We start from the raw sequence: 144,179 nt of genomic DNA, 5'->3' as shown, positions 1-144,179 counted from the left end.
GCAGGAGACTGGGTGGGAGACAATGTGAAGGAACTGGAGGCACTGTGGGGAACCCAATCTACTATCGTCTATACTTGTTCAGGCTTCACCATTCATAGAGCCGCATTAGGCCTGACCAAATACCACTGCAGGTTCTGTCACCTACTCACACCCGAGGAAGGGGTTTCACTTGCGAGTGTAGCTGGCACAGATCGAACACGTCATCTCCCTGCAACAGGAGCTCCACCAGCAGCACCACGACCTGGGCCACGTCCCTTATTTGACGCTCTACTCATATTTCTAAAATTTAGGATCTTGCCCTAAATGGGTGTTTAATTAACAGCAGAATAGAACAACAGTATGTATAGGGTGTATCTCACACGAATGATCCAGACTAGGCCGCAATTAAATATTTGTGCCCAAAATGGGTGTTTGTTCAATAACTGAATAGAACCACAGTATGCAAAGGGTGTATCTCACACGCCCTGATCCAGACTAGGCCTCAATTAAATTTGTTTGCCCAAAATGGCTGCATTTTAAATACCTGAATAGAACCACAGTATCTAAAGTGTGTATCTCACAATGACATATGCAGCAAAGGCTGTAAAATTAACTTTTTTGCTCAAAACTGGATTTTGTTTAACAAACTGAATATGACAGCAGTATATAACCCTTGAATTTTACTTGTGCTGATGCTGCAAGGGCTGTAAAAAAAAATTTGGGCCCAAAAAGGGTGTTTTATTGATATACGAATATAATAACAGTATCTAAAGGGTGTATCTCACATGTACAGATGTAGAATAGGCCACAATTAAAGATTGTGCCCAAAATGGGTGTTTTTCAAATTACTGAATATAATCACAGTATCTAAAGGGTGTATCTCACACTCCCTGACCCAGACTAGTCCGCAATTAAAGATTAGTGCCCAAAATGGGTGTTTAATAACTAAATAGAACCACGCTATGTAAAGGCTGTATCTCACTATGACATATGCAGCAAAGGCGCAAAGGGTGTTTGTTTAATAACTGAATATGACAGCAGTATATAACCCTTGAATTTCAAATGTGATGACGGTGCAAGGCCAGAAAAATTTGTATTTTGCCCCAAAAAAGGTGTTTAATTAATAGAATATAACCCCAGTATATAAAGGGTGTATCTCACACGCCCTGATCCACACTAGGCCACAAATAAAGATTTGCGCCCAAAATTGGTGTTTGTTTAATAACTGAATAGAACCACACTATGTAAAGGCTGTATCTCACAATGACATATGCAGCAAAGGCTGCAAAATAAACTTTTTTTCCCCAAATGGGTGTTTGTTTAATAACTGAATATGACAGCAGTATATAACCCTTGAATCTCACATGTGCTGATTCAGCAAGGGCTGTAAAATTGGGTATTTTGGCAAAAAAGTGTGTTTTTAAAATCCCAGAAATTTGTGATTGTATTTCTAGCTTAAATTGCACACTGACTAATCCAGATGTTGTATATTGCCAAAAAAGTGTGTTTTTTTAATAACAGAATATGAAAGCTGCATATATTAAACTTGAATTTCACACACGCAAATCTGTAAAATAGTGGATTTTGGCAAAAAAAAAGGATGTTTTTAAAACCCAGAGAATTATAGCTGTATTTCTATCTTAAATTGCACACTGACTAATCCAGATGTTGTACCGTATATAGCCAAAAAAGTGTGTGTTTTTTTAGTAACGGAATATGAAAGCTGTATATATTAAACTTGAATTTCACACATGCAGATCTGTAAAATAGTGGATTTGGGCCAAAAAAGGGTGTTTTTAAAAACCCAGAAAATTATGGCTGTATTTCTAGCTTAAATTGCACACTGACTAATCCTGCAAATGCACCAGATGTTGTATATTGGCAAAAAAGGGTGATTTTTTAAAACCAGATTATTAGTGCAGTTTTTCAAGCTTGGATTTGAATGTCACAAAAGCTCAGATGCAGTGCTGGTGCACTGAGCTTGCATAAAATGGCCGCCGCCCCTGTCCACCTAACTAACACGCGGATAAAAGGTTTTTTTTTTCGGTCACTGGGCTCAGGGCAGGGTAAAAAAATTGTCCCCTGCACCCATACAACTAAATGTATGTAGATCGCTGAGTTAGATTCACGTTGCGAACCAAAGATTCTCTCCTATTCTCTCCCTGAAATCACCAGCAGCATCCTCTCCCTACACTAGTAACAGCAGAGTGACGTGCAGCGCTACGTGACTCCAGCTTATATAGAGGCTGGGTCACATGCTGCACTGGCCAATCACAGCCATGCCATTAGTAGGCATGGCTGTGATGGCTTCTAAAGTCAGACAGTTAAACGCTTGTTGATTGGCTGCTCAGCAGCCTTTCAAAAATCGCCAAGAAAGCGCCGAACACCGAACCCCAAATTTTTACTGAAATGTTTTGGGTCGGGTCCAAAAATCCTAAAGTTCGGTATGAACCCAAACTTTACAGTTCGGTTTTGCTCAACCCTAGTTATGGGTCAAAGTTTTGCACAATGCAAAAAATGATGGCTTGTGCGAATATTGCCATATGTTCTGCAAATCGTGAACAAGCAAAGTTTGCCGCGAAAAGACCGCTGGGTGAACCACAAGGCCATCTCTATCCGTTATGTTTGCTTATAGACTTCTATGATGATGGATCAAAACGGAATGCCTCTAAAAGTTTCTGGTTTGATTTCCATCTTATGGATTCCGTTCTTTTCGCTATAACCATGCTATAACGGAAAGCCATAACGGAATATATTACGGTGATATGAACAAGCCCTAAATTGTAACACTTTGCACCAAATTTGTGCCAGAATATTCTCCCCTTTTTATTTTATTACTGTATAAAGCAAGCCAACAAAAGTTAAGCAAAAGTGGTAAAACTGCAGCAAATGTATAACACAGTGCAAACCATATTGAAAATAGAGATATATAACAAATGCTGGCATTTTACAGTGCCTTTAAATTGCTTATTTCAATATTTTAGTTTCTTTAACTTGATTTTACCATGTTATAATCACTATAATACCATAATTCTATTTTTAGTGTTTATTCATATTAAGGGATTAAATGCAATCACAAATAAACTTTAAAGTGTATTAAAGCTTAAAATATAAAAATGTTTTCATTTTCCAACAGTTTACTGTGTGCTAGAAAGCTTTACACATGCAATTTGTTTTTAATAACCATTGGTTTTCCCCATGGGAATACCATACGTTTCTGCTTGTGTGCTTTGTGCTCAGCCATGCGTATTATTATGTCCTTTTTGTAGCCAGGTTTATTAAGCCAGTTTGTTGCATATAATTACTGCATGAGAAATAAACCTAGCTGCCATATAATTAACACAAAATTACTTTCTAATTTAGCAGATAATGTTATTTTTACTAGCACATTAAATGCAATGTCATTCATCTGCTCTAACTGTACAAATATAAACTTTATAGTTGCTTTATAAAACATTGAAGATGACACTCTGAATGAAAAATATGTCAGTTAACTTGATTACAGGTAGTCTATAATATCTGAATACTTACTGAAAGTCCAATATTTTTTTTATTCAGTTCCATTTCATGGTTTCCAAGCCTCCAATTAGTTACATAATTGCTGTATGAATCACTATATGAATGGGCATGTGCAGTTGAAAAATCATATCTTACCAATTGGTACATTGTTGGCAAAAATAACAAATTAAAGCAAGTTTCAATTTTTACATTCCTAAGCAGGTTATTAGTTGATATTAATTAACCCCTTAGTGACTGACAACAAATATTTTTGTGGCATCCACTAAGTGGCGTTATTTGGATAGCAAATGCCTTTTTATGACACAAAATAAACCCCACATTAACTATCACGATCAGCGTGACTATCACATACGTGACACAGAGGGAGGGAAAGAGGAAGGCCCTGCCCAAGTGAGAGGGAAGGTGGTGACCCCTGACTCACCTTGCGGCTGGCACCTGGCTGCCCTGACGTCCCTAGACGGGTTCCTCACCCGTACGCCGATCACGTGCCTAAAACCCTGGCTTTCCCTAAGATGAGCCCTAGATAGTGAACAGGGCGGTGGGAACACTAGTCCGCACCACTAGCTCTAAAGGAAAACACCAAGGGGAGGACAGACAATACAGACTAAACATATACTCCCAGGTGGGCGACAACAGGAGACAACAAAAAGCCCAACAGGGATCCGGAGGGTAGCACTCTGGAACAACAACCAGGATTCACAGCTCCAGTGGGTCAGTATAGAAGTCCAGGCAGGAAGCTCTATAACTGGCAACTAGAGAAGTGTGAGAGGAGAATATAAGGAGGTTGGGAGTGGCAGACAAGAAACAGCTGAGGAGGAGAAGCTACGGATCCCTGAGTGAGACAAAAAGGATTGCAAGGCAAACACAGAAAACAATCACTAAGAAACAACGTGATCTTTAGACATAGAGCGCGCAGCCACCCGCTGCGACTTCCTGACCCCGGGTATAACGGAGTCAGACGTGGCTTTTGACACCCTCGTGACAGTACCCCCCCTTTCACGAGGGGCCTCCGGACACTCAGGACCAGGTCTCTCAGGATGAGAGGCATGGAAAGCCTGAATTAACCTGTTGGCGTTTACCTCTGATGCTGGAACCCACATTCTTTCCTCGGGACCGTAACCCCTCCAATGCACCAGATACTGAAGAGAGCGGCGGACCCGACGAGAATCAACAATTCTGGATATTTGAAACTCCAGATTACCATCCACAATAACAGGAGGAGGTGGCAGTGGTGATGGTTCTAGAGGTGGAACATACTTCTTGAGTAACGACTTATGGAAGACGTTATGGATCTTAAAAGTCTGAGGTAGCTCCAGGCGAAAAGCCACTGGGTTAATGACGGCTACTATTTTATAAGGACCAATGAACCTAGGGCCCAGTTTCCAAGAGGGAACCTTCAACTTAATATTCCTAGTAGACAACCACACATAGTCATTCACTCCTAGGTCCGGACCTGGCGACCATTTCTTATCGGCCATGCATTTATATTTACCACTCATATTTTTCAAGTTAGCTTGCACCTTCTGCCATACCGATGAAAGAGATGAAGAAAACCGTTCCTCTTCGGGAACCCCAGAAGACCCCCCTCTTTGAAAGTACAAAATTGGGGATGAAAACCGTATGCACCAAGAAATGGTGACTTGCCAGTGGATTCCTGACAGCGATTATTTATGGCAAACTCGGCTAACGGTAAATATGATGACCACACCTCTTGGTTTTCAGACACAAAACACCATAAATATGTTTCTAGGTTTTGGTTGGTACGCTCAGTCTGTCCATTCGACTGAGGATGGAAAGCTGAGGAAAAGGACAAGTGTACCCCCAAACGGGAACAAAAAGCTTTCCAAAACGTAGAAATAAACTGGGTTCCCCGATCCGAAACCACTTCGGAAGGGACCCCGTGAAGCTTCACGATTTCACTGATAAACACCTGAGCAAGAGTCTTAGCATTAGGAAGTGCGGGTAGCGCAATAAAGTGTACCATTTTGCTAAACCTGTCTACTACTACCAAGATAACTGTTTTACCCGCAGACAACGGTAAGTCAGTGATGAAATCCATTGACAGATGTGTCCATGGCCTATTGGGGATGAAAAGTGGCAATAAAGACCCTGCTGGACGTGTATGAGAGACTTTCGCGCGTGCACAAGTAGAACAAGTAGACACGAAATCCATTACATCCTGACGCAACCTTGGCCACCAAAAACGACGAGACAATAGCTCCAAGGTTGCTTTACTACCCGGATGCCCAGCAAGTGCCGAATTATGATGTTCCTTTAATAATTCAAGACGCAGGTTTAACGGTACAAACAATTTCTCTGAGGGGCAAGAGGCCGGGGCGTCCCCCTGGGCCTCTAACACCTTTCCCTCTAGAACAGAGTGTACAGCAGAGACAACCACTCCTCTTTGTAAAATAGGTACCGGATCACTAACATTACCCCCTCCAGGGAAACTACGAGATAATGCGTCTGCCTTGGTATTTTTTGCCCCAGGACGATAGGTGATTACAAAGTTAAATCTGGTAAAGAATAGCGACCACCTAGCTTGTCTAGGGGTGAAACGCTTAGCCGATTCTAGGTACAGAAGGTTTTTGTGATCCGTAATCACCGTGACGGGGTGGATTGCTCCCTCTAAGAAGTGACGCCACTCTTCAAACGCCAGTTTAATCGCCAACAGTTCCCTATTTCCAATATCATAGTTCTTTTCTGCTGTAGATAACTTTTTGGAAAAGAAAGCGCAAGGACGCCATTTGCCAAGAGAATATAAGGAGGTTGGGAGTGGCAGACAAGAAACAGCTGAGGAGGAGAAGCTACGGATCCCTGAGTGAGACAAAAAGGATTGCAAGGCAAACACAGAAAACAATCACTAAGAAACAACGTGATCTTTAGACATAGAGCGCGCAGCCACCCGCTGCGACTTCCTGACCCCGGGTATAACGGAGTCAGACGTGGCTCTTGACACCCTCGTGACATTAACCCACTGTTTATCCTCCTGATGTTGCAGTCAATAATGATAATAGCATCTTAGTGGTTGCAGAAGGAGAAACCTTCCTCTGTTACCCCATCAGTGCCCCTGTAATGCAATTGCAATGTGCAAGTGGGTTTCTGTGGCATTCAGGGGCTTATTGAATATCTTTTGAGCTCTGGAAGTTTCATTAAGGCCTCTTTCACACGGGCATCATATTTTTGGCCCGGATAAGATGCGGGTACGTTGCGGGAATACGCGCAATTTTTCCGCGCGAGTGCTAAACATTGTAATGCGTTTTGCACTGGTGTGAGAAAAATCGCGCATGTTTGGTACCCAAACCCGAACTTCTTCACAGAAGTTCGGGCTTGGGATTGATGTTCTGAAGATTGTATTATTTTCCCTTATAACCATGTTCTGAATACAGAATGCATAGTATAATAGTGCTGGAGGGGTTGAAAAAAATAAAAAATTAACTCACCTTCTCCTATTGATCGCGTAGTTCCCGGTCTCTTCTTTACTTAATGATGAGCTGTGGGCTAAATGACCTGTGGTGACGTCAGATTGCATGCTCCAATCACATGGTCCATCACCGTGGGTGATGGAGCATGTGATCTGACGTTATCACAGGTCCTTTAGCCCACAGCTCATCATTAAAGAAGCAAAGAAGAGACCGGGAACTACGCGATCAAGAGGAGAAGGTGAGTTATTTTTTATATTTTTTTAACCCCTCCAGCACTATTATACTATGCATTCTGTATTCAGAATGCTATTATTTTCCCTTATAACCATTTTATAAGGGAAAATAATACAGTGAATAGACTTGCTTGCGGATGCTATGCGATTTTCACGCACCCCATTCACTTCTATGGGGCCTGCGTCGCGTGAAAATCGCACAATATAGAGCATGCTGCGATTTTCAACGCACAAGTGATACGTGAAAATCAACGCTCATGTGCACAGCCCAATAGAAATTAATGGGTCAGGATTCAGTGCGGGTGCTATACGTTCACCGCACGCATCGCACCCGCACGGAAAACTCGTCGTGTGAAAGGGGCCTTAGGCCTCTTTCACACGAACGATACGGATTAGGTCAGGATCCGTTCAGGGTGCGTTCAGTGAAACTTGCACCATTTTACAAGCAAGTTCAGTCAGTTTTGTCTGCGATTGCGTTTGCAGTTTGCAGTTGCATTCAGTTGTTCAGTTTTTTCCACGCGGGTGCAATGCGTTTTGATGCGTTTTTCATGTGCGTGATAAAAAACTGAAGGTTTACAAACAACATCTCTTAGCAACCATCAGTGAAAAACACATCACACCCGCACTTGCTTGCAGATACAATGCGTTTTTCACGCAGCCTCATTCACTTCTATGGGGCCAGGGCTGCGTGGAAAACGCAGAATATAGAACATGCTGCAATATTCACGCAACGCAGAACTGATGCGTGAAAAACAACGCTCATGTACACAGATCCATTGAAATGAATGGGTCAGGATTCAGTGCGGGTGCTATGCGTTCACGTCACACATTGCACCCGCACGGAAAACTCACTTGTGTGAAAGGGGCCTTAGACGGGAGCGATCAAGTGAATGAGATGTGTATATTATTTTAACCCCTGAAAGGCTGTATGTGAGTTACAGATGCTGGGATCAGTATTGAACACAACATCTGAGGGGTTAGAGGACTGGGTGGCTGATTGTTCCCCGTCATTGCATCCATTCCATACAATGGAAAGTGATTGGTGAAGAAGTAATTCATAACAAATTGAATTTCTTGTCAAAATTCAGCAAAGCTGGTGAATCAAATTTTTCAAAACTTTGTTCAAATCATTAGTTATTTTACTAATTAAATTTTTGGTGAAATAATACCTACTTAGTTCTTTTTTGTATAGAAGAGCATATTTATTGGAAAAATTCAATTTTTTTATATGATAATCTAGACTTAAGGAACTGCACTATAGTTTCTCTTGCATTTAATACATGTGTTTTTATTCATGTTATCAGGGTTTAACAATATAAAATATTGACATTTCTGACACTTTTGAAACCTGATAAAGAACATTGTCTGAAACCCAAAGGGACACTTTTTTAAGACCTTAGTTTTAGATGCTGGTCTTAATAAATTCCCATAGCTGGCGGTGGATCCACAGGAGTTATGAAGAGCACAGGCCTCTACATAACTTTGGTGCATTCAGCGCCCATCTAAATGTAAGACAGCTTCCTAGGTATTTTACATTTAGCCCATTTTCTATACCTAAAACAGGCATATAAAATAGTGAATCAGACAGGACTGCTGGCCCATCCCCTTACCCACCCCCACTTATGTAGACCTGTCGTGAACAGGGAAAAGTTGCATATAGAGGCACAACTAAGCGCTGAGCCGCCATCTGTGTCTGAAATACGCCAAATTTAGGCATATTTCAGATTAATAAATGACCCCAAAATTATTTATTTTGTGAAACCCTAATTATAAAAGCATATATATTTATTAACCTCTTTAATAACCAGACCTGTAAATGTCTTAATAACCGGCAATTTAGATTTTTCACTATGCATTTCAGCAGCTATAACATTTTTTATTTTATTATTATTATTATTATTATTATTATTGCTGTGGTTACATATAAATTAGTCTACAATGTATCTTATTTATTTGCTGTGGAAATTAAATTTCAAATTTATTTAAGAATTTCAAGAAATTTGCTTATTTGTGATTATGGCCTCTTGCACACGAACATTGTGCATCTGTTCTGTGCATTGGGGACCGCAATTTGTGGGCCCCAATGCATGGGCAACGTCCGTGCGTCTTCCGGGATGGATCGAGACCCATTCAACTTGAATGTTCTATTTTTTTGCAGTGCGGAAACACGGACAGAAACACCACGGAAGCACCGTAGTGCTTCCGTGGGGTTCTGATCTGTGCTTCCATTCCGCATCTCTGTGATTGTGGACCTATTCAAGTGAATGGGTCTGCATTCGTGATGTGGAGTGCACATGGGCTGGTACTCGTGTATTGCGGACCTGCCATATGCGGGCTGCAATATGGCCACGGACACACAATGTTCTTGTGCAAGAGGCCATAACAGAACACAACGTTTTATAATTACCCTAGCTTAAAATCAGTGAGGCCATTGGACAGCTACTAAGTTATTTGTATTACTTCATTATCAAAATAATTTAACATCTCAATCTAATTTATATTTTACCCTAAACTTTTGTTAAGACTGTACTTTAATTTATTTATTTCAAGAGACTCACTATGTATTAATTGCTGAGGAAATAGCATTTCATTATTATAATTTTTTTTCTGGAGGTTAAAAGTTGAATAGGTTTTGTTACATAATAAAAATGATAATTAATATTTGAGCTCTACTTTGATTTCTGTAATTACATGACAGTTTCATTATTTCTATAAAGTGCAGTTAAAGCTTACAGCAAAGTACATGAATGTGATAAAGTATGAATCTGGGAAAAAATACTGTAGCACAGTTAATCATTTTTGTTCATTAACCACTTCACATCCACCCATAGGATATACACGTCCTATGGGTGGATGTTTAACTCTGAATGGACCTTCTGGAACGTCCATTCAGAGATCGCAGCTGCAAGCTAATCGTGCAGCTGCAGAGCGGATTGTCCGCTGTCAGTGACAGCAGGGCAACCCAGAGAGAAGGCAGGGACAGTTCCCAGGTGTCCCTGCCTTCTAGATCGCTGTATACACAGCGCTCCTTTCCCGGCCTGGTGGTCATGTGAACGCCAGGGCCAGAAGAGTGAAGGAGCTGCTGGGTCTTTCACAGACCTCGATCAACCCTGCACTGAGGCTGTACCACACAGTATAGTACTGTACAGCCTCTCTGGTAGGTGTATTTCTCCTGTAACTGGGTCTACTTTTACCCCCCCCCCCCCAGTTACAGGAGAAATCAATAGTTAAAAAATAAATAAAAATAAAGTAAAATGTCCCTCAGAGGTCTTTTAGGACCTTATGGGGGGACATAAAGTGTAAAATATAAAAAATAAAAAAAATAAAGTGTTTCATAAAAAAATATAAAAAAGCTTTACATGTAAAGAAAAATCCCCAATGAAGTAATAATAAAAAAAAATTGAAAAAATAGGAAAAAAATAAATAAAATAGACATATTTGGTATTGTCGCATCCATGACGGCCGGCTCTATAAATATATCACATAATCCACCCTGTCCGATAAACACCATCAAAAATAAAAACTTTGTGAAAAAAAGCAATTTTTGTCACCTTACATCACAAAAAGTACAATGCAAAGTGATCAAAAAGGCGTATGTCCCACAAAATTTTACCAATAAAGCAGTCATCCAGCAAAAAATGAGCCCCTACATAAGAAAATTGCTCAAAAAATAAAATAAAATAAAATAACTATAGCTCTCAGAACATGGAGACATTTGTTTCAAAAATGCTATTATTGTGTTAAAGTAAAAAAAAAAAAAAAGTTGACATATTAAGTATTGCCGCGTCCGTAACAACCATTTCTATAAAAATATTACATGAACCAATCACTAAGGTGAACTCCGTAAAGAAAAATAGAAACAGTCCCATAAAAAAGCAATTTTTTGTCACCTTACATTACAAAAAGTTTAAAAGCAAGCAATCAAAAAGTCATATGCACCCCAAAATAGTGCCAATCAACCATTCATCTCATCACAAAAAAAATGACATCCTACCTAAGACAATCACCTAAAAAATAAAAAACTATGGCTCGCAGAATATTGAGTCACTAAAATATCATTTTTTTTGTTATTGTGTAAAACTTAAATAAATAAGAAAGTATACTTATTAGGTATTGTTGCGTCCGTAATAACCTGCTCTATAAAAATATCACATGACCCAACCCCTCAGGTGAATTCCGTAAAAAAAAAAAATAGAAACAGTGCCACAAATAAACCATTTTTTGTCACCTTACATCACAGAAAGTGTAATAGCAAGCGATAAAAAGGTCATACGCATCCCAAAATAGTACCAAGCAAACTGTTTTCTAATCCCACAAAAATTATACCCTACCTAATACAATTGTACAGGAAATAAAAAAAAACTATGGCTCTCAGACTTTGGAGCCAATAAAATATATTTTTTTGTTTCAAAAATGATATTATTGTGTAAAACTTAAATACATAAAAAAGTATAGCTATTAGGTATTTCCGCGTCCATAAGAACCTGCTCTATAAAAATATTACATTACCTAACCCCTCAGGTGAACACCGTAAAAAAATAAAAATAAAAAGTGTGTCAAAAAAGCCATTTTTTGTCACCTTACATCACAAAAGGTGTAATACCAAGTGATCAAAAAGTCATATGCATCCTAAAATAGTACCAATCAAACCATCATCTCCTACCCTAAAACATGAGCCCCTACATAAGACAATTGCCAAAAATAAAAAATAAAAAAATATGGCTTTCAGAATGTGGAGACACTCATTTTATTTATAAAAAAAATCACTTTATTATGTAAAACTTTTGGTATTGTCACATCTATAAAAAATACCAAAAGACCCGTAGGGACACACATATAAATAATATGAAAACTTTATTAGGTAATGAATAATTACAACAACTCATGAATCAAAAAAATAAATCAAAAAGGATAGCAGCAATGCAGGTAGGTGCTGCGACAAGTAGCTCACCTGCTGACAAACAAGGAAATCCCCACAACTTATCTTGCTCAATACAAGAATTCTCAAAAGAGCAATAGCAAAAGTATACCAGTAATCTCCAGGAAGCTACCCCATATACCCAGATGCCCTATATATAACCATCCACATGGGGTCCCATAAGGAAAACCATCTGTGGATGCATAAATAACAGGCAGCTAAAAGGGAAAAGAAGGACAGTGAAATACCTAGGAAATTGTACAATACAGGGATCAAAGCTTTAGTCAGCTGTGAGCGCACCCCAATGCACGTTTCGCTCCACTTCTTCAAGGGGCGTGTCTGATTTTATCACCCTGCCACACTATATACTCAGGTACTGATTGAAATTGTGGGACACATGCAGGGGGACAAATAGATGCAACTGATCAAATCCGCTTATTTTGGGGCAAGATCTCGCAAGAACATGCAAAGTGACGTCACCTATCACACTTTAGATGGAGGAGGTATACTCACAGAAAAAATAGCGCAAGAATATGCACAAAATTATCACGCTGTGTATAATACGTCTTAAGCATGCGATTCTCTTGGGCGAATTCTCGCACAATTTGCTTTTATACTATCAGGTGACGTCACAATGTGTGCGATCATGTGACTGTGATCATGTGAGTTTTCCGTGCGTGATCTCGCGCGATTAGCTATTGTGTGATCAGTGATGTCACATTGTGGGATGTCTACTTGTGGCTATGTGACCGTGATGACACGATAATTTGTGCATATTCTTGCGCTATTTTTTTCTGTGAGTATACCTCCTCCATCTAAAGTGTGATAGGTGACGTCACTTTGCATGTTCTCGCGAGATCTCGCCTAAGATAAGCAGATTTGATCAGTTGCATCTATAGGCCCCCCTGCATGTGTCCCGCATTTTCAATCAGTACCTGGGTATATAATGTGGCAGGGTGATAAAATCAGACACAGCCCTTGAAGAAGAGGAGCGAAACGTGCATTGGGGTGCGCTCACAGGTGACTAGAGGTTTGATCCCCGTATTGTACCATTTCCTAGGTATTTCACTGTCCTTCTTTTCCCTTTTAGCTGCTTGTTATTTATGCATCCACAGATGGTTTTCCTTATGGGACCCCATGTAGCTTCCTGGAGATTACTGGTATACTTTTGCTATTTCTCTTTTGAGAATTCTTGTATTGAGCAAGATAAGTTGTGGGGATTTCATACCTTGTTTGTCAGCAGGTGAGCTACTTGTGGCAGCACCTACCTGGATTGCTGCTATACTTTTTTATTTATTTTTTGATTTATGAGTTGTTGTAATTATTCATTACCTAATAAAGTTTTCATATTATTTATATGTGTGTCCTTACGGGTCTTTTGGTGTTTCATGTGATGTCATGCAGTTTTTCAACAGGTTGTTGGTTTAATAGGTTGCACTGTCTATAAAAATAGCACATAATCTAACCTGTCAGATGAACATTGTAAATAACCAAAAATAAAAACGGTGACAAAACAGCTATTTTTTGTTACCTGTCAAAAAAATACAGTCCAGCAAAATCTGTGTCACGGGTAGAGTCACGAGAAACAAGATAGACCGGAGGTGCACCCCCTGAGCTGCCACCTGGTTCCCTGTCCCTGCCTACTTGCACCACCCGCCCTAGGTGACGGAGCGCAACTGGGCAACAGTTCCAGAGAGAAAGAGACAGCAGGGAAGCGGACAGCCACTGAGACATAATACTAAGCGGACAAGAGGTAGAACAAAAACGGAAGGCGAGGCGGGTCAACTAGCCGAGGTCAGTCCAGGAGGTCACGTCAGAACAAGGGAAGAGGCAAAGACAAATCTCTAAACAAGCCGAGGCCAAAATCCGAGAGGTAACGTCAAGGTACAGGGAGCAGGCAGAAGAGGTGTCAAGAGGCGGATTGAGGGTCAATTCCAGAGGTAGCTTAATAACAATAAAGTACACGGCCTATAGGACGAAAATCACAGGCACCCTATGGCCAGCAGGTTGCCTGTTTAAATAGTGGCGGGAAGGGGTCATGTGATGTGGTCAGCGTCACATCATCTCTCCTCCCTGAAAGTAACTGAGCACCGAGCTAGGCACTCGGCACTCAGCCCCAGCTGATCCTCATGGCAACGAGGAGCGTCGGCCGTTCCTGCATGAGGATTGCGGACGATCGCCCAGCCTCCTCCGTCACCATGGCGACCGGGATGCCACACACAGGAGAGCGCAGCCAGGAGACGTGAATTCCCTGGCTGCTGCGATATCAGAGGCTGATGGCAGCGCAGGGAACAGGAAGCCTGCCATCTGCCTCTAGTAACAGTACCCCCCTCCCTCCGTGAGGGGCCTCCAGACCTAAGAATTGTGGATGGGGTTTTTCAGGGTGTTCCCGGTAAAATGTATTAATTAACCTGGAAGCATGCATCCTAGATCTAGGTATCCAGGACCTCTCCTCAGGTCCAAAACCTTTCCAGTGGACCAGGTATTGAAAGAAATTTCTAATCTTTCTGACATCAATTATTTTAGAAATAATGAATTCCTCCTGACCCTCAACCTCCACAGGTGGAGGATTTTTATTTTTTTATTTTTTTTAACCGGAACCACTGGTGACACATATTTCTTAAGTAACTACTTATGGAACACATCATGTATACAGAGGGAGTCGGGTAGCTTAAGTCTGAAAGATACTGGGTTAATAATCTCAATAATATTGTATTGTCCAATGAAACGCAGCAAGAATTTCTTAGAACACTGTTTCAAAGCAAGATTTTTAGTCGACAACCACACCTTATCGCCGAGTACAAAATTTACCCCCTTGGAACGTCTCTTATTGGCATGTTTACACTGGGTTTCCTGGGCCTTTTCCAAGTTCGATTGAACCTGTGCCCAGACTGTGCACAGTCTAAAAGTAAAATATTCTGCCTGCGGGTTGAGTGAGGATACAGAGGGATTAGAACTAAAGCGAGGATGTAAACCAATGTTACAAAAAAAAAGAGACATCCCCGTGGAAGAATTAACCCGATTATTGATGGCGAATTCTGCCAACGGGAGGTATCTCACTCATAGGATCTGATTATGCGATACATAGCACCTTAGAAAAAGCTCCACTGCCTGATTTAACCGTTCCGTCTGCCCATTGGTCTGTGGATGGAAAGCAGACAAAAAGGATAAAAAGATGTTGCATCTGCTACAAAAAGCCCTCCAAAGGCTAGAAACAAACTGAACGCCTCTATCAGAGACAATATTCTCAGGGACACTATGCAGACGTACCACATGTTCAATGAACAAGGAGGCTAAGGTCTTTGCATCAGGGAGCATACTTAAAGGAACAAAGTCCACCATCTTGCTAAAACGGTCAACCACTACCCACACCACTGACTTCTCCTCAGAGAGGGGCAGATCAGAAATAAAATCCATGGAGATGTGAGACCATGGCTTACAGGGAATGGGTAGTGGTTGTAGTTCACCAGCGGGATGTGTTCTTGGGGTCTTAGACCGGGCACAAGCATCGCAAGCTAAAACATAAGACCGTACATCTTTAGACAAAGTGGGCCACCAGCAATTCCCTAGTGGCAGCAATACCTGGATGACCACAGAGCATGGAGTCATGACATTCACCCAATAATTGAACACAAAAGCATCCAGGAACAAACAACTTATGTGCCGGTGTTTGTGGAGGAGCAAGTTGCTGAGCCTGTTGAATTTCAGAGGAAAGATCCGCAGAAACTGCTGCCACAAAGATGCTTGTCGGCAAGATGGGCTCCGGGGGGGTATCAGGAGGTTGAACGGCATTAAAACTCTGGGACAAAACATCTGCCTTAACATTTTTACTTCCTGGTCTGAAAGTAATAGAAAAGTTAAAACGAGTAAAAAACAGGGCCCATCTGGCTTGTCTAGGATTAAGGCGTTTGGCCGCCTCAAGAAAAACTAAGTTCTTATGATCAGTGAGAACAGTAATGCGGTGTCTAGCCCCTAAAAATGCCTCCATTCGTCAAATGCCCATTTTATGGCCAGTATCAAAACTGGCCAGTATCGAGGTAGAACAAAAACGGAAGGCGAGGCGGGTCAACTTGCCGAAGTCAGTCCAGGAGGTCATGTCAGAACAAGGGAAGAGGCAAAGACAAATCTGTAAACAAACCGAGGTCAAAATCTGAGAGGTAGCGTCAAGGTACAGGGAGCAGGCAGAAGAGGTCTCAAGAGGCAGATCGAGGGTCAATTCCAGAGGTAGATTAATAACAATAAAGTACACAGCCTATAGGACGAAAATCACAGGCAACCTGTGGCCAGCAGGTTGCCTGTTTAAATAGTAGAGGGAAGGGGTCATGTGATGTGGCCAGCGTCACATGATCCCTTCTCCCTGACAGTAACTGAGCGTCAAATACCTAGCTCGGCACTCAGCCCCAGCTGGTCCCCATGACAACGAGGAGCATCGGCCGTTCCTGCATGAGGATTGCAGCCGAACGTCCCGCCTCCGCCATCACCATGGCGACCGGGAAGAAGCACACAGGATAGCACAGCCAGGAGAAGTGAATTCCCTGGCTGCCGCAATATCAGAGGCCGACGGCGGCGCAGGGAACAGGAAGCCCGCCGTCTGCCTCTCCTAACAATCTGCCTTCCAAAAAACATATGGCGTTCCTTTCCTATTGCGCCCTGCTGTGTGGCCATACAGCAGTTTATGACAATATATGGGGTGTTTATGTAAACTACAGAATCAGGGCAATACATATTCCATTTTGTTTGGCTCTTAACCCTTGCTTTGTTACTGAAAAAAAAAGGATTAAAATGGAAACTTTTCCAAAATATAGAAATTCAGAAATTTTATCTCAATTTTCTATTAATTCTTGTGGAACACCGAAAGGGTTAACAATGTTTGTAAAATAAGTGTTGAATACCTTGAGGGGTGTAGTTTGTAAAATGGGGTCATTTTTGGGCGGTTTCTATTATGTGAGCCTCAAAAAGTGACTTCAGACCTGAACTGGTCCTTAACCCCTTAAGGACACAGGGCGTACAGGTACGCCCTTGTGCCCTGGTACTTAAGGACACAGGGCGTACATGTACGCCCTGTGCATTTTCAATCACCTCCGCGCGGCCGGCGGCGATCGGAACCCCGTGCCTGCTCAAATCATTGAGCAGGCACTTGGGGCAAATGCGTCGGGGGGTCCGGTGACCCCCCCATGTATGCGATCGCAGAAAACCGCAGGTCAATTCAGACCTGCGGTTTTCTGCGTTTCCGGGTTATTCGGGTCTCTGAAGACCCGATAACCCGGAACAGGATGGTGATGGTGGTGTGATTTCACTCCACCAATCACCATCCAGCGATCCTGAGTGGTGATGGTGACATCACCACTCAGGATCGCTTTCTGATTGGTCAGGGGGCGGTCCGGCGGCAGATTCAAAAGAGGCAGGCGCCCCTCTCCTCCTCCTTTTGTGTTCCAGCGCCGGAGGAGAGAGGAGCTGCCTGCACGTGTCTGCCACCGCTGCCTGCACCCCGATCTGTGCCCCCCAGGACCCGATCTCTGCCCCCAGCACCCCATCAGGTACATAGGGACAGCTAGGGAAAGTTTGGGATAGGCAGGGAAAAAAAAGGGAAAGGTAGTTTTTTTGACTTTTTATTGCATCACCCCAGTTAGGGTGTCTGGGGTCCACAGCACAGCTGTGTGACCCTAGACCCCCCAGGGGTGCTGCCACTTGCCCCCCTCCCCCTGCCACTTGCCCCCCCCCCCCACCTTTTTCGGGGTGCTTTTTTTTTTTTTTTTGAGTTCGCTGACTGTGACCGGCACTTAGCGTCCGGCCACTGTTAGCGCATCGCACACCCCACCGCTGATCAACTTCGGACGGTTGATCAGCAGTTTTGAATTTTTTTTCCTCACTTTTTTGCCCTTTTTTTTAGTTAGTTTTATTTATTTTTTTCTGTTAGTTTTAGGGTGAGTTCGTGAACACCCGTGCCCCCTCACACACGCACACCAAATAAAGAGTTACACACACGCACATATACACGCAGACACACACTCCCCTATGGCCCGCCGGACGTTCTCGGCCGAGGAGGCATACGCCCAGCTTGCCTCCGAGTCCGAGAGTCCCAGTGAGGATGAGGATGACCCCACATTCCTGTTGTCATCCGCATCCTCCTCATCATCTAGCGATGATGATAAGCCCCCAAGGCGGCGGAGACGCCGCCAGGCGGAGCAAGGGGACCGCCATGTTAGGGACCCTGTGGCCCACACTAGTACGAGCAGCTCTGGGGCTCGTACTGGTTTCCCGGCCCACCAGTTAAATCCACCGGAGCACCCTGCCGGTGAACTTGTCTGGTGTAGCCCAGAGCGATACGAGCCCGTGATTCCTGATTTTGTAGGCCAATCAGGAATCCAGATTTCCACAGTGGGCTACACTGAATATGACTTTTTTTGTCATTTTTTCAGTGACCCACTGGTAAATCTGATGGTGGAGCAGACGAATCTGTACGCCCAACAGTTCGTCGCTCAACACCCGGGCTCCTTTTTGGCCAGGCCCGGTGGCTGGACGCCGGTCAGTGCAGCCGAAATGAGGACATTTTGGGGCCTCGTGCTGCATATGGGCCTGGTCAAGAAACCCAGTGCCAGGCTGTACTGGAGTGGGGACGTCCTATATCAGACCCCACTTTACAGTACGGTTATGACACGCTCCCGGTTTGAGGCCATCAGGAAATGTCTGCATTATTCCGATAATGCAGCATGTCCACCCCGAGGTGATCCTGCCCATGACCGTCTGTACAAGATACGGCCGGTCATCGATCACTTTGGGGCCAAATTCATGGAGGCCTATGTACCTGGAAGGGAGGTCGTGGTTGATGAGTCTCTCATTGCGTTCAAGGGGAGACTCATTTTCCGCCAGTATGTGCCTTCCAAGCGGGCGAGGTATGGCGTGAAGCTATACAAAATTTGTGAGAGTACCTCAGGGTACACTTACAAATTTCGTGTATACGAGGGGCGAGATTCCCGGATTCAACCCCCAGAATGTCCCCCCACTCTGGGTGTTACCGGGAAACTTGTGTGGGACCTTATGCACCCACTGCTGGATAAGGGTTACCACTTGTACGTGGATAACTTTTATACCAGTATCCCCTTGTTCCAGTCCCTTGCCGCCAGATCCACGTCCGCTTGTGGGACCGTGCGGAAAAATCAACGCGGCCTCCCTGCCCACCCCCTCCAGGTACCTATCCCCAGGGGTGAGACCCGTGCCCTTACCACTGGAAACCTGTTGCTGGTCAGGTATAAGGACAAGAGGGATGTCCTTATGCTGTCCACAATTCATGGTAACGGCATCACCCCTGTCCCTGTGCGAGGTACCGCGGCAACGGTCCTCAAGCCCGATTGTATCGTCGCCTACAATCGGTATATGGGAGGAGTTGATCTCTCGGATCAAGTCCTCAAGCCATATAACGCCATGCGCAAAACCCGGGCATGGTACAAAAAAGTTGCGGTCTACTTGGTACAGGTTGCCATGTACAACTCTTTTGTACTATCCCGAAGCGCTGGCAGCACAGGGACATTCCTCCAGTTCTATGAGGCAGTCCTCAAGGCCCTGATCTTTTCGGACCGGGAAAGAGCAGGCCGGAGTACCTCGGGAACTGTAGGCGCCCGGATCGTCCCTGGCCAACACTTTCCAGGTGTGGTCCCCCATACTGGAAAGAAGGGACGAACCCAAAAAAAGTGCAGAGTGTGTCGCAGGAGGGGGATACGGAAGGACACGACTACTCAGTGCTACACATGCCCCGATCATCCGGGCCTCTGCATTGACGGTTGCTTCAGGGAGTATCACACTTCCATGGAGTACTAAATTTATATCCCAATTTAGCACTGACATCAGATTAAAAAAAATGGTTCTCAGACTTGAGACACCCAAAAAAACTAAAATAATTTATTAAAAGTAGACATAGGTATTGCCGCGTCTGTAATAATCTCCTCTATAAAAATGCCCCATGACCTAACCCCCCAGATTAACACGGTCCAGAAAAAAAAAAAAGGTGCAAAAAAAGGTTTTTTTTTGTCACCTTACATAATAAAAAGTTTAATAGCAAGCGATCAAAAAGTCATATAGCCCCCAAATTAGTGCCAATAAAACCGTCATCTCATCCCGCAAAAAATGAGCCCCCACATAAGATAATCAGATAAAAAAAAAAATAGAAAATGACTCTTAGACTTTAGAGATACAAAAAATTTTTTAGGGTATCAAAAAGGATAATATAGTCTAAAACCTAAATAATTGTAAAAAAAAAGTTGACTTATTAGGTATCGCCACGTCCGTAAGAATCTCCTCTATAAAAATACCCCATGACCCAACCCCCCAGATTAACACAGTAAAAAAAAAAAAAAAAATAGGTGCAAAAAAATGTTTTTTTTGTCACCTTACATAACAAAAAGTTTAATAGCAAGCGATCAAAAAGTCATATAGCCCCCAAAATAGTGCCAATAAAACCGTCCGCTCATCCCGCAAAAAATGAGCCCCCACATAAGATAATTGGCTAAAAGAAAATAAAAAAAATGACACTTAGACTTTAGAGATACCCAAAAAAAAAAGTTGTATCAAAAAAGATAATATAGTCAAAAACCTAAATAATTGTAAAAAAAAGTAGACTTATTAGATATTGTCGCGTCCGTAAGAATCTCCTCTATAACAATATCCCATGACCTAACTACCCAGATTAACACGGTTAAAAAAAAAAAAAAAAAACGGTGCCAAAACCGCTATTTTTGGCACTTTTCCATTTCAGTCCGTTTTTTCCGGTAACAAAACAAGGGTTAACAACCAAACAAAAGTTAAAATTTATTACCCTGATACTGCAGTTTACAGAAACGCCACATTTGTGGTCGTAAACTGCTGTATCCGTAAAAGGGAGGCTGCAAAAGGAAAGGACCGACATGGTTTCCGGAAGGCCGATTTTGATGGCCTTTTTTATTGACACCATATCCCTTTTGAAGCCCCCCTGATGCCCCCCTAGAGTAAAAACTCCCTAAAATTGACCCCATCTAAGAAACTACACCCCTCAAGGTATTCAAAAATGATTATACAAACTTTATTAACCCTTTAGGTGTTCCTCAACAGTTAATGGCAAATGGAGATGAAATATCAGAATTTCAATTTTTGGTAACCTTACCTCACAAAAATGTAATATAGAGCAACCAAAAATTATATTTACCCTAAAAATACTCCCCCAAAAAATGCCACCTTATCCCGTAGTTTCCAAAATGGGGTCACTTTTAGGGAGTTTCGACTCCAGGGGTGCATCAGGGGGGTTGAAACAGGACACGGTGTAAATAAACCGGTCCATAAAAATCAGCCCTCCAAAAACCAAACGGCGCACCTTTCACTCTACGCCCCGCTGTGTGGCCGTACAGTAGTGTACGGCCACATATTGGGTATTTCTGTAAATGGCAGAGTCAGGGTAATAAAGATACAGTCTTGTTTGGCTGTTAACCCTTGCTTTGTTAGTAGAAAACATGGGTTAAAATGGAAAATAAGGCAAAAAAAATGAAATTTTCCAATTTCATCCCCATTTGCCAATAACTCTTGTGCAACACCTAAAGGGTTAACGACGAATGTAAAATCAGTTTTGAATACCTTGAGGGGTGTCGTTTCTTAGATGGGGTCACTTTTAGGGAGTTTCTACTCTAGGGGTGCATCAGGGGTCTTCAAATGGGACATGGTGTAAATAAACCAGTCCATAAAAATCAGCCCGCCAAAAACCAAACGGCGCACCTTTCCCTCTACGCCCCGCTGTGTGGCCGTACAGTAGTTTACGGCCACATATTGGGTGTTTCTGTAAACGGCAGAGTCAGGGCAATAAAGATACAGTCTTGTTTGGCTGTTAACCCTTGTTTTGTTAGTGGAAAAAATGGGTTAAAATGGAAAATTAGACAAAAAAATGAAATTTGCAAATTTCATCCCCATTTGCCAATAACTCTTGCGCAACACCTAAAGGGTTAACGACGAATGTAAAATCAGTTTTGAATACCTTGAGGGGTGTAGTTTCTTAGATGGGGTCACTTTTAGGGAGTTTCTACTCTAGGGGTGCATCAGGGGTCTTCAAATGGGACATGGTGTAAATAAAGCAGTCCATAAAAATCAGCCCGCCAAAAACCAAACGGCGCACCTTTCCCTCTACGCCCCGCTGTGTGGCCGTACAGTAGTTTACGGCCACATATTGGGTGTTTCTGTAAACGGCAGAGTCAGGGCAATAAAGATACAGTCTTGTTTGGCTGTTAACCCTTGATTTGTTAGTGGAAAAAATGGGTTAAAATGGAAAATTAGACAAAAAAATTTAATTTGCAAATTTCATCCCCATTTGCCAATAACTCTTGCGCAACACCTAAAGGGTTAACGACGAATGTAAAATCAGTTTTGAATACCTTGAGGGGTGTAGTTTCTTAGATGGGGTCACTTTTAGGGAGTTTCTACTCTAGGGGTGCATCAGGGGTCTTCAAATGGGACATGGTGTAAATAAACCAGTCCATAAAAATCAGCCCGCCAAAAACCAAACGGCGCACCTTTCCCTCTACGCCCCGCTGTGTGGCCGTACAGTAGTTTACGGCCACATATTGGGTGTTTCTGTAAACGGCAGAGTCAGGGCAATAAAGATACAGTCTTGTTTGGCTGTTAACCCTTGATTTGTTAGTGGAACAAATGGGTTAAAATGGAAAATTAGACAAAAAAATTAAATTTGCAAATTTCATCCCCATTTGCCAATAACTCTTGCGCAACACCTAAAGGGTTAACAACGAATGTAAAATCAGTTTTGAATACCTTGAGGGGTGTAGTTTCTTAGATGGGGTCATTTTTGGGTGGTTTCTATTATGTAAGCCTCGCAAAGTGACTTCAGACCTGAACTGGTCCCTAAAAATGTCGTTTTTGTAAATTGCTGAAAAATTTCAAGATTTGCTTCTAAACTTCTAAGCCTTATAACATCCCCAAAAAATAAAATATCATTCCCAAAACAATTCAAACATAAAGTAGACATATGGGGAATGTAAAGTCATCACAATTTTTGGGGGTATTACTATGTATTACAGAAGTAGAGAATCTGAAACTTTGAAATTTGCTAATTTTTCCAAAAATTTGTTAAATTAGGTATTTTTTGGTGCAAAAAAAAATATTTTTTTGACTTCATTTCACCAGTGTCATGAAGTACAATATGTGACGAAAAAACAATCTCAGAATGGCCTGTATAAGTCAAAGCGTTTTAAAGTTATGAGCACTTAAAGTGACACTGGTCAGATTTGCAAAAAATGGCCTGGTCCTAAGGTGTAAAAAGGCTGTGTCCCTAAGGGGTTAAAAAGTGGGTTTTAGAAATTTTCAGAAAAATTTCAAGATTTGCTTATAAACTTCCAAGCCTTCTAATGTCTCACCCCCAAAAAAAACAACATTCACAAAATGATCCAAACATGAAGTAGATATATGGGAAATGTAAAGTAATAACATTTTCTGGAGGTATTACTATCTATTATAAAAGTAGAGAAATAGAAATTTGGAAATTTGGAAATTTTTCATAATTTTTTGTAAATTTGGTATTTTTTTATAATTAAAGAGGTTCTGCACTTTCATTTAACTGATGATCTATCCTCTGGATAGATCATCAGCTTCTGATCGGCGGGGGTCCGACACCCGGGACCCCCGCCGATCAGCTGTTTGAGAAGGCAGCGGCACTCCAGCAGCGCCGCGGCCTTCTCACTGTTTACCGCCGGGCCGCCCGCCCACTGACGTCACGACTAGTATTAACTAGCGTGGGCAGGGGTAAGCTGTGTTCACTTGAATGGAGCTTAGCCCCGCCCACGCTAGTTGATACTAGTCGTGACGTCAGTGGGTGAGCGGCCCGGCGGTAAACAGTGAGAAGGCCGTGGCGCTGCTGGAGAGCCGCTGCCTTCTCAAACAGCTGATCAGCGGGGGCCCCGGGTGTCGGACCCCCACCGATCAGAAGCTGATGATCTATCCAGAGTATAGATCATCAGTTAAATGAAAGTGCAGAACCCCTTTAAGAATGCAATTTATTGACTCAATGTTACCACTGTCATGAAGTACAATATGTGACAAGAAAACAATCTCAGAATGGCCTGGATAAGTAAAAGTGTTTTAAAGTTATTGCCACATAAAGTGACATATGTCAGATTTGCAAAAAATGGCTCTGTCAGGAAGGGGGAAATGGCCCAGATCTGAAGTGGTTAAAGTGGTGCAAAGCATTTTTCACTCAAAAGTTTATTTTCATCAGTTGCTCCTCCGAATTTTTTATTATTTTCAAATCTACCTCATTTGCAGTTTTCTCTTATCCCCCTTGCTTGAATGCAAATTTTGGTTTTTCATGTGATTGCCGTCCCATCAAGCCTCAGGGCAGTGAGATGTGTTCTGACATCAGCATTAAAGGGGTTCTGCACTTTCATTTAACTGATGATCTATCCTCTGGATAGATCATCAGCTTCTGATCGGCAGGGGTCCGACACCCGGGACCCCTGCCGATCAGCTGTTTGAGAAGGCAGAGGCGCTCCAGCAGCGCCACGGCCTTCTCACTGTTTACCGCCGGGCCGCCCGCCCACTGACGTCACAACTAGTATCAAGTATCAGCGGGGCTAAGCTCTGTTCACTAGAATGGAGCTTAGCCCCGCCCACGCTAGTTGATACTAGTCTTGACGTCAGTGGGCGGGCGGCCGGGCGGTAAACAGTGAGAAGGCGGCGGCGCTGCTGGAGTGATGCTGCCTTCTCAAACAGCTGATCGGCGGGGGTCCCAGGTGTCGGACCCCCGCCAATCAGAAGCTGATGATCTATCCAGGGGATGACACTAACCAGTTGATTTTTTACCTCCACATATTCAAAATGCTCTTTGTAACTGGATTTATAACTAGTGTTCAAGTATCAGCGGGGCTAAGCTCTGTTCACTAGAATGGAGCTTAGCCCCGCCCACGCTAGTTGATACTAGTCTTGACGTCAGTGGGCGGGCGGCCGGGCGGTAAACAGTGAGAAGGCGGCGGCGCTGCTGGAGTGATGCTGCCTTCTCAAACAGCTGATCGGCGGGGGTCCCAGGTGTCGGACCCCCGCCAATCAGAAGCTGATGATCTATCCAGGGGATGACACTAACCAGTCGATTTTTTACCTCCACATATTCAAAATGCTCTTTGTAACTGGATTTATAACTAGTGTTCATTAAGCACCATAGTGGTCGGGCCGAACACATCGGGATGCTCGGGTGCTCGGGTGCTCTAACAATCACCCGAGTATAATGGAAGTCAATGGGAGAACCCAAGCATTAAACCAGGCACCCCCTGCTCTAAAGAGGGAAGGATGCTTGGTTCATAGGAAAAGGTCAGAAATTGATGGAAACACCACCGAAATGGTTCGGGAACAGCATGGAGAGGATGTCTGGATATATATTGGACTCCCAGGTCACTGCTGGGAACAATGTTGTCCGAGTAGTACGCCACTTTTACAGACTGACAATAATACGTACCAAACCGATTTTAGACGGAGTAAAAATTGTTAGGAAACATTCTTTCCTGCATATTTACTTGCAGGTGCTGCCAAAAAATACAAGCAAGAGGCACTCCGATACAACCTGTATATCACATAAAGGAGGGCCACATTCACACTGTGGTACAATTAAAGACTATGCACTAAGTGAAAGGGCTGCCACAAATTAAAAAGAACCGGCACTACAATACACCCTTTGTTACACATAAAGGACGGCATCATACATAGCCTTGAAAAATTATGATTGATGGCTTGCTGGTGACCCTCAAAAACATTTGGAGCAAGAGACTGCTGATCTGACCATCTAAAACATTATGGGCAATGGCCTGCTGCTGCCTTGGTGACTCTAGATGACCTGGGCCCGATCGCACGTCCCCGTGACAGTGACGATCCATTCGGTCTGCCCTATCAACTTTCAATGTTATTTTCAGCACCAACCACGGTGACCACGGGTAACGGGGAATCAGGGTCTGATTCCGGAGAGGGAACCTGAGAAAGAGCTACGGCTACTACTTCCAAGCAAGGCAGCATACACGCAAATTACCTATTAGATAATTAGGTGAGGACCTGCAGGTGAGCTGACCCTCTAAAAGATTGTAGGTGTGGGCCTGCTGGTGAGCTGACCCTATAAAACATTATATGTGAGGGCCTGCTGGTGAACTGACCCTGTAAAAGATTTTAAGTGCGGGCCTGATGGTGAGCTGACCCTGTAAAACATTATATGTGAGGGCCTGCTGGTGAGCTTACCCTGTAAAACATTGTAAGTGAGGGCCTGCTGGTGAGCTGACCCTCTAAAAAATTATATGCGAGGGCCTGCAGCTGAGCCATGTGTGCCAGAGTACCAACAGGAAAAATTTAGCTGTCATCATCAGGAGGATCACTCTCAATCTTCTCATCCTCTTCCTCCTCTTCTTTCCACCCACGCTGAACAGATGGAATTAAACGTCCTTGGGTACTAGCCTCTGTAGTGGAGGCAACCGTCTCCTGCTCCTCCTCCTCTTCATGGTCCAATTTCCGCTGAGAAGACGTACTGAGGGTGGGCTGGCTATCACCCTGTGTAATGTCTTCCCCCATTTCCACCTCTTCCACATGCAAAGATTTGTCCTTAATTGTGAGCAGCAAGCGTTTGAGTAGACACATAAGTGGGATGGTTACACTGATAATAGCGTTATTGCCGCTCACTATCTGTGTTGATTCCTAAAAGTTTCTTAAAACCTCACAGAGGTCAGACATCCATGCCCACTTCTCGCTTGTGAATAGAGAAAGTTGACTGTAAAGGTGACGACCGTGTTGCAGCTGAGATTCCACTACTGCCCTCTGCTGCTCACAAAGCCTGGCCAACATATCGAACGTGGAGTTCCAGCGTGTGCTCACGTCGCACAACAGCCGGTGAGCTGGCAAGTTAAAGCGCTGCTGCAGCGTTGACAGAGTGGCTGAAGCTGTTGATGACTTGCGGAAATGTGCACACACGTGCGCACCTTCACCAGTAGCTCATGAAAATTGGGGTAGGTTTTGAGAAACCGCTGAACCACTAAGTTTAAGACATGGGCTAGGCATAGGATGTGTGTGAGCTTGCCAAGCTCCAAAGCCGCCACCAAGTTATGGCCATACCTGGTTGTAGGTTGAGTGGCGAGAGCACAGCACAGTCTGGTCTCTTTTCCCCTGCCACAGTTCTGCAACGGTGTGCCGTTTGTCCCCTAAGCATATCAGCACAGCCTGTTGCCTCTTCCCCACTGCAGTGCTACACTGCTTCCAGCTACCGACTGATTACTGACGACTGACTGGTGCTGCACGCGGATAATTCGGAGGGGAAAGGGGGGGCGGAGGAGAAGTGGGGGTTTGAGCCACTAACGTAAATGCTGGCGGTAACCCGGATTGATGTACGGCCTGCAATCCTTGGCTTCGGTAGTACCTGTGCGATCCCAGTGTACAACTCGCTCCAGGCCTCCAAAACATTCACCCAGTGTGCCGTTACGGAAATGTAGCATCCTTGGCCATATGCACTTGTCCATGGTTAAGTGGACCTTCCCAGTAACTGCGTTGGTCAGGGCACGTGTGATGTTAAGTGACACATGTTGGTGTAAGGCGGGCATAACACACCTAGAAAATAGTAGTGGCTGGGGACTGCGTAATGAGGGACGGTCGCCGACATCAGGCTGCAGAAGGCCTCACTGTCCACAAGCTTTATTGTTAACATTTCCAGGGCCAGTAATTTGGAAAGCTGCACATTTAGTGCTATGGCCTATGGGTGGGTGGCTGGGCATTTGCGCTTGCGTAAGGACATTTGGACGCTGTGCTGGGACACAGAAGTGGATGTCGTCGCTGATGGTGCTTGCGAAGGTCCAGGTGCAGGGCGGGCGGCATCTGGGCCTGCGCCTTCGACAGGGGATTGGCCAGCTTGTAACACCGGGGAAGAGGAGGCAGTGGTGTGACCCACAGACACAGATTGTGGACGCAGGCGTTCGGCCCACCTATTATGATGCTTTGATGCCATGTGGTGGATCATGCTGGTGGTGGTGAGGTTGCTAGTGTTCATGCCCCTGCTCATTTTTATATGGCACAGTTTGCAAATTACAATTCTTTTGTAATCTGCACTTTCCTCAAAAAAGCGCCAGACTGCGGAACACCTACCCCCTGGCAAGGAAGATTTTTGCAAGGGTATGCCCTGGGGAACAGTTGTGGGCCTGTTTGGTGTGGCCCACCTTCTCACTTTTGTCACCCCTCTGCCTCTTCCAGCCTGTTGCAGTGCAACAGAACCCTCCCACTGTGTACTGCTGTCCTTGCTCGGCTTTCTACCTTCCCAGGTTGGGTCAGTGACTTCATCGTCAACCACCTCCTTTTCCACTACCTCACTCTGCTCATCCTCCTGACTTGTTGACCTAACTACTACATCAGTGATTGACAACTGTGTCTCATCCTCTTTATCAACCTCTTGAGACAGTAATTGCTGTTGAGTTATTGGCAATTGTGTCTCATCATCATCCACCTGATTAAACAGTAATTGCCGTTCCCCACCGTCATCTTCTTGTGATTGTGGGTGCTCAAGAGTTTGGGAATAAGGGCACGATATCTGTCCCTCTTCAAGCGTGATTGGCGAGAGGACAAAAACAAGGAATGGTGCTGAAAAGAGCTCCTCTGAATATCCAAGTGTGGGATCACTTGTTTGCCCAGACCCTCCATGGTGGGAGGAAGGAGGATCAGGGTGAGCATTGGGTTGAGAAGACTCTTGGCTACTGAGACTGGAGTTGGTGGAAGACAGGGTGGTGCTTAAGCGACTGGAAGCATTGTCTGCTGCAATCCAACCGACCACCTGGTCGCACTTGTCTGACTTCAAGAGTGGTGTCCTGTGCTGCCCTGCAAACTGGGACATGAAGCTAGGTATCGTGGATGATTGTTTTTCATGTTCTCTGGCAGCAGGCACAGTTTTAATATGCCCAGGGCCACGACCTATGCGTGCACCATCAGCATCACAGCCACTGCCCCATCCCTTACTGTTCGCTTTCTGTATATTAAATGTTCTATGTGATTTAAAGTCTGTCACATGTACCATTCAGTAGCGTAGGATTTGGAAGTGTATGCGCAAACAAATTTAAAAAGGCATTTTGGATGTGGAAACGTCACACAGGAGATATCCTGCAGATAATAGCAATGCTGTCACCAGCGGCAAATGAAAAATTAAAGGGAATGTCACAGGTGTTTGGTATGAGGAAACGTTATACAGAAGAGGTACCACCTGTAATGTCACTGTCCGCAGCGTCTACATAAAAAAGTGCACTATGTCACAGATACATTTTTTAAGCGCACACATTACGCTGCAGATGTGGCCCTGGTAATGTCCTTGTCAGAAGCAGATACAGTCTATTGACAAAGTACACTGTATGTCACAGATACATTTTTGAAGCGCACACGTTACACTGCAGATGTGGCCTTGGTAAGGTCACTATCAGAAGCGTACACCTTCTACAGAAAAAGTACACTGTCTGTCACAGATACATTTTTGAAGCGCACACGTTACACTGGAAATGTGGCGCAGCTAATGTCATTGTCCGCAGCGGACACGGTCTACGGAAAAAGTACACTGGATGTCAGATATTGTTTGGATGCTCACACTTTACACTGGAGATGTGGATCAGCTAATGTCACTGTCCACAGCAGACACCGTCTACGGAAAAAGTACACTGGATGTCAGATATTGTTTGGATGCTCACACTTTACACTGGAGATGTGGATCAGCTAATGTCACTGTCCACAGCAGACACCGTCTACGGAAAAAGTACACTGGATGTCAGATTTTTTGGGATGCGCACACTTTACACTGGAGATGTGGTGCAGCTAATGTCACTGTCCGCAGTGGACACCGTCTACGGAAAAAGTCCACTGCATGTCACTGATATTTTAGCGATGCGCACACTTTACACAGGAGAAGTGTTGCGGATAATTTAACTGTCTGCAGCGGACATCGTCTACGGAAAAAATACACTGGATGTCACTGATATTTTAGGTATGCACACACTTTACACAGGAGATATGGCGCAGATAATTTAACTAGCGGCCTATTAGACGCTATTTAGTGCAGGTTGCGCTACAAACATATATTGCTGCTCTCACACACAATGATCCTTAAAAAGGACTTTTGGGTCTCTGAATAGTTTTTGCAATAAAAATCTTCCAATAACACTCCCTACACTGTCTGTCTTTTCCTATGCTCGCTCAGCTCTCCTTGACTAAGATTTAGCCGAACACGTGTCATCGGGTGCTTTATAGCACCCGATGACGCGTTCCAGACAGCCAATCACTGTAATGCCAGTAGCCAACATGGCTACAGCATTACAGTGCGTGATAGTACCTCCCTGCATGTTTATTGGCTGTGTAGCAGCCAAGAAACATGCGGGGAGGAGACTCAGGCATTGCGCTCGAGCACATGAGGCACTCGGCTGAGTACTGCCATGTGCCGAGCATCGAGATGCTCGAGCCAAACTGGTGTTTGGCCGAGCATGCTTGATCAACACTATTTATAACAGACACAACTTGTGCCGATGTCCATTATTTGTTAGAGCAAAATACATCATTATGTTTATCTGCTTGTCTATAATCTATCAGTCTGTCTGTCCATCTTTCCATTCATCCATCCATCCATCCATAACTGACCCTGAGACTGACATGTAACTGACACTGCACATAGAGGACTGACTCTCCTCCATTTGAAAATCAAAACTGATTTTCTACAGGACACAATGATAGGCTAATAACCTTAGGATAAGGAAGTTTTATAAATGGTATTTGAGAAAAGTGATATAACAACAATATATTTTGGGCAGGATACATTTATATTAGTGTCAAAACTCCTTATTTTAACCATAGCAGTCAGACTTTTCAACAGAATCTTAAAAAATGTAGAACTATAAAGTTGATAACTTTTTATTTCACATTCTATGGAGCAAAATATCAGGGGCAGCCATCAGGGGAAGATCTCTGCGGTGTACACTGTGGTCTGCACTGAATGGGGTGTTTAAATACTTCTAAAGCGATCAGAGGTTTTTCTGCCATTTGAGAGGAAGTTCAGATATGGAGTATATGACAACAATTTTCATTATTCACATTCAGGCACAGAAGGGAAAACAGAAGATAACTGTAGTTTGCTAGCAAATACTTTAAAGCTTTAACGTTATCCTAAATCTGCAATTCCTATGATTTGTTATTACTCCTGTCAACCATTTCAAAGCAACCAAAGGAGCTAACATTACGAAGTCATAAATACCTGATGCTTGTGTTTCAGTATGAAGTTTTGCATTATAACTTTGGTTTTCCAAACTGGTAAATGAGGTATAAAACCCATCTGATCAGATCTCACTTTTAGCAAATAAAAAAAAATAAAAAAAAAATGTAAATGTGTCAAACTTTCTTTCATTTTACGGACCCATTCATTCCAATGGGGCAGCACTTCTGGGTCCGCAATTCCATTCCCGAAAAAATAGAACATGTCCTATTCTTGTCCGCAATTGCAGACAAGAATAGGCATATTCTATAGTGCCGGCAATGTGCGGTCCGCAAAATGCAGAATGCACATTGACGCTGTCTGTGTTTTGCAGGTCTGCGGCTCCGTGGATCCGCAAAACACGTTGTGGACGTGTGAATGGAGCCTAAAAATTACATTATAACATTATTACTCTGTACAGGCAAATCATCAACATAAAGTGCTCTGTTAAGTCAGTAGTTGTATAACTTGCTATGTTGACTTGCATTTTTATTTTATTTTGATTCTTTTTGTAGAAGAGAAATTTAAATACAACTCTGCTGGTCTCAAATATTCAGTATGGAATCACTTGAAATAGATCTAATTGAGGACCAGGGGCAGGTATACAGGTATGTACTAAGTGGAGGATGATACAGCAAACTCTTAAAGTGACTCAAAACCAATCTAAAAAAACGAGGGTACACAACTCATAAAAACAATGCTCCAAATGTGCTTTATCACTTCAGCCAATTCTAATGGTTCTAAAACAAGGAGAAACAGAACACATAGAGATGAGAGAATCAGTTCGTAACAAACTGGTTTAGTTGCAAACTTCCCAAAATTTTGCCCAGGAGACAAATCAGATGCTTTTCAGGTTAGTTTAGACCAGTGATGCTCAACCTGCGGCCCTCCAGCTGTTGTAAAACTACAACTCCCACAATGCCCTTCTGTAGGATGATAGTTGTAGGCTGTCAGGGAATGATTGGAATTTAAGTTTTGCAACAGCTGGAGGGCCGCAGGTTGAGCATGCCTGGTTTAGACATCCAGTACAACGGCCAACAGTACTCTGTTAAGAGGAGACTGTGTGACTCAGGCCTTAATGGTAGAATATCTGCAAGGAAACCACTGCTAAGGACAGGCAACAAGCAGAAGAGACTTGTTTGGGCTAAAGAACACAAGGAATGGACATTAGACCAGTGGAAAGCTGTGCTTTGGTCTGATGAGTCCAAATTTGAGATCTTTGGTTCCAACCACCGTGTCTTTGTGCGACGCAGAAAAGGTGAACGGATAGACTCTACATGCCTGGTTCCCACCGTGAAGCATGGAGGAGGAGGTGTGATGGTGTGAGGGTGCTTTGCTGGTGACGCTGTTGGGGATTTATTCAAAATTGAAGGCATACTGAACCAGCATGGCTACCACAACATCTTGCAGCGGCATGCTATTCCATCCGGTTTGCGTTTAGTTGGACCATCCTTTATTTTTCAACAGGACAATGACCCCAAACACACCTCCAGGCTGCGTAAGGGCTATTTGACCATGAAGGAGAGTGATGGGGTGCTGCGCCAGATGACCTGGCCTCCACAGTCACCGGACCTGAACCCAATCGAGATGGTTTGGGGTGAGCTGGACCACAGAGTGAAGGCAAAACAGCCAACAAGTGCTAAGCATCTCTGGGATCTCCTTCAAGACTGTTGGAAGACCATTTCAGGTGACTACCTCTTGAAGCTCATCAAGAGAATGCCAAGAGTGTGCAAAGCAGTAATCAAAGCAAAAGATGGCTACTTTGAAGAACCTAGAATATGACATATTTTCAGTTGTTTCACACTTTTTTGTTATGTATATACACTCACCTAAAGAATTATTAGGAACACCATACTAATACGGTGTTGGACCCCCTTTTGCCTTCAGAACTGCCTTAATTCTACGTGGCATTGATTCAACAAGGTGCTGATAATATTCTTTAGAAATGTTGGCCCATATTGACAGGATAGCATCTTGCAGTTGATGGAGATTTGAGGGATGCACATCCAGAATAGGTTGAAAATTGTGTTTTACACTACAGAATTATTTTTTTCTGAATCTGCGTATTTGAGTGCACAGAAAACATTATGCCCAAATCTTTTGTGGTGCCAATACATCATTACTTCCAAACTCAATTTTCCGCAATTTGTATTTTTGGAAATGGAAGGACATTTTATTGCTCTCTGGCTTTAGTTTGAAACAGTTTGCACATCTGTTTTGTGGAACGTAAAAGGGTTTTATGAGATGAGATTTTTTTTCCAGAGGATAGGTCATCAGTATCTGATTGGTGAGGGTCCGATACCCGAGACCCCAGCCTATCAGCTGTTTTAGAAGGCAGCAGGGTTCCTGTAAGTGCCACAGCCTTCTCTCTGTTTTTCCTAGGCCAGTGACAACACCTTTATTGATCACATGGCCTAGTAAGGGTTCCAAATGAAAGACCCAGAGTCAGAAAGCAAGTAGTAGCAGCAGCAGCTATCCTGCCAGAATTACTAGTAGGCCACATTTCTCCTTGCTGGCTTCAGAAAGGCACAGCATTATCATTGAGGGAAAAGAGAAAATTGTGGATTAGATGGCTCCCTCCTCCTCTCATTCACACCAGGATAACATGGAGGTGACTTGAGTCTGACAATGTGCCTTGAAGCCAGGATCACACCATTCCTTCTACTATGCAACCTTGCAGCGCCGAAGAAGGCGTTCAGTTAAGTCAACTCAGTCTTTATTGCACCTTCCTAGTGGGGTGCCTTCCTTTTTCCTAAGAAGTGGCAAGATAACCTCACCATGCCCCATGACAGATAGTCAAACCAGTCTCCTTGTTGACAACTTGACAATGAGCAATCAGCGTTTCTACTGGCCATCGGAGGAGGCTGAGAAGAAGGCTGCAGACCCAAGGCATAGCTGTGTTGGTAGCAGTAGTAGTGTAACCTGCACCCGCGGTATTAGGAGCAGTGACAGTCGGGGCAAATGTAGAGCAGGGGAGGGGGGGGGTGAAGGATCACAGCATGATATCTCACAGTCTGGCAAAAGTTGCAGGGAGGGTGAGGATTCCAATGTCAGTTGTGTGCTGGGCAAAACCTGGGAGACGGATCAGTGCCTTCCAAAGAACAGCCAGGGCCATGTCTTCTTCAAGATCTGGTGTTGCTACTGACACTCTGTGTACATTAGACTCAAAACATGCCAGAGCTGAACCAAGCTTGGCTACCTCTAGCTCAGGACTGGCCAACCTGCTGCTCTCCAGCTGTTGCAAAACTACAACTCCCAGCATGCAGCAGGGAATAGTGGGAGTTGTAGTTTTACAACAGCTGGAGAGCCACAGGTTGGCCAGCCCTGCTCTAGCTCATTGTGAGTTTCCCCTATCTGGTAGTTTTTCTCCACACTGCCAGAAGACAGAAGCATTGGCCTGTGCAAATTCTGCAACAGTAAAATAAGCCATAGGCAGCAAAATACAAACATAGGCACCGTAGCTCTACTGAAAAACATGAAGGGTCGTCACTAGATTTGAGCGAACACCTGGATGTTCGGGTTCGAGAAGTTCGGCCGTACTTCCCGAAAATGTTCGGGTTCGGGATCCTAACCCGATCCGAACTTCGTCCCGAACCCGAACCCCATTGAAGTCAATGGCGACCCGAACTTTTCAGCACTAAAATGGCTGTAAAACAGCCCAGGAAAGGGCTAGAGGGCTGCAAAAGGCAGCAACATGTAGGTAAATCCCCTGCAAACAAATGTGGATAGGGAAATTAATTAAATAAATAAAAATTAACCAAAATCAATTGGAGAGAGGTCCCATAGCAGAGAATCTGGCTTCCTGTCACCCACCACTGGAACAGTCCATTCTCAGATATTTAGGCCCCGGCACCCAGGCAGAGGAGAGAGGTCCCGTAACAGAGAATCTGGCTTCATGTCAGCAGAGAATCAGTATGCATGTCATAGCAGAGAATCAGACTTCACGTCAGCCACCACTGCAACAGTCCATTGTCATAAATTTAGGCCCAGCACCCAGGCAGAGGAGAGAGGTTCCGTAACAGAGGATCTGGCTTCATGTCAGCAGAGAATCAGTCTGCATGTCATAGCAGAGAATCAGGCTTCACGTCACCCACCACTGCAACAGTCCATTGTCATAAATTTAGGCCCAGCACCCAGGCAGAGGAGAGAGGTTCCGTAACAGAGATTCTGGCTTCATGTCAGCAGAGAATCAGTCTGCATGTCATAGCAGAGAATCAGGTTTCACGTCAGCCACCACTGCAACAGTCCATTGTCATAAATTTAGGCCCAGCACCCAGGCAGAGGAGAGAGGTCCCGTAACAGACAATCTGGCTTCATGTCAGCAGAGAATTAGTCTGCATGTCATAGCAGAGAATCAGACTTCACGTCAGCCACCAATGCAACAGTCCATTGTCAGATATTTAGGCCCAGCTCCCAGGCAGAGGAGAGAGGTCCCGTAACAGACAATCTGGCTTCATGTCAGCAGAGAATCAGTCTTCATGTCATAGCAGAGAATCAGGCTTCACGTCACCCACCACTGCAACAGTCCATTTTCATAAATTTAGGCCCAGCACCCAGGCAGAGGAGAGAGGTCCCGTAACAGAGAATCTGGCTTCATGTCAGCAGAGAATTAGTCTGCATGTCATAGCAGAGAATCAGGCTTCACGTCAGCCACCAATGCAACAGTCCATTGTCAGATATTTAGGCCCAGCACCCAGGCAGAGGAGAGAGGTCCCGTAACAGAGGATCTGGCTTCATGTCAGCAGAGAATCAGTCTTCATATCATAGCAGAGAATCAGGCTTCACGTCACCCACCACTGCAACAGTCCATTTTCATAAATTTAGGCCCAGCACCCAGGCAGAGGAGAGAGGTCTCGTAACAGACAATCTGGCTTCATGTCAGCAGAGAATCAGTCTTCATGTCATAGCAGAGAATCAGGCTTCACGTCACCCACTACTGCAACAGTCCATTTTCATAAATTTAGGCCCAGCACCCAGGCAGAGGAGAGAGGTCCCGTAACAGAGAATCTGGCTTCATGTCAGCAGAGAATTAGTCTGCATGTCATAGCAGAGAATCAGGCTTCACGTCAGCCACCAATGCAACAGTCCATTGTCAGATATTTAGGCCCAGCACCCACGCAGAGGAGAGAGGTCCCGTAACAGAGGATCTGGCTTCATGTCAGCAGAGAATTAGTCTGCATGTCATAGCAGAGAATGAGGCTTCACGTCAGCCACCACTGCAACAGTCCATTGGCATATATTTAGGCCCAGCACCCAGGCAGAGGAGAGAGGTCCCGTAACAGAGGATCTGGCTTCATGTCAGCAGAGAATCAGTCTGCATGTCATAGCAGAGAATCAGGCTTCACGTCACCCAACATTGGAACAGTCCATTGGCATATATTTAGGCCCTGGCACCCAGACAGAGGAGAGGTTCATTCAACTTTGGGTAGCCTCGCAATATAATGGTAAAATGAAAATAAAAATAGGATTGAATGAGGAAGTGCCCTGGAGTCCAATAATATATGGTTAAGGGGAGGTAGTTAATGTCTAATCTGGACAAGGGACGGACAGGTCCTTTGGGATCCATGCCTGGTTCATTTTTATGAACGTCAGCTTGTCCACATTGGCTGTAGACAGGCGGCTGCGTTTGTCTGTAATGACGCCCCCTGCCGTGCTGAATACACGTTCAGACAAAACGCTGGCCGCCGGGCAGGCCAGCACCTCCAAGGCATAAAAGGCTAGCTCTGGCCACGTGGACAATTTAGAGACCCAGAAGTTGAATGGGGCCGAACCATCAGTCAGTACGTGGAGGGGTGTGCACACGTACTGTTCCACCATGTTAGTGAAATGTTGCCTCCTGCTAACACGTTGCGTATCAGGTGGTGGTGCAGTTAGCTGTGGCGTGTTGACAAAAGTTTTCCACATCTCTGCCATGCTAACCCTGCCCTCAGAGGAGCTGGCCGTGACACAGCTGCCTTCGCGACCTCTTGCTCCTCCTCTGCCTTGGCCTTGGGCTTCCACTTGTTCCCCTGTGACATTTGGGAATGCTCTCAGTAGCGCGTCTACCAACGTGCCCATCTTCCTATCATGCTCCAGTGCAGGAAGTAAGGTGGGCACATTGTTTTTGTAGCGTGGATCCAGCAGGGTGGCAACCCAGTAGTCCGCACAGGTTAAAATGTGGGCAACTCTGCTGTCGTTGCGCAGGCACTGCAGCATGTAGTCGCTCATGTGTGCCAGGCTGCCCAGGGGTAAGGACAAGCTGTCATCTGTGGGAGGCGTATCGTCATCGTCCTGCCTTTCCCCCCAGCCACGCACCAGTGATGGACCCGAGCTGCGTTGGGTGCCACCCCGCTGTGACCATGCTTCATCCTCATCCTCCTCCACCTCATCCTCATCCTCCTCGTCCTCCAGTAGTGGGCCCTGGCTGGCAACATTTGTACCTGGCCTCTGCTGTTGCCAAAAACCTCCCTCTGAGTCACTTCGAAGAGACTGGCCTGAAAGTGCTAAAAATGACCCCTCTTCCTCCTCCTCCTCCTCCTCCTCCTGGGCCACCTCCTCTTCCATCATCGCCCTAAGTGTTTTCTCAAGGAGACATGGAAGTGGTATTGTAACGCTGATAACGGCGTCATCGCCACTGGCCATGTTGGTGGAGTACTCGAAACAGCGCAACAGGGCACACAGGTCTCGCATGGAGGCCCAGTCATTGGTGGTGAAGTGGTGTTGTTCTGTAGTGCGACTGACCCGTGCGTGCTGCAGCTGAAACTTCACTATGGCCTGCTGCTGCTCGCACAGTCTGTCCAGCATGTGCAAGGTGGAGTTCCACCTGGTGGGCACGTCGCATATGAGGCGGTGAGCGGGAAGGCCGAAGTTACGCTGTAGCGCAGACAGGCGAGCAGCAGCAGGATGTGAACGCCGGAAGCGCGAACAGACGGCCCGCACTTTATGCAGCAGCTCTGACATGTCGGGGTAGTTGTGAATGAATTTCTGCACCACCAAATTCAGCACATGCGCCAAGCAAGGGATGTGCGTCAAATTGGCTAGTCCCAGAGCTGCAACGAGATTTCGCCCATTATCACACACCACCAAGCCGGGCTTGAGGCTCACCGGCAGCAACCACTCGTCGGTCTGTTGTTCTATACCCCGCCACAACTCCTGTGCGGTGTGGGGCCTGTCCCCCAAACATATGAGTTTCAGAATGGCCTGCTGACGTTTACCCCGGGCTGTGCTGAAGTTGGTGGTAAAGGTGTGTGGCTGACTGGATGAGCAGGTGGAAGAAGAGGAGGAGGAAGCCGAGAAGGAGGAGGTGGCAACAGGAGGCAAAGAATGTTGCCCTGCGATCCTTGGTGGCGGAAGGACGTGCGCCAAACAGCTCTCCGCCTGGGGCCCAGCTGCCACTACATTTACCCAGTGTGCAGTTAGGGAGATATAGCGTCCCTGGCCGTGCTTACTGGTCCACGTATCTGTGGTTAGGTGGGCCTTGCTACAGATGGCGTTGCGCAGTGCACACTTGATTTTATCAGATACTTGGTTGTGCAGGGAAGGCACGGCTCTCTTGGAGAAGTAGTGGCGGCTGGGAACAACATACTGTGGGACAGCAAGCGACATGAGCTGTTTGAAGCTGTCTGTGTCCACCAGCCTAAATGACAGCATTTCATAGGCCAGTAGTTTAGAAATGCTGGCATTCAGGGCCAGGGATCGAGAGTGGCTAGGTGGGAATTTACGCTTTCTCTCAAATGTTTGTGAGATGGAGAGCTGAACGCTGGCGTGTGACATGGTTGAGACGCTTGGTGACGGAGGTGGTGGTGGTGTTGGTGGTACATCCCCTGTTTGCTGGGCGGCAGGTGCCAACGTTCCTCCAGAGGCAGAGGAAAAGGCCGAGGCGGCAGCAGCAGAAGAGGCCGAGGCGGCAGCAGCAGAAGAGGTAGCAGGGGGAGCCTGAGTGACTTCCTTGGTTTTAAGGTGTTTACTCCACTGCAGTTCATGCTTTGCATGCAGGTGCCTGGTCATGCAGGTTGTGCTCAGGTTCAGAACGTTAATGCCTCGCTTCAGGCTCTGATTGCACAGCGTGCAAACCACTCGGGTCTTGTCGTAAGCACATTGTTTGAAGAAGTGCCATGCCAGGGAACTCCTTGAAGCTGCCTTTGGGGTGCTCGGTCCCAGATGGCGGCGGTCAGTAGCAGGCGGAGTTTCTTGGCGGCGGGTGTTCTGCTTTTGCCCACTGCTCCCTCTTTTGCTACGCTGTTGGCTCGGTCTCACCACTGCCTCTTCCTCCGAACTGTGAAAGTCAGTGGCACGACCTTCATTCCATGTGGGGTCTAGGACCTCATCGTTCCCTGCATCGTCTTCCACCCAGTCTTGATCCCTGACCTCCTGTTCAGTCTGCACACTGCAGAAAGACGCAGCAGTTGGCACCTGTGTTTCGTCATCATCAGAGACATGCTGAGGTGGTATTCCCATGTCCTCATCATCAGGAAACATAAGTGGTTGTGCGTCAGTGCATTCTATGTCTTTCACCGCTGGGAAAGGGCTAGGTGGATGCCCTTGGGAAACCCTGCCAGCGGAGTCTTCAAACAGCATAAGAGACTGCTGCATAACTTGAGGCTGAGACAGTTTCCCTGGTATGCATGGGGGTGATGTGACAGACTGATGGGGTTGGTTTTCAGGCGCCATCTGTGCGCTTTCTGCAGAAGACTGGGTGGGAGATAATGTGAACGTGATGGATCCACTGTCGGCCACCCAATTGACTAATGCCTGTACCTGCTCAGGCCTTACCATCCTTAGAACGGCATTGGCCCCACCATATATCGCTGTAAATTCTGGCGGCTACTGGGACCTGAGGTAGTTGGTACACTAGGACGTGTGGATGTGGCAGAACGGCCACGTCCTCTCCCAGCACCAGAGGGTCCACTAACACCACCACGACCATGTCCACGTCCGCGTCCCTTACTAGATGTTTTCCTCATTGTTATCGTTCACCACAACAACAAAAATATTATTTGGCCCAATGTATTGTATTCAAATTCAGCTGAATATAAATTTGAGGCCTAGTATTTAGGCGCTGGGTGACCGGTATGGATTTAGTGACAAAATTAGACTTGGAAATGCACAGTAGCGTGTGTGTGAAGTTATTCTGAATGACCCTATGTGCACCTTGAATATTATATACCCTTTTAGGGATAGATTTCAAATAGCTCTGATATAGCAGAAACCACTAAATTATGAAATTGCTAAATTGGGAATTGTATTTCAACCCAGAACAAAAAATGTGCTTTGAAGGACACTAAATAACTTGCCCATCCACAACAGGACAGCGGTAACGACAGATTTAGCGGGATATAAATTTGAGGCCTAGTATTTAGGCGCTGGGTGACCGGTATGGATTTACTAACAGAATTAGACTTGGAAATGCACAGTAGCGTGTGTGTGAAGTTATTCTGAATGACCCTATGTGCACCTTGAATATTATATACCCTTTTAGGGATAGATTTCAAATAGCTCTGATATAGCAGAAACCACTAAATTATGAAATTGCTAAATTGGGAATTGTATTTCAACCCTGAACAAAAAATGTGCTTTGACGGACACTAAATAACTTGCCCAGCCACAACAGTACAGCGGTAACGACAGATTTAGCGGGATATAAATTTGAGGCCTAGTATTTAGGCGCTGGGTGACCGGTATGGATTTAGTGACAGAATTAGACTGGGATATGGCCAAAAAATAACCACACTATTGCTGGTTAAATGCACTTGGTGTGACAGCTTGACCAACCACACTACTGAGGGTTAAATGCACTTGGTGACGGGCGCAGCTTGCCCCTGATGTAGTATATGGCCAAAAAATGAACAGACTATTGCTGGTTAAATGCACTTGGTGTGACAGCTTCACCCTGATGTAGGCTTTAGCCAAAAAACAACCACACCATTGAGGGTTAAATGCACTTGGTGACAGGCGCAGCTTGCCCCTGATGTAGTATATGGCCAAAAAATGAACAGACTATTGCTGGTTAAATGCACTTGGTGTGACAGCTTGACCAACCACACTACTGAGGGTTAAATGCACTTGGTGACGGGCGCAGCTTGCCCCTGATGTAGTATATGGCCAAAAAATGAACAGACTATTGCTGGTTAAATGCACTTGGTGTGACAGCTTGACCAACCACACTACTGAGGGTTAAATGCACTTGGTGACTGACGGGCGCAGCTTGCCCCTGATGTAGTATATGGCCAAAAAATGAACAGACTATTGCTGGTTAAATGCACTTGGTGTGACAGCTTGACCAACCACATTACTGAGGGTTAAATGCACTTGGTGACGGGCGCAGCTTGCCCCTGATTTAGTATATGGCCAAAAAATTAACAGACTATTGCTGGTTAAATGCACTTGGTGTGACAGCTTCACCCTGATGTAGGCTTTAGCCAGAAAACAACCACACCATTGAGGGTTAAATGCACTTGGTGACAGGCGCAGCTTGCCCCTGATGTAGTATATGGCCAAAAAATAAACAGACTATTGCTGGTTAAATGCACTTGGTGTGACAGCTTCACCCTGATGTAGGCTTAAGCCAAAAAACAACCACACCATTGAGGGTTAAATGCACTTGGTCGCAGCTTGGATGCACTTGGTCGCAGCACCGCACAAGACACAAAATGGCCGCCGATTACCCCAGAAAAAAGTGACTGACAAACGGTCTGGGCAGCCTAAAAACAGTGAGCAATTGAATTTCAGAAGCTCAATGATGCACAGCTGCAGATCGATCAATTAATCAAGTCCTTTGGAGGAGTTAATCTGCCTAATCTCGCCCTACTGTCGCAGCCGCAACCTCTCCCTACGCTAATCAGAGCAGAGTGACGGGCGGCGCTATGTGACTCCAGCTTAAATAGAGGCTGGGTCACATGGTGCTCTGGCCAATCACAGCCATGCCAATAGTAGGCATGGCTGTGACGGCCTCTTGGGGCAAGTAGTATGACGCTTGTTGATTGGCTGCTTTGCAGCCTTTCAAAAAGCGCCAAGAAAGCGTCACGAAAGCGCCAAGAAAGCGACGAACACCGAACCCGAACCCGGACTTTTACGAAAATGTCCGGGTTCGGGTCCGTTTCACGGACACCCCAAAATTCGGTACGAACCCGAACTATACAGTTCGAGTTCGCTCATCCCTAGTCGTCACCCATCCAATGGGCAAACAAAGGTCTCAGACAGATACTGCAGCCAGAGTTCCCGCTTTCTCCTGGTCTCCCTTGTGGCCTGGCAGTATCCACGGGCTGTGTGGTGTTCCTTAAATCATTGCCCTCGCGTTCTGCCTTTTCAACACAGACTCCTACTACTCCACTCCATCGTCAGCCATTGATAACTGAATGTGTGACCGGGAAACAACTCTACATGCATAGCAACCCACTGGTGAGCAAGCATTATTCCCACATGGCCAAGTTGCTTGTGATTCAGTCATTGCCTTACCATTTAGTAGAGTCTGCTGCCTTTAGGGAGCTGATGGCATGTGCTTAGCCTCACTGTAAGATACACACCTAGCCTAGCCAGCATTATTTCTCCCAAAAAGCCATTCTTGTCTTGCACTCTCATGTAGCAGAGAATGTGGGATGCTGCCTGTGATTTCCACTGTGTGGAAAGGTTCATGCCATGGTGGACACCTGGAGCAGTTGTTATGGGCAGGTACAGTACATGTCTTTTATGACCTGCTGGCTCAATGTTTTTTGCAGCAAGGCAGCAACTCAGCAACAAGGCCAGGTCTTTTTAAACCCCCCAGCCTGGTTCCCACACCAGGAATTTATCCTCCTCCTCCAACTCCATAGACCAGCTCCCATCCCCAATAGTGTTGATTGCGAATATTCTAATCGCAAATAAAATGCGAAGTTGCATGTATTGTGCAAAAAATATGCGCATCATTAGTGCTGATTTGTGCAATCGGGAAAATAATGACTGGAGATCACGAATTCTAGAATTTGTGAATTTATTGCGAATAATATGCGAAAAATGTGCGAAATATTGCAAAAACTAATATTGCCTATGCCGCTCATCACTAGTCCCCAACAGCAACAGAACGAAATGTCACTTCTAGAGATGAGCGAATCGAAGCTGATGAAGAGCTCCGTGGTAAAAAAAAAAGACATTTTTTCCTACAATGGCTGCTGCATGTGTGAGGACATGGAGAAAGGAACTCTGGGAAGGCGGGATCACTATAATAACACAACCGATTATAGTGGGTCAGACTACAGTTACTAAATAGTGGGCTAAACCCTTTTAATCCAATATAAATTCACAACTGATGGGTAGCTTATTTAATTTAAAACTTAACATTTATTCATGTCAAAGAGTAAAATAATGGACTCTTCTATAATAAACACTCGAATTTGTAACCACCGGTTACTCTGTACTCCTATAGAAAATAAATAAAAGGAGATGGGAGAGGACCAGATATAGGGATAGCGTGAATTAGTGCAGATAGGATGAGAGGTACTAAGGTATCAAGGCAGAAAGACACAATGCTGGGTCTAGACCCTAGGTGTCCCTGTCTCTACCTCTCCTCCCCCCTATCTAGTGCAATAGCCCTATTATCACCCTCCCTAGATGTGGACTGCCCAGCTTTGCCCGATAGACAGATAATGGTCCCGTAGGTAACATAGACAGACACTGGTTACAAGGAGGGCACTTGAACTGGCAAGAAGATACGTGGTGGGTAAGATCAAGTGCTGTCACAGGGTGGCTGTGGTTAGCCTGCGGCACTTAGTCCAATCCACACACATATGTAAATATGATTTATCAGATAAACACAGTGTCCCTATGATTTATCAGATAAACACAGTGTCCCGACGCGTTTCCTCAGTGATGTCTGATTCATCAGGGGACAAAATTATATCCAAGAGGCCCCTTGATATGGGGTCACTTCTTTAGCCAAAATGAGGGGTCGCAGAGAGCACACTGTTTTACCATATCTGATTAAATATCCCGGTCCATCTTTTTACAGACGACTGCACAATGATTATTAAATCACAAATAGGTTTCAGTGTGAGCTTAAGCCAAACAAACGTGTCAATGACAAAAGTGTACGGCCAAGATACCCTCTTATTCACGTGACCTAGAGTGATTCCTGGTCTTTACTCTCGAATCATATAGAGATTCAGATAGTATAGTTTATATTTGTTGTAAGTTGTTATCCAGGTGCAGGTATCGCAACCCAGATAAATGACCAAGCAAAACCCTAGGTCACCAGTCACAGCTGATCTAAAGGTAAATCAGTCAGTGAGACTAACATCCAAGTGTAGTGAACACACCCCGGATCATGTTACAAATGTATCTCATTAAATCAAGATGTCTATTTAGTACACATTGTAACAGTCCTCCTGGTAGTAATATCACCAGTGTAAGTTAAAGGCCTGTTCAATGTTGTATGCTCATCGATGCTACATCATTGAGGTGTGCAAGCATACAAATATAATGAACTTATCTGTCCAGTTCTAGATAATAACTGTCCCCAGATATAGAGAGGCGGATGGTGCTCCTCGGCTCGGCGTCCCGCGTGTAGCAGTGGCAATGAAGCCGCATTCGCGGGTCATTTAAAAAGCCATGTAGCTCCGCCCCTATTGCACACCCCCTCAGCGTCAAGAGGCGTCGATGGAGTTATCACGTGATGTTTCAGCTGTTCGGCCTTTAGTCACATGACCGTGCTCCTTCCTATGTCGCTTAGTGTAGCGGCGTATTGCTGTTGCCAGGTGACCATCCGGGAGTTAGCCTTAGCATTTAAGGTAACCAAGCAACCAGCCGTCGTCACTTGTTATGTGTCGATTGGCACACGCTCTCTACTGCGCATGTGTGAGGTGGGTATAATGTGGTGCAGAGGTGAAGTCAAAAGGCGGGATCACCCATAATGCCATGCATGCAGCCAATCAGCCGGCAACCAGCCCTGTGTGGCTGGAATGTCACAGCCCTACAGTGGGATGCAAAAGTTTGGACAACCTTGTTAATTGTCATGATTTTCCTGTATAAATCGTTGGTTGTTACGATAAAAAATGTCAGTTAAATATATCATATAGGAGACACACACAGTGATATTTGAGAAGTGAAATGAAGTTTATTGGATTTACAGAAAGAGTGCTATAATTGTTTAAACAAAATTAGGCAGATGCATAAATTTGGGCACTGTTGTCATTTTATTGATTCCAAAACCTTTAGAACTAATTATTGGAACTCAAATTGGCTTGGTAAGCTCAGTGACCCCTGACCTACATACACAGGTGAATCCAATTATGAGAAAGAGTATTTAAGGGGGTTAATTGTAAGTTTCCCTCCTCTTTTAATTTTCTCTGAAGAGTAGCAACATGGGGGTCTCATAACAACTCTCAAATGACCTGAAGACAAAGATTGTTCACCATCATGGTTTAGGGGAAGGATACAGAAAGCTGTCTCAGAGATTTCAGCTGTTTGTTTCCACAGTTAGGAACATATTGAGGAAAGGGAAGACCACAGGCTCAGTTCAAGTTAAGGCTCGAAGTGGCAGACCAAGAAAAATCTCGGATAGACAGAAGCGACGAATGGTGAGAACAGTCATTCAACCCACAGACCAGCACCAAAGACCTACAACATCATCTTGCTGCAGATGGAGTCACTGTGCATCGGTCAACCATTCGGTGCACTTTACACAAGAAGATGCTGTATGTGAGAGTGATGCAGAGGAAGCCTTTTCTCCACCCACAGCACAAAAAGTGCCGCTTGAGGTGGGCTAAAGCACATTTGGACAAGCCAGCTTCATTTTGGAATAAGGTGCTGTAGACTGATGAAACTAAAATTGAGCTATTTGGCCATAACAAGGGGCGCTATGTATGGAGGAAAAAGAACACATCATTCCAAGAAAAACACCTGCTACATACAGTAAAATATGGTAGTGGTTCCATCATGCTGTGGGGCTCTGTGTCCAGTGCAGGGACTGGGAATCTTGTCAAAGTTGAGGGACGCATGGATTCCACTCAGTATCAGCATATTCTGGAGACGAATGTCCAGGAATCCGTGACAAAGCTGAAGCTGCGCCAGGGAGGATCTTTCAACAAGACAACGACCCTAAACACTGCTCAAAATCCACTAAGGCATTTATGCAGAGGAACAAGTACAACGTTCTGGAATTGCCATCTCAGTCCCCAGACCTGAATATAATTGAAAATCTGTGGTGTGACTTATAGAGAGCTGTCCATGCTCGGAAGAAATCAAACCTGAATGAATTAAAGATGTTTTGTAAAGAGGAATGGTCCAAAATACCTTCAACCAGATCCCAGACTCTGATTGGAACCTACAGGAAGTGTTTAGAGGCTGTAATTTCTGCAAAAGGAGGATCTACTAAATATTGATTTCATTTCTTTTTTGTGGTGCCCAAATTTATGCCCCTGCCTAATTTTGTTTAAACAATTATAGCACACTTTCTGTAAATCTAATAAACTTCATTTCACTTCTCAAATATCACTGTGTGTGTCTCCTATATGATATATTTAACTGACATTTTTTTATCGTAAAAACCAACGATTTATACAGGAAAATAATGACGATTAACAAGGTCGCCCAAACTTTTGCATCCCACTGTATAAATAGTGGCAGCCATCTTAGATTCTGCCATTTACCAATGTACTTAGTGCAGGGAGAGACATCTGCATGTGCTAGGGACAGTGTTAGAGAATGTTCTTTTGCTAAAAAATGATTTACAAGTGCAGGAAAAGATTTTTCAAGATGTAGGGAAAGGATAGGGAGGAATCATTCCACAGCATTTATGTTGAAAAGGTTCCAGTAGAGGAGGTTACAGCCTGGGTAATAGGAACATTCCTATAACACCTTGCAGTACTGACTGAGCACCCAAATTGCCAATATACAGCTCTGTAATGCAATCAAACGTTCTTATTAGGGTGCAAGTGCTGTTCGATACATGCATTAACAGGTTTTATTACTAGTGATAAACGGTATAGGCAATATCCGTTTTCAAGATATTTCGCTAATTTTTTGCATAATATTCACAATAAATTAGCAAATCCTAGAATTTGTAATCTCCAGTCATTATTTTTGCAATTGCGCAAATCGGCACTAATAATGAGCATATTTTTTGTGCAATACATGCAACTTCACATTTTATCAGGTCTGAGTAGATATTACTGATTGGTGCACTAAGGCCTCTTTCACACGGGTGAGTTTTCCGTGCAGGTGCAATGCGTGAGGTGAATGCATTACACCCACACTGAATCCGGACCCATTCATTTCTATGTGGCTGTGCACATAAGCAGTGATTTTCATGCATCACTTGCGCGTTGCGTGAAAATCGCAGCATGCTCTATTTTGTGAATTTTTGACGCAATGGGGCTGCGTGAAAATCGCAAGCATCCGCAAGCAAGTGCGGATGTGGTGCGATTTTCACGCACGGTTGCTAGGAGACGATCGGGACGTAGACCCGATCATTATTAGTTTCCCTTATAACATGGTTATAAGGGAAAATAATAGCATTCTTAATACAGAATGCATAGTAGAATAGGGCTGGAGGGGTTAAAAAATTATTCTAAATAATTAATGGGCTGGAGGGGTTAAAAAAAATAAAAAATAATTTAACTCACCTTAATCCACTTGTTCGCGCAGACTGGCTTCTCTTCTGTTTCCATCTTTGCTGTGCAGTAGGAAAAGGACCTGTGGTGATGTCACTGCACTCATCACATGGTCCGTCACATGATCCATCACCATGGTGATGGATCATGTGACGGACCATGTAATGAGCGCAGTGATGTCATCAAAGGTCCCTTACCCAGCTCCTGAATAAATAAGACAGAAGAGAAGCCGGACTGCGCAAACAAGTGGATTAAGGTGAGTTAAATTATTTTTTATTTTTTTTAACCTCTCCAGCCCTAATTTACTAAGCATTCTGTATTAAAAATGCTATTATTTTTCCTTATAACCATGTTATAAGTGAAAATAATACAATCAACACAACACCGATCCCAAACCCGAATTTCTGTGAAGAAGTTCAGGTTTGGGTACCAAACATGCAGATTTTTCTCACGCGAGTGCAAAACGCATTAAAATGTTTTGCACTTGCACGGAAAAATTGTGCATTTTCCCGCAACGTACCTGCATCTTTTCTGGCCCTAAAACATGACGCCCATGTGAAAGAGGCCTAAGTGTTGTTGTGACATTATAGCACTATGTCTGTAGCATATATATATGGACAGCAGAGAAACAGTAATTCCTATCACACTACCTAACACCCTGCACTGGAACCTCCCCGCTACACTTCTTTAAAGTAGCCACCATTTGCTTTGATTACTGCTTTGCATGCTCTTGGCATTCTCTTGATAAGCTTCAAGAGGTAGTCACCTGAAATGATTTTCACTTCACAGGTGTGCCCTGTCAGGTTTAATAAGTGGGTTTTCTTGCCTTATAAATGGGGTGGGGACCATCAGTTGTGTTGTGGACAAGTCAGGTGGATACACAGCTGATAGTCCTACTGAATAGACTGTTAGAATTTGTATTATGGCAAGAAAAAAGCAGCTAAGTAAAGAAAAGCGAGTGACCATCATTACTTTAAGAAATTAAGATCAGTCAGTCCGAAAAATTGGGAAAACTTTGAAAGTGTCTCCAAGTGCAGTCACAAAAACCATCAAGGGCTACAAAGAAACTGGCTCACATGCGGACCTCCCCAAGAAAGGAAGACAAAGAGTCACCTCTGCTGCGGAGGATAAGTTCATCCGAGTCACCAGCCTCAGAAATCGCAGGTTAATAGCTCAGATTAGAGACCAGGTCAATGCCACACAGAGTTCTAGCAGCAGACACATCTCTAGAACAACTGTTAAGAGGAGACTGTGTGAATCAGGCCTTCATGGTAGAATATATGCTAGGAAACCACTGCTAAGTACAGGCAGCAAGCAGAAGAAACTTGTTTGGGCTAAAGAACACAAGGAATGGACATTAGACCAGTGGAAATCTGTGCTTTGGTCTTATGAGTCCAAATTTGAGATCTTTGGTTCCAACCACCGTGTCTTTGTGCGACGCAGAAAAGGTGAACGATGGACTCTACATGCCTGGTTCTCACCGTGAAGCATGGAGGAGGAGGTGTGATGGTGTGGGGGTGCTTTGCTGGTGACACTGTTGGGGATTTATTCAAAATTGAAGGCATACTGAACCAGCATGGCTACCACAGCATCTTGCAGCGGCATGCTATTCCATCTGGTTTGCGTTTAGTTGGACCATTATTTATTTTTCAACAGGACAATGACCCCAAACACACCTCCAGGCTGTGTAAGGGCTATTTGACCATGAAGGAGAGTGATGGGGTGCTGCGCCAGAAGTGGAGGTTGGAGCCACTAACATAGGTGCTGGCGGAAACCCTGATCGATGTAGGGGCCCGCTGGCTCCTCTGAAGAAAGACCTGGAGGAAATAAAAGGAGACCTCCGCCATATTGGGCAACGAGTGGAATCCTTGGAGCTCACACATGAGACCATACTGGTGCACGAAGGTCAGACAATTGTGACCCTGCATGCGCATAGAGACTAGCGAAATGATGCGCTATTGCGTATTGAGGACCAAGAGAACCGAGCACGGAGGCGAAACATTCGCATACGCGGATTACCTGAATCCATGGCAGTGGAGGCTCTCCATTCAGCTGCACGTGAGATCTTCTCCTCCTTGCTGGGTGCGGAAAGGGCAGCTCCGATCACGATTGAACGCATCCATAGGGCCTTGTGGCCTAAACCTAAACCCGATGAACCGCCACAGGACGTAGTGTGTGGCATCCTCAGCTACGTGGACACTGCAGCACTTCTCAGGGCGGGAAGGGAGGCAGATCGCATCATGTATGGTGAGGTTCCCATCTTCCAGGATCTGGCCCCCTCCACCCTTGCCAAGAGACGCATAATAAAGCCGCTGTTGGAAGCCCTCAAGGATTCAGGCACTCAGTTCCGGTGGCTATATCCCTTTGGCCTGGCCATTTTGAAAAACGGCAAGCAGTACACGGTGCGGACACCGTGTGATCTTAAATCTATATGGGGCCCCCTTGGGATTTCACCCGTTGAAGTGCCTTCGTGGATGCCGGCAGATCAGGGTGACCCCCTGCCATCTCCTCCAAGCGTGGATCCGTGGCACCGGGTCTCGCCGTCCAGACCAGAGAAGCAAGGGAAAGGCAGTTCTCAAGTTGCCACTATGTGACTTTGCTTTTTGAGCAGCTGAACCTGCTTATGGTTGTTCATTATTGAGTCCTGAGTACTAGGACGTCTTTGAGTCCCAGGCTGGAGAGACTCTGTTTGCTCTGTCCGAGCTGTTTATTGCCGGATTGATGCCTGTTTGTGGCCTTGCCAGTCACTAACATGGTCCTGACGGACACAGTAATGAGAGACATGCTTTTGATACAGAGGCGCTCTCTTCTGCATGATATGCGCTTGATAGTGGCCCCTTTGAGAATAGAGGTGGAGGACCTCGGGGCTAGAACAGATCATCTAGAACGCAAACTTGGGGAGTTTGCAGGCTCCCATAATGACCTCATTGACGCTCATTACGCTTTAGAAGCTGAAGTGGAGGCTATAAAAAACAAAACGGCGGATCTGGAAGATCGCAGCAGGCGCAACAACATCAAGCTAAGAGGTATCCCAGAGAATGTTGCAGCCAAGGACATTCCTTTATATGTTAAAGAGTTGATAAAATGCATTTTGCCCTAGAGATTGATCGGGCGCACAGAGTCCCGCACCCCAGACACATGGATGAAAACGTTCCAAGAGATGTTCTCACTAGAGTTCATATTTACTCTATCAAGGAGCAACTGATGTTCTCTGCCAGGCAGAATGGCGGACTACCAGCACCATACCATAAAATATATCTATATGCTGATTTATAGGCTGCTACACTCAGGCAACAAAGGGCCTTGTTACCTATCACATCTGCCCTACAAAAAGCCAAAATCCAATACAGATGGGGTTCCCTGTGCGTCTTCTGATCCACCATGTGGGAGAATTATATGCTATCAAGTCCATAGAGGAAGGAAGGAAATTGCTGCAGAGCTGGGACATCCCAATAGATCCGCAGACAGAGCATTGTCGGGCTCCTCCCGACAGAATTCAGAAGGATTGGGGCATTGCCCGCTGCAAAGGTTCACCGGAGGGTGGAATAGCTCTCAGTGCTAAATGCCGGGGTTAACTGACTGTCGAGACAGGTTACTACCTAGGCTTCAGACGAGACTTTAATACCCCAAGTTCTTCAGGTTTACGGGGAGCCTGTTGGCTCTTACGGGTACACCTACAGGTTTATGCTTTTGGTTATATGTTATTTTGTTTGATCACTGCTATTTGATGCTACATCCATGAATGGGGATATACTTATGCCTGTACAATGCTGCACCACCTTCGTGTTATGGTTGCGGGCGTGCTGGCTGGGAGGCGTCCTGCACCTTTTTTACAGTTTACTATGCGACTTCCTTACCTTACGTTTTAAACTGCATTATTATGGTAATATCTTTTGCAAGCATTAATGTGAATGGGTTAAATAGTCCAATGCGCATATCACACTTGTGGAGGGAGGCTAAATCTCTTAATTGTGATGTTATAGGTGCACAAGAAACCCATTTACTAGTTAACCACCTCCGGACCGCCTAACGCAGATGTGCGGTCCGGAGGTGGCAGCCCTGCGCTCAACGACGCATATACGCGTCATCTCGCGAGGGCCGGGATTTCCTGTGAACGCCCGCACACAGGCGCGCGCGCTCACAGGAACGGAAGGTAAGCGAGTGGATCTCCAGCCTGCCAGCGGCGATCGCTCGCTGGCAGGCTGGAGATCCGAATTTTTTAACCCCTAACAGGTATATTAGATGCTGTTTTCATAACAGCGTCTAATATACCTCCTACCTGGTCCTCTGGTGGTCCCTTTTGTTAGGATCGACCACCAGAGGACTCAGGTAGGTCAGTACAGTCGCACCAAACACCACACTACACTACACCCCCCCGTCACTTATTAACCCCTTATAAACCCCTGATCACCCATGATCACCCCATATAAACTCCCTGATCACCCCCCTGTCATTGATCACCGCCCTGTCATTGATCACCCCTCTGTCAGGCTCCGTTCAGACGTCCGTATGATTTTTACGGATCCACGGATACATGGATCGGATCCGCAAAAAGCATACGGACGTCTGAATGGAGCCTTACAGGGGGGTGATCAATGACAGGCGGGTGATCACCCATATAAACTCCCTGATCACCCCCTGTCATTGATCACCCCCCTGTCATTGATCACTCCCCTGTAAGGCTCCATTTAGACGTCCGCATGATTTTTACGGATCCATGGATACATGGATCGGATCCGCAAAACACATGCGGACGTCTGAATGGAGCCTTACAGGGGGTGATCAATGACAGGCGGGTGATCACCCATATACACTCCCTGATCACCCCCCTGTCATTGATAACCCCCCTGTAAGGCTCCATTCAGACGTCCGCATGCGTTTTGTGGATCCGATCCATGTATCCATGGATCCGTAAAAAATCATGCGGATGTCTGAATGGAGCCTTACAGGGGGGGTGATCAGTGACAGGGGGGTGATCACCCTGATTACCCTGATCACCCCCTGTCATTGATAACCCCCCTGTAAGGCTCCATTCAGACGTCCGCATGCGTTTTGTGGATCCGATCCATGTATCCATGGATCCGTAAAAAATCATGCGGATGTCTGAATGGAGCCTTACAGGGGGGGTGATCAGTGACAGGGGGGTGATCACCCTGATTACCCTGATCACCCCCTGTCATTGATAACCCCCCTGTAAGGCTCCATTCAGACGTCCGCATGCGTTTTGTGGATCCGATCCATGTATCCATGGATCCGTAAAAAATCATGCGGATGTCTGAATGGAGCCTTACAGGGGGGGTGATCAGTGACAGGGGGGTGATCACCCTGATTACCCTGATCACCCCCTGTCATTGATAACCCCCCTGTAAGGCTCCATTCAGACGTCCGCATGCGTTTTGTGGATCCGATCCATGTATCCATGGATCCGTAAAAAATCATGCGGATGTCTGAATGGAGCCTTACAGGGGGGGTGATCAGTGACAGGGGGGTGATCACCCTGATTACCCTGATCACCCCCTGTCATTGATAACCCCCCTGTAAGGCTCCATTCAGACGTCCGCATGCGTTTTGTGGATCCGATCCATGTATCCATGGATCCGTAAAAAATCATGCGGATGTCTGAATGGAGCCTTACAGGGGGGGTGATCAGTGACAGGGGGGTGATCACCCTGATTACCCTGATCACCCCCTGTCATTGATAACCCCCCTGTAAGGCTCCATTCAGACGTCCGCATGCGTTTTGTGGATCCGATCCATGTATCCATGGATCCGTAAAAAATCATGCGGATGTCTGAATGGAGCCTTACAGGGGGGGTGATCAGTGACAGGGGGGTGATCACCCTGATTACCCTGATCACCCCCTGTCATTGATAACCCCCCTGTAAGGCTCCATTCAGACGTCCGCATGCGTTTTGTGGATCCGATCCATGTATCCATGGATCCGTAAAAAATCATGCGGATGTCTGAATGGAGCCTTACAGGGGGGGTGATCAGTGACAGGGGGGTGATCACCCTGATTACCCTGATCACCCCCTGTCATTGATAACCCCCCTGTAAGGCTCCATTCAGACGTCCGCATGCGTTTTGTGGATCCGATCCATGTATCCATGGATCCGTAAAAAATCATGCGGATGTCTGAATGGAGCCTTACAGGGGGGGTGATCAGTGACAGGGGGGTGATCACCCTGATTACCCTGATCACCCCCTGTCATTGATAACCCCCCTGTAAGGCTCCATTCAGACGTCCGCATGCGTTTTGTGGATCCGATCCATGTATCCATGGATCCGTAAAAAATCATGCGGATGTCTGAATGGAGCCTTACAGGGGGGGTGATCAGTGACAGGGGGGTGATCACCCTGATTACCCTGATCACCCCCTGTCATTGATAACCCCCCTGTAAGGCTCCATTCAGACGTCCGCATGCGTTTTGTGGATCCGATCCATGTATCCATGGATCCGTAAAAAATCATGCGGATGTCTGAATGGAGCCTTACAGGGGGGGTGATCAGTGACAGGGGGGTGATCACCCTGATTACCCTGATCACCCCCTGTCATTGATAACCCCCCTGTAAGGCTCCATTCAGACGTCCGCATGCGTTTTGTGGATCCGATCCATGTATCCATGGATCCGTAAAAAATCATGCGGATGTCTGAATGGAGCCTTACAGGGGGGGTGATCAGTGACAGGGGGGTGATCACCCTGATTACCCTGATCACCCCCTGTCATTGATAACCCCCCTGTAAGGCTCCATTCAGACGTCCGCATGCGTTTTGTGGATCCGATCCATGTATCCATGGATCCGTAAAAAATCATGCGGATGTCTGAATGGAGCCTTACAGGGGGGGTGATCAGTGACAGGGGGGTGATCACCCTGATTACCCTGATCACCCCCTGTCATTGATAACCCCCCTGTAAGGCTCCATTCAGACGTCCGCATGCGTTTTGTGGATCCGATCCATGTATCCATGGATCCGTAAAAAATCATGCGGATGTCTGAATGGAGCCTTACAGGGGGGGTGATCAGTGACAGGGGGGTGATCACCCTGATTACCCTGATCACCCCCTGTCATTGATAACCCCCCTGTAAGGCTCCATTCAGACGTCCGCATGCGTTTTGTGGATCCGATCCATGTATCCATGGATCCGTAAAAAATCATGCGGATGTCTGAATGGAGCCTTACAGGGGGGGTGATCAGTGACAGGGGGGTGATCACCCTGATTACCCTGATCACCCCCTGTCATTGATAACCCCCCTGTAAGGCTCCATTCAGACGTCCGCATGCGTTTTGTGGATCCGATCCATGTATCCATGGATCCGTAAAAAATCATGCGGATGTCTGAATGGAGCCTTACAGGGGGGGTGATCAGTGACAGGGGGGTGATCACCCTGATTACCCTGATCACCCCCTGTCATTGATAACCCCCCTGTAAGGCTCCATTCAGACGTCCGCATGCGTTTTGTGGATCCGATCCATGTATCCATGGATCCGTAAAAAATCATGCGGATGTCTGAATGGAGCCTTACAGGGGGGGTGATCAGTGACAGGGGGGTGATCACCCTGATTACCCTGATCACCCCCTGTCATTGATAACCCCCCTGTAAGGCTCCATTCAGACGTCCGCATGCGTTTTGTGGATCCGATCCATGTATCCATGGATCCGTAAAAAATCATGCGGATGTCTGAATGGAGCCTTACAGGGGGGGTGATCAGTGACAGGGGGGTGATCACCCTGATTACCCTGATCACCCCCTGTCATTGATAACCCCCCTGTAAGGCTCCATTCAGACGTCCGCATGCGTTTTGTGGATCCGATCCATGTATCCATGGATCCGTAAAAAATCATGCGGATGTCTGAATGGAGCCTTACAGGGGGGGTGATCAGTGACAGGGGGGTGATCACCCTGATTACCCTGATCACCCCCTGTCATTGATAACCCCCCTGTAAGGCTCCATTCAGACGTCCGCATGCGTTTTGTGGATCCGATCCATGTATCCATGGATCCGTAAAAAATCATGCGGATGTCTGAATGGAGCCTTACAGGGGGGGTGATCAGTGACAGGGGGGTGATCACCCTGATTACCCTGATCACCCCCTGTCATTGATAACCCCCCTGTAAGGCTCCATTCAGACGTCCGCATGCGTTTTGTGGATCCGATCCATGTATCCATGGATCCGTAAAAAATCATGCGGATGTCTGAATGGAGCCTTACAGGGGGGGTGATCAGTGACAGGGGGGTGATCACCCTGATTACCCTGATCACCCCCTGTCATTGATAACCCCCCTGTAAGGCTCCATTCAGACGTCCGCATGCGTTTTGTGGATCCGATCCATGTATCCATGGATCCGTAAAAAATCATGCGGATGTCTGAATGGAGCCTTACAGGGGGGGTGATCAGTGACAGGGGGGTGATCACCCTGATTACCCTGATCACCCCCTGTCATTGATAACCCCCCTGTAAGGCTCCATTCAGACGTCCGCATGCGTTTTGTGGATCCGATCCATGTATCCATGGATCCGTAAAAAATCATGCGGATGTCTGAATGGAGCCTTACAGGGGGGGTGATCAGTGACAGGGGGGTGATCACCCTGATTACCCTGATCACCCCCTGTCATTGATAACCCCCCTGTAAGGCTCCATTCAGACGTCCGCATGCGTTTTGTGGATCCGATCCATGTATCCATGGATCCGTAAAAAATCATGCGGATGTCTGAATGGAGCCTTACAGGGGGGTTGATCAATGACAGGGGGGTGATCAGGGAGTCTATATGGGTGATCACCCCCCTGTCATTGATCACCCCCCTGTCATTGATCACCCCCCCCCCCTGGTAAGGCTCCATTCAGACATTTTTTTTGGCACAAGTTAGCGGAATTTTTTTGTTTGTTTTTGTTTTTGTTTTTTCTTACTAAGTCTCATATTCCACTAACTTGTGTCAAAAAATAAAATCTCACATGGATGCACCATACCCCTCACGGAATCCAAATGCGTAAACATTTTTAGACATTTATATTCCAGACTTCTTCTCACGCTTTAGGGCCCCTAAAAAGCCAGGGCAGTATAAATACCCCATATGTGACCACATTTCGGAAAGAAGACACCCCAAGGTATTCCGTGAGGGGCATATTGAGTCCATGAAAGATAGAAATTTTTGTCCTAAGTTAGCGGAAAGTGAGACTTTGTGAGAAAAAAACAAAAAAATATCCGCTAACTTATGAAAAAAAATAAAAAATTCTATGAACTCGCCATGCCCCTCATTGAATACCTTGGGGTGTCTTCTTTCCAAAGTGGGGTCACATGTGGGGTATTTATACTGCCCTGGCTTTTTAGGGGCCCGAAAGTGTGAGAAGAAGTCTGGGATCCAAATGTCTAAAAATGCCCTCCTAAAAGGAATTTGGGCCCCTTTGCGCATCTAGGCTGCAAAAAAGTGTCACACATGTGGTATCGCCGTACTCAGGAGAAGTTGGGGAATGTGTTTTGTGGTGTCATTTTACATATACCCATGCTGGGTGAGAAAAATATCTTGGTCAAATGCCAACTTTGTATAAAAAAATGGGAAAAGTTGTCTTTTGCCAAGATATTTCTCTCACCCAGCATGGGTATATGTAAAATGACACCCCAAAACACATTCCCCAACTTCTCCTGAGTACGGCGATACCACATGTGTGACACTTTTTTGCAGCCAAGGTGGGCAAAGGGGCACATATTCCAAAGTGCACCTTTCGGATTTCGCAGGCCATTTTTTACACATTTTGATTGCAAGGTACTTCTTACACATTTGGGCCCCTAAATTGCCAGGGCAGTATAACTACGCCACAAGTGACCCCGTTTTGGAAAGAAGACACCCCAAGGTATTCCGTGAGGGGCACGGCGAGTTCCTAGAATTTTTTTATTTTTTGTCACAAGTTAGCGGAAAATGATGATTTTTCTTTTTTTTTCTTTTTTCCTTACAAAGTCTCATATTCCACTAACTTGCGACAAAAAATATAAAATTCTAGGAACTCACCATGCCCCTAACAGAATACCTTGGGGTGTCTTCTTTCCAAAATGGGGTCACTTGTGGCGTAGTTATACTGCCCTGGCAATTTAGGGGCCCAAATGTGTGAGAAGAACTTTGCAATCAAAATGTGTAAAAAATGCCCTGCAAAATCCGAAAGGTGCACTTTGGAATATGTGCCCCTTTGCCCACCTTGGCAGCAAAAAAGTGTGACACATCTGGTATCGCCGTACTCAGGAGAAGTTGGGCAATGTGTTTTGAGGTGTCATTTTACATATACCCATGCTGGGTGAGAAAAATATCTTGGTCAAATGCCAACTTTGTATAAAAAAATAGGAAAAGTTGTCTTTTGCCAAGATATTTCTCTCACCCAGCATGGGTATATGTAAAATGACACCCCAAAACACATTCCCCAACTTCTCCTGAGTACGGCGATACCAGATGTGTGACACTTTTTTGATGCCAAGGTGGGCAAAGGGGCACATATTCCAAAGTGCACCTTTCGGATTTCACCGGTCATTTTTTTACAGATTTTGATTGCAAAGTACTTCTCACACATTTGGGCCCCTAAATTTCCAGGGCAGTATAACTACGCCACAAGTGACCCCATTTTGGAAAGAAGACACCCCAAGGTATTCCGTGAGGGGCATGGCGAGTTCCTAGAATTTTTTATTTTTTGTCGCAAGTTAGTGGAATATGAGACTTTGTAAGGAAAAAAGAGAAAAAAAAAAATCATCATTTTCCGCTAACTTGTGACAAAAAATAAAAAATTCTAGGAACTCGCCATGCCCCTCACGGAATACCTTGGGGTGTCTTCTTTCCAAAATGGGGTCACTTGTGGCGTAGTTATACTGCCCTGGCAATTTAGGGGCCCAAATGTGTGAGAAGTACCTTGCAATCAAAATGTGTAAAAAATGGCCTGCAAAATCTGAAAGGTGCACTTTGAAATATGTGCCCCTTTGCCCACCTTGGCAGCAAAAAAGTGTGACACATCTGGTATCGCCGTACTCAGGAGAAGTTGGGGAATGTGTTTTGGGGTGTCATTTTACATATACCCATGCTGGGTGAGAGAAATATCTTGGCAAAAGACAACTTTTCCCATTTTTTTATACAAAGTTGGCATTTGACCAAGATATTTTTCTCACCCAGCATGGGTATATGTAAAATGACACCCCAAAACACATTCCCCAACTTCTCCTGAGTACGGAGATACCAGATGTGTCACACTTTTTTGCTGCCAAGGTGGGCAAAGGGGCACATATTCCAAAGTGCACCTTTTGGATTTCACCGGTCATTTTTTACACATTTTGATTGCAAAGTTCTTCTCACACATTTGGGCCCCTAAATTGCCAGGGCAGTATAACTACCCCACAAGTGACCCCATTTTGGAAAGAAGACACCCCAAGGTATTCTGTGAGGGGCATGGCAAGTTTTTAGAATTTTTTATTTTTTGTCGCAAGTTAGTGGAATATGAGACTTTGTAAGAAAAAATAAAAAAAATAAAATCATCATCATTTTCCGCTAACTTGTGACAAAAAATAAAAAGTTCTATGAACTCACTATGCCCATCAGCGAATACCTTAGGGTGTCTACTTTCCGAAATGGGGTCATTTGTGGGGGTTTTCTACTGTTTGGGCATTGTAGAACCTCAGGAATCATGACAGGTGCTCAGAAAGTCAGAGCTGTTTCAAAAAGCGGAAATTCAAATTTTTGTACCATAGTTTGTAAATGCTATAACTTTTACCCAAACCATTTTTTTTTGCCCAAACATTTTTTTTTTTATCAAAGACATGTAGAACAATAAATCTGGCGAAAAATGTATATATGGATGTCGTTTTTTTTGCAAAATTTTACAGCTGAAAGTGAAAAATGACATTTTTTTGCAAAAAAATCGTTACATTTTGATTAATAACAAAAAAAGTAAAAATGTCAGCAGAAATAAAATACCACCAAATGAAAGCTCTATTAGTGAGAAGAAAAGGAGGTAAAATTCATTTGGGTGGTAAGTTGCATGACCGAGCGATAAACGGTGAAAGGAGTGTAGTGCCGAAGTGTAAAAAGTGCTCTGGTCATGAAGGGGGTTTCACCTAGCGGGGCTGAAGTGGTTAAAGATGCTCATAGATTACAAAACGCACAATTCCCCCACATTTTTCAAACCCACTCCAATTCCAAAACCAGTGGGGTTCTGATAGCTATAAAAAACACCCTAGCGTTCACATTGATAGAACATGTTAGCAACCCGACAGGGAGATTTGCAATTCTGGTATGCACATTGAACAACACACCCTTCACCCTGGTATCGATATATGCACCTAACAAGGGCCAAACCCGATTCTTGAAAAAAGTATTGAAATTAATTGATAAGAAAAGGAAGGGACAATTAGTAATGTTTGGGGATTTTAATCTCACTACAGACCCTGAAATAGATACGTCCTCCTCTTCCTGTAGAACCGTTCAGTCCTTAAGTGATACTTTGTGGAAGGCAGAATTGTTTGACATCTGGTGCATTAGGCATCCATCAGACAGGGATTTTACGTTCCACTCAGGGGTACATAATGTTTATTCTCACATCAATATGTTCCTGACAGATAGGGCAGCACTGTCAAAAGTGGTGGATGCGGACATAAGACAGATTAAATGGTCCGACCATGCTGCAATAACAATGACGCTGTCAGAGGACAACAATTACCCCCCAAGATATCTTTGCAGGAGCAACCCTATCCTACTATATTGTCCACAGCATGGTCGGCACATTGAATCAGACCTGAAAGAATTCATTCATCTCAATAAACTGGAAGCTACCAACCCCGTGCTATTATGGATGCATTAGGGGGTCATTCATACAACAGGGTGCGGTGCGGAAAAGGAAATTAGAGGAGACCATGTCACAATTGCTCATCAAGCTAAAACAACTGGAAGATAGCAACAAAGATGACTCACCCTCAAATGCGGAGGCCTTAAAACAAACCAGGCAGGATCTGAGGAATCACATGTTAGAATCCTTTGAAAAGTGGCTCCGAAAAACCAAAGCGCGCTATTACTTCCAAGGGAATAAAGCAGGGAAACTTCATACCGACCAGACTGGTTTTGTCTCAACCCGCCAGTCCTATTTCAACACCAGAAGAATGTTGAGCATTTTCCATCAAGTCAAACAACAACAAAAAAACTATGTTAGTTTTGGCTCTGGATGCCGAAAAGGCGTTTGATAGAATAAGATGGTCATTTGCCTTCTCGGTGCTCTCGGCTATGGGATTTAGTGGCCCCATCATATCCGCAATAGAGGCTCTATATAGTAAACCCACGGCTAGTGTATACTGTATGTCAATGGGGCCTTGTCGGGGGCGTTTGGCTTAACGAATGGCACCAAACAGGGCTGTCCACTGTCCCCTTTGATTTTTATTATAGCCATGGAACCATTAGTTCAAGCTATAAGAATGGATCCCCTAATCTCGGGGATTAATATTGGAGGGCAGGATCATGTAATCTCACTGTACGCAGATGACATTTTACTGTCATTATCAAATCCGGAAATATCCTTAGCAGCGGTCATGAGCCAAATAGAATTGTATGGAACCATCTCATATTATCATCTTAACTCCTCCAAAACACAAGCATTGCCGATCCACGTCCCGGAAACTCTGACAGGGTCCTTTAGGGAGAAATGGGACTTTGACTGGTGCACTGACAGCATCAAATACCTGGGTACTAACATGACCCCCTCAGTGTCAAAATTATATAGTCTTACTTACAAATCCCTGTTAACAGAGGTAGGTAACGACTTGGACAACTTCCACAAACATGAAACATCATGGCTAGGCAGGATTGCAGCTTTTAAAATGTTTATTCTCCCCCGTTTTCTATATCTATACTGCACGGTCCCAATCTTGTTGCCAAAAAGGTTTTTTTTTTTTTTTTTTAACAATAATTTTTATTAAGAAATTTTAAAACAATAGGTTACATAGCAAATGAAAAGCAGTACATGTGCATCGAGTAATAGGTAACATTATGGCATATATGTAGCCAATATATAGGTACATAATTTTCCCAGCATACAGTTGCAAATGTTAAGCTTGGAAAAGGTAGAGGGTTATACGGGTACAATAAAGGCAGCGCAGGAGGAAGATAATGAAAAGGGATCGTAAGTCAAGAACCTTACATTCTAATGGAGACACTAGGAGGTAAGTTACATCTTTTGTGGTTCAACCAAACTTCCCATCTCTTCAGAAATGTAGTTTTCATATTATTAGAAGATGCCCATAGACCTTCATATAAGCAGCTATTGTCCAATGATCTGCAAATCCTACTAAGATTGGGAAGGTTCCCAGATTTCCAACAAGCAGCTATCTTCAAGCGAGTAATAAAAATTGAGTGGCCAGCTACGAATCTAAAGTGATACGGGAGGTCTATCAACCCTACAGACAATAAGGCCATCCTAGATGAAGGTTCAACAGGGTAGCAGGCTAATGCTGATATAAATTTAAATATTGAGATCCATAAGAATTTAACAGTTGGGCAGTCCCACCACATATGCAAGAAACTACCTGGATTATGACCGCATCTCCAACACTCTGGGGATGAATCGGGAAAATTTTTGTTAAGATGCATAGGTGTTCTATACCATCTATAGAGTATTTTTCTCGACCCTTCCAAATGATCAGAGCATTTAGACAATTTGGACTCAGAGATAAAGGCTTCAGACCACTCTGAGTCCGATAGAGAAGAACCCAATTCATGATTCCATAGGTCTAGGGTATGCTGTAAGGGGCTAGCGCCTGACTCTTTCAGTAAGGTATATCCTTTAGTGATGCCTTTGTCCAGTCTTTGGGCCAAGTGTATCCACTGTAAGAAAGCTTGATTGTTTGTATTGTATGTAAAACATTTCGGGGATTTCAGTAAGTGTCTTAACCTTAGATATTTGTAGAAATCTACATTGGGGATATTAAAGTTTTTACTAAGGTGGGCAAACTCTACAAACACATTATCTCTCCATAGTTGTTTGACTTCAGTAATGCCCAACCCCACCCAGTTGTCTAGACTAATGTCTGGAATGGCTAGCTCACAAACCTTCAAGGGCATTGTGAAGATAGAGGTACTAACTAATTTATCTATTCTAGCAACAGAATACCAAGTGTTTAGCATTGTTGTCAAGGTTAATAATGGAGAGTTATGTCTGGTACCAAAAGCCGCTACGGCAGAAAGGCGCATTTCTATATTATAGGGACCCATAATAGTTTTTTCTAGTGCTACCCATTTTTTTGTGGAGTCATCCTTGAGCAAATATCTCAGTTGGTCAAGTATAGAAGAGGCATGATAATGCTTAACAGAGGGTACATTAAGGCCTCCTGTTTTGAGTGGTTTATTAAGTATGAGGGTTTTCACTCTGGGTCTTAGTTTACCCCAAATGTGACGATTAATTAGTGATTGGAGCTTAATTATGTATCCAGAGGGAATAGAAATAGGGATATTGCGAAACATGTAAATAATTTTGGGTAAAATAACCATTTTCACAGCGGCTATTCTCCCTAGCCAAGAAATAGAATCCATCTTTAAGCTGTTCAAGGAGCTATTAATTTTATCATATAAGGGCCAAAAATTGACCTTAAATAGTTTGCTAGTCGGAAAGGCAAGCCTCATGTGCCCAAGGAAACTTATATAGTCTGGAAATTAAACGTTTAGTAGAAGGGGGTAAACCCAAGTCCAGAATTTGAGATTTATTAACGTTTACTTTATAGAAGGAAGCTTTACCAAATTTTAAGATGATGTCATTAATGGCAGGTAAAGCTATGGTTGGATTTGATGTAATAATTAGGACATCGTCCGCAAAAAGACCTATGCGATGGTCTACTTCTCCTACTTTTATCCCTTTAATAAGCGAGGAGGATCTAATATGCTCTGCAAAGGGCTCCATTGCAAGCGCAAATATCAAGGGTGACATAGGGCAACCCTGTCTAGTTCCATTGTTGATATTAAAAGGGGCGGAAAGAAAGCTAGATGAGTATATAGAAGCACTTGGATTAGAGTATAGAGACATCACCGCAGATAAGAAAAAATCTCCAAACCCAAATTTTTTCAGTGTTGCTGAAATATAGTCCCAGTGTATTCTGTCAAACGCCTTCTCTGCATCCAAGGATAGAAGCAGAGAAGGAGTTCGAGTATAATGTGCTACATCCAGTAAATCTATAAATCTTCTAGTACCATCTGACGATTGCCTATTAGAAACAAACCCAATCTGGTCATTGGAAATTAATGTGGGTAAGATATTGGACAACCTTTTTGCCAGTATTTTTGCAAAAATCTTAATATCGGAATTTAAAAGTGAAATGGGTCTGAAATTAGCTGGGGTGTCTGCTGGTTTACCAGGCTTTGGCAAAGTTATGATCAGTGCACTTAACATATCTTTTGGGATTGACTTTTGTGCTGCTATTGAGTTAAAGGTTCTGTTTAGGAAGGGATTTAAAATATGCGAAAGAGTCTTATAATACTCATTTGTGAGACCGTCTGGTCCAGGGGATTTGTTATTTTTGAGGGAATGGATTGCTTCTGAGATTTCTGAATGCGTAATTTCAGCATTCAGAGATTGTTTTTGACTTGATGATAGTGAAGGGAGGGAAACACCGTCAAGGAACTCATTAATATAATTAGATGTGGGCTGAAGAACGTCTGTTGAATTCCCTAAGTTGTATAAATTTGCATAGCAGTTTGCAAATTCATCTGCTATTTGTTTAGGGTTGAATAGTTTTTTGCCTTGGGAGTCATACAAAAAGGGGATTCTAGATCTAATTTCTCTCTTTTTTATTCTCTTTGCTAGGATTTTTGAAGCCTTGTTGCCTAGTGAGTAATGGTCTGCTTTGATTTTCCGTAAGTGGAATTCATGCTTCTCATGCAAATAAAGATATAAGTGGTGCCTGGCCGTTTTTAACTTGCTAAGAATTTTCGGGTCAAGAGAGGATTTAAATGTTTCCTCAAGGGACTTAATATCAGTTAATAGTTTATCTAAGGTTTTCTTTCTATTTCTTTTTTGGATGGCCGCGTGTTTTAACAGTATCCCTCTTATGAACGCCTTGTGTGCACTCCAGAGTGTAGTATCTGATGTCAGGTTATTATCATTAGTCCTAAAGTATTCTTTGAGCGAATTTTCCACATCCATACGAATACTTGAATTCTGGAGTAGTGAATTATTGAGTCTCCAAGGGGAGTAAACTCTATTGTTGTACATATCGTCCAGAATAAGGGTTATAAATGCATGATCCGACCATGTTATATTAGATATGGATACATCCAATACTTTTTGGAGAAGCCATTTATCTGAGATAAACAGATCAATTCTAGAGTATGCATTATGTGGATGTGAAAAAAACGAAAAGTCTTTTTCATTTGCATGGTGCACTCTCCAAATATCATGTAGACCTTCTTGAAAAAAAAAATCTTGTAGACGGGAGGATTTATTGGAAGGGGGATGAACAGGGAGCCTATCAATTGAAGAGTCAGGGCACATATTAAAGTCCCCACAGACCAGCAGAGAACCTTGTTTGGATTCTTGAGCCAATCTAATAGTGCGTTTGATAAAATTTATCTGATCAGAGTTGGGAGCATAAAGGTTTACTATCGTGTATCTGGAATTGTTTATGTCACAAATGATTATAATGTATCTACCCTCCTTATCTAATAAGATATTGTGGCACTGGAATGCAATAGTGTTTTTAAAACCTATAATCACACCTCTCTTTTTTTTTAAAGCTGGAGACATAAATATGTGTGGGAAAGAGGGGTGACAGAACCTGTGGGAATCTTCCTCATTAAGGTGAGATTCCTGAATGCAAATAATGTCAGCCCTCTGTCTTCTCACTTCATTCCAGTATGTGGAGCGTTTATAGGGGCTATTCAAACCTTTAACATTTGTCGATAGGAACTTTATGCCATTGTTAGCCATCTTGAATTTTCAGATAAAGTAATCCTGCTGAAGACAATATCCTGAGGAAATTGTAGAAGAAAAAAGAGAACAGGTAATACAAAGCAGAGTACCCCAATGTTACCATTGTATGATTGAGGGGACCGTGGAATATTTCTTTGATTTCATATTCATGACGAGGTAAGAATAGACCCCCTATGTGTAACCTTAAAAAATAATAAATCAAAATGTAAAACATAACATAAATAATACATAACAATAACATAGTAAGGGTCTAACAGTGACCGTATAAATAGTGATGTCTATCACTTAGTGTAAGAGGCGTAAAGTGAACAAAGGATTAGGGATTGTGAATAGGGATGAGCGAACTCGAACTGTATAGTTCGGGTTCGTACCGAATTTTGGGGTGTCCGTGACACGGACCCGAACCCGGACATTTTCGTAAAAGTCCGGGTTCGGGTTCGGTGTTCGTCGCTTTCTTGGCGCTTTTGTGACGCTTTCTTGGCGCTTTTTGAAAGGCTGCAAAGCAGCCAATCAACAAGCGTCATACTACTTGCCCCAAGAGGCCATCACAGCCATGCCTACTATTGGCATGGCTGTGATTGGCCAGAGCACCATGTGACCCAGCCTCTATTTAAGCTGGAGTCACATAGCGCCGCCCGTCACTCTGCTCTGATTAGCGTAGGGAGAGGTTGCGGCTGCGACAGTAGGGCGAGATTAGGCAGATTAACTGTTTTTAGGCTGCCCAGACCGTTTGTCAGTCACATTTTTCTGGGGTGATCGGCGGCCATTTTGTGTCTTGTGGTGGGCCAGCACAAGCTGCGACCAAGTGCATTTAACCCTCAATGGTGTGGTTGTTTTTTGGCTAAAGCCTACATCAGGGTGAAGCTGTCACACCAAGTGCATTTAACCAGCAATAGTCTGTTCATTTTTTGGCCATATACAAAATCAGGGGCAAGCTGCGCCTGTCACCAAGTGCATTTAACCCTCAATGGTGTGGTTGTTTTTTGGCTAAAGCCTACATCAGGGTGAAGCTGTCACACCAAGTGCATTTAACCAGCAATAGTCTGTTCATTTTTTGGCCATATACAAAATCAGGGGCAAGCTGCGCCTGTCACCAAGTGCATTTAACCCTCAATGGTGTGGTTGTTTTTTGGCTAAAGCCTACATCAGGGTGAAGCTGTCACACCAAGTGCATTTAACCAGCAATAGTCTGTTCATTTTTTGGCCATATACAAAATCAGGGGCAAGCTGCGCCTGTCACCAAGTGCATTTAACCCTCAATGGTGTGGTTGTTTTTTGGCTAAAGCCTACATCAGGGTGAAGCTGTCACACCAAGTGCATTTAACCAGCAATAGTCTGTTCATTTTTTGGCCATATACAAAATCAGGGGCAAGCTGCGCCTGTCACCAAGTGCATTTAACCCTCAATGGTGTGGTTGTTTTCTGGCTAAAGCCTACATCAGGGTGAAGCTGTCACACCAAGTGCATTTAACCAGCAATAGTCTGTTTATTTTTTGGCCATATACTACATCAGGGGCAAGCTGCGCCCGTCACCAAGTGCATTTAACCCTCAGTAGTGTGGTTGGTCAAGCTGTGACACCAAGTGCATTTAACCAGCAATAGTCTGTTCATTTTTTGGCCATATACTACATCAGGGGCAAGCTGCGCCCGTCACCAAGTGCATTTAACCAGCAATAGTGTGGTTATTTTTTGGCCATATCCCAGTCTAATTCTGTCACTAAATCCATACCGGTCACCCAGCGCCTAAATACTAGGCCTCAAATTTATATCCCGCTAAATCTCTCGTTACCGCTGTCCTGTTGTAGCTGGGAAAGTTATTTAGTGTCCGTCAAAGCACATTTTTTGTTCTGGGTTGAAGTACAATTCCCAATTTAGCAATTTCATAATTTAGTGGTTTCTGCTATATCAGAGCTATTTGAAATCTATCCCTAAAAGGGTATATAATATTCAAGGTGCACATTGGGTCATTCAGAATAACTTCACACACACCCGCTACTGTGTATTTTCAAGTCTAATTCTGTCACTAAACCCATACCTGTCACCCAGCGCCTAAATACTAGGCCTCAAATTTATATCCTGCTAAATCTCTCGTTACCGCTGTCCTGTTGTAGCTGGGAAAGTTATTTAGTGTCCGTCAAAGCACATTTTTTGTTCTGGGTTGAAGTACAATTCCCAATTTAGCAATTTCATAATTTAGTGGTTTCTGCTATATCAGAGCTATTTGAAATCTATCCCTAAAAGGGTATATAATATTCAAGGTGCACATTGGGTCATTCAGAATAACTTCACACACACCCGCTACTGTGTATTTTCAAGTCTAATTCTGTCACTAAACCCATACCTGTCACCCAGCGCCTAAATACTAGGCCTCAAATTTATATCCTGCTAAATCTCTCGTTACCGCTGTCCTGTTGTAGCTGGGAAAGTTATTTAGTGTCCGTCAAAGCACATTTTTTCTTCTGGGTTGAAATACAATTCCCAATTTAGCAATTTCATAATTTAGTGGTTTCTGCTATATCAGAGCTATTTGAAATCTATCCCTAAAAGGGTAGACCATATTGAAGGTGCACATAGGGTCATTCAGAATAACTTCACACACACCCGCTACTGTGTATTTCCAAGTCTAATTCTGTCACTAAACCCATACCTGTCACCCAGCGCCTAAATACTAGGCCTCAAATTTATATCCCGCTAAATCTCTCGTTACCGCTGTCCTGTTGTAGCTGGGAAAGTTATTTAGTGTCCGTCAAAGCACATTTTTTGTTCTGGGTTGAAGTACAATTCCCAATTTAGCAATTTCATAATTTAGTGGTTTCTGCTATATCAGAGCTATTTGAAATCTATCCCTAAAAGGGTATATAATATTCAAGGTGCACATTGGGTCATTCAGAATAACTTCACACACACCCGCTACTGTGTATTTCCAAGTCTAATTCTGTCACTAAACCCATACCTGTCACCCAGCGCCTAAATACTAGGCCTCAAATTTATATCCTGCTAAATCTCTCGTTACCGCTGTACTGTTGTTGCTTGGAAAGATATTTAGTGTCCGTCAAAGCACATTTTTTGTTCTGGGTTGAAGTACAATTCCCAATTTAGCAATTTCATAATTTAGTGGTTTCTGCTATATCAGAGCTATTTGAAATCTATCCCTAAAAGGGTATATAATATTCAAGGTGCACATTGGGTCATTCAGAATAACTTCACACACACCCGCTACTGTGTATTTTCAAGTCTAATTCTGTCACTAAACCCATACCTGTCACCCAGCGCCTAAATACTAGGCCTCAAATTTATATCCTGCTAAATCTCTCGTTACCGCTGTCCTGTTGTAGCTGGGAAAGTTATTTAGTGTCCGTCAAAGCACATTTTTTGTTCTGGGTTGAAGTACAATTCCCAATTTAGCAATTTCATAATTTAGTGGTTTCTGCTATATCAGAGCTATTTGAAATCTATCCCTAAAAGGGTATATAATATTCAAGGTGCACATTGGGTCATTCAGAATAACTTCACACACACCCGCTACTGTGTATTTTCAAGTCTAATTCTGTCACTAAACCCATACCTGTCACCCAGCGCCTAAATACTAGGCCTCAAATTTATATCCTGCTAAATCTCTCGTTACCGCTGTCCTGTTGTAGCTGGGAAAGTTATTTAGTGTCCGTCAAAGCACATTTTTTCTTCTGGGTTGAAATACAATTCCCAATTTAGCAATTTCATAATTTAGTGGTTTCTGCTATATCAGAGCTATTTGAAATCTATCCCTAAAAGGGTAGATCATATTGAAGGTGCACATAGGGTCATTCAGAATAACTTCACACACACCCGCTACTGTGTATTTCCAAGTCTAATTCTGTCACTAAACCCATACCTGTCACCCAGCGCCTAAATACTAGGCCTCAAATTTATATCCCGCTAAATCTCTCGTTACCGCTGTCCTGTTGTAGCTGGGAAAGTTATTTAGTGTCCGTCAAAGCACATTTTTTGTTCTGGGTTGAAGTACAATTCCCAATTTAGCAATTTCATAATTTAGTGGTTTCTGCTATATCAGAGCTATTTGAAATCTATCCCTAAAAGGGTATATAATATTCAAGGTGCACATTGGGTCATTCAGAATAACTTCACACACACCCGCTACTGTGTATTTCCAAGTCTAATTCTGTCACTAAACCCATACCTGTCACCCAGCGCCTAAATACTAGGCCTCAAATTTATATCCTGCTAAATCTCTCGTTACCGCTGTACTGTTGTTGCTTGGAAAGATATTTAGTGTCCGTCAAAGCACATTTTTTGTTCTGGGTTGAAGTACAATTCCCAATTTAGCAATTTCATAATTTAGTGGTTTCTGCTATATCAGAGCTATTTGAAATCTATCCCTAAAAGGGTATATAATATTCAAGGTGCACATTGGGTCATTCAGAATAACTTCACACACACCCGCTACTGTGTATTTTCAAGTCTAATTCTGTCACTAAACCCATACCTGTCACCCAGCGCCTAAATACTAGGCCTCAAATTTATATCCTGCTAAATCTCTCGTTACCGCTGTACTGTTGTTGCTGGGCAAGATATTTAGTGTCCGTCAAAGCACATTTTTTGTTCTGGGTTGAAATACAATTCCCAATTTAGCAATTTCATAATTTAGTGGTTTCTGCTATATCAGAGCTATTTGAAATCTATCCCTAAAAGGGTATATAATATTCAAGGTGCACATTGGGTCATTCAGAATAACTTCACACACACCCGCTACTGTGTATTTTCAAGTCTAATTCTGTCACTAAACCCATACCTGTCACCCAGCGCCTAAATACTAGGCCTCAAATTTATATCCTGCTAAATCTCTCGTTACCGCTGTACTGTTGTTGCTGGGCAAGATATTTAGTGTCCGTCAAAGCACATTTTTTGTTCTGGGTTGAAATACAATTCCCAATTTAGCAATTTCATAATTTAGTGGTTTCTGCTATATCAGAGCTATTTGAAATCTATCCCTAAAAGGGTATATAATATTCAAGGTGCACATTGGGTCATTCAGAATAACTTCACACACACCCGCTACTGTGTATTTCCAAGTCTAATTCTGTCACTAAACCCATACCTGTCACCCAGCGCCTAAATACTAGGCCTCAAATTTATATCCCGCTAAATCTGTCCCTAGTGCTGTAGCTGGGCGAGTTATTTAGTGTCCGTTCAAGCACATTTCTTGTTCTGGGTTGAAATACAATTCCCAATTTAGCAATTTCATAATTTAGTGGTTTCTGCTATATCAGAGCTATTTGAAATCTATCCCTAAAAGGGTATATAATATTCAAGGTGCACATAGGGTCATTCAGAATAACTTCACACACCCGCTACTGTGCATTTCCAAATCTAATTCTGTCACTAAACCCATACCTGTCACCCAGCGCCTAAATACTAGGCCTCAAATTTATATCCCGCTAAATCTCTCGTTACCGCTGTCCTGTTGTGGCTGGGAAAGTTATTTAGTGTCCGTCAAAGCACATTTTTTGTTCTGGGTTGAAATACAATTCCCAATTTAGCAATTTCATAATTTAGTCGTTTCTGCTATATCAGAGCTATTTGAAATCTATCCCTAAAAGGGTAGATCATATTGAAGGTGCACATAGGGTCATTCAGAATAACTTCACACACACGCTTCTGTGCATTTCCAAGTCTAATTCTGTCACTAAATCCATACCGGTCACCCAGCGCCTAAATACTAGGCCTCAAATTTATATCCCGCTGAATTTGAATACAATACATTGGGCCAAATAATATATTTGTTGTTGTGGTGAACCATAACAATGAGAAAAACATCTAGTAAGGGACGCGGACGTGGACATGGTCGTGGTGGTGTTAGTGGACCCTCTGGTGCTGGGAGAGGACGTGGCCGTTCTGCCACATCCACACGTCCTAGTGTACCAACTACCTCAGGTCCCAGTAGCCGCCAGAATTTACAGCGATATATGGTGGGGCCCAATGCCGTTCTAAGGATGGTAAGGCCTGAGCAGGTACAGGCATTAGTCAATTGGGTGGCCGACAGTGGATCCAGCACGTTCACATTATCTCCCACCCAGTCTTCTGCAGAAAGCGCACAGATGGCGCCTGAAAACCAACCCCATCAGTCTGTCACATCACCCCCATGCATACCAGGGAAACTGTCTCAGCCTCAAGTTATGCAGCAGTCTCTTATGCTGTTTGAAGACTCCGCTGGCAGGGTTTCCCAAGGGCATCCACCTAGCCCTTCCCCAGCGGTGAAAGACATAGAATGCACTGACGCACAACCACTTATGTTTCCTGATGATGAGGACATGGGAATACCACCTCAGCATGTCTCTGATGATGACGAAACACAGGTGCCAACTGCTGCGTCTTTCTGCAGTGTGCAGACTGAACAGGAGGTCAGGGATCAAGACTGGGTGGAAGACGATGCAGGGGACGATGAGGTCCTAGACCCCACATGGAATGAAGGTCGTGCCACTGACTTTCACAGTTCGGAGGAAGAGGCAGTGGTGAGACCGAGCCAACAGCGTAGCAAAAGAGGGAGCAGTGGGCAAAAGCAGAACACCCGCCGCCAAGAGACTCCGCCTGCTACTGACCGCCGCCATCTGGGACCGAGCACCCCAAAGGCAGCTTCAAGGAGTTCCCTGGCATGGCACTTCTTCAAACAATGTGCTGACGACAAGACCCGAGTGGTTTGCACGCTGTGCCATCAGAGCCTGAAGCGAGGCATTAACGTTCTGAACCTGAGCACAACCTGCATGACCAGGCACCTGCATGCAAAGCATGAACTGCAGTGGAGTAAACACCTTAAAACCAAGGAAGTCACTCAGGCTCCCCCTGCTACCTCTTCTGCTGCTGCCGCCTCGGCCTATTCTGCTGCTGCCGCCTCGGCCTCTTCCTCCGCCTCTGGAGGAACGTTGGCACCTGCCGCCCAGCAAACAGGGGATGTACCACCAACACCACCACCACCACCTCCGTCACCAAGCGTCTCAACCATGTCACACGCCAGCGTTCAGCTCTCCATCTCACAAACATTTGATAGAAAGCGTAAATTCCCACCTAGCCACCCTCGATCCCTGGCCCTGAATGCCAGCATTTCTAAACTACTGGCCTATGAAATGCTGTCATTTAGGCTGGTGGACACAGACAACTTCAAACAGCTCATGTCGCTTGCTGTCCCACAGTATGTTGTTCCCAGCCGGCACTACTTCTCCAAGAGAGCCGTGCCTTCCCTGCACAACCAAGTATCCGATAAAATCAAGTGTGCACTGCGCAACGCCATCTGTGGCAAGGTCCACCTAACCACAGATACGTGGACCAGTAAGCACGGCCAGGGACGCTATATCTCCCTAACTGCACACTGGGTAAATGTAGTGGCAGCTGGGCCCCAGGCGGAGAGCTGTTTGGCGCACGTCCTTCCGCCGCCAAGGATCGCAGGGCAACATTCTTTGCCTCCTGTTGCCACCTCCTCCTTCTCGGCTTCCTCCTCCTCTTCTTCCACCTGCTCATCCAGTCAGCCACACACCTTCACCACCAACTTCAGCACAGCCCGGGGTAAACGTCAGCAGGCCATTCTGAAACTCATATGTTTGGGGGACAGGCCCCACACCGCACAGGAGTTGTGGCGGGGTATTGAACAACAGACCGACGAGTGGTTGCTGCCGGTGAGCCTCAAGCCCGGCCTGGTGGTGTGTGATAATGGGCGAAATCTCGTTGCAGCTCTGGGACTAGCCAATTTGACGCACATCCCTTGCTTGGCGCATGTGCTGAATTTGGTGGTGCAGAAGTTCATTCACAACTACCCCGACATGTCAGAGCTGCTGCATAAAGTGCGGGCCGTCTGTTCGCGCTTCCGGCGTTCACATCCTGCCGCTGCTCGCCTGTCTGCGCTACAGCGTAACTTCGGCCTTCCCGCTCACCGCCTCATATGCGACGTGCCCACCAGGTGGAACTCCACCTTGCACATGCTGGACAGACTGTGCGAGCAGCAGCAGGCCATAGTGGAGTTTCAGCTGCAGCACGCACGGGTCAGTCGCACTACAGAACAGCACCACTTCACCACCAATGACTGGGCCTCCATGCGAGACCTGTGTGCCCTGTTGCGCTGTTTCGAGTACTCCACCAACATGGCCAGTGGCGATGACACCGTTATCAGCGTTACAATACCACTTCTATGTCTCCTTGAGAAAACACTTAGGGCGATGATGGAAGAGGAGGTGGCCCAGGAGGAGGAGGAGGAGGAGGAGGAAGAGGGGTCATTTTTAGCACTTTCAGGCCAGTCTCTTCGAAGTGACTCAGAGGGAGGTTTTTGGCAACAGCAGAGGCCAGGTACAAATGTGGCCAGCCAGGGCCCACTACTGGAGGACGAGGAGGACGAGGATGAGGAGGAGGTGGAGGAGGATGAGGATGAAGCATGGTCACAGCGGGGTGGCACCCAACGCAGCTCGGGTCCATCACTGGTGCGTGGCTGGGGGGAAAGGCAGGACGATGACGATACGCCTCCCACAGAGGACAGCTTGTCCTTACCCCTGGGCAGCCTGGCACACATGAGCGACTACATGCTGCAGTGCCTGCGCAACGACAGCAGAGTTGCCCACATTTTAACCTGTGCGGACTACTGGGTTGCCACCCTGCTGGATCCACGCTACAAAGACAATGTGCCCACCTTACTTCCTGCACTGGAGCGTGATAGGAAGATGCGCGAGTACAAGCGCACGTTGGTAGACGCGCTACTGAGAGCATTCCCAAATGTCACAGGGGAACAAGTGGAAGCCCAAGGCCAAGGCAGAGGAGGAGCAAGAGGTCGCCAAGGCAGCTGTGTCACGGCCAGCTCCTCTGAGGGCAGGGTTAGCATGGCAGAGATGTGGAAAACTTTTGTCAACACGCCACAGCTAACTGCACCACCACCTGATACGCAACGTGTTAGCAGGAGGCAACATTTCACTAACATGGTGGAACAGTACGTGTGCACACCCCTCCACGTACTGACTGATGGTTCGGCCCCATTCAACTTCTGGGTCTCTAAATTGTCCACGTGGCCAGAGCTAGCCTTTTATGCCTTGGAGGTGCTGGCCTGCCCGGCAGCCAGCGTTTTGTCTGAACGTGTATTCAGCACGGCAGGGGGCGTCATTACAGACAAACGCAGCCGCCTGTCTACAGCCAATGTGGACAAGCTGACGTTCATAAAAATGAACCAGGCATGGATCCCACAGGACCTGTCCGTCCCTTGTCCAGATTAGACATTAACTACCTCCCCATAACCATATATTATTGGACTCCAGGGCACTTCCTCATTCAATCCTATTTTTATTTTCATTTTACCATTATATTGCAAGGCTACCCAAAGTTGAATGAACCTCTCCTCTGCCTGTGTGCTAGGCCTAAATATATGCCAATGGATTGTTGCAGTGGTGGCTGACGTGAAGCCTCATTCTCTGCTATGACATGCAGACTGATTCTCTGGTGACATGAAGCCAGATTGTCTGTTACGGGACCTCTCTCCTCTGCCTGGGTGCTGGGCCTGAATTTATGACAATGGACTGTTGCAGTGGTAGGTGACGTGAAGCCTGATTCTCTGCTATGACATGCAGACTGATTCTCTGGTGACATGAAGCCAGATCCTCTGTTACGGGACCTCTCTCCTCTGCCTGGGTGCTGGGCCTAAATTTATGAAAATGGACTGTTGCAGTGGTGGGTGACGTGAAGCCTCATTCTCTGCTATGACATGCAGACTGATTCTCTGCTGACATGAAGCCAGATCGTCTGTTACGGGACCTCTCTCCTCTGCCTGGGTGCTGGGCCTAAATTTATGAAAATGGACTCTTACAGTGGTGGGTGACGTGAAGCCTGATTCTCTGCTGACATGAAGACTGATTCTCTGCTGACATGAAGCCAGATCCTCTGTTACGGGACCTCTCTCCTCTGCCTGGGTGCTGGGCCTAAATTTATGAAAATGGACTGTTGCAGTGGTGGGTGACGTGAAGCCTGATTCTCTGCTATGACATGCAGACTGATTCTCTGGTGACATGAAGCCAGATCCTCTGTTACGGGACCTCTCTCCTCTGCCTGGGTGCTGGGCCTAAATTTATGAAAATGGACTGTTGCAGTGGTGGGTGACGTGAAGCCTCATTCTCTGCTATGACATGCAGACTGATTCTCTGCTGACATGAAGCCAGATTGTCTGTTACGGGACCTCTCTCCTCTGCCTGGGTGCTGGGCCTGAATTTATGACAATGGACTGTTGCAGTGGTGGCTGACGTGAAGCCTGATTCTCTGCTATGATATGAAGACTGATTCTCTGCTGACATGAAGCCAGATTGTCTGTTACGGGACCTCTCTCCTCTGCCTGGGTGCCGGGGCCTAAATATCTGAGAATGGACTGTTCCAGTGGTGGGTAACGGGAAGCCAGATTCTCTGCTATGATATGAAGACTGATTCTCTGCTGACATGAAGCCAGATTGTCTGTTACGGGACCTCTCTCCTCTGCCTGGGTGCTGGGCCTAAATTTATGAAAATGGACTATTACAGTGGTGGGTGACGTGAAGCCTGATTCTCTGCTATGACATGAAGACTGATTCTCTGCTGACATGAAGCCAGATTGTCTGTTACGGGACCTCTCTCCTCTGCCTGGGTGCCGGGGCCTAAATATCTGAGAATGGACTGTTCCAGTGGTGGGTGACGGGAAGCCAGATTCTCTGCTATGGAACCTCTCTCCAATTGATTTTGGTAAATTTTTATTTATTTAATTTTTATTTTAATTCATTTCCCTATCCACATTTGTTTGCAGGGGATTTACCTACATGTTGCTGCCTTTTGCAGCCCTCTAGCTCTTTCCTGGGCTGTTTTACAGCCTTTTTAGTGCCGAAAAGTTCGGGTCCCCATTGACTTCAATGGGGTTCGGGTTCGGGACGAAGTTCGGATCGGGTTCGGATCCCGAACCCGAACATTTCCGGGATGTTCGGCCGAACTTCTCGAACCCGAACATCCAGGTGTTCGCTCAACTCTAATTGTGAACACTTAGATGGAAAAAGTGTCCTGAGAAATAGAGCAGCAGGGTGTGGATCCCCGCAAGGCTTGTAAAACAAGCAATTTAGACAAAGGGAAAAATAGCTATATTTACTGTCCCGGAGTGAAGTCAAGGTGGGGTTCTTCCTACTCTTGTCCATTCTGGAGTTAGGTTGAGGTGACTCTTATCAGCAGGCGATTTAGTAGGAGAAGCAGTCGTAGCTTTGTCTTTGGTGCCCTCTTGTGGTAGAATAATGTTCCATTTGGAGAAAGCTTCTGATGCCTCCTGAAGAGAGGCTAGGACTAGAGTTGAGCGAACACCTGGATGTTCGGGTTCGAGAAGTTCGGCCGAACATCCCGGAAATGTTCGGGTTCGGGATCCGAACCCGATCCGAACTTCGTCCCGAACCCGAACCCCATTGAAGTCAATGGGGACCCGAACTTTTCGGCACTAAAAAGGCTGTAAAACAGCCCAGGAAAGAGCTAGAGGGCTGCAAAAGGCAGCAACATGTAGGTAAATCCCCTGCAAACAAATGTGGATAGGGAAATGAATTAAAATAAAAATTAAATAAATAAAAATTTACCAAAATCAATTGGAGAGAGGTTCCATAGCAGAGAATCTGGCTTCCCGTCACCCACCACTGGAACAGTCCATTCTCAGATATTTAGGCCCCGGCACCCAGGCAGAGGAGAGAGGTCCCGTAACAGAGAATCTGTCTTCATGTCAGCAGAGAATTAGTCTGCATGTCATAGCAGAGAATGAGGCTTCACGTCACCCACCACTGCAACAGTCCATTGGCATATATTTAGGCCCAGCACCCAGGCAGAGGAGGGAGGTCCCGTAACAGAGAATCTGTCTTCATGTCAGCAGAGAATTAGTCTGCATGTCATAGCAGAGAATGAGGCTTCACGTCAGCCACCACTGCAACAGTCCATTGGCATATATTTAGGCCCAGCACACACACAGGCAGAGGAGAGAGGTCCCGTAACAGAGAATCTGGCTTCATGTCAGCAGAGAATCAGTCTGCATGTCATAGCAGAGAATGAGGCTTCACGTCAGCCACCACTGCAACAGTCCATTGGCATATATTTAGGCCCAGCACACACACAGGCAGAGGAGAGAGGTCCCGTAACAGACAATCTGGCTTCATGTCAGCAGAGAATTAGTCTGCATGTCATAGCAGAGAATGAGGCTTCACGTCAGCCACCACTGCAACAGTCCATTGCCATATATTTAGGCCCAGCACACACACAGGCAGAGGAGAGAGGTCCCGTAACAGAGAATCTGTCTTCATGTCAGCAGAGAATTAGTCTGCATGTCATAGCAGAGAATCAGGCTTCACGTCACCCACCACTGCAACAGTCCATTGGCATATATTTAGGCCCAGCACCCAGGCAGAGGAGGGAGGTCCCGTAACAGAGAATCTATCTTCATGTCAGCAGAGAATTAGTCTGCATGTCATAGCAGAGAATGAGGCTTCACGTCACCCACCACTGCAACAGTCCATTGGCATATATTTAGGCCTAGCACACAGGCAGAGGAGAGGTTCATTCAACTTTGGGTAGCCTCGCAATATAATGGTAAAATGAAAATAAAAATAGGATTGAATGAGGAAGTGCCCTGGAGTCCAATAATATATGGTTATGGGGAGGTAGTTAATGTCTAATCTGGACAAGGGACGGACAGGTCCTGTGGGATCCATGCCTGGTTCATTTTTATGAACGTCAGCTTGTCCACATTGGCTGTAGACAGGCGGCTGCGTTTGTCTGTAATGACGCCCCCTGCCGTGCTGAATACACGTTCAGACAAAACGCTGGCTGCCGGGCAGGCCAGCACCTCCAAGGCATAAAAGGCTAGCTCTGGCCACGTGGACAATTTAGAGACCCAGAAGTTGAATGGGGCCGAACCATCAGTCAGTACGTGGAGGGGTGTGCACACGTACTGTTCCACCATGTTAGTGAAATGTTGCCTCCTGCTAACACGTTGCGTATCAGGTGGTGGTGCAGTTAGCTGTGGCGTGTTGACAAAAGTTTTCCACATCTCTGCCATGCTAACCCTGCCCTCAGAGGAGCTGGCCGTGACACAGCTGCCTTGGCGACCTCTTGCTCCTCCTCTGCCTTGGCCTTGGGCTTCCACTTGTTCCCCTGTGACATTTGGGAATGCTCTCAGTAGCGCGTCTACCAACGTGCGCTTGTACTCGCGCATCTTCCTATCACGCTCCAGTGCAGGAAGTAAGGTGGGCACATTGTCTTTGTAGCGTGGATCCAGCAGGGTGGCAACCCAGTAGTCCGCACAGGTTAAAATGTGGGCAACTCTGCTGTCGTTGCGCAGGCACTGCAGCATGTAGTCGCTCATGTGTGCCAGGCTGCCCAGGGGTAAGGACAAGCTGTCCTCTGTGGGAGGCGTATCGTCATCGTCCTGCCTTTCCCCCCAGCCACGCACCAGTGATGGACCCGAGCTGCGTTGGGTGCCACCCCGCTGTGACCATGCTTCATCCTCATCCTCCTCCACCTCCTCCTCATCCTCGTCCTCCTCGTTCTCCAGTAGTGGGCCCTGGCTGGCCACATTTGTACCTGGCCTCTGCTGTTGCCAAAAACCTCCCTCTGAGTCACTTCGAAGAGACTGGCCTGAAAGTGCTAAAAATGACCCCTCTTCCTCCTCCTCCTCCTCCTCCTGGGCCACCTCCTCTTCCATCATCGCCCTAAGTGTTTTCTCAAGGAGACATAGAAGTGGTATTGTAACGCTGATAACGGTGTCATCGCCACTGGCCATGTTGGTGGAGTACTCGAAACAGCGCAACAGGGCACACAGGTCTCGCATGGAGGCCCAGTCATTGGTGGTGAAGTGGTGCTGTTCTGTAGTGCGACTGACCCGTGCGTGCTGCAGCTGAAACTCCACTATGGCCTGCTGCTGCTCGCACAGTCTGTCCAGCATGTGCAAGGTGGAGTTCCACCTGGTGGGCACGTCGCATATGAGGCGGTGAGCGGGAAGGCCGAAGTTACGCTGTAGCGCAGACAGGCGAGCAGCGGCAGGATGTGAACGCCGGAAGCGCGAACAGACGGCCCGCACTTTATGCAGCAGCTCTGACATGTCGGGGTAGTTGTGAATGAACTTCTGCACCACCAAATTCAGCACATGCGCCAAGCAAGGGATGTGCGTCAAATTGGCTAGTCCCAGAGCTGCAACGAGATTTCGCCCATTATCACACACCACCAGGCCGGGCTTGAGGCTCACCGGCAGCAACCACTCGTCGGTCTGTTGTTCTATACCCCGCCACAACTCCTGTGCGGTGTGGGGCCTGTCCCCCAAACATATGAGTTTCAGAATGGCCTGCTGACGTTTACCCCGGGCTGTGCTGAAGTTGGTGGTGAAGGTGTGTGGCTGACTGGATGAGCAGGTGGAAGAAGAGGAGGAGGAAGCCGAGAAGGAGGAGGTGGCAACAGGAGGCAAAGAATGTTGCCCTGCGATCCTTGGCGGCGGAAGGACGTGCGCCAAACAGCTCTCCGCCTGGGGCCCAGCTGCCACTACATTTACCCAGTGTGCAGTTAGGGAGATATAGCGTCCCTGGCCGTGCTTACTGGTCCACGTATCTGTGGTTAGGTGGACCTTGCCACAGATGGCGTTGCGCAGTGCACACTTGATTTTATCGGATACTTGGTTGTGCAGGGAAGGCACGGCTCTCTTGGAGAAGTAGTGCCGGCTGGGAACAACATACTGTGGGACAGCAAGCGACATGAGCTGTTTGAAGCTGTCTGTGTCCACCAGCCTAAATGACAGCATTTCATAGGCCAGTAGTTTAGAAATGCTGGCATTCAGGGCCAGGGATCGAGGGTGGCTAGGTGGGAATTTACGCTTTCTATCAAATGTTTGTGAGATGGAGAGCTGAACGCTGGCGTGTGACATGGTTGAGACGCTTGGTGACGGAGGTGGTGGTGGTGGTGTTGGTGGTACATCCCCTGTTTGCTGGGCGGCAGGTGCCAACGTTCCTCCAGAGGCGGAGGAAGAGGCCGAGGCGGCAGCAGCAGAATAGGCCGAGGCGGCAGCAGCAGAAGAGGTAGCAGGGGGAGCCTGAGTGACTTCCTTGGTTTTAAGGTGTTTACTCCACTGCAGTTCATGCTTTGCATGCAGGTGCCTGGTCATGCAGGTTGTGCTCAGGTTCAGAACGTTAATGCCTCGCTTCAGGCTCTGATGGCACAGCGTGCAAACCACTCGGGTCTTGTCGTCAGCACATTGTTTGAAGAAGTGCCATGCCAGGGAACTCCTTGAAGCTGCCTTTGGGGTGCTCGGTCCCAGATGGCGGCGGTCAGTAGCAGGCGGAGTCTCTTGGCGGCGGGTGTTCTGCTTTTGCCCACTGCTCCCTCTTTTGCTACGCTGTTGGCTCGGTCTCACCACTGCCTCTTCCTCCGAACTGTGAAAGTCAGTGGCACGACCTTCATTCCATGTGGGGTCTAGGACCTCATCGTCCCCTGCATCGTCTTCCACCCAGTCTTGATCCCTGACCTCCTGTTCAGTCTGCACACTGCAGAAAGACGCAGCAGTTGGCACCTGTGTTTCGTCATCATCAGAGACATGCTGAGGTGGTATTCCCATGTCCTCATCATCAGGAAACATAAGTGGTTGTGCGTCAGTGCATTCTATGTCTTTCACCGCTGGGGAAGGGCTAGGTGGATGCCCTTGGGAAACCCTGCCAGCGGAGTCTTCAAACAGCATAAGAGACTGCTGCATAACTTGAGGCTGAGACAGTTTCCCTGGTATGCATGGGGGTGATGTGACAGACTGATGGGGTTGGTTTTCAGGCGCCATCTGTGCGCTTTCTGCAGAAGACTGGGTGGGAGATAATGTGAACGTGCTGGATCCACTGTCGGCCACCCAATTGACTAATGCCTGTACCTGCTCAGGCCTTACCATCCTTAGAACGGCATTGGGCCCCACCATATATCGCTGTAAATTCTGGCGGCTACTGGGACCTGAGGTAGTTGGTACACTAGGACGTGTGGATGTGGCAGAACGGCCACGTCCTCTCCCAGCACCAGAGGGTCCACTAACACCACCACGACCATGTCCACGTCCGCGTCCCTTACTAGATGTTTTTCTCATTGTTATGGTTCACCACAACAACAAATATATTATTTGGCCCAATGTATTGTATTCAAATTCAGCGGGATATAAATTTGAGGCCTAGTATTTAGGCGCTGGGTGACCGGTATGGATTTAGTGACAGAATTAGACTTGGAAATGCACAGAAGCGTGTGTGTGAAGTTATTCTGAATGACCCTATGTGCACCTTCAATATGATCTACCCTTTTAGGGATAGATTTCAAATAGCTCTGATATAGCAGAAACGACTAAATTATGAAATTGCTAAATTGGGAATTGTATTTCAACCCAGAACAAAAAATGTGCTTTGACGGACACTAAATAACTTTCCCAGCCACAACAGGACAGCGGTAACGAGAGATTTAGCGGGATATAAATTTGAGGCCTAGTATTTAGGCGCTGGGTGACAGGTATGGGTTTAGTGACAGAATTAGATTTGGAAATGCACAGTAGCGGGTGTGTGAAGTTATTCTGAATGACCCTATGTGCACCTTGAATATTATATACCCTTTTAGGGATAGATTTCAAATAGCTCTGATATAGCAGAAACCACTAAATTATGAAATTGCTAAATTGGGAATTGTATTTCAACCCAGAACAAGAAATGTGCTTGAACGGACACTAAATAACTCGCCCAGCTACAGCACTAGGGACAGATTTAGCGGGATATAAATTTGAGGCCTAGTATTTAGGCGCTGGGTGACAGGTATGGGTTTAGTGCCAGAATTAGACTTGGAAATACACAGTAGCGGGTGTGTGTGAAGTTATTCTGAATGACCCAATGTGCACCTTGAATATTATATACCCTTTTAGGGATAGATTTCAAATAGCTCTGATATAGCAGAAACCACTAAATTATGAAATTGCTAAATTGGGAATTGTATTTCAACCCAGAACAAGAAATGTGCTTGAACGGACACTAAATAACTCGCCCAGCTACAGCACTAGGGACAGATTTAGCGGGATATAAATTTGAGGCCTAGTATTTAGGCGCTGGGTGACAGGTATGGGTTTAGTGCCAGAATTAGACTTGGAAATACACAGTAGCGGGTGTGTGTGAAGTTATTCTGAATGACCCAATGTGCACCTTGAATATTATATACCCTTTTAGGGATAGATTTCAAATAGCTCTGATATAGCAGAAACCACTAAATTATGAAATTGCTAAATTGGGAATTGTATTTCAACCCAGAACAAGAAATGTGCTTGAACGGACACTAAATAACTCGCCCAGCTACAGCACTAGGGACAGATTTAGCGGGATATAAATTTGAGGCCTAGTATTTAGGCGCTGGGTGACAGGTATGGGTTTAGTGCCAGAATTAGACTTGGAAATACACAGTAGCGGGTGTGTGTGAAGTTATTCTGAATGACCCAATGTGCACCTTGAATATTATATACCCTTTTAGGGATAGATTTCAAATAGCTCTGATATAGCAGAAACCACTAAATTATGAAATTGCTAAATTGGGAATTGTATTTCAACCCAGAACAAGAAATGTGCTTGAACGGACACTAAATAACTCGCCCAGCTACAGCACTAAGGACAGATTTAGCGGGATATAAATTTGAGGCCTAGTATTTAGGCACTGGGTGACAGGTATGGGTTTAGTGCCAGAATTAGACTTGGAAATACACAGTAGCGGGTGTGTGTGAAGTTATTCTGAATGACCCAATGTGCACCTTGAATATTATATACCCTTTTAGGGATAGATTTCAAATAGCTCTGATATAGCAGAAACCACTAAATTATGAAATTGCTAAATTGGGAATTGTATTTCAACCCAGAACAAGAAATGTGCTTGAACGGACACTAAATAACTCGCCCAGCTACAGCACTAGGGACAGATTTAGCTGGATATAAATTTGAGGCCTAGTATTTAGGCGCTGGGTGACAGGTATGGGTTTAGTGCCAGAATTAGACTTGGAAATACACAGTAGCGGGTGTGTGTGAAGTTATTCTGAATGACCCAATGTGCACCTTGAATATTATATACCCTTTTAGGGATAGATTTCAAATAGCTCTGATATAGCAGAAACCACTAAATTATGAAATTGCTAAATTGGGAATTGTATTTCAACCCAGAACAAGAAATGTGCTTGAACGGACACTAAATAACTCGCCCAGCTACAGCACTAGGGACAGATTTAGCGGGATATAAATTTGAGGCCTAGTATTTAGGCGCTGGGTGACAGGTATGGGTTTAGTGCCAGAATTAGACTTGGAAATACACAGTAGCGGGTGTGTGTGAAGTTATTCTGAATGACCCAATGTGCACCTTGAATATTATATACCCTTTTAGGGATAGATTTCAAATAGCTCTGATATAGCAGAAACCACTAAATTATGAAATTGCTAAATTGGGAATTGTATTTCAACCCAGAACAAGAAATGTGCTTGAACGGACACTAAATAACTCGCCCAGCTACAGCACTAAGGACAGATTTAGCGGGATATAAATTTGAGGCCTAGTATTTAGGCGCTGGGTGACAGGTATGGGTTTAGTGCCAGAATTAGACTTGGAAATACACAGTAGCGGGTGTGTGTGAAGTTATTCTGAATGACCCAATGTGCACCTTGAATATTATATACCCTTTTAGGGATAGATTTCAAATAGCTCTGATATAGCAGAAACCACTAAATTATGAAATTGCTAAATTGGGAATTGTATTTCAACCCAGAACAAGAAATGTGCTTGAACGGACACTAAATAATTCGCCCAGCTACAGCACTAAGGACAGATTTAGCGGGATATAAATTTGAGGCCTAGTATTTAGGCGCTGGGTGACAGGTATGGGTTTAGTGCCAGAATTAGACTTGGAAATACACAGTAGCGGGTGTGTGTGAAGTTATTCTGAATGACCCAATGTGCACCTTGAATATTATATACCCTTTTAGGGATAGATTTCAAATAGCTCTGATATAGCAGAAACCACTAAATTATGAAATTGCTAAATTGGGAATTGTATTTCAACCCAGAACAAGAAATGTGCTTGAACGGACACTAAATAACTCGCCCAGCTACAGCACTAGGGACAGATTTAGCTGGATATAAATTTGAGGCCTAGTATTTAGGCGCTGGGTGACAGGTATGGGTTTAGTGCCAGAATTAGACTTGGAAATACACAGTAGCGGGTGTGTGTGAAGTTATTCTGAATGACCCAATGTGCACCTTGAATATTATATACCCTTTTAGGGATAGATTTCAAATAGCTCTGATATAGCAGAAACCACTAAATTATGAAATTGCTAAATTGGGAATTGTATTTCAACCCAGAACAAGAAATGTGCTTGAACGGACACTAAATAACTCGCCCAGCTACAGCACTAGGGACAGATTTAGCGGGATATAAATTTGAGGCCTAGTATTTAGGCGCTGGGTGACAGGTATGGGTTTAGTGCCAGAATTAGACTTGGAAATACACAGTAGCGGGTGTGTGTGAAGTTATTCTGAATGACCCAATGTGCACCTTGAATATTATATACCCTTTTAGGGATAGATTTCAAATAGCTCTGATATAGCAGAAACCACTAAATTATGAAATTGCTAAATTGGGAATTGTATTTCAACCCAGAACAAGAAATGTGCTTGAACGGACACTAAATAACTCGCCCAGCTACAGCACTAGGGACAGATTTAGCGGGATATAAATTTGAGGCCTAGTATTTAGGCGCTGGGTGACAGGTATGGGTTTAGTGCCAGAATTAGACTTGGAAATACACAGTAGCGGGTGTGTGTGAAGTTATTCTGAATGACCCAATGTGCACCTTGAATATTATATACCCTTTTAGGGATAGATTTCAAATAGCTCTGATATAGCAGAAACCACTAAATTATGAAATTGCTAAATTGGGAATTGTATTTCAACCCAGAACAAGAAATGTGCTTGAACGGACACTAAATAACTCGCCCAGCTACAGCACTAGGGACAGATTTAGCGGGATATAAATTTGAGGCCTAGTATTTAGGCGCTGGGTGACAGGTATGGGTTTAGTGCCAGAATTAGACTTGGAAATACACAGTAGCGGGTGTGTGTGAAGTTATTCTGAATGACCCAATGTGCACCTTGAATATTATATACCCTTTTAGGGATAGATTTCAAATAGCTCTGATATAGCAGAAACCACTAAATTATGAAATTGCTAAATTGGGAATTGTATTTCAACCCAGAACAAGAAATGTGCTTGAACGGACACTAAATAACTCGCCCAGCTACAGCACTAAGGACAGATTTAGCGGGATATAAATTTGAGGCCTAGTATTTAGGCGCTGGGTGACAGGTATGGGTTTAGTGCCAGAATTAGACTTGGAAATACACAGTAGCGGGTGTGTGTGAAGTTATTCTGAATGACCCAATGTGCACCTTGAATATTATATACCCTTTTAGGGATAGATTTCAAATAGCTCTGATATAGCAGAAACCACTAAATTATGAAATTGCTAAATTGGGAATTGTATTTCAACCCAGAACAAGAAATGTGCTTGAACGGACACTAAATAACTCGCCCAGCTACAGCACTAGGGACAGATTTAGCTGGATATAAATTTGAGGCCTAGTATTTAGGCGCTGGGTGACAGGTATGGGTTTAGTGCCAGAATTAGACTTGGAAATACACAGTAGCGGGTGTGTGTGAAGTTATTCTGAATGACCCAATGTGCACCTTGAATATTATATACCCTTTTAGGGATAGATTTCAAATAGCTCTGATATAGCAGAAACCACTAAATTATGAAATTGCTAAATTGGGAATTGTATTTCAACCCAGAACAAGAAATGTGCTTGAACGGACACTAAATAACTCGCCCAGCTACAGCACTAAGGACAGATTTAGCGGGATATAAATTTGAGGCCTAGTATTTAGGCGCTGGGTGACCGGTATGGATTTAGTGACAGAATTAGACTGGGATATGGCCAAAAAATAAACAGACTATTGCTGGTTAAATGCACTTGGTGTGACAGCTTCACCCTGATGTAGGCTTTAGCCAAAAAACAACCACACCATTGAGGGTTAAATGCACTTGGTGACAGGCGCAGCTTGCCCCTGATTTAGTATATGGCCAAAAAATGAACAGACTATTGCTGGTTAAATGCACTTGGTGTGACAGCTTCACCCTGATGTAGGCTTTAGCCAAAAAACAACCACACCATTGAGGGTTAAATGCACTTGGTGACAGGCGCAGCTTGCCCCTGATTTTGTATATGGCCAAAAAATGAACAGACTATTGCTGGTTAAATGCACTTGGTGTGACAGCTTCACCCTGATGTAGGCTTTAGCCAAAAAACAACCACACCATTGAGGGTTAAATGCACTTGGTCGCAGCTTGTGCTGGCGCACCACAAGACACAAAATGGCCGCCGATCACCCCAGAAAAATGTGACTGACAAACGGTCTGGGCAGCCTAAAAACAGTGAGCAATTGAGGATCAGCAGCTCAATGATCCACAGCTGCAGATCGATCAGTTAATCAAGTCCTTTGGAGGAGTTAATCTGCCTAATCTCGCCCTACTGTCGCAGCCGCAACCTCTCCCTACGCTAATCAGAGCAGAGTGACGGGCGGCGCTATGTGACTCCAGCTTAAATAGAGGCTGGGTCACATGGTGCTCTGGCCAATCACAGCCATGCCAATAGTAGGCATGGCTGTGATGGCCTCTTGGGGCAAGTAGTATGACGCTTGTTGATTGGCTGCTTTGCAGCCTTTCAAAAAGCGCCAAGAAAGCGTCACAAAAGCGCGAAGAAAGCGACGAACACCGAACCCGAACCCGGACTTTTACGAAAATGTCCGGGTTCGGGTCCGTGTCACGGACACCCCAAAATTCGGTACGAACCCGAACTATACAGTTCGAGTTCGCTCATCCCTAGCTAGGACATGTGATGAGTTTTGATGTCTCACAATAAGTTTGTTATCCCTTAACGCTTTAGTATATAATTGAAACTCCCGTCTCCTGCTTAGTGTCGCTGGGGATAAATCTGTGAAAAGGAGGACATTATTGAATCTGTCGGGAATATCTTTCTTCTTTTTTTGAGCTTCCCTCATCAGGGAATCTTTCAAGTGGTAAAAGTGGATCCTAGCAAGGACGTCTCTGGGGACAGATGCAGGGAGAGCTTTGGGCTTAGGAACCCGGTGTACCCGGTCAATGATAAGCTCTGACTCTGGGGTATCTGGAAGATATGATATAATAAGATCCGAAATAAAATCTTGCAACTGAGAATCTGAAACGTTTTCAGGGATATTTCTAAATCTGATGTTGTTTCTTCTGGAGCGGTCTTCCAGATCAGCAATTTTAAGCTTAATGGCCGCTATATCATCCTCGACCACGTTGTGATTGTCCACTAATGAGTTGTGAGCTGTAACAAATTCCTCCATTTTTTCTTCTAAATGCGCCGTTCTCTCCCCTATGGCTACTATATCAGCATGGATGACTGAGATTGTCTCTTTGAAGTCTCCATGAATGGATCTTTTTAAGTCTGTCAGCATGTCCTGCATTGCATTGACAGTGAGTCCAGGGTCTATGCCTGGTGAAGCAGGGTAAGTATCAAGGGGAGGAATAAATGAATGTTGCTCACTCACCCTTTTTTGTTTTTTAGGCTCCTGTGAAGCTGGAGGACTGGAGCCTGCTGAGGAAGGAGACCCTGAAGAGCGCTGGTCCGGAGTCGCTGCCGGAGATGCACGGAGCGCTCCCTCCGTGTGGAGGGGATCTGCGCCATTTTGGGTCGAGCCAGGAGCCGGGTGAAAAAACGCGGTCATTTTCTGAGGCTGCGAACCCTTCTTTTTCCCTCTCGTCATCATCAGAGGATCTGCGGGGGACAAGGACCGTCCAGAGGCAGGTAGGTTCGGAATAATTGCTTGCTTTTCTTCGCTTTAGGCCGCTGTATGGGGATCCACGGACGGAGCTCAAGCTCTAAGCGTCCTCTCCTCCCGGCATCCGGCCACGCCCCAAGGTTCTTTAACAAGGTGCAACATATACTATCCAAGTATATTTGGCAAAATAAGAAACCAAGGGTGGCTATAAACATTATTCAAAGACCTCGAGCAATGGGAGGTCTTGCGGTTCCAGACATGAAATTATATTATCTAGCCACTTTAGTATCCATGCTCAGAAATTGGAAGCAAGAAAAACTGGGGATTCCCTGGGTGCAGATAGAACAGTAGCAGGTAGCACCTTTTACTTTGCCAGACATACTACATTCACCTTTCTGGAACATACCAATCCCATAGAACTTAAACCCAACATGGAAACAATTTCATAGCATAGATAATGAGGGGTACCAGCCAACATTGGTATCATTGCCATGTTCTTTTATTAGAGCATTACTCCCGCACGCAGATCTTTCTGGGTGGTACACGGAGTCTAAGTGCACAATAGAATCATTGAATGAGAATGGGACGCTGAAATCCTCCAATCCTTGCAGGAACAATTGCTGCTACCCAAGTCAGATTTTTTAAATACCTACAAATCTGACATTTGCTACAAACACTACGCCCTGCAAATTTGAGCTGCACTCAAATGGGCATGATTTACCTTTCTGGTAATTTTAGAGGAATTAAAACACTATATGAAACATTGCTCCAGCCAACCCAATTTAAGAAATCTCACCCCATGTGTAAGTGGGAAAGATCACTGAATATTAGAGAGATTGGCAGAGAACAATCAAGCTGATCCATTCTCATCTACAATGTTCCACTCACGTAGAATCGGCTTTAAAAACAATTCTGCACTGGTATTATACACCTGAAAAGTTGCAATACATGTATGAGGGAGTGTCTGGTGAGTGTTGGAGGGGTTGTGGAGGCAGGGGGACACTTCTTCACATCCTTTGGCAATGCCCATTGATAACAAAGTATTGGAAAGCGTGTGGAGAAAGCATGTGGGCCTATTGTTCCCACAGATGTTTGAGTGGACACCAGAACTTGCCCTACTTTTGGTTGGAGTGGCGGATTTCCCTGTGGAAAGCAGGAAACTAGTATGCGTTCTTTGCGTCCTGGCCAAATTGATGATATTGCAGAGATGGAAATCTCAAGATGTACCAAAATTAAGAGACCTAGTGTCAGCTATTAACACCACCTTTGCCTATGAAAGAATCATAGCACTAGGGAATGGTTCCTACCAAAAATTTTTTACAAAACAGTGGCAAGCTTGGATGACATCTCCGGCAATATAAAATGGGGTGAGGAGGAGAGAAGGGAAAACATATCTGATTTATTATTTAACTAGGTCTTTGTCTATGTGCGCTTTGGACTACCAATAATTTTACGTTACTAATGTTTGTCATTATTAAGGGGGAGAAGGTGGGCATCAAAATAACATGTTTTCAGAGATATGAGGCTTTGTTCTTGGACAGTATAAAGATCTAACTATGTGATAAATGTGCTCCAGACATGGATGATGTCCATAGAAATCAGTGAAATTACTATTTGATAACAGTTATGTTATTGTAGTGTTATTTGTTATAAATAACCCGACTGCCATTGAAGTGACTGTAATGCAACTTTATTGTAATATGTATTACATTGAAATGCCAATAAAAACGACTGAAACAAAAATAAACTTTTCTTGGATCCCTGGTGTTGTCCGTGGCTGGGGGGAGAGGACCGAGGATGACATTATCCTGGATGATGAGCATGAGCCAGGCCCCTCCACTGCTTCCAGTTTAGTGCAAATGAGGCCTTCATTATCCAGTGTTTGAAGAGGGACCCCCGTATAAAAAGCATAAAGGGCAAGGACCAGTACTGGTTGGCAATGTACTTAGGGCTCTTTCAGACTTGCGTTCTTTTCTTCCGGCATAGAGTTCCGTCGTCGGGGCTCTATGCCGGAAGAATCCTGATCAGGATTATCCCCATGCATTCTGAATGGAGAGAAATCCGTTCAGGATGCATCAGGATGTCTTCAGTTCAGGACCGGAACGTTTTTTGGCCGGAGAAAATACCGCAGCATGCTGCGCTTTTTGCTCTGGCCAAAAATCCTGAACACTTGCCGCAAGGCCGGATCCGGAATTAATGCCCATTGAAAGGCATTGATCCGGATCCGGCCTTAAGCTAAACATCGTTTCGACGCATTGCCGGATCCGACATTTAGCTTTTTCTGAATTGCTACCATGGCTGCCGGGACGCTAAAGTCCTGGCAGCCATGGTAAAGTGTAGTGGGGAGCGGGGGAGCAGTATACTTACCGTCCGTGCGGCTCCCAGGGCGCTCCAGAGTGACGTCAGGGCGCCCCACTCGCATGGATGACGTGATCGCATGGACACATCATCCATGCGCATGGGGCGCTCTGACGTCATTCTGGAGCGCCCTGGGAGCTGCACGGACTGTAAGTATACTGCTCCCCCGCTCCCCACTACTACTATGGCAACCAGGAGTTTAATAGCGTCCTGGCTGCCATAGTAACACTGAACGCATTTTGAAGACGAATCCGTATTCAAATGCTGTCAGTTCACTTGCGTTTTTCATGATCCGGCTTGTAATTCCGGCAAATGGAGTACACGCCGGATCCGGACAACGCAAGTGTGAAAGAGCCCTTAGACCCTCGGTACAAACACAAAATGGCGGACATGTTGCCAGCATCACAGAGGGCTGTCAGAATGCAGCACTTCCAGGCCTTGCTTCGAGAAATGCTGCATTCTGCTTCTGTGGGCTCTGGCAGAGGAATTTCCTCTCACCGAGAAACAATTGTGGGTACAAATCCAACAGCGCAGGCGGGAAGAGGGCGGTTTGAAGATGTGTTGGTCACTTTGGATATGAGATCATTCTTGCAACCAACCCATCGACAGCCGCCCTCCGGATCCAGCCTCAGTGAACTCCTAGACTGACAGGTGTCCGACTACATCGCGTTAACGGCCAATGTCGATGCTCTGAGTAGCGAGGAACCCCTGGACTACTGGGTGTGCAGGCTTGACCTGTGGCCAGAGCTGGCACAATTTGCCATGGAACTCTTGGCTTGACCCTCGTCGAGTGTCCTGTCCGCAAGGACGTTCAGCACAACAGGGGGGATCGTGGCCGATAAGCACACTCGCCTAGATCACGACAGTGTGGACTACCTCACATTTCTAAAAATAATTTAGGCATGGATCTCGGAGGAATTAACCACCTCAGCCCCCCTAGCTTAAACCCCCTTAATGACCAGACCACTTTTTACAATTCTGCACTACATTACTTTCACGGTTTATTGCTTGGTCATACAACTTACCACCCAAATTAATTTTGCCTCCTTTTCTTCTCACTAATAGAGCTTTCATTTGGTGGTATTTCATTGCTGCTGACAGTTTTACAATTTTTTTTTATATTAATTGAAATTGACCGAAATCTTTGCAAAAAAATGTCATTTTTTACTTTCTGCTGTAAAATTTTTCAAATAAAACTACATTTCTATATAATTTTTTCTCTAAATTTATTGTTCTACATGTCTTTGATTAAAAAATGCAATAAGTGTATATTTATTGGTTTTGGTAAAAGTTATAGCGTTTACAAACTATGTACAAACTATGGTGCAAAAAAATTAATTTATGCACTTTGACTTTCTGAGCACCTGTCATGTTTCCTGAGGTTCTACAATGCCCAGACAGTAGAAACACCCCACAAATGACCCCATTTCTGAAAGTAGACAGCCTATTTGCTGATGGGCATAGTAAATTCATGGAAGTTTTTATTTTTTGTCACAAGTTAGTGGAAACTGTTTTTTTTTTCCCTACAAAGTCTCATATTCCACTAACTTGTGACAAAAAAATTAACTTTACATGAACTCACCATACCCCTAACGGAATGCCTTGGGGTGTCTTCTTTCCAAAATGGGGTCACATATATTTATACTGCCCTTGCATTTTAGGGGCCCTAAAGCGTAAGAAGTAGTTTGGAATCTGAATGCGTAAAAATGCCCTGTGGAATCCTAAAAAGTACTCATTGGAATTTGGGCCCCTTTGCGCACCTAGGCTGCAAAAAAGTATCACACATGTGGTGTCGCTGTACTCAGAAGAAGTAGGGCAATGTGTTTTGGGGTGTATGTTTACATATACCCTTGCTGGCAGAGAAAAATATCTTTGTAAATGACAACTTTTCCCATTTTTTTTATACAAAGTTGTCATTTTACAGAGATATTTCTCTCACCCAGCATGGGTATATGTAAAAATACACCCCAAAACACATTGCCCTACTTCTTCTGAGTACGGTGATACCACATGTGTGACACTTTTTTGCAGCCTAGGTGCGCAAAGGGGCCCAAATTCCAATGAGTACCTTTTAGGAGGGCATTTTTAGGCATTTGGATTCCAGACTCTTCTCATGTTTTAGGGCCCCTAAAATGCCAGGGCAGTATAAATACCCCACATGTGACCCCATTTTGGAAAGAAGACACCCCAAGGTATTCCATGAGGGCATGGCAAGTTCATAGAAGTTTCTTTTTTTTGGCACAAGTTAGCAGAATTTTTTTTTATTTTTATTTTTTCTGACAAAGTCTCCCTTTCCGCTAACTTGTGACAAAAAGTTCAATCTTTCATAGACTCAATATGCCCCTCAGCGAATACCTTGGGGTGTCTACTTTCCGAAATGGGGTTATTTGTAGGGTGTGTTTACTGTTCTGGCATTTTGGACAGGGCTAAATTGTGAGCAACCCTTTAAAGCCTAAAGTGTCACACATGTGGTATCACCATACTCAGGAGAAGTAGGGCAATGTGTTTTGGGGTGTATTTTTACATATACCCATGCTGGGTGAGAGAAATATCTCTGTAAATTGACAACTTTGTATTAAAAAAAAAAGTTGTCATTTACAGAGATATTTCTTACACACAGTATGGGTATATGTAAAAATACACCCCAAAACACATTGACCTACTTCTCCTGAGTACGACTATACCACATGTGTGACACTTTTTTGCAGCCTAGGTGCGCAAAGGGGCCCAAATTCCAATGAGTGTTTTAGGGTTTCACAGGGCATTTTTTACGCATTTGGATTCCAAACTACTTCTCACGCTTTAGGGCCCCTAAAATACCAGGGCAGTATAAATACCCCACAAGTGACCCCATTTTGGAAAGAAGACACCCCAAAGTATTCCATGAGGGGCATGGCGAGTTCCTAGAATATATATTTTTTTTTTGGCACAAGTTAGCGGAAAATGATTTATTTATTTTTTCTCTTACAAAGTCTCATATTCCACTAACTTGTGACAAAAAATAAAATTTTACATGAACTCGCCATGCCCCTCACGAAATACCTTGGGGTGTCTCCTTTCCAAAATGGGGTCACATGTGGGGTATTTATACTGCCCTGGCATTTTAGGGGCCCTAAAGCGTGAGAAGAAATATAGAATATAAATGTGTAAAAAAATTTACGCATTTGGATTCCGTGAGGGATATGGTGAGTTCATGTGAGATTTTATTTTTTGTCACAACAAAAAAATTCTGTCACTGCGGTGGGGCGGACTGAACGCAAGTGTGTGCACAAGATCAGGCCTGATTGGGCGAACACTGCGTTTTTTGTAGAGCCTATAGAGCATGTCCTATTCTTGTCCGCAATTGCGGACAAGAAAAGGCATTTTCTATACACTTCTGGCAATGTGCGGATCCGCAAAATGCGTAAAGCATATTGCCAGTGTCCATGTTTTGCGGATCTGTGGTGTCTGTGTTTTGCGGATCTGCGGATCCCCAAAACACATACGGAAGTCTGAATGGAGCCTTACAGGGGGGTGATCAATGACAGGGGGGTGATCAGGGAGTCTATATGGGGTGATCAGGGGTTAATAAGGGGTTAATAAGTGACAGGGGGTGTGTAGTGTAGTGTGGTGATTGGTGCTACTTACAGAGCTGCCTGTGTCCTCTGGTGGTTGAGCCAAGCAAAAGGGACCACCAGAGGACCAGGTAGCAGGTATATTAGATGCTGTTAATAAAACAGCGTCTAATATACCTTTTTGGGGTTAAAATATCGCATCTACAGCCTGCCAACGAATGATCGCCACTGGCAGGCTGTAGATCAATTTGTTTACCTTGCGATCCTGTGAACGCGCTCTCCTGTGAGCTCCTGTTTTTTCAAGAGAGGGGATTTCTTTAGCCACGTTTTTAATCCAATTTTATGTTTTTAGTTCTTTTAAACATACTATATGTATTTGACCTGTATTTGTACTGGCCTGCAGTAAAATTGATATCCATTGACCGTGTAATATACAGTGGAGGAAATAATTATTTGACCCCTCACTGATTTTGTAAGTTTGTCCAATGACAAAGAAATGAAAAGTCTCAGAACAGTATCATTTCAATGGTAGGTTTATTGTAACAGTGGCAGATAGCACATCAAAAGGAAAATCGAAAAAATAACTTTAAATAAAAGATAGCAACTGATTTGCATTTCATTGAGTGAAATAAGTTTTTGAACCCCTACCAACCATTAAGAGTTCTGGCTCCCACAGAGTGGTTAGACACTTCTACTCAATTAGTCACCCTCATTAAGGACACCTGTCTTAACTAGTCACCTGTATAAAAGACACCTGTCCACAGAATCAATCAATCAAGCAGACTCCAAACTCTCCAACATGGGAAAGACCAAAGAGCTGTCCAAGGATGTCAGAGACAAAATTGTAGACCTGCACAAGGCTGGAATGGGCTACAAAACCATTAGCAAGAAGCTGGGAGAGAAGGTGACAACTGTTGGTGCGATTGTTCGAAAATGGAAGGAGCACAAAATGACCATCAATCGACCTCGCTCTGGGGCTCCACGCAAGATCTCACCTCGTGGGGTGTCAATGGTTCTGAGAAAGGTGAAAAAGCATCCTAGAACTACACGGGAGGAGTTAGTTAATGACCTCAAATTAGCAGGGACCACAGTCACCAAGAAAACCATTGGAAACACATTACACCGCAATGGATTAAAATCCTGCAGGGCTCGCAAGGTCCCCCTGCTCAGGAAGGCACATGTGCAGGCCCGTCTGAAGTTTGCCAATGAACACCTGAATGATTCAGAGAGTGACTGGGAGAAGGTGCTGTGGTCTGATGAGACCAAAATAGAGCTCTTTGGCATTAACTCAACTCGCTGTGTTTGGAGGAAGAAAAATGCTGCCTATGACCCCCAAAACACCGTCCCCACCGTCAAGCATGGGGGTGGAAACATTTTGCTTTGGGGGTGTTTTTCTGCTAAGGGCACAGGACAACTTATTCGCATAAACGGGAAAATGGACGGAGCCATGTATCGTGAAATCCTGAGCGACAACCTCCTTCCCTCTGCCAGGAAACTGAAAATGGGTCGTGGATGGGTGTTCCAGCACGACAATGACCCAAAACATACAGCAAAGGCAACAAAGGAGTGGCTCCACATTAAGGTCATGGAGTGGCCTAGTCAGTCTCCGGACCTTAATCCAATCGAAAACCTATGGAGGGAGCTCAAGCTCAGAGTTGCACAGAGACAGCCTCGAAACCTTAGGGATTTAGAGATGATCTGCAAAGAGGAGTGGACCAACATTCCTCCTAAAATGTGCGCAAACTTGGTCATCAATTACAAGAAACGTTTGACCTCTGTGCTTGCAAACAAGGGTTTTTCCACCAAGTATTAAGTCTTTTTTTGTTAGAGGGTTCAAATACTTATTTCACTCAATGAAATGCAAATCAGTTGCTATCTTTTATTTAAAGTTATTTTTTCGATTTTCCTTTTGATGTGCTATCTGCCACTGTTACAATAAACCTACCATTGAAATGATACTGTTCTGAGACTTTTCATTTCTTTGTCATTGGACAAACTTACAAAATCAGTGAGGGGTCAAATAATTATTTCCGCCACTGTATCTCCTGCCACATAATCACTTGATATTTTCTGTCCGATGAATGCCTAATGTTTGGAGCCTGTTGTCAAGTGGACTACATTAAAATGTTTTCCATTGACTGCATAATGTACCTCTAGCCACATAATCAGAATTTATTTTATGTCAGGTGAATGCCAAATTTTTAAGGCCCGTACTCCCATGGTCTAAAATAACATTTTTCTAGAGTCCAACAGGGCACATTTACGAGAATTTTCCTTTAAGATGCATAAAAATGTCCCCTGATTAAGACACATATTTGTTGTTGAAATTGTTGTCATTGATCACCCTCTACTATGTCAATGTCCATGTTGTTGGACTATTTGTGCACTTCTACTAAGTATTTGGTGGCTGCAAATATGAGCTGAAGGTTTTTCAGGTTCGCCTGCCATTAAAGTGAATAGGGCCCGCAGTTCACGAACATTTGATCGCGTTTGCGCGATCACGTTTGTGAACCATCCCAGCCGATGTTCGTCCATCACTTGTCACAATCAGACATCTGAGAAGCTCTGACAGATGCCTTTCAGAACCTCCTCCTTGAGCTTTTCTTTGTTTTGGTTTTCAGTTCCTTATCTCGTTAGTCTCTCTCAGCTGTCTTGTAGTTGGACTGATTGCATCCCTTTAAATTCCTCCCCATAATGCATTAGTGTGTGGTTTATACAACTTCCTGGAGTGTGTGTGCATGCTGATCCTATTTCCCAGTCTTCTACAAGATAAGTGTTGTACATTCATTTGTGATTTTATGTTTGCTGGATCCCAGGTGACCCTGACTCCCTCCGTGTCTAGTGTAGGGAGCTGGTGGTCGTGTCCCCTCACTATTGTAGGGTGTTCAGGTGTTATATAGTCGAGGTACGTGGATATGCGATAATCCACCATTGGGGTGTTTGCATAGGCTGAGCAGAGTCAGGGAGAGTGCCAGGTCTTATGCAGGGGTCTCCCTTTTGTTCCTTAGTTTTGGATCCAGTGAGTCATATATTCATTTTGCATTGTCTTGTTTCCTGTACACCTTCCGTGACATTATAAACCGCCAAAACCGTCTCAAGCATGGATCCGGTTTCACTTTTGACTGAACGCTTTCAGGGTCTTTCATTGGAGGTAGCTGATCTCCGTAAGACTCTTTCTCAGTTTCTAGTGACCGGTTCAGCTTACGCTCATGGAGTTTGCTCTGAGCCTAAGATCTCGCTCCCGGATACGTTCTCTGGGGGTAGTGAGAATTTTGTGCGTTTCAGAGAGGCTTGCAAACTCCATTTTCACCTTCTTCCCCATTCCTCTGGTGATGAGGAACGGAGGATGGGGATCATTATATCGCTTGCTCAGGGGTAACGCTCAGTCGTGGGCCTTTTTGCTGCCGGTGGGGGCACGGCCCCTCCATTCAGTGGATGAATTCTTTTTAGCCCTGGGTCAGATATATGATGATCCGGATCGTGTTGCTTTGGCTGAGTCTAGACTACGTCTGTTATGCCAGGGTAACCAATCCGCAGAGATATACTGCTCAGAATTTCGGAGATGGGCAGCTGATACTGGTTGGAATGATGCTACACTCCGAAGTCAATTTTGCCATGGTCTTTCAGAGGGATTGAAAGATGCATTTGCCTTTCATGAGAGGCCTATCTCCTTGGACGCTGCTATGTCTCAGGCCGTTCGTATTGACAGGCATCTTAGAGAGAGAGGAGAGATCTCTCCTTCCTGTCATACTCAGTCCCAGGACAGTGCAGCAGTCTCATTCTGTGCACAGGGGTCTCAGTCGCTGTCAGCCCCTTCTGAGCAGGAGCCCATGCAGCTGGGGTTGATTGCCTCTGACAATAGAAGATTCAGCCCGCATGGGAAGGTTTGTTTTTGTTGTGGAGGTATAAATCATTTGGCAAATGTTTGTCCCTCTAAGAGATTCAGGCAGTCTTCTGGGATTAATAAAGAAACAAAAAGGAAAAAATCTTTTAAAAATGTTCCATCTGTTACTATTGGCAGGGTTGAGGCGGAAATTGAAGGTTTTCCGTTTGCTTGTAGTTCCCGTTTTGTCCTGCCTGCCAGGGTGGCGCTAGAGAGCAAGAATTTTTTTTTGTGAGATTTTTGTAGATAGTGGAGCAAATGTCAATCTTATTGATAATCATTTTGCGATAACTCATGGTTTCCAGGTATGCACTTTGGGAAAGGATATTCCTGTTTTTGCTATTGATTCCGCTCCACTTTCTCAGAAATCATTAAAGGGCATAGTTCACAATATTCGTTTAATTGTGAGTGATGCTCATGTTGAGGATGTGTCATGTTTCGTCCTTAGCGGATTACCTACTCCTCTTGTGTTGGGGCTACCCTGGCTCACTAAACATAACCCCACCATTGATTGGCAAGCGAGGCAAATAAATGGTTGGAGTGACTTTTGCAGAGAGAATTGCCTCACGACATCTGTTTCTGAGGTTTCTACTAAGACTGTACCACCTTTTCTCTGAGTTTTCGGATGTCTTCTCTGAGAGTGGAGTTCAGGATTTGCTGCCGCACAGGGAGTACGATTGCCCTATTAATCTCATCCCAGGCGCCAAGCTGCCTAAATCTCGTTTATACAATCTTTCCCAACCTGAGAGGGTCGCTATGCGTGCTTATATCTCTGAGAGTCTGAGAAAAGGACACATACGACCCTCGAAGTCACCTGTTGCTGCTGGTTTTTTCTTTGTTAAGAAAAAAGATGGTTCTTTAAGACCTTGTCTGGATTTCAGGGAGCTGAACAGTATCACTATTCGTGACCCTTATATGCTTCCTCTGATCCCGGACCTGTTTAACCAGATTGTTGGGGCTAAAGTCTTTTCCAAATTAGATCTAAGAGGGGCATACAACCTGGTCAGGGTCAGAGAAGGAGACGAATGGAAGACGGCCTTCAATACCCCTGAGGGCCATTTTGAGAATTTGGTTATGCCTTTTGGTTTGATGAATGCTACCAGCCGTCTTTCAACATTTCGTGAACAGCATTTTTTATCATTTAATGGGAAAATTTGTATTAGTGTATTTGGATGACATTTTGATTTTTTCTCCTGATTTCAAAACTCATAAGGAACACTTACGTCAGGTCTTGCTCATCCTGCGGGAGAATAAATTATACGCGAAACTGGAAAAATGTGTGCTTGCGGTTCCAGAAATTCAATTTCTGGGGTTCGTTCTCTCCGCTTCTGGTTTTCGCATGGACCCCGAGAAGTCAGAAGGCGCTGATGCATTTTTTGGGCTTTGCCAATTATTACAGGAAGTTTATTTTGAATTATTCCTCTATTGTTAAACAACTCACTGATATGACCAGAAAGGGGTTAGATTTTTCTTCCTGGTCGGTAGAGGCGCGTAAGGCCTTTTCTAATATCAAGGAGAGTTTTGCTTCCGCTCCCATCTTGGTATAACCTGATATTTCTCTTCCCTTCATAGTTGAGGTTGATGCTTCTGAGGTGGGTGTGGGTGCGGTCTTGTCTCAGGGTTCCTCTCCTGCCAAATTGCGACCGTGTGCCTTTTTCTCGAAGAAACTCTCCTCCGCAGAGAGAAATTACGATGTGGGAGATAGGGAATTGTTGGCCATCAAGTTGGCTTTTGAGGAATGGCGCCATTGGCTAGAGGGAGCCAGACACCCTATTACCGTGTTTACTGACCATAAAAATCTGGCCTACTTGGAGTCAGCCAAGCGTCTGAACCCGAGACAGGCCAGATGGTCTTTGTTCTTTTCAAGGTTTAATTTTGTTGTCACGTTCCGCCCTGGGGTTAAGAATGTGAAGGCAGATGCCCTGTCACGTTGTTTTCCTGGAGGTGGGAATTTTGAAGACCCGGGTCCCATTTTGGCTGAAGGTGTGGTAGTCTCTGCTCTTTTTCCTGAATTGGAGGCAGAGGTGCAGGCAGCCCAGTCAGAGGCCCCTGATCTTTTTCCTCCTGGGAGGTTGTTTGTGCATCTTGCTTTAAGACACAAGATTTTTAAGGAACACTACGATACGGTCCTTGCTGGGCACCCGGGGGCAAGAGCCACACTGGATCTCATCGCTCGGAGATTATGGTGGCCTGCGCTTCGTAAGTCGGTTGAGGGTTTTGTGGCAGCCTGCGAGACTTGCGCTCGTGCCAAAGTCCCTCATTCATGGCCATCAGGTCCTCTCCTTCCCTTACCCATTCCTTCCCGTCCTTGGACACATCTGTCCATGGACTTCATTACGGACCTGCCTCGTTCCTCGGGGAAGACTGTGATTCTGGTGGTGGTGGACCGTTTTAGCAAAATGGTGCATTTCATCCCTTTTCCTGGTTTGCCCAATGCTAAGACGCTGGCGCAGGCATTTATTGATCACATTGTCAAATTGCATGGTATTCCTTTAGACATAGTCTCTGATAGGGGCACGCAGTTTGTTTCCAGATTCTGGAAGGCTTTCTGTTCTCGCTTGGGGGTTCGGTTGTCATTCTCTTCTGCTTTCCACCCGCAGTCGAATGGCCAGACAGAACGCGTCAATCAGAATCTGGAGACATATCTGCGCTGTTTTGTGGCGGAGAATCAGGAGGATTGGTGTTCTTTTTTGTCCCTTGCCGAGTTTGCTTTAAATAACCGTCGTCAGGAGTCCTCTGATAAGTCACCATTTTTTGGTGCATATGGGTTTCATCCGCAGTTTGGGGCATTCTCGGGAGAGGGGTCTTCTGGTTTACCTGATGAGGACAGATTCTCCTCATCGTTGTCATCGATTTGGCAAAAGATTCAGCATAATCTTAAGAGCATGAGTGAGAGATATAAGCGTGTGGCAGATAAGAGACGTGTGCCTGGTCCGGACCTGAATGTTGGTGATCTGGTGTGGTTGTCTACCAAGAATATCAAATTGAAGGTTCCCTCCTGGAAGTTGGGTCCTAAGTTTATTGGGCCTTACAAAATCCTGTCTGTCATCAATCCTGTTGCCTACCGTCTTGATCTTCCTCAGACTTGGAAGATCCATAATGTTTTTCATAAGTCTTATTAAAACCTTATGTTCAACCCATTGTACCCTCGCCTTTGCCTCCTCCTCCGATTATGGTTGATGGGAATCTTGAATTTCAGGTCTCTAGGATTGTGGATTCTCGTGTTGTCCGCGGTTCTCTCCAGTACCTCGTTCATTGGGAGGGTTATGGTCCTGAGGAGAGGATGTGGGTCCCAGTGACGGACATTAAGGCCACTCGCCTCATCAGGGCTTTCCATAGGTCCCATCCTGAGAAGGTGGGCTCTGAGTGTCCGGAGTCCACTCGTAGAGGGAGGGGTACTGTCACAACCAGACATCTGAGAAGCTCTGACAGATGCCTTTCAGAACCTCCTCCTTGAGCTTTTCTTTGTTTTGGTTTTCAGTTCCTTATCTCGTTAGTCTCTCTCAGCTGTCTTGTAGTTGGACTGATTGCATCCCTTTAAATTCCTCCCCATAATGCATTAGTGTGCGGTTTATACAACTTCCTGGAGTGTGTGTGCATGCTGATCCTATTTCCCAGTCTTCTACAAGATAAGTGTTGTACATTCATTTGTGATTTTATGTTTGCTGGATCCCAGGTGACCCTGACTCCCTCCGTGTCTAGTGTAGGGAGCTGGTGGTCGTGTCCCCTCACTATTTTAGGGTGTTCAGGTGTTATATAGTCGAGGTACGTGGATATGCAATCATCCACCATTGGGGTGTTTGCATAGGCTGAGCAGAGTCAGGGAGAGTGCCAGGTCTTATGCAGGGGTCTCCCTTTTGTTCCTTAGTTTTGGATCCAGTGAGTCATATATTTATTTTGCATTGTCTTGTTTCCTGTACACCTTCCGTGACATCACTATTCCTTTTTAATGAGACTATTGCAATCTGAAGTAATTACTTTAAGAAGATAATTGTGGGGGCTCACCACTGAGGCATGTGGAAACCCTATAGAGCGCATCACTCTGTCTCGTGAGCAGGCAGCAATCCATATTAGCATCCATATTAGCATCTTCAAAATCAGCTGTTGCTGCGGCAGAGTGGTTCTCAATCGCATTCACTTTTTTTGGCTAGGGCTATATCCAAGGCTCAAATATTCCCAAACAATTTTTTATAATTGCAAAGGTATATCATTTGAAACAATAAAAAAAATAAATAATGCATGGTCAATTAAGAAAATTTTCATAATAATTATGGCAAATTCAGAATATCATTGAAGCTGAAGCTAGCTTTTCAAACCATCTTGCATTAATTTCTATTATGCACTTTAATTAAAGGCTAACAATAGATTTGATTGGTAGGAATGTTAAACAAAAACAACAACAAAAATATTATTACTAGATATATTTCCCATTTTTAATCCTTTGAAACTTTAGCAATTACAGAGAGGATATTCATAGAAACATGCTAAGAACAGATAGCCTTAGGGAAAAGTAAAATTATTTAGAATGCTTGAAACACATTTTTAAATATCTTGCTTTTATAATGACAACATCACAGCACGTTGTAAATATACTAGCCTAATGAAAGCTTATTGAACTGTATGAATTGCATTTAATTATTGATGAGTAGTCTCAGTAGTTTATTAATGATTTCAAATATTGAATAGTGGGGGATTAATTGTGTTGTCAGAGCCAGACTATCTGTAAATACTGAGAACAATTTAAAAAATTCTATATTTGGGAATTTCAGATAACATAAATCATTGACATTGTGAATTGTGTTGCTTTATCAATTATGACATTTTTTTTTAATTATTATTATTAGTCAAAACATGGCACAATCTTTTAAAAAGATATGTTTCCAATTATTGATTCTAAGAAAACTGTCAGGGCTAGTAAAACTTTAATTTGTCTTTATAATCACATAATTGTGAGTTGATATAATTAATAAAGGATTTTTGTCTAAAGAAATGTATTGGATTAGACTATCACTGTCACAAAAGATTAACAAAAAGATTAAAGAAGACATAAAAATAATTTCTGTGAAAACATGAAAAGAGTCACCAAGCAAAAACAAAAAAGTTCAGCAAAGACGAAAGTCTCATTGTCAAAGAAGTTTGTCTTGCCATTTGTGGGTCCAACATTAAGCCAAGCTATCTTGGAATCCAGCTGATAATAATAATAATAATATTAATTAGTGTTGAGCGAAGCAAAGCATTCAAAGTGGAATTCGATCCGAGGATTAGGAAAACTTCAATTCGCAACAAATCCGAATTTCCTTGCACTTTGCGGAAACAAATCCATTTTTCCTAAAATGCTGGCTACATGTGTTAACCTCCTCAGGACCGCCGTCAAGCGGCCCTGTAATTCCTCCTGGACGCGCCGGCGCGTCATCTCGCGAGACGCGAGATTGCGGTCAGAGCCAGCCCGCGCATGCGCATCGCGGGCCGGCAAAAGTTAAAGGACAATTTCGTCATCAGCCTGCCAGCCAATGAACGTCGCTGGCAGGCTGATGATTTTCAAAAAATCTAATCAGAAGCCATCTAACACATTATATTTATAAATATAATGTGTTAAATGGCTGCTGTGCTCTTCTGCTGGTTCTTTTCGTCGGTTGGTTCCAGCAGAGGAGCACAGTTCACAGTGAGTACGCACCAACAGTACACTTAGCCCCAGATCACCCCCCATCACCCCAATTAACCCCTTGATCACCCCTTGATCGCCCCTGTCAATCACCTAGTGAAAGGGAAAAAAGTGATCAGTGTAAACTGTCACTTGTTTTTTTCCACTGGTATTGACCGATAGTTTTAGGATAGTTTAGGCCCCTTGGTTAGGTAGTTAGCAATCGTTTAGCGCCCAGCCCACCGCACCGCAGTCACTGATTCGCTGATTAGCGTATCACTAATCAGCATTTGTACTGTTATAGTATCTGTAAGTGATCAGAACTGAACACAGTCAGATCTATAATAGTATTAGTGTCACCTTAGCTCGCCCTCCATCCAAAACGCAGTGTTTGCCCGATCAGGCCTGATCGGTTGCCCACACGTGCATTCACCCACGCCCGCCCCGCCGCAGTGACAAAAAATATATATTTTTTTGATCACTGCACAATCACTTTACAAGCACTGCGGCAATAAAAAATATCAAAACTGATTTTTTTTTATCAATCGCAGCGGCCTCCGGTACTTCGCTAGCCTCCCATTTGTAAGACAGGCTTGTTTTTTTTCTTGGGTAGTGTCAGGGAATACCCCCTAAATTTAGTAGTCCAAATGTCAAATAAGGGGTATTCTTCTGAAGAGGCCTACAGGCTTCTGACCCAGTCGGATGAGGAATGGGAACCCTCATCTAATGAATCCACCGGGTCAGAATATGAACCTGTAGAAAGCAGTGGCAGTCTGACCCAAAGTTCGGATGAGGGGGTTGAGGTCCCTGATACCACCAGGCGTACCCGGCCCCGTGTTGCTAGACCACAGGTTGTGCAGGATCCGCTTCAAGGGCAGCAGAGTGGGGCTGGCGCTGTCGGATTACGTGGTGAGGCATACACCAGCAGCACAGCCCATCCTGGACCTAGTACCAGCACTGCCGTAGAACATGGTGAACACATGCAGTAGTTCCCCCGTCGCAGCCACCGCACAGACAGGCCCGTAGAGCCCCTAGAGTCCCTGAGGTGTTGGCAAACCCTGATTGGCAGCCCCCAACTTCAGCCGCACCAGTAGTTCCCCCTTTCACCGCCCAGTCTGGAGTTCGGGTTGAGACAGCTCAGATCGGTTAGTCACTGGGGTTTTTTGAGCTGTTCTTAACTGCGGAGCTGTTGGACTTAGTTGTGGCAGAAACAAATCGATATGCCACTCAATTTATAGCCGCCAACCCGGGAAGCTTTTATGCTCAGTCTTTCCGGTGGAAACCCGTCCAAGTTTCCGAAATTAAAACTTTTCTGGGTCTTCTCCTCAACATGGGCCTAACAAAAAAGCATGAATTGTGGTCATATTGGTCCACAAACCCAATTCATCACATGCCCATGTTCTCTGCTGCCATGTCCAGGACACAATTTGAGACCATCCTGCATTTCCTGCACTTTAGCGACAACAGCACCTCCCGTCCCAGAGGCCACCCAACTTTTGACCGGCTCCACAAAATTCGGCCCCTCATAGACCACTTTAACACCAAATTTGCAGATTTGTATACCCCTGAGCAAAACATCTGCGTAGAGCGGTGAGCGAACCCCATAAAACATTGTAGTGAGGGCCTACAGCTGAGCAGACCGTATGAAACATTGGAGATTAGAGCCTGAAGGTGAGTGAACCCCATAAAACATTGTAGTGAGGGCCTACAGGTGAGCAGACCATATGAAACATTTGAGGTGAAGCCTTGAAGGTGAGAAAACTCCATAAATCATTGTAGTGAGGGCCTACAGCTGAGAAGACCATATGAAACATTGGAGATGAGGGCCTGAAGGTGAGCAAACCCCATAAAACATTGTACTGATGGCCTACAGGTGAGCGAACCCCATAAAACACTGAAGTGATAGCCTACAGGTGAGCAGAACATATGAAACATTGTAATGAGGGCCTGAGGGTGAGCGAACCCCATAAAAAATTGTAGTGAGGGCCTACAGGTGAGCAGACCGTATAGAAAATTGGAGGTGAGGGCCTACAGCTGAGCAGACCATATAAAACATTGGAGTTGAAGGCCTACAGGTGAGCGAACCCCATAAAACACTGAAGTGAGAGCCTACAGGTGAGCAGAACATATGAAACATTGTAATGAGGGCCTGAGGGTGAGCGAACCCCATAAATCATTGTAGTGAGGGCCTACAGGTGAGCAGACCATATGATACATTGTAGTGAGGGCCTACAGGTGAGCAGGCCATATGAAACATTGAAGGTGAGGACCTACAGCTGAGCAGACTGTATGAAACATTGGAGGTAAGGGCCTACAGGTGAGCGAACCCCATAAAACATTGTAGTGAGGGCCTACAGCTGAGCAGACCATATGAAACATTGGAGGTGAGGGCCTGAAGGAGAGCAAACCCCATAAAGCATTGTAGTGAGGGCCTACAGCTGAGCAGACCGTGGAGGGACGACAGGTGAACAAACCCCATAAAACATTGTAGTGAGGGCCTGAGGGTGAGCAAACCCCATAAAACATTATAGTGAGGGCCTACAGGTGAGCAGATTGTATGAAACATTATAGTAAAGACCTACAGGTGAATTAACTGTATGAAACATTGGAGGTGAGGGCCTACAGGTTAGCAGACCGTATGAAACATTTCAGCGAGGTCCTACAGGTTAGCAGACTGTATAAAACATTGGAGTGAGGGCCTACAGGTGAGCAGACTATATGAAACATTGGAGGGAGGGCCTATAGGTGAGCAGACCGTATGAAACATTGGAGTGAGGGCCTACAGGTTAGCAGACCGTAAGAAACATTGTACTGAGGGCATATATACTGTATGGAACAGGAGGAAGAGTAGGATGAGTAAACAAGATTCAAACATATACCCTTTTTTTGAGGTGAAAAGTGTACATCAGAATCTTGTGGATTGAGTACATTGTAAAGCATACATTTAAATTGCGTGCTTGTTCCTCATTAGCAAGGGGCAATCCAGGCCTTGTTCATTTTTATCTGAGTCAACCTGTCAGCATTGCAAGTGGACACGTGGCTACGCTTATCTGTTATGATGCCACCAGCAGCACTAAATACGCGTTCAGACAAAACACTGGCAGCAGGGCAGGCCAACACCTCCAAGGCGTAGAGTGCAAGTTTTTTCCACGTGTCCAGCTTGGACACCCAGTAGTTGTAAGGCACTGAGGGATCATTTAGGACGCTGACACGGTCTGCTGTGTATTCCTTCACCATTTTCCAAAACTTTTCCCTACTTGTACCACTAGGCCGTGCTTCAGGGTGAGGTTGCTGGCGGGGTGTCATGAAAGTCTTGGAGAGTGTTGCCCTGCCTTTGTTGGAACTGCTGTGTGTTCCCATTGTCTCCCTTCCCCGGTTGCCTAAGGAAGTACGGACTCTGCCTTCAGCGTTGTCAGATGGAAAATTCCAGAGCAATCTCTCAACAAGTACCTTCTGGTATTGCACCATTTTACTCGTCCTCTCCACCACAGGAATGAGATATGAGAAGATTTCTTTGCAGTGGGGGTTGAGAAGGGTGAACACACAGTAATCCGTGTTATCTACAATGCCTATAACGCAAGGGTCGCGGGTAAGGCAGCCTAACATAAATTCAGCCATGTGTACCAGATTACCTACAGGCAAAATCAGGATGACTCTCCATCTCCTCTTCGTCCTCCTCCTCTTCGGCCTATCCACGCTGAACATATGGAATTAAAGTTCTATGGGTACTAGCCTCAGTAGCATAGACAACAGTCTGCATCTCCTCCTCCTCTTCACGGTCAAAATCGTGCTGAGAAAACAAACTGTGGGTGGTCTGGGTATCACCCTGTGAGATGTCCTCCCCCAGTTCCTCGACTGCCACATTCTGAGCTTCGTCCTTCATTGTGAGCAGCGATCATTTGAGTAGACACAGCAGTGGGATGGTTACACTGATAATAGCGTTATCGCCACTAACCATCTGTGTGGATTCTTCAACGTTTTTTTAAAACCTCATGACATCAACAGGTATGACATCAATGCCCACTCCTCGCTTGTGAATAGTGGTAGTTGACTTGAACGCGGACTACCATGTTGCATCTGGTATTCCACAACTGCCCTCTGCTGCTCACAAATCCTGGCCAACATATAGAACGTAGAGTTCCACGTCGCACAACAGTCGGTGAGCTGGAAGCCGCAAGCGCTGCTACAGCGTTGACAGTCCGGCTGAAGCTATGGACAAATTGCGGAAATGGGCACACACGCCGCACGCCTTCACTAGTAGCTCTTCCACTTCCTCACTCTGATCATCCTCCTGTCTTGACCTAACCACAACCTCAGTGATTGACAACTGTGTCTCATTGTCATCCACCTCGTGAACGAATGATTGACGTTCACCACCATCATCTTCTTGAGACTGTGAAGGCTCAAGAGGTTGAGAATCAGGACACAATATCTCTGGTCCCTCTTCAAGCATGCTGTCCGCGAGACCCAAATCTAATACTGGAGCTGAAAAGAGCTCCTGGGAATATCCGAGTGTGGGATCTGTCATTTGGCAGGCCTCTCCATGGTGGGAGGAAGGATGATCTGAGCGAGGAGTTGGCTGACCAGACTCTTGGCTAAAGAGACGGAACTTGTGTGTAAGAGAGGGTGGTGCTTCGCCGACTGGAATTATTATCATCAGCAAGCCAACCGACCAACTGTTCTCACTGGTCTGACTTGGACAGTGATGTCGTGCGCCCCTAGCTAAGTTGGACATGAAGCTGGGTACGGTTTTAGTACTTTTTTTTTAGAAATGCAATGTGCTGCAATAAACGGATTCTGCCGCAGACCCAAAAAAATGTGTGCAGAATCAGTGAAATTTGTAAATATATTGATTTTCACCCTTTTCACAATATATGGGATTGAAGCACTCAGACGCTATAGAAATGCAATGCGCTGCGATGAACGGTTTCTGCCACAGACAAGAAAACTGGGTGCAAATTCAGTGAAATTTGTATATATATCGATTTTCACTTTTTCCCAATATATGGGAATGAAGCACTCAGACGGTATAGAAATGCAATGTGCTGCAATAAACGGTTTCTACCGCAGACAACAAAACTGTGTGCAGATTCAGTGAAATTTGTATATAAATTGATTTTCACTATATCCCAATATATGGCCCTGAAGTGCACAGACGGTATTCTAATGCAGAGCACTGAGATTAATGGGTTAGAGTCTGACAGCAAAAATGTGGTCAGATTCTGGGACAAAAAAAAACCTTTGTTTTCACTGATATTCTTAAAATCTATGCCCCTGATACACAGATGTCAGAAGTCACTGCAGACACCTTCTATTAAGATAGCCAATGAAGCTATTTTTATTTTTTGTAAATAATTTTTATTTTTTTTAATGTGCAAATATGCTATTTAAATTGCTGCCAACAAAGGACTTTTGGGTTTTTTGAAACGACTTGAGAAAGAGTAATTTGTGATCACAATCTTCCTACACTGTCTGTTCCTTCCTATCAGCAGCTCTCCCTTACTCGCAATGAGCCAAACCCATGTGACCGGGTCCTATATAGCACCCGATGACGTGTTCCAGCCAGCCATTCACTGTAATGCCAGTAGAAAACATGGCTAATGGCATTACAGTGATGGCAATACTTACCAGCATGTTTATTGGCTGCTTAGAAGGCACCAAACGTGCGGGGAGGAAACTCGAGCATGGAGCTTGAACACATGTGGTACTCGGCTGAGTGCTCGGATCTGCCGAGCATAGCGATGCTCGAGCTGAACCGGTACTCGGCCGAGCATGCCTGCTCATCACTAGCCTTAGCCAGCCATTATTATACTACAGCGCAATTGCTCATTCTTGTATTTTGAATATTTTACACTCTTTGGAGTGTACCCTAATAAAAAAAAAAAAATTTAACCAAAAAACAGTGTTGGCTATCTTGTCCTCCTCCACCGCTGCTTCCACCAACAACGCTACGTCCACTGCCTCCTCAAATTCCTACTCCATATGGACCTCCACCTCATTAATCTATTTTTTTTTTATTTGTACATATTTTATTTTATGTCATTTCACTAATTGGTCTGTTACATTTTCCGGTGAGATTCACCAAGTTATGGGTGTGATATACCACTGCTATACCTAGTAGACAGGTAAAAAATTCACTAATTTGTCTGTTAAATTTTAGGGTGAAATTCAACAATTTTTGGGTGTGATATACCACTGCTATACCTAGTAGGCAGGTAAAAAAAAAAAACACTAATTTGTCTGTTACATTTTCGGGTGAAATTCACAAATTTTTGGGTGTGAAATACCACTGCTATACATAGTAGACAGGTAAAAAAATAAATCACTAATTTGTCTGTTAAATTTTAGGGTGAAATTTTTCCGTAAAATACCCCTCCTCTACCTAGTTGACAGCTTAATAAATTTCACTAATTTTTCTTTTACATTTTCGGGTGACATTAAACAATTTTTGTCTGTAATAGACCCCTGCTCTACTTAGTAGACAGGTTAATAAATGTAACACATTTTTCTGTTACATTCTTGGGTTGACATTTTACAATTTTTGATGTGAATAAACCCCTGATCTGCATATGTGACAGGGACAGAAATTTTTTAAAATAATCTGTTCCATTGGTGGGTGACATTAACCCATTTCTGGCGAGGAAAAACCCCTACTCTGCATAGGTGGCAGGGACTTAAATTTCTGAAATTTGTCTTTAATTGGCCCTCTCATTCGATCCTTCTGCTTTAATAACTTTTCCCATATTTCCGCTCGATCAAAATAAAATTTCATCCATTTATCTCCTTTGGATGTGGTCTCTCACGCTCCCTCTCCGGCATGGAACCCTGATTCGCCAATAACTGTGATCAACATGGTAGGCTCAGAAAAAGAACATCAAAAGTTGATAGAGAAGATATCCAAATGGATGGTGTACGTCACGGGGGCACCTCTGTATAGGTGACAGGAACATACATTTCAAAAAATCTTATGTTACATTGTCAGGTGACATTTTACAAATTTTGCCGGATAGAAACCTTTGCTCTGCATAGGTGACAGGGAATTACATTTCAGAAATTCTTCTTTAATTGATGTGCGCCACCTCCTTTCATTCAATGCTTAAACTTTAACAAGTTATCCCACATTTGTGCTTCAATAGTTTGTCCCATATTTCCACTCTATCATATTTAATTTGAAACAATTAACCTCCCTTGGATGTGGTCTCTATTTCTCACACTCCATCTCCGGCATGGAACCCTTATTCGCCGATAACAGTGATCAACTTGGTAGGCTCAGAAAAGAACATTGAAAGTTGATAGAGAAGATATTCAAATGGATGGTGGACGTCACAGACACATGCGATCAGGCAGAAGTTATCTAGAGCTAACAAAGCGGCAGCAGGGCCTCTCCTGGCTAACGTTTCCTAACCCAAAATACTGCAGTGACATTCCCTGTAATTTTAAATTAATCATTCAAATAACAGGGCATCTTAAAAGTCCTGTATTGTTATTTATCGTCACTACCTCCCCGATTCGGGAGTGGGTAATTGCCGTGCGCCCCCTCCTTAACTTGGAAGCTTATGCTTGAATACTTTGTCCCACATTACCGCTCGATTACATTTAATTTCATAAATTGACCTCCCTTGGATGTGGTCTCTCTTTCTCACGCGCCCTCTCTGGCGTGGAACCCTGATTCGCCGTTAACAGTGATCAACATGGTAGGCGCAGAAAAGAACATCGAAAGTTGATAGAGCAGATATCCATATGGATTGTGAACATCATGGGGAAGTGCGACATGGTGGGGCAGTATGTTTGCACACGCCTACACAAACTGGCTGATGGTTCTGCCCCCTGCAACTTCTGGGTCTCCAAATTGCCAAATTGGGCACATGGCCTGAGCTTGCCGTTTACACCTTGGAAGTGCTGGCTTGCCCTGCAGACAGTGTATTTGTCTAAACGACGACTGGAGGGGGTTATCACAGGTTATAATTCCCAATGTTTAAAAAAAAAAAAAAAAAAAAAAAAAAAAAAGCAGTGTAGGCTACCTCCTCCTCATCCACCGCTGCTTCCACCTACACCACCACATCCACCACCTCCTCAACCTACTTCTCCATATGGACCTTGTCCTCCTAGATTAAGATTATATTTTTTTATTTTTATGTATTTTATGTTATTTAAAGTTATTTCCCTATCCACTTTTGTTTGCAGAGCACTTGCCATGCTCTTAACCACATTTTGCTGCCATTTGCAGCCCTCTAGCCCTTTCCATGACATTTTTACTGCCATTTTAGTGCTTAAAAGTTCAGGTCCCCATTGACTTCAATAGGGTTCGGGTTCTGGGTCAAGTTCTGGGTCAAGGTGGGGTACCGAACTCAAAATTTTTTGTGAAGTTCGTCCGAATCCGTTGAACCCAAACATCCAGGTGTCCACTGAACTCTATTCCTTATCCCCCACCCAATGTGAGGATTTGATAAAACTTTTCACTATAGCTGAACTTTCTCTATCCCTTAAAAATTCTCCGAAAGGTAAATGCCCTGGACCTGACGGCCTTCCAACCGCCTACTATTTCACCTTTCAGGTCATTTTACTCCCTCATTTGCTCCGCGTTTGTAATCTAACCTTACAAAACTGTCCTCTCTCAAACGAAATGACAAATGCAATGATCACTATCATACCTAAAGAAGGCAAAGATCCCACCTCATGTGCTAATTATCGTCCCATATCCTTTTGAACATAAATGTAAAACTCCTGGCAAAAATGCTTGCTGCAAGAAATCAACCCTTCCTTCCCAACTTGATTAACCCTGAGTGGGCTTTGTAAAAGGACGTGAAGGTAAAGACAACACAACTAAAGTCCTTGACGTCTATACTACACTACCCATAAAAACTGCCATTGGTACTCCTAGGTACCGAAAAAGCTTTTGACCGCATAGATTAGTCGTATATCAAACACACCCTACACAAATTTAACTTCCCTGCCCCTTATATACACACGATTTTCGCAATGTATGATAGCGCTTCTGCTACAGTCCTAGTAAATAACCTCACCTCTTCCCGTTTTTCGATTAAAAATGGAACTCGTCAGGGTTGCCCCCTCTCCCCCACATCTTTGTCCTAGTTATGGAAACCCTCATGCAAGCCCTAAGACAGGAGAGTGATATTCAGGGTTTGAAAATTGGCCCCCAAGAGTTTAAACTTGCTGTCTTTGCTGATGACCTATTAATATTCACTACTAATCCCTTTATCTCTATGCCCATGGTGTTTTCTCTCTTAAACAGATTTAGTTACCTTTCCAACTTCAAAATCAATCCACAAAAATCACAGATTCTCCATACTGGCCTATCTCCGTCTTGTATTACTGCCTTCCAATTAGACTCTCCCTTCAACTGATCTGCCCAACACCTAACCTATTTAGGTATTAAAATAAACTCCCACCTTCCCGACTTATTCCACCTGAACTACACCACCCTCTTGAAATTCATCGCCGCTCAGTTGGACTCACTGGAAGGCCACTATCTTTCATGGTTTGGCAGAAAAAACATGGTAATGTCTTTGGTCATTCCTAGACTTACCTACCTCCTCCAGGTTTTACCTATCATGATTCCCCGTTCTTTTTTCCGTAAATTAAATAGCCTAATTTGCCATTTTCTGTGGCAAGGAAAAAAGTCCAGAATCTCCTTCTCTACTCTGACCAAACCAAAACATTTGTGAGGTATAGGTCTGCCTGAATCTGAACTATATATGAAATCCGTTCACCTCAGTAGGGTTTGGATTCGCTCGCCTCCCCATAAATATTGTCTCTCTCTGGAGAATGTAAATTTTAACTCTTCCCTTAGATCCCTGTTGCTGGCGGACAAACCACCCATGGCTTTATCCTTAATCCCCTACTCTTTGACTCGCTCCGCTATTAAGGCATGGAATTGGTTCTCCTCCAACCATCGGGATCTATTACCCCTCTCTTCCTTTCTTCAGATTAGGGACTAAATTTCCCTAGCTCAAAAAGAGATCAAGATCTCATGTCTGCCTGTGCTCAGAACATCTTCCACCCTCTTATCTGACCTCTTAGATATTGATGGTTGTGTCATCTCTGACTCAGAACTCGCTTCCACTTTTTATATCTCTTCCTCCAACTTCCTCATTCTCAAATTCCTCAGAAATGGAACTGCCTTGTGGTCTACTTCTCCACACACTCAAAGCTCACTAAGTTGGTTTGAAAACCTGCTAACTAGCATTCGGTATCATCCCAAATTGATCTCAACTCTATACAAAAAAACTTAATCTCCCTCTCATAAAAACTAAACCAGCTTTTATGGGAGAGAGGTTTGAAAAGACAATTTTCTGAAAAAGAGACCAATATTCTCCTTAGCACTCCACACAAACTTTCAAGGGGTGTCCGGGTGCAGGAGAACGGTTATAAAGTGTTGTCTAGGTGGTACAAAACACCTGATAAGATAGCTCTTCTGTACCCCAACGTACAGGTACCTGATTATTGTTGGAGGTGTGGATCTGAAAGAGGCACTAACCTCCATATTTGGTGGGATTGCCCCCCAATATCTACATGGTGCAAACGAATATTCCAGTTAAGTAATACCATATGTAACTCCAATTTCCCCTGTACCCCTGAAATTGCTCTCTTATCTCTTGGTATAGTGTATACTGGTAAACACAAAACTCCCCTGATATGCTACTTGCTCTTGGCGGCTCGCCTCCTGATCCCTATGCTGTGGCATTCTGCCGAGATCCCCTCCATTGAACAATGGAAAAACAGAGTAGACCAACTCTATTGCCTAGAAGAACTCTCTAATTTGAAACTAGGGACAAGAAATATGTTCCTTTCTATTTGGTCCTCTTGGAGGAAATACAGAAAATTCTCATAACCTACTTGTTTTTTCCAGGTCTCCTATATATACACCTATTTAAAGCTAACGGAGGTTTCCCTCTTTTAACTTTTGCATATATAACTGCCATTGTGCTATTTCCTTCTCTCTTGCTGTAACCTTATTTATACACCCATTTGGTTTCATTGTTAACCTGTTGTCATGCTCAATATCTGGTATCTAACTTGATGTAACAACATGCTTTTGAAAACGTATGCTTATCAAAAACTCAATAATTATTATTTCACTACCACAGCAGACTCCTTATGCATGTTACTGCAAGGCACAGTGTTCTACACCACTATAAAGGCTCTCTGCAGCCAGGAAATAGCAGTTCTCTGAATCGGAAATGTTAAAAAAATTTGCTCATGTCTAGTTGTACTAGTGGCTGTGATGATAGTGGTGTATTAATATAGTAAACAATAGCACATCACCATGATGTTTCGCATGCACACACAGCCATCTAAATTCAGCTACAATTCAGGGACAGGGATGTACACTTGCCCCATGGGAGTTTTAATCTGTTTCTAATCTGCACCTTTTCTGTTAGAAATAACTGAAATGGCACCAGACTGGCAGCCATTTCAGTAAGAGTTTGGTTACCTAGGCAACCTGTTAGAGTCTGTGTGAGCTGGATGCAGGGAGCCATTTTGGAGTTCAGTTGAGAGCAGCAGCAGAAGAGAGAGCTGTGTGTTAATAGCTCTGACAGGATACCAAATGCGTGCAGGACTCTAGACATAACCTAAGAGCCTAGATATACTCATTTAGGAAAGGTATTTTTTCAATGTTAAACCCCTTTTGTTTACATTTCATGCTCTATGTCTTGTCTACCATATTTTCTGTACATCTTTGAAAATGCATCTTGTTATGACTGACTTTGTTCCATTAAAAAGAACTATTTATTTTTAATTGTCTGTTTCCTTTCACTCTGAAATATTTACAGCTTGAGAATCCAACTTTCTTCAGGAGAGAATTGGTATATTCCAGTGTTATGGTTAAGATTTAATTGTATGACAATTGTATATGTATGGGGACTGTCCAATCAGATATGGGTCATCTAAAAGAATATTACTGTGTCCAGGAAAGTGACAAATAGGTCTTTTGGTATAGCACCCAAGTGTTACAGCGCAATAGGTCATAGGCGATCGATAAGATATCGATCGGCAGGGAGCATGTTGATGCCTAATTGACGGTAGATTGGCAATTACAGTATCAAATCCCTGATCCTCAGGTTTAGTGTGGTTCTCTTTACGAACCTGGTGGCAGAAAATATAGGGTGTGGGGAGTTAATGCTTTGATTGATTCTCGGCACCCATATATTGTCACGGCCGTGTTACGCGGACAGGTTCTTTCCGGCAGGCGCCTGTGTTACCAGTAGCAACTGGAGGTAGTTTTGCCGAGCTTAGCTTGGCTGTGGGCACGGTTCGTGACAGTGGCATTGTTAGAAAAAGTGGTGGTGGTAGGAGTAGTTATAGCCCTGGAGACAGTAGCAAATACAAAGCACAAAATCCGGAAGGGGGTAAAGCAGCCCACAATGACAGATCACAGCCTGATAAAAGTGGCAAGATGAGGACTATGAAGTTGGCTGTGTTGGACAAGAGAAAGGTGGTTAGGAAGAGGGTGGTGGCCGTGGTGGTAACAGCAATAAAAAAAGGAGGCAATATATGATTAGGACCTCACAAAAACTGTAAGGGCCAGATCTGCTTCTATTATGGCGAGATAAGGAACTGGTGATATCGTTGATCCCTTGGGCACAGACTCAAGATTCCCCAAACCCAAGCCATGCTCAGCTGCCACTAGCTTTGTTTAAGTATCTTTAGTCTGACAGGTTTTCTCCACACTTCCAGAAAACAAAAGCATTGCCATGTGCGAGATCTTCAGTGTAAAAATAACCCATGGGCATTCAGAAACAAGTAGGCACCCCATCTATATTGCAGAACAAAAGGCAGCAACAGCAGATCACATTGGAAAACAGAGCTGTGTGCCAGCTAACGCAGCATGAGTTTCCTCTTTCTACCAGTCTTCTTTGTGGTATGAAGACTTCATCCACATGCACTATAGTGTCTATGTCATCATTAGTTACAGCTTCTCCAGCTCAGAGTACTCCTCTTACTCTGCTCCATTGTCAGTGATCAATAATAGAAGCTGTGATAAGGAAACAACCCTACACACCCAGCAAACCAATGTTATGCAAGCTTAACTCACACAAGGCCAAGTTGCTAACAGTGTAGTCACTGCCATACCACTGTGAAAGTGGATTATGCTGCCTTTAGGGAACTGATTAGTGATGATCGAGCACTAAAGTATTCGGGTGTTCGGGTGTTTGGCCCGAACACATTGCTATATTCGTGTGCTCGGCCAAGCACTCGAGTATAATGGAAGTCAATGGGAGACAACCTCTATTTTACAGGAAACATTGTTCGGAAATATTCTTTCCTGTATATTCAAGTGTATATAAAGTACAAGTGCTGCAAAAAATTACAAGCAAGAGGCACTCCGAAACAGCCTCTATATCACATAAAGGAGGGCCTCATTCACATTGTGGTACTATTGTTCAAGTAGTGATCTGACCATCCAAAACATGGAGGGGGAAGGGCCTGCTGCTGAGCTTACTGTCTAAAACATTAGGGGCGAGGGCCTGCTGGTGAGCTGATGCTCTAAAACATTATATTTAAGTGTCTGTTAGTGAGCTGACACTCTAAAATATTATATGCTACTGCCTGAAGGTGAGCTGACGCTCTAAAACATTATATGCAAGTGCATGCTGTTCAGCTGATGCTCTAAAACATTATTTGCGAGTGCCTGTAGGTGAGCTGATGTTCTAAAACATTATATGCGAGTGCATGCTGTTCAAATGACGCTCTAAAACATTATATGCAAGTGCATGCTGTACAGAGGATGCTCTAAAACATTATTTTCAAGTGCATGTTGTTCAGTTGACGCTCTAAAACATTATTTGTGAGTGCCTTCAGGTGAGCTGACACTCTAAAATATTATATGCAAGTGCATGCTGTTCAGCTGACCCTATAAAAACATTTCAGTTGAGGGCCTGCAGTTGTGCTGAATCTATAATAAAAAAAATGTGCCTTTATGTTCATCATCAGCTCAGCTCTCTGGTGGAGTTGAGAAGTCAGGGGCAATCCAGACCTTGTTGAACCTGTCCGCATTGTCAGTGGCCAAGCGGATACGCTTATCTGTTATAATGCCACCAGCAGCACTAAATACACGCTCAGACAAAACGCTGGCAGCAGGGCAGGCCAGCACCTCCAAGGCGTAGAGAGCAAGTTTGTGCCACATGTCCAGCTTGGACACCCAGTAGTTGTAAGGCACTGAGGGATCATTTAGGACGCTGACACAGTCTGCTATGCATTCTTTCACCATTTTCCAAAACGTTCCCCTCCTTGTACCACTAGGCCGCGCTTCAGGGTGAGGTTTATGGCGAGGTGTCATGAAGTGTCCCATGCCTTGGAGAGTGTTGCCCTGCCTTTGTTGGAACTGCTGTGTGTTCCCCTTGTCTCCCTTCCTCGGTTGCCTAAGGAAGTACGGACTCTGCCGGCCAGCGTTGTCAGATGGAACATTTTGGAGCAATCTCTTAACAAGTATCTTCTGGTATTGCACCTTTTTACTCATCCTCTCCACCACAGGAATGAGAGATGAGAAGCTATCTTTGTAGGCGGGGTTGAGAAGCGTGAACACCCAGTAATCTGTGTTATCTAAAATGCGTATAATGCGAGGGACGCTGGAAAGGCAGCCTAACATGAAGTTAGCCATGTGTGCCAGAGTACCAACAGGCAAGACGCCAATGTCGACATCAGGATGACTCTCCATCTCACAGAGGTCTGACATCAAGGCCCACTCCTCGCTTGTGAATAGTGGTAGTTGAATCGAAAGGCGATGACCATGTTGCAGCTAGTATTCCACAACTGCCCTCTGCTGCTCACAAAGCCTGGCCAACATGTGGAAGGTGGAGTTCCAGCTCGTGGTCACGTCGCACAACAGTCTGTGTGCTGGAAGCCGTAAATGCTGCTGCAGCGTTGACAGACCGGTTGAAGCTATGGACGACTTGCGGAAATGGGCACACACGTGGCACACCTTCACTAGTAGCTCCGGCAACTTGGGGTATGTTTTGATAAACCGCTGAACCACTAAGTTTATGATGTAGGCTAGGCATGGGATGTGTGTCAGGTTTCCGAGCTCCAAAGCCACCACCAAGTTACTGCCATTTTCAGACACAACCATGCCTGGTTGTAGGTTGAGTTGTGAGAGTTACAGCTCGGTCTGGTCCCTTATACCCTGCCATAGCTCTGCTGCAGTGTGCTGTTTGTCCCCTAAGCAGATCAGCTTCAGCACGGCCTGTTGACGCTTACCCACAGCAGTGCTACACTGCTTCCAGCTAGGCTGACTGCTGCTGGAGGTGGAAGTGGAGGAGGATGCGGCGGAGAAGAAGTGGGGGTTGGAGCCAGTAACATAGCTGCTGGCGGAGACCCTGATGGATGTAGGGTCCACAATCCTGGGTTTGAGTAGCACCTGTGCCATCCCAGGGTACGACTCAATCCCGGCCTTAACAACATTTACCCAGTGTGCGGTCAGGGAATTGTAGCGTCCTTGGCCACCAGCACTTGTCCATGTGTCCATGGTTAAGTGGACCTTCCCAGTAACTCGTTGGTCAGGGCACAGGTGATGTTCTGGGATACATGCTGTTGTAAGGCGAGCACGGCACACCTTGAAAAATAGTGGCGGCTGGGGACTGCGTACAGAGGGACGGCTGCTGACATATGGCTGCAGAAGGCCTCAGTGTTCACAAGCCTAAATGGCATCATTTCAATGGCCAGTAATTTCTAAAGTTGTGCATTTAGTGCTATGGCCTGTGGGTGGGTATTTGTGCTTGCATTCAAATGACTGTGTTATGGACATCTGGACGATGTGCTGGGACAGGGAAGTGGATGTTGCTGCTGATGGTTCATGCGAAGGTCCAGGTGCAGGGCGAGGGGCATCCGGGCCTGTGCCTTTGACAGGGAATTTGCCAGCAGTGCATAACACAGGGGAAGAGGAGGCAGTGGTGTGATCTGCAGACCCAGATTGTGGACCCAGACTTTCGGCCCACTTATTAGGGTGCTTGGATGCCATGTGGCGGATCATGCTGGTGGTGGTGAGGTTGCTAGTGTTCACTCCTCGGCTCATTTTGGTACGGCACAGGTTGCAAACTACCACTCTTTTGTTGTCTGTGCTTTCCTCAAATAGTGCCATACTGCGGAACACCTACGCCTTGGCAAGGTAGATTTATGCATGGGCGTGCTCGGTGTAATGGTTGCGGGCCTGTTTGTTGTGGGCTGACTTCTTTCTTTTGCAACCCCACTGCCTTTACCAGTCTGCGGATCCCTCCCCCTCTGTACTGCTGTCCTCGCTCTGCTTTTCACCTTCCCATGTTGGGTCAGTGATCTCATCGTCAACCACTTCCTCTTCCACTTCCTCACTCTTCTCATCCTCCTGACTTGACCTAACCACAACCTCAGTGATTGACAACTGTGTCTCATCATCATCCACCTCGTGAACGAATGATTGACGTTTACCACCGTCATCTTCTTGAGACTGTGAAGGCTCAAGAGGTTTGGAATCAGGGCACAATATCTCAGGTCCCTCTTCAAGCATGCTGGGGGCGAGGGCCAAATGTAATAGTGACGCTGGAAAGAGCTACTAGGAATATGCGAGTGTGGGATCACTCGTTTGGCAAGCCTCTCTTGGTGGGAGGAAGGCTGATCAGAGTGAGGATTCGGTTGACCAGACTCTTGGCTACAAAGACTGGACTTGGTGGAAGAGAGGGTGGTGCTTAACCGACTGGAAGCATTATCTTCAGGAATCCAACTGACCAACTGTTCGCACTGGTCCGACTTGGACAGTGTTGTTCTGGGACGCCCAGCTAAGTTGGACATGAAGCTGAGTAAGGTGGATGTTTTTTTTTTTTCTGGTGCACTGGCAGCAGGCACAGTTTTATTGTGAGCAGGGCCAAGGCCTCTGCGTGCACCATCAGCATCACGCCCACTTCACCGTCCCTTAGTGCTCGCCTTCTTCATATTAATAGTTTTGTCACTAGATGTGGTGCAGGTTGTTTTACAGTCCGCTAAAGACACCATTTTCGGATGTAGTACAGTATTGGTTACAGAACACTACTGATTGAGGACTCAATAATAGGCCCAGATTATTGGTATTTGAAATACAGACACTGTTTTCTAATGTAGTACAGTATTGGTTACAGAACACCACAGAATATGAACACTATATTAGGCCCAGATTATTGGAATCTGCAATATAGACACTGTTTGCTGATGTAGTATAATATTAGTTACAGATCACCACAGAATATGAACACTATAATCAACCCAGATTGTTGGAATTTGCAATACAGACACTGTTTTCTGATGTAGTACAGTATTAGTTACAGAACACCACTGATTAAGGACACTATATTATGCCCAGATTATTGGAATTTGCAATACAGACACTGTTTTCTGATGTAGAACAGTATTAGTTAGAGAACACCACTGATTAAGGACACTATATTATGCCCAGATTATTGGAATCTGCAATACAGATACAGATTTCTGATGTAGTACAGTATTGGTTACTGAACACCACAGAATATGGACACTAAATTAGGCCCAGATTATTGGAATCTGCAATACAGACACTGTTTTCTGATGTAGTACAGTATTGGTTACAGAACACCACTGATTAAGGACACTATATTATGCCCAGATTATTGGAATCTGCAATACAGACACTGTTTTCTGATGTAGTCCAGTATATGTCATGGAAACCAACAGAATATGGACACTATATTAGTCCCAGATTATTGGAATCTGCAATACAGACACTGTTAAATTATGTAGTACAATATTGGCTACAAAATACCACAGAAGCTGTACACTATATTAGGCCCAGAGTATTGGGATTTGCAATGCAGACGCTTTTTTTCTGATGTAGTACAATATTGGTTACAGAACACCACTGATTAAGGACACTATATTAGGCCCAGAATTTACAATACAGACACTGTTTGCTGATGTAGTACAATATTGGTTACAGGATACCACAGGATCTGTACACTAAATTAGGCCCAGATTATTTGAATTTCAATACAGACACTTTTTTCTAATGTAGTACAGTATTGGTTACAGAACACTACTGATTAAGGACACTATATTAGGCCCAGATTATTGGAATCTGCAATACAGACACTGTTTTCTGATGTAGTACAGTATTGGTTACAGAACACCACAGAATATGGACACCATATTAGGCCCAGATTATTAGAATTTGCAATACAGACAATGTTTGCTGATGTAGTACAATATTGGTCACAGAATACCACAGAATACGAACACTATATTAGGCCCAGATTATTGGAATTTGCAATACAGACACTGTTTTCTGATGTAGTACAGTATTGGTTACAGAACACCACTGATTAAGGACACTATTTTAGGCCCAGATTATTGGAATCTGCATTACAGACACTGTTTTCTGATGTAGTACAGTATTGGTTACAAATTACCACGGATTATGGACACTATATTAGGCCCAGATTATTGGAATCTGCAATACAGACACTGTTTTCTGATGTAGTACCGTATTGCTTACAGAACCTCACAGATTATGGACACTATATTAGGCCCAGATTATTGGAATCTGCAATACAGACACTGTTTTTGGATGTAATACAGTATTGGTAACAGATCACCATGGATTATGGCCACTATATTAGGACCAGATTATTGTAATTTGCAATACAGACACAGTTTTCAGATGCAGGACAGTATATTTCACAGAAACCCACAGAATATGGACACTATATTAGGCCCAGATTAGAAAAATGTGCCCAAAAGAATACGTTTTCGGATGGCGTACTGTATATTTCACAGCAAGCGACACACTATAGACATTAGATTAGGCCCAGATTAGTTAAATTTGCCCTAAAGAAACAGTTTTCGGATGGTGTACTGTATATGTCACAAAAAACAACACACTATGGACACTAAATTAGGTCCAGATAATTTAAAGTTACACTAAACAAACACACACACACATAGTAGTCCTTAAAAGGACTTTAGGGTCTTTGAAAAGAGCTTTTGGTAGTAAAAACAGCAAATTTATCTCCCTGCACATCTGTCCCTGATCAATTTAGTGCAGGTAATAATATATTGCTGCTCTAAAACACACACACAGTAGTCCTTAAAAGGACTTGTGGGTCTTTCAAATGCTTTCTTAGAATTATAACTGTGAATTTCACTCCCTACACTGCCTTTCCCTTCCTACGCTCTGCTCTCTCGGACTATGACTAATCCGAGCACGTCATCAGGTGCTATATAGGTGATGACGCATTCCGGACAGCTAATCACTATAATGCCAGCAGCTAACATGGCTACTGGCATTACAGTGATGGCAGTACTTACCTGCACGTTTATTGGCTGCTCAACAGCCTCAAAACGTGTGGGGAGGAGTCTCGAGCATGGCGCTCAAGCATATGCGGTACTCGGCTGAGTGCCGCCTTGTGCTGAGCATAGCAATGCAATATTTTTTTTTTTAAGTCAGGTAGCTCATCAGAGACACGTGTCACATAATCAGGCCCTTTGAAGAGGTCACCAGTAGAGAATTCCACATTCCAAAGTGGAATTAGATTAGAATTTCAGGAATTATTCGATTCGCCTAGAAGCCAAATTTCCTCGTGCTTCGTGTCAGTGAATCAAATAATCCTGAAATTTGCCTCCATTTGCACGCTAAGGGCCGCCAGCCTCCATCTTGCTTGAAGATCTCGGCCGAAATCCCGTGTGGCGCGAGATTACATCATCATGCCGATCGGCTTGATGACATCATACGTCACCACGCCGGCCGGCGCAATGACGTAATCAGGCGCTGCACGAGATTTTGGCCAAGATTTTCAAGGAAGATGGTGGCGGATCATGTGTGAAAGCAGCATCTGAGGGGTACAATGATGGGGGAATAGCTATCACAGCTCCCTGTCATTGCACCCGCTAAAAAAAATGTGCTTCATGGCGAAGTAATACGTCGCAAAGCTAATTTTTGGGGTGAAATTTGGTCATTCAGCCAAATCAAATTTTCAAGAAATTCGCTCATCTCTAGTCACCAGATATGTCAGTAGATACAACTGCAGCATCAGCAATATCTTATAGAGCAAATGCTCACACTGATGCACAAGGGATGGTGGAAAAAGAAAAGCGTACACATCTTGCTGGCTACCCTATAACTGTTGGGGACCCACATGGACACAATCCCATGAATCAGTAAGTAGAGAAGGAGGATCTACCACTAGAAGAGCAGGAGGCTGATGCAGATGACTACAACATTGACCAATTGTCTCATCTGGAGGTGGAGCCAGAAAAAAATGGGTTTTCAGGCACGCTATGAGCATGTCAAACTGTATAGTTCCTTCCTTATGTACTGACCAATGTATTGTTAGCATCAAGCAATCTGATGATTACTGGGTAGCCATGCTTTTACACCATCACTATCAAAGCAGTTTTCTGTTGTCAAATTGCTTTATTACCAGGATACACTATTTATACAGCTTGCTGCAGCTTTTGGTGAGAAGATGCCTGTCGTCTCAGTGTCTGACTAGAGGGCTCCTCTCACCCACCTGTCACATTCAACCCGACCATAAGCAGCAAAAGACAGTTTATTCTCATGAACACAATGTAGCAGTTTTATAATGTGCCGTGCCAGGCTGATGCAAGTCTATAAACAGAGAAGTACTGTATGAACAACCAAGTACAGTCCTACCTGGACTGTGGTCTTTCTTCGGCACATACCATGTTCCCTAACCACATGGACTTATGGGCAGGCAGATTGGAACAGTGGCTGGAAATGGCCCAGTTTTCTTTCTCTTTACTGTCTTGTATAGCCTCCAGTGTCATCTCAATGAATGATTTCAGTGCTATAGGTGCAGTCGTCACACCGAAATAGAAGAATTTCTTCACCACCAGTTTACAAAACATCACTTTTGTTAATATGAACAAGTCATGGATTCGTGAAGATTTTCAGACACCTCTGGCTAAGGACAATTAATAGATCTGCCATTGCTGATAGTGGCTATTTATCACTGACCCCATCATGCCAATGCCACTGTCTGCCTGCCTAACATCATGTTCCATATCATACAGTGGCATGCAAAAGTTTGGGGACCCAGTTAAGCAAGTTGAAGACAAAATGATCTCCAAAAGGAATAAAGTTAAAGATGAGACACACTTTTAGGCAATAACAGTGTATTAATTTGGTTTGGTACAATTTTAGAGTGAAAAAAGGAAACGAGTACCTTGCAAAAGTATGGGAACCTTGTATCTCCTCTTGCAGTGGCTTCCATGCCTGGGCACTTCGTGTCTGCTCCCACAGTAACTCCCCTCCCTGGCCACCTGATATCTCTTGCAGTACATTATATTTGATATACTGTATACACTGGGGGCAGAAGTATTCAAGCTTTTGCATGCCACTGTATGGCTGCCACTGTTGAATATAGTAAAACTAGCTGCATATATATGTGATTACTACACCAATAGACAGGGTAGCACACACAAGTATCTGTGAGGGAAAATACATTTAAGCCTAAATCAGTTTTCCTTTATTTCTATGTTCACAAACATGTTTCCAATCATTCTTTTTCTTTTTATTGGGGTTGTTGATTATATTCAAACCTGCAGCATATACAGTATACAATCAGGTCCATAAATATTGGGACACCAACACAATTCTAACATTTTTGGCTCTATACACCACCATAATGGATTTCAAATGAAACAAATAAGATGTGTTTTAACTGCAGACTGTCAGCGATAATTTGAGGGTATTTACACCCAAATCAGGTAAACGGTGTAGGAATTATAACAGTTTGCATATGTGCCTCCCACTTGTTAAGGAACCAAAAGTAATGGGACCAATGGCTTCTCAGCTGTTCCATGGCCAGGTGTGTGTTTTTCCCTCATTATCCCAATAACAATGAGCAGATAAAAGGTCCAGAGTTCATTTCAAGTGTGTTATTTGCATTTGGAATCTGTTGCTCAACTCTCAAGATGAGATCCAAAGAGCTGTCACTATCAGTGAAGCAAGCCATCATTAGGCTGAAACTGTTTAGAAGATTCTTAAAAAGAAGAAACACACCGGTGAGCTCAGCAACACCAAAAGACCCGGAAGACCACGGAAAACAACTGTGGTGGATGACCGAAGAATTCTTTCTCTGGTGAAGAAAACACCCTTCACAACAGTTGGCCAGATCAAGGACACTCTCCAGGAGGTAGGTGTTTGTGTGTCAAACTCAACAATCAAGAGAAGACTTCACCAGAGGGAATACAGAGGGTTCACCGAAAGATGTAAACCATTGGTGAGCCTCAAAAATAGGAAGGCCGGATTAGAGTTTGCCAAACAACATAAAAAAGCCTTCACAGTTCTGGAACAACATCCTATGGACAGATGAGACCAAGATCAACTTGCACCAGAGTGATGGGAAGAGAACAGTATGGAGAAGGAAAGGAACTGTTCATAATTATAAGCATACCACCTCATCAGTGAAGCATGGTGGTGGTAGTGTCATGGCGTGGGCACGTATGGCTGCCAATGGAACTGGTTCTCTTGTATCTATTGATGATGTGACTGCTGACAAAAGCAGCAGGATGAATTCTGAAGTGTTTCAAGCAATAATATCTGCTCATATTCAGCCAAATGCTTCAGAACTCATTGGACAGTGCTTCATAGCGCAGATGGACAATGAGCCAAAGCATACTGCAAAAGCAACCAAAGAGTTTATTTAAGGGAAAGAAGTGGAATGTTATGCAATGGCCAAGTCAATCACCTCACCTGAATCTGATTGAGCATGCATTTCACTTGCTGAAGACAAAACTGAAGGGAAAATGCCCCAAGAACAAGCAGGAACTGAAGACAGTAGAGGCCTGGCAGAGCATCACCAGGGATGAAACCCATCATCTGGAGATGTCTATGCGTTCCAGACCTCAGGCTGTAATTGATTGCAAAGAATTTCCAACCAAGTATGAAAAAGTGAAAGTTTGATTTATGATTATTATTCTGTCCCATTACTTTTGGCCCCTTAACAAGTGGGGGGCACATATGCAATCTGTTGTAATTCCTACACCGTTCACCTGATTTGGATGTTAATGCCCGCAAATTAAAGCTGACAGTCTGCAGTTAAAGCATCTTGTTTGTTTCATTTCAAATCCATTGTGGTGGTGTATAGAGCCAAAAATGTAAGAATCGTGTTGAGATCTCAATATTTATGGACCTGACTGTATATGTCATTACTACATCAATTGACAGGATAGCACAAACAAGTATGTGTGAGTGATAACAAATTTAGGTCTACATCAATTTCCCTTTATTTCAGTCTTTATTTCACATTTTAAATATATATATATATATATATATATATATATATATATATATATATGTTTTTTTGGGGGGGATAGGATTGTTGATTATATTCAAATTAGCAGCACATATTCATGACTACTATACCAATACACTGGGTAGTGCACAACATTGTCTGAGAGGCCCAAAATTGTATGGGGTACAGAAGGGTTCCAAATGAAAGACCCAGAGCCAGAATGTGGGTAGTAGCAATACCAACTACCCAGCCAGAAGTAGTAGTAATATTAGTAATAGTAGTAGTAGTAGTAGTAATAGTAGTAGTAGGCTCCAATTGTCCCTGATGGCTTTGAAAATGTACAACATTATACAGTAGTTGAGGAGAAAGAGGATGAGATTGTGGATTGGATGGCTCACTCCTCCTCTCAGTCACAGCAGGATGACATGGAAGTGATTTCAGAGTCCAACACCGTACTTTTTAGCCAGCTGTCACAGCATTCCTTCTGCTCCTCTTCCTTGAAGCCCCAAAGAAGACTTTAAGTGGAGTCCTCTCAGTCGTCACTGCCCCTTCCTACAGGGGTGCCTTCCTTTTTCCTAAGAAATGGCAAGAAAACCTCAACATGCCCTATAGCAGATAGCCAAGAGAGTCTCCCTATTGACAACTTGTGTGAGAGCCCGCATCTCTTGGGCTGCCCTGAGGAGGCAGGCAACACCATGCATATCTGTGTTAATGGTGGTGGTAAAGTGGCACCCTTATAAATGGCATTGGTGGTGGGGGCCGCAACTTTGGTAGTCTGCAGAGCAGGGGAGTGGGGCTCAGGAGCCCACTATGATATCTCAAAGTCTGATAAAAGTTGCAGGGAGGGTGAGGATTCTGATGACGATTGTGTGCCGGACAGGACGAGGGAGCCGGATTGGGGTCCTGAGGAGGAGGGAACTTCAGTGGAGAAGATGAGGTAGCTGCTGCAATAAAGAGCAGAGGCCATGTACATCTCAAAGAAAAGCCAGGCCTACTCCGGGCTCGGTATCTGGTGATACCACTGACACTGTGGGTGGGTTAGGCCCAAAATGTGGCAGAGGGAAGCCCAACTTGGTTGCCTGTAGCTCTGTGTGAGCAACTCACATTAGGCACTTTTTCTTCACAAAGTGGGCACATAAAACTACAATAGTGTGAAAGATTTGCAGGATTAAAATAAGCTATGACAATTCAAACACAATTATAGGTACCAGAGGTCTGTTGCAGCACATAAGGAGACAACTCTGGATCCTTTGGGAAAATACAACTGGCCAGCATTCACAATCACAACAAGCCTGTAATTCTTCTTCTGGTCCTCTTTTTGTCAGCCAACCTTCATCTCATCATCATCACTTTCTTCTTCTCCCTCTAAGACACTTCCTTTTCCTTGGCTCCATGGTGTGACATCTATATTGGAATGTTTGGTCAGAAAAAAACTTTACTCCACCAGCAATTAACTTGTCTACAAGTTGAACCCCCACCTGGCCACATTGCTGGCGGTCCAGTCACTGTAGTACAATTGTAGTAGTGGATATCACTCTCTCACATGGCCAAGAATGCAGGCCACATCTTGCAATTCTCGCTGTGCAGAAAACTGCACTATATGGTAAATACCTAGAGCAGCTGCTACGAGACAGTACATGTCTTTCACAAACCACTGGCTCAATGTTTTTTGAGGCAGTGAAGAGGCAGCACCCCAGCAACATGACCAGGTCCTTTTGATCCCCTCCCACCATATCATAGAGCTGGCTCCCACAGTAGGCACTCATCTGCCTCCCCCACATCCTCCATGGACACGGTCCCGTCCCCAACAGCAGCAAGGATCATTGTCACTCGCACTACCCCTACTTCCTATCAAATGTGTAAAGTCATGTGTTGCCAGGGCCATGTTGGAGCTGATCTGCCTGGACGAGAGTAGCCACACTGGCGAGCAGTTGCAGCTAAATTAAATGAAGCAGTAAACATGCCGCTAGCTGTTACCCCTCTGACTCCAACTGGGCAACAATAGGCACAACATCCTGGCCGCCCTGAACCTGAGCGAAATAACATACAGTATGCTCCCTGCAAGACCTTTTTAAAAAATGTACTGGCTTGCGCAAGTTGCTGGCAACGTCCAGGAGACTGTCCCTCTTTTCAGCCATTCTCACGTGGTAAGGAACACTCTCCTGGACTTTCAGCGTCAGAATTGTCTGCAGCTACAATGTAAATCTGTAACATTTCAACTCACTGGAATTTAACATTGCGCATGCTTGAGTATCTGTATGAGCAGCGGAAAACCAAAACCATGAATGATTTATTTCAGAACGTCTCAGCAGGGAGCTCATGCCATTCATGCTGCAGTTGTCCCCCATCCCCCTCATATGTATTTTTTAAGTGGTGATGATGCTCATGCAAAAAGTTGCCCTGTAGCTGTTGGAGACCCACAATGGCAAACTCCCATGGAGAAGGAGGAGGAGGTGCTGCTACTTGAGGATCAAGTTGTCCTGTGCCAGATTACCGTGGATTAGGGTGGATTTTCACACTCCTCCGGCTGAGGCCAATCAATAGATCCATCCTTGCTGGAGGTGCCACATCTTGCCACTGCTGCTGTCTGCCTGCCTCCATCATGCCACTGCTGCCACCTGCCACCTGCCAAACATCATCTTCTGTAAGGCTACTGCCTCCATCATGCCACTGCCACCATAATGCAACTAATGTGACCTGCCAACCATCTTGTTTTGCACTGTTGCTGCCATCACCTCCTATATGCCACTGTGGTGAGCTGCCTACCATGACCTTCTGTACATCTGCTACTGCCACCCCCATCGTTCCACCTACATCCTGCCACTGCTGCAACCTCCCTATGTTCAAATTTTGTACAACTGCTGCTGCCACCTCCAGAATGACACTAATGTGACCATCATGGTCTGTATGGCTGCTTCCGCCATCGCCACTGCTTCGATCTGCCAATCATCATCTTCAATAAGGCTGCTTCTAAATCCATCATGCTGCAGCCTTTTTGTGAACATGTACCATATGGCTGCTGCTGCTCCTAGCTGCTGGCTGCTAATACCCTACTGCCGTCACCATCAATGCAAAGCATTTATCACACTATCACTACAACTACTACTATTACTACTATTGTTAATACCACCCATAGACAGCCTTTCCACATCCACACTGCACTGATGTTGCTCCCAATTAAAAGGGAAACATTTTTTAGGCTCATTCACGAGTCACCTTTTCTTCTGACAATCAACACTTTTGTTCGTTGTACAGGCAAGCATTCCGATCTTGCCAAGACATAATTTTTGGATGCTTGTTCCCCCAAGCCACAGTTTTTCTTTTTTTGGAAGCTTTGGAATATAAAAAAAACGCAACACATTTACCAGTGATGTGTGTTTTTAAACACTATGTATGTTAACACCGTCAAAAGCGCATTTACCCATAGCTGTATATGTCAGTGTCATTAAGACATCATTTATTACTGCTGTCATTGCATTCCAGAACTTGGTGAGATGTTTTCCTAAAAATTGTCAGTCCTAGGAGCCTAAAACTTTTAAAAAATTTGGCACACAGACCTAAAAGGAATCTTTAATGGTTCGCTCATCTCTAATATAAATTATTGATATTTTTTTTAGGTTCACGGACAAGCTCAGGTTACAATAAGGTCTAGAGCATATTCAAAACATGATAAAAAAAAATCTGGTACAAAGACCATATAATTGTCTTAGGACATAAAGTACCCATCTTTTAAGCCCCTCAATGAGCAAGCACAAAAGAAACCTAAGTTCTTTTTTGACTTTCTTTGAGACACAATTCTTATTCTGCCTAAGGCATCACCAATTATACACAAATACTGCAAAAAGGAGAATGCAAATCTCAGCATGAAACTATTTGAAGAATGCATTTGTTAAGAGGCAGAATTTGCCTAGTAAATGAAAGTAAGAAATATGTACTGAACTGAAACCTGTTATGTACATTGCATATTAATAATCTATGCAGAAGGATTTTTGTAAACATAGTTTCTAAGTATTTCTATTCATAGATGAATATTATAACGATATTGTTTACTTTTACTGCCCTTTAAGATGGTAAACAGCAGGGGCGGAGCTAGCGCCAGACCGTGATGGCAGCGTAGTCAGGAGCTCTCCGCTACAAATCCTACAAAGCACCAGCGTACATTAGCCGACTGCCAGAGAAATGGTCAAGATAGGCCAATCTAGGTGTGGGGACTCGTCCAGCTCCAACAGAACGGCAAACCCGAGTGGAGAAATGGTCAGATTTATCAGAAAAGCTGCCGCCACAGTTGCGGCCCGGGAGCCCAAGATGGCGCCGACACCTTCACTCAAGGTTAGTGAGCGAGCAGCAGATTTCTCTGAAGGGGAGTCGGACGCAGAAGATTCCCACAACAGAACTGCTCTCCCGATCACGCGCAAATTCCTGAAGCAGACGCTTAGCAAAGCAATGGAGCCCGTTCTGACTGAACTTACGGCAATGCGACAGGACATGCTTCATGTCGGGGACAGAGTGGTCTCCTTAGAGTCACACCAGGCCGCGATCCTAGCCCACCAGTCAGCCACAGCATCCTCCCTCCAGAAATGCCATGCTCACCTAAACGACCTCCACAGCGCTATGGAGGATCAGGAAAACCGAGGAAGGAGGAACAACCTTTGGTTCAGGGGGATACCTGAATCAATCCTGGCCGCTGATATACCAGCCACTGTCATGGCACTGTGCAAGTCCCTGCTAGGCCCGGAGCTTCAAGTGGACATTACTATTGAGCGCGCTCATAGAGCGCTGAGGCCTAAACCGAAGCCGGCCGAACCCCTCAGGGATATCATATGCCGCTTTCTGAATTTCCAAGTCAAAGCAGCAGTGCTGGAGGCGGCCAGGAACCAGGATACAATATCGTGCGAGGGATCGCCTGTTACGGTTTTCCAAGACCTAGCTCCATCAACTTTAAGAAAACGGCGATCCTTGAAACCCCCAACCGACTGGCTCCGGTCCAACAAGATCCTGTACCGGTGGAACTTTCCATTTGGACTTACCTTCACGCACGAGGGTCGCCGCCTCACGATCTCAGCGTTCGCCGATCTAGCTGGAATTTTCAACCAACTTCAGATCCCAAGCATGGACATCGAAAACTGGAAACTATATCAAGACATCCTGGAGTTGCCGGAGATTCCTGTGATCACCCCTTTTGAGCATCCTCGCACTCCAAAATCGCAGAAGTCTAAGTGAAGAAACATACAGTTTATCCCATAAGGACTCGGCGACGTGACATCTAGAATCTGTCTATATGTCTATTTACATACCTGACCTGAGTTCTAACCTACTTACTCTTGCTATGTGTCACTTCCCTGTCCTCATCTTTCTAGCCTAGCCTGCTTCCTTTTTTCCTGCCCCCTCTACCCTATCTCTCATACTCATGTATAGTGCGCGTGTCTAATGAGAGGCCATCTACGACATTTCTCATGTGCATGTCTGAGAACCTCACCCATGAGGCATCAAACGGTGCTTTGGGGATTACAAGTGGGTTATTTACCCTTTTCCCCCCCTACGACCTAAACCCCATTCTGTGATGACCTGCCATTTAAGGTCTTTTTCACAGATAGTATTTCTTTCTGTTTATTGTTTTGTTAATTGCTGTTTTGTTTACTATGTTATGAAGGTACATGTCTTCTGTGCTCTAAGGGCCCGTCGGATGCAGGAGCCCCCTCTGGATCCCGCTATGCTCACCCAGTTCTCATCTGGCATTTTTTACAAAGTCGGACTTTCCTGGAGGAGGAGGGACAGTCAGCGAGGTAATACACAACACACTAAACATAATGGCTGACTTATCTTTTGCGTCATACAATGTCAAAGGCTTTAATTCTCCCTCAAAGCGGAGTCAGGTTTTCTTATTGTTACGCAAACTGGGAGCCACTGTCCTTCTCCTCCAGGAGACTCACTTCAAATTCAATTAATACCCCAATCTCTCATATGGCCATTATTCACAATGGTTTCACTGTGGCGGCAACTCCTCTGCTTCGGGGGGGTGAGTGTCGGTTTTCAGAGGAGAGTCCCTTTTCAATATATATCTCAATTACAGGATCCTGAGGGTCGCTACCTAATGGTTAAGGGCAACATAGGCCCTCAGATTTATACTTTCATCAATTTGTATGCACCAAACACTGGCCATCATGCTTGGTTTTCCAAGGTTTTTCCTGCTATCAATTCCTTCGCAGAAGGTTTGACTATAGCAGGAGGGGATCTTAATGCTACACTAAACCCTCAACTAGACTCCTCAACTTCAAAATCAGCACTTGCTCTTAGAACTCTACGGTACATTAGAGAGGGTTTTTGGAACCTTCACCTCATAGATGTCTGGTGCACCCTGCATCCCACCACTGCAGACTATACTTTTTACTCAAATGTCCATGGCTCATACCAACGTCTGGACTATATGTTTGTATCTAAAGAACACCTTCAATACTGTCGTAACCCTCAGATAGGATCTATACACCTTTCTGACCATGCCCCTATTTCCTTGTCACACTCTGCCCTGGCCCCCAAACAGTACAAATTTAAATGGCGCCTTAATGAATCCCTATTAGGGAATCAGTACACTAGAGATAAGATTGCTGAACTCCTTGAGGAATACTTTACCTTAAATAAAAGTCCCGATATCTCTGCCCTATCCTTATGGGATGCCCATAAACCTTTTATTAGGGGACATTTCATAAGCATGGGAGCTCATCAAAAAAAGGAGAGAACCAAAAAATTAGACTTTCTTTGCCAGAAAATACAGTCCTTAGAATCCTCACACAAACGCACATTCTCAGCACTACAACTCCAGGAGTTATCTGGGTATAGAGCTGAACTGAAATCCATGCTACAGCAGTCCACAACTAAGCTTTTCTTAAACTCGCAACACAAGTTCTTTGCCCATGGAGACAAAACATCCAAATTCATGATGAGCAGAATAAGAAATAGGAGAGCAGTAAACTACATCCACCAATTATCATCTCCCCAGGGCTCCCCCTTATATTCCTCTAAAGAAATAGGTGCTCAATTTAGAGAGTTTTATGAAGCTCTATACCAGGGGTAGGCAACCTCTGGCACTCCAGGTGTGGTGAAACTACAACTCCCAGAATGCATACTTGCTCTGCTCTTCTTGGAACTCTCATAGAAATGAATGGAGCATGCTGGGAATTGTAGTTTCACAACAGCTGGAGTGCCGAAGGTTGCTGACCCCTGCTCTATACAATCTGCCCCAAACATTTTCCCATGAAACTCATACATCAATCCTATCATCCTTCCTAGACTCAATCCCAATTCCGGCTATCCCTGAAGACCAGAAACAGAAACTGGCCTCCCCGTTCACTCTTGAAGAACTCAAACTTGCCTTAAAACAGACACCCTCTGGCAAAAGTCCAGGCCCTGATGGCCTACCGGTACAATACTACAGAACGTACCAGCAATGTTTACTCCCTCACCTACTTGAGGTTTGTAATCTAACCCTTAAAGGGGAAAAATTATCCAGGGATATGACACAAGCCCATATTACCTTGATCCCTAAAGAGGGAAAAGACCCTAAACAATGTGCCAATTATAGACCCATTTCCCTCCTCAATATTGACCTTAAGCTGCTTGCGAAGTTATTAGCTACTCGTTTGTCGGTTTTACTTCCTTCAATAGTACACTGGGATCAGGTGGGCTTTATCAAAGGTAGAGAAGGTAGAGACAATACAGCCAGGGTATTGAACATAGTGCAATTTTCTGCTAATCGCTCTAGACCTCTCCTCCTGCTGAGTACGGATGCAGAAAAAGCATTCGACAGGATAAATTGGCTTTTTCTGAAACATGTCCTTTGGCCTGCCTGATCCCTTTGTACAAGCTACCTTCGCAATGTATGGACAAGCCTCTGCTTCGGTATTGGTTAATGGCGATTTGTCTGACCCTTTTTTTATCCAAAACGGTACTAGACAGGGATGCCCCCTCTCCCCTTTGCTTTTCGTATTGGCATTGGAGCCGCTTCTACTGAGATTGAGAGCAGACACCGATATCCGAGGAGTGGTTCTGGGTGGCAGGGACCATAAAATTGCCGCATTCGCGGACGATATCATGATCATGACATCTAACCCTAAAGACTCACTACATATCATACAAAAACATCTAGATTGATACAGCTCTTTTTCTAACTTTAAAATTAATAAGCAAAAATCACTAGTAATTTGTGTAGGGATCCCCCATCCGACCCAAAATAGCTTAAAAAGAGACTCCCCTTTCAACTGGTCCACCCTCTACATAACATATCTAGGGGTTAAAATTAGCTCAAACACCAAGGACCTGTTTTCATTGAACTATACCCCACTACTAAAGGATATCTCCTCTAGTATAGATAAATTGGACATTCCAACCATCTCCTGGTTTGGACAAAAGAATTTACTTATGTCTTTGATACTCCCTCGCCTTACATACTTACAACAAGTCCTACCCATTCCAGTCCCCAAAACTTATTATAACTCCTTAAGGAAATGATTTCGCTCATTTATATGGAGAGGGAAAAAAACAAGACTGTCTTACGAACTTCTTTTGCGCCCTAAGTTTCTCGGGGGTATTACCCTTCCAGACCCAGAGTTGTATGGGAAGGCAGTCCTGTTGTCTAGGGTAATAGAATGGCTCAGACCTAATAGCACAAAACCTTGGGTTGCAATGGAGCAGGACTTAGTAAGCAAGCCCTTTAGATCCCTATTACTAGGCAACAGAAGCACATGTCGCTTACCCTCCGCACAGTATCCAGTCATTCAAGCCACACTGAATGTGTGGAGATGGTTTCAGTCATCTCACTGTTCGATACCCTTTCCCTCCCCTCTTCTCTCCATTAGGGATATCCTGGGAACAGCAATGACAGAGGTGATATATTGTACCCCAAGGGTTTTGAGGGAATCATCACTCCCAGTTCTACCTTTTTTCGATCCCAATGGTTCCTTAGTCAATCTTAAGGAGTTTCAAGCGATATTTTCTTCTGATCGCCGGCATATTCCCTCCACGTCTTATACACATGCTTTCATCTCTCAACACATAACAATAAATGATCTATATCGACCTGTACTTTGGTCTGAAGCCTTGATCTCAAACCCTGCCCCCCCCCCCCCCGAAGAGATTAATCTCACAACTTTTCAAAAGGCTAAACATTCCATCAACCCCTACTAAGCCAGCGTTTGTCCGCCATTGGGAAAGGGATTTGGGACAGGAGCTCTCATGCTCCATATTGCCGGATGTTTTGTCTTCTCCACACTACTCATCCAGATGTGTCCGTATACAGGAGAATGGGTATAAGGTCCTAACCAGGTGGTACAAAACCCCAGACATCACCTCGTTGTACTCAGCAACAGCTTCTGATACATGCTGGCGGTGTGGTACTGATAGAGGAACTTTTTTCCACGTATGGTGGGATTGCCCAATAATTAAAGCGTGGTGGGAAGAAATATTCCAGGTTAGCAACTCAATTTGCAAGACCAAAGTGCAGATGTCCGCGAGTAAAGCACTACTCAACCTTGATATGGATAAAGCAACTCACCATATGCCTTTCCTTTTCAAACAGCTTCTGATAGCAGCCCGACTTTTGGTTCCAAAGTTTTGGCTGTCATCTACCCTTCCTTCCATAGAGCAATGGAAACTCAAAGTCGATCAAATTTTTCGCTTTGAAGAATTATCCTCTTGGGAAGCTAGAAATCATTCAAAATTTCAACGTCAGTGGCATTTATGGCAAAAGTTTAGGCACCCGAGCTACCCATAAGGTCCGGTTATATACCCTTTCAGTTAGAGATGAGCCTTATCGGCCTAAGTCTAGCACGGAGGGAAACTAAAGCACACATTAACCTTGGTATATTTCCTTCCTCTAAAATACCATGTTAGCGTGATTATAGTAGTTGTATAATTCGTGGCTAAGCATTGGTGTTAATGTAACTGTAAACTTGATTTACTGAAAATGTCAACTTATACACCTGTGACCCTCTTCTTCTTCTATAATATATCTGATGTGAACCCTATGTAATGGCTTTTATATGCATGTGTTGCACGCCTTGCAAGGTGTGTTTACACAAATTAATGTACCTTGTTACGTTATAAAAATAATAAAAAATTAATAAAAAAAATAAAAAAAAGATGGTAAAGAGCAGGCATGCTCAACCTGCAGCCCTCCAGCTGTTGGAAAACTACAACTTCCATAATTCCCAGACACCTACAGCTATCAGCCTGCAGAAGGGCATTGTGGGAGTTTTACAAAAGCCGGAGGGCTGCAGGTTGAGCATCTCTGCACTAGAGGATGTGGAAATTTGTGACTAATATTTTGCAAACTCTGTAAATTATTATTCTACTAATCTTACTTATTGTGAGATATAGTAAGTTCACTAATTAGTTAAAGGGGTTGTCTCACATCAGTAAGTGACATTTATCATGTAGAGAAAGGTAATACAAGTCACTTACTAATATATTGTTATTATCCATATTGCTTCCCTGCTGTCTGGATTCATTTTTCTATCACATTATACACTGCTCATTTCCATTGTAGCAGACCACCCTGCAATCCATCAGCGGTGGTCATGCTTGCAGACTATAGGAAAAAATGCCAGCCTCTCTGGTGGCAGGGACCATATGCTACTGCTTTTTTCTAAATTGTGCAAACACGACCACCACTGATGGATTGCAGGGTGGTCTGTAACCATGAAAACAAGGAGTGTGTAATGTCATAGAAAAATGAATCCAGACAGCAAAGGAAGCAATATGGATAATAACAATATATTAGTAAGTAGTAAGTATTAACTTTCTCTACATGATAAATACGACTTACCAAAGGGAGACAACCCCTTTAAAGAGCATCTGTCACCATAATCTGTGCAGACATCTAGCCAGCAAGAAACACAGAAATACTGTATATCTGCACTAAAGCCTAGGAAATTGTCAATGTCACCATGACAAAAACTTTTAAACCAGGCAAATTGGCTGAAAGGGTTGATCATGGTGAATAAAATAAACCCTATATTGCTGCAAAGGGATGTTTAATTTCAGTATAATTATTATTTTCATTTTTATGCAAAATGAAGTAATCAGGGCACTGAGGAGCTGACATATCCCCTCAGAACACGCTTCACCTACTTCTTTTTCCCATTGTCACCCCACTTAAGGCTTGATTGACAGGGCCAGGCATCTTTACTATTTAGACGCATGGCCCTGAAATATTTTGCTTGCACCAGCAAGACTTCATCAGACCATTAGAGCGGGGACAGCCTCCTGAGATTAACCTTCATTGAGATCAACCACATATGTGCCAATAAACTCTCGCTAGCACAAGCACAAGATTTCAGGGCCATCCATCCAACCAGTGAAAATGGCTGACTCTGTTAATCAGGCCTTGAGGGGAAGGAATTAGGCCAGTTCCTTAGTGCTTTGATGTTATGGGCAGTAGATGTGAAACCAATTCACCAGCTAACTAGTTTGACTGAGGGCTAGTCCTAAGGGTGTTATCCTGGCAGTCTCCTGGCTTTCACCCTTTAACTCTTATACAGAGATCTGGCCTTAATTGCATGAGAGCCACCAGGCTTCTACCTATTGGAACAGTCCCAGTGTAGTTGTAAGCTGACTCACAGGATTTAGAGATACCGCTTCCAGGTGCTGAAGGGTCAGGCAATATTAGTAGTCAGGAAACCAGCACCCGAGCACATTGGAAGTCAATAAGAGAGCCCGAGCATTAAACCAAGCACCCCCTGCACTGAAGAGGGGAGGGTGTCTGGTTCACATGAAAAGGTCAGAAATTGATGGAAACACCACTGAAATGGTTCGGGAACAGCATGGGGAGGATGTCTGGATGCATCTTGGACTCCCAGTTCGCTGCTGGGAATGATGTTGTCCGAGTAGTATTCTAATTTTACAGACTTACAATAATACATACAAAACCAAAGATAAAATTGATTTTAGAGGAAAAATTGTTAGGAAACATTCTTTCCTGTATATTTACTTGTATATAAAGTGCAAGTGCTGCCAAAATTTACAAGGAAGAGGCACTCCAATACAACCTCTATATCACATAAAGGATGGCATCATACACACCCTTGAAAAATTATGATTGATGGCCTGCTGTTGACTCTCTAAAACATTAGGGGCGAGGGCCTGCTGCTGAGCTGACCATCTAAAACATTAGAGGTGAGGGCCTGCTGCTGATCTGACCATGGCAAAAATTATGGGCGAAGGCCTGCTGCTGAGTTGACCATCTAAAACTTTATGGGTGAGGGCCTTCTATCAAGCTGACCATCTAAAACATTATGGGTGAGGGCCTGCTGCTGAGCTGACCATATAAAACATTAGGGGTGAGGATCTGCTGCTGAGCTGACTCTCTAAAACATTAGGGCTGAGTTTCTGCTGCTGATCTGACCATCTAAAACATTATTGCCGAGGGCCTGCTGTTGGACTGACCATATAAAACATTAGGTGTGAGGGTCTGCTGTTGATCTGACCATCTAAAATAATAGGGGTGAGGGTCTGCTGCCAAGCTGACTCTCCAAAACATTAGGGGAGAGTGCCTACTGCTGATCTGACCATCGAAAAAATTATGGTTGAGGGTCTGCTGCTGAGCTGACTCTCTAAAACATTAGGGACAAATGCCTACTGCTATTCTGAACATGGAAAAAATTATGGGTGAGGGCCTGCTGCTGAGCCGACCATCTAAAACATTAGGGGTGAGGGTCTGCTGCTGATCTTACCATCTAAAATAATAGGGGTGAGGGTCTGCTGCCAAGCTGACTCTCCAAAACATTAGGGGAGAGTGCCTGCTGCTGATCTGACCATCGAAAAAATTATGGTTGAGGGTCTGCTGCTGAGCTGACTCTCTAAAACATTAGGGACAAATGCCTACTGCTATTCTGAACATGGAAAAAATTATGTGTGAGGGCTTGCTGCTGAGCCAACCATCTAAAAAATTTGGGGTGAGGGTCTGCTGCTGAGCTGACTCTCTGAAACATTAGGGGCGAATGCCTGCTGCTGATCTGACCATGGAAAAAAATTATGGGCGATCGCTAGCTGCTGAGCTGACCATTGAAAAAATTATGGTTGAGGGCCTGCTGCTGAGCCGACCATCTAAAACATTAGGGGTGAGGGTCTGCTGCTGATCTTACCATCTAAACTAATAGGGGTGAGGGTCTGCTGCCAAGCTGACTCTCCAAAACATTAGGGGAGAGTGCCTGCTGCTGATCTGACCATCGAAAAAATTATGGTTGAGGGTCTGCTGCTGAGCTGACTCTCTAAAACATTAGGAACAAATGCCTACTGCTATTCTGAACATGGAAAAAATTATGTGTGAGGGCTTGCTGCTGAGCCAACCATCTAAAAAATTTGGGGTGAGGGTCTGCTGCTGAGCTGACTCTCTGAAACATTAGGGGCGAATGCCTGCTGCTGATCTGACCATGGAAAAAAATTATGGGCGATCGCTAGCTGCTGAGCTGACCATTGAAAAAATTATGGTTGAGGGCATGCTGCTGAACTGACCCTCTAAAACATTAGGAGCGAGGGCAGCCTAATAAGCATGTTGATATGATTGAGGAGGAGGACAAGAGAAGGAAGACAGAACCATATACCCTTTTTTGTGGTGGAAAGGGTGCATGGGAATACAGTGTATTCAATACACCATAAAAGCCACATTTAAACTGCCTTTATGTTCAGCCACTTTCCTCAGGTGGAGTTGAAAAGTCAGGGACAATTTAGGCCTTGTTAATTTTGATAAGAGTCAACTTATTATGCCCCCAGCACCACTAAATACCCGCTCTGAGAAAATGCTGGCGGTAGGGCAGGCCAGCACCTCCAAGGCATAGAGAGCCAGTTCGTGCCACGTTTCCAGCTTGGACATCCAATAGTTGTAAGGCACAGAGGGATCATTAAGGACACATACACGTCTGCTACATACTCCTTCACCATCTTCCAATATTTTTCCCTTATTGCGAGAGTAGGCCGCACTTCAGGGTGAGGGAGCTGGCAGGGTGTAACATAGTACATAACATAGTAACATAGTACATAAGGCCGAAAAATACATTTGTCCATCCAATTTGGTCTGTCATCCTGCAAGTTGATCCAGAGGAAGGCAAAAAAAAACCTCTGTGAGGTAGAAGTCAATTTTCCCCACTTTAGGGGAATAAAAAATTCCTTCCCGAATCCAATCAGGGAATCAGAATAACTCCCTGGATCAACGACCCCTCTCTAGTAGCTATAGCCTGTAATATTATTACACTCCAGTAATGCATCCAGGCCCATCCAGGTGTCATAAAACTGTCCCAGGCCTTGGAGAGTGTTGCCCTGCCTCTGTTGGAACTGCTGTGTGTTTCCCTCATCTCCCCTCCGTGGTTGACCAAGGAACTACGTACTATGCCGCCAGCGTTGTCACCTGGAAATTTTAGTAGCAAATTTTTCACAAGGACCTTCTGGTATAGCACCATTATGCTAGTCCTATCCACCACAGGAATAAGAGAGGAGAAGTTCTCTTTGCAGTGGGGGTCGAGAAGGGTGTACAACCAGTAATTGGTGTTGACCAAAATGCGTACAATGTGAGGGTCACGGAAAGGGCAGCAGAAAATAAAGTCAGTCATGTGTGCCAGAGTCCCCACAGACAAGACTTCGCTCTCCACATCATGAGGATGACTCTCATTCTCCTCATCCTCTTCCTCCTCTTCGGCCCATCCACGTGGAACAACAAATTGGGGTAGGTTTTCAGAAACTGCTGAACCACTAAGTTTAAAGGGAACCTGTCACCGGTATTTTGTGTATAGAGCTTAGGACATGGGTTGCTAGATGGCCGCTTTCACATTCGCAATACCCAGTCCCCATAGCTCTGTGTGCTTTTATTGTGTAAAAAAAAACGATTTGATACATATGCAAATTAACCTGAGATGAGTCCTGTCCCTGACTCATGTCAGAGACAGGACTCATCTCAGGTTAATTTGCATATGTATCAAATATATTTTTTTTACACAATGAAAGAACACAGAGCTATGGGGACTGGGTATTGCAGATGTGCTAGCGGCCATCTAGCAACCCATGTCCTCAGCTCTATACACAAAATACCGGTGACGGGTTCCCTTTAACACATGGACTAGGTATGGTATGTGTGTGGGCTTGCCGAGCTCCAAAGCCGCCACCAAGTTACGGCAATTATCAGACATAACCATGCCTGGTTGTAGGTTCAGTGGCGAGAGCCACAGCTCAGTCTGGTCCCTTATACCCTGCCATAGCTCTGCGGCGGTGTGCTGTTTGTCACCTAAGCAAATAAGTTTCAGCATGGCCTGTTCCTGCTTCCCCACTGCAGTGCTACACTGCTTCCAGCTACTGAGTGATGGCTGACTGGTGCTGCAAGATGACAATTCAGAGGTGAAAGTGGAGGAGAAGGGGGGGTTCCAGCCACTAATGTAAGTGGCGGCGGAAATCCTGATGGAAGTAGGGACCGCAATCCTTGGCGTCGGTAGCACCTGTGCCATCCCAGGGTACGACTCGCTCCCGGCATCCACAACATTCACCCAGTATCCCGTCAGGGAAATGTAGTGTCCCTGGCCACAAGCACTTGTCCATGTTTCAGTCGTTAAGTGGAACTTCCCAATAACTACGTTGGTCAGGGCTCGGGTGATGTTATGGGACACATGCTGGTGTAAGGCAGGGACAGCACACCAGGCAAAATTATGGCGGCTGGGGACTGAGTAATGAGGGATGGCCACCGCCATCAGGCTGCGGAAAGCCTCAGTGTCCACAAGCCTAAATGGCAACATTTCCAAGGCCAGCAATTTGGAAAGGTGTGCATTTAGTGTTACGGCCTATGGGTGGGTGGCTTAGTATTTGTGCTTTCGTTCAAAGGCCTTCAAAGTATGCTGCACTGGGACACAGAAGTGGATGTGCTAGCTAATGGTGCTTGCAAAGTCTAGTTGCAGGGTGGGAGGCATCCGAGCCTGCATCTTTGACAGGGGATTGGCCAGCACGCAACACAGGGGAAGAGGAGGCAGTTGTGTGACCCGCAGACACTGATTGTGGACCCGGGCGTTTAGCCCACCTATTAGAGTGCTTTAATTCAATGTAGCGTATCATGCTGGTGGTGGGAAGGTAGCTAGTGTTCACGCCCCTGCTCATTTTGGTACGGCACAGGTTGCAAATGACAATTCTTCTATTGTCCGCACTTTCATAAAAAAATGTGCCAGACTGCGGAACACCTACCCCTTTGCAAGGGAGATATCCACAGTTGTGGGTCTGTTTGGTGTGGCCCGCCTTCTCCCTTTTGCCACCCTACTTCCTCCAGCTTGTTTTGATGCTGCAGATCCCTCCCCCTTCTGTAGTGCTGTCCTCACTTGGCTTGCCACCTTCACAGGTTGGGTCAGTGATTTCATCGTCCACCACCTCCTCTTCTTCACTCTGCTAATCCTCCTGACTTGTTGACCTAACAACAACCTCAGTTATTGACAACTGTGTCTCATCGTCATCATTATCATCCACCTCGTGAAACACTAATTGCCGTTCCCTACCGCCATCTTCTTCTGACTGTGGATGCTCAAGAGTTTGGGAATCAGGGCACAAGATCTCCTCATGTCCCTCTTCAAGCGGGCTTGGCGAGAAGCCTAAATTAAGGAATGGTGATGAAAAGAGCTCCTTGGAATATCTGAATTTGGGATCACTTGTTTGCAAAGACTCTCCATGGTGGGAGGAAGGAGGATCAGGGCGAGGATTCTGTTGACTAGACTCTTGGATACTGTGACTGGACTTGTGAGTGGAATACTGTGAGTGGAAGACATGGTG

The sequence above is a fragment of the Bufo gargarizans genome, chromosome 5, assembly GCF_014858855.1.
Source record: "Bufo gargarizans isolate SCDJY-AF-19 chromosome 5, ASM1485885v1, whole genome shotgun sequence".
Classification (NCBI taxonomy): domain Eukaryota; kingdom Metazoa; phylum Chordata; class Amphibia; order Anura; family Bufonidae; genus Bufo; species Bufo gargarizans.
Note: the sequence above shows the minus strand (reverse complement) of the source record.